The sequence below is a fragment of the Oncorhynchus tshawytscha genome, linkage group LG29 (genome assembly GCF_018296145.1).
Source record: "Oncorhynchus tshawytscha isolate Ot180627B linkage group LG29, Otsh_v2.0, whole genome shotgun sequence".
Taxonomy (NCBI): Eukaryota; Metazoa; Chordata; class Actinopteri; order Salmoniformes; family Salmonidae; genus Oncorhynchus; species Oncorhynchus tshawytscha.
This window is the reverse complement of record NC_056457.1, coordinates 23,272,318-23,416,496: the sequence shown is the minus strand read 5'-3', so window position 1 is coordinate 23,416,496 and position 144,179 is coordinate 23,272,318. Positions and strand designations below refer to the sequence as shown.

At 43.5% G+C, this 144,179-nt stretch overlaps 5 protein-coding genes, 1 non-coding gene and 1 pseudogene across 11 annotated transcripts; 3 read left to right on the top strand and 4 right to left on the bottom strand.

Moving 5' to 3' along the window:
• Window positions 1–31,376: 31,376 nt before the first annotated feature.
• LOC112227715 (armadillo repeat-containing protein 1) lies at window positions 31,377–48,415 on the bottom strand. 2 transcript variants are annotated; one of them, XM_024392545.2, is made up of 7 exons: window positions 48,146–48,415; window positions 46,976–47,184; window positions 45,079–45,170; window positions 37,080–37,272; window positions 36,338–36,454; window positions 36,176–36,223; window positions 31,377–34,019 (listed from the first exon to the last, which is right to left on the bottom strand). In XM_024392545.2, the coding sequence occupies exons 2-7, from the start codon at window positions 47,135–47,137 to the stop codon at window positions 33,825–33,827; spliced, it is 807 nt and encodes a 268-aa protein (XP_024248313.1). In that variant the 5' UTR covers window positions 47,138–47,184; window positions 48,146–48,415; the 3' UTR covers window positions 31,377–33,824. The 2 variants fall into 2 exon arrangements, with proteins under 2 accessions (XP_024248313.1, XP_024248311.1); XM_024392543.2 differs by having other exon boundaries at window positions 36,149–36,223; window positions 48,146–48,408.
• Window positions 48,416–48,808: 393 nt separating this feature from the next.
• On the top strand, window positions 48,809–59,155 carry LOC112233614 (mitochondrial fission regulator 1-like). The gene is made up of 9 exons (XM_024401369.1): window positions 48,809–48,911; window positions 49,861–49,961; window positions 54,879–54,980; window positions 56,236–56,378; window positions 56,549–56,769; window positions 57,129–57,378; window positions 57,502–57,694; window positions 57,843–57,905; window positions 58,018–59,155. Exons 2-9 carry the CDS (start codon window positions 49,926–49,928, stop codon window positions 58,063–58,065), a joined length of 1,056 nt encoding a protein of 351 aa, XP_024257137.1. The 5' UTR covers window positions 48,809–48,911; window positions 49,861–49,925; the 3' UTR covers window positions 58,066–59,155.
• A 331-nt stretch (window positions 59,156–59,486) lies between these two features.
• Window positions 59,487–92,586, bottom strand: LOC112227716 (high affinity cAMP-specific 3',5'-cyclic phosphodiesterase 7A-like). 3 transcript variants are annotated; one of them, XM_024392546.2, is made up of 13 exons: window positions 91,561–92,586; window positions 69,840–69,900; window positions 68,344–68,376; window positions 67,803–67,892; window positions 64,557–64,750; window positions 64,375–64,438; window positions 63,867–64,063; window positions 63,577–63,708; window positions 61,950–62,041; window positions 61,688–61,832; window positions 61,460–61,556; window positions 61,298–61,378; window positions 59,487–61,184 (listed from the first exon to the last, which is right to left on the bottom strand). In XM_024392546.2, exons 1-13 carry the CDS (start codon window positions 91,696–91,698, stop codon window positions 60,871–60,873), a joined length of 1,638 nt encoding a protein of 545 aa, XP_024248314.1. In that variant the 5' UTR covers window positions 91,699–92,586; the 3' UTR covers window positions 59,487–60,870. The 3 variants fall into 3 exon arrangements, with proteins under 3 accessions (XP_024248314.1, XP_024248315.1, XP_024248316.1); XM_024392547.2 differs by lacking the exon at window positions 68,344–68,376; XM_024392548.2 differs by lacking the exon at window positions 68,344–68,376 and having other exon boundaries at window positions 67,803–67,889.
• A 4,803-nt stretch (window positions 92,587–97,389) lies between these two features.
• LOC112233634 lies at window positions 97,390–105,049 on the top strand (annotated as a pseudogene).
• Window positions 105,050–106,216: 1,167 nt separating this feature from the next.
• On the bottom strand, window positions 106,217–106,302 carry trnay-gua. Its single transcript is given in 2 exon segments — window positions 106,217–106,252; window positions 106,266–106,302. It is a non-coding gene; the product is annotated as a tRNA-Tyr (tRNA).
• Window positions 106,303–107,748: 1,446 nt separating this feature from the next.
• Window positions 107,749–116,851, top strand: LOC112233612 (tripartite motif-containing protein 55-like). 3 transcript variants are annotated; one of them, XM_024401363.2, is made up of 8 exons: window positions 107,753–108,104; window positions 108,509–108,678; window positions 112,055–112,235; window positions 112,411–112,506; window positions 113,187–113,420; window positions 113,528–113,550; window positions 113,661–113,785; window positions 115,650–116,851. In XM_024401363.2, exons 1-8 carry the CDS (start codon window positions 107,985–107,987, stop codon window positions 115,748–115,750), a joined length of 1,050 nt encoding a protein of 349 aa, XP_024257131.1. In that variant the 5' UTR covers window positions 107,753–107,984; the 3' UTR covers window positions 115,751–116,851. The 3 variants fall into 3 exon arrangements, with proteins under 3 accessions (XP_024257132.1, XP_024257131.1, XP_024257130.1); XM_024401362.2 differs by having other exon boundaries at window positions 107,757–108,104; window positions 112,052–112,235; XM_024401364.2 differs by lacking the exon at window positions 112,411–112,506 and having other exon boundaries at window positions 107,749–108,104; window positions 112,052–112,235.
• A 3,049-nt stretch (window positions 116,852–119,900) lies between these two features.
• LOC112233633 (corticoliberin-like) lies at window positions 119,901–121,578 on the bottom strand. The gene is made up of 2 exons (XM_024401395.1): window positions 121,387–121,578; window positions 119,901–120,863 (listed from the first exon to the last, which is right to left on the bottom strand). Exon 2 carries the CDS (start codon window positions 120,842–120,844, stop codon window positions 120,341–120,343), a length of 504 nt encoding a protein of 167 aa, XP_024257163.1. The 5' UTR covers window positions 120,845–120,863; window positions 121,387–121,578; the 3' UTR covers window positions 119,901–120,340.
• Window positions 121,579–144,179: the final 22,601 nt, after the last annotated feature.

Genomic DNA, 144,179 nt, shown 5'->3' with positions numbered 1-144,179 from the left:
TTCATGCTATTGAATAACTAGCCTAGGCTTACATGGGCAGGCTTCCTATACGTACCATATTCAGCCTTCATGCTATTGAATAACTAGCCTAGGCTTACATGGGCAGGCTTCCATTATGTACCATATTCAGCCTTCATCCTATTGAATTACTAGCCTTACATGGACAGGCTTCCATTACGTATCATATTCAGCCGTCATCCTATTGAATAACTAGCCTTACATGGGCAGGCTTCCTATATGTACCATATTCAACCTTCATGCTATTGAATAACTAGCCTTACATGGGCAGGCTTCCTATATGTACCATATTCAGCCTTCATGCTATTGAATAACTAGCCTTACATGGGCAGGCATCCTATATGTACTATATTCAGCCTTCATGCTATTGAATAACTAGCCTAGGCTTACATGGGCAGGCTTCCTATATGTACCATATTCAGCCTTCATGCTATTGAATAACTAGCCTAGGCTTACATAAGCAGGCTTCCTATATGTACCATATTCAGCCTTCATGCTATTGAATAACTAGCCTTACATGGGCAGGCTTCCTATATGTACCATATTCAGCCTTCATGCTATTGAATAACTAGCCTTACATGGGCAGGCTTCCTATATGTACCATATTCAGCCTTCATGCTATTGAATAACTAGCCTTACATGAGGCTTCCTATATGTACTATATTCAGCAGCATCCTATATGTACCATATTCAGCCTTCATGCTATCGAATAACTAGCCTTACATGGGCAGGCTTCCTATATGTACCATATTCAGCCTTCATGCTATTGAATAACTAGCCTTACATGGGCAGGCTTCCTATATGTACCATATTCAGCCTTCATGCTATTGAATAACTAGCCTTACATGGGCAGGCATCCTATATGTACCATATTCAGCCTTCATGCTATCGAATAACTAGCCTAGGCTTACATGGGCAGAACACAGAACAAGCAGAGGAGATCTGATCTAACAGACAGACAGACAGACAGACAGACAGACAGACAGACAGACAGACAGACAGACAGACAGACAGACAGACAGACAGACAGACAGACAGACAGACAGACAGACAGACAGACAGACAGACAGACAGACAGACAGACAGCGGTACATCAGACTGCTCAGCTGACTACAGCACATAGCACTGTCAACCAAACCTCCTTCTGTAAAGATAGACCAGCAATGGGATTTATTTCTGTGTTTCTCTAAAGCAGTCTGCTTATCACACTGTGTCTGTTCACTGACATAGTATTTTATACTGTACTGTATTAATCTAGAAGATCATGTATTGTTGCTCTAAAACTCATCTAAAATGTATTGTGTTATTGTTGGATTCATTTAGCCGTTTGTTGGATTCATTTATTGACAGCAATTGTGATTGTAATTAATGGTGTACTTATTCAGGCTTTCTGGGGGTCAAAAACACCCGCGCTGAAGGGACTTTTATAATTAATGATGAATCATAGGAAGAGTTCAAAGATTTGATTGTGTATGTGCATTGTTTTTCTAGCCTCCAGTGATATCTGGTATTTTTCTCCCCAGTACAGGACTGTGGGGTTACAAAGCTGACAAAAACAGAAGTGAATTGAGTTAACGAAGGGCTGGCCAACTAAATGTGTCAACTCAGTTGTATGAATGTGTCCCTTTTCTCCCTTAGGTTGTGGGTCCTGCTGCAGAGGCCTGCTCTCTCAATCAGTCTAATAAACAGGATTGTACTCAGCCTCTTGACAGCTCAGACTGCCCACACAAACAGGCGGACATCCTACTACACTGTACTGTCTGTACTGGATGGACGTTTTTGCGACACTGCTTAGAACTAATTCTTTTCTGGAAATGGCGTCTGAGTCAAAGTAGGATTGGACTCATATTGTCATTTATAGTCTGCATGCGAAACAAAAAAAAACAGAAGTACTTAAACAGAAGTTTAAAAGGAAGTTGTGTTATGCTGAGAAGCGGCACTAGATAAAAGCCTAGAAGCTCAGCGATGTACAGTACATTACAGTCTAAGAATGATATGTGAATGCAGCATTACAAAGCCAACAACACATTTTGTCGAGGCAAAACAGCCCACAACCATAACTGTTCTTGTTATGTATTCTGTCTGTGTAATGATCACAGATCTCCTTAATCCACTCCAACAGTTTACAGACAGCACAAACACACATATCCAATTTAAGAGATGCAGTGATGTAGATTAGAGTTGATCGTGTGGTGTTCTCTTGTTCTATCTAACATCATTGTCCTGGAACCATAAGCACTTCCATAACAGCATACCGCGACGACTAAACACAGAACAATACCACAACAACTCCTTATTTATTAAGCTGCTGACTGTCGGTCCCTTATTTGGACCGACTGTCCGTATTATAATCCTTGTTAGTGTGGAGTATCCCAGTGACTCCGTGGAGTTAAGTCAGAGTAAATGTGTCTACGAGCCGTGAACACAAGTGAAACAAAATGCGTATTGGTTGCGTTTTCATGGATGCCTAAGCATTGTGAACAATCTTCATGGAGCAGAACATGGTTTTAAATGGGCTGTTGTTCATTCAGGGATAATGTATAGAAACACTTAGAATAGAGACAATGCATCTAATGAAACCGTCTTTCAAGAGAAAAAAAGTGATTTTGTCTCTATTAAAATAAAGGTGTTTTAGGATACTGACAGTGACCGTATTTAAGGACGAGGATAAACGTAAAAATCAACCTCAAATAACCATAATCAAGATATTTCTTCTGTCTTAGCATGTTGTCCTGGCCTTTGTTCAAGTAGGCTCCGCCCAAAACTGACAATTGTGTTAATAAGATTCGATGAGGTTAGTTGGCACAAATTCATATTTAACTGCATTAAAGCTTAGGGAGATGACTTGGCCCTGTGATCCGTCATTTCAATCAACACTAATGAGTCTGTAGCCCTTTCCTGCAGTCAATGACCAAAAGTGCCCTCTTTGGCCTCGTGGGTGGAATATCATTAACATTTTTCATAAATTCCGTAATTCACAAAGATTTTTTTTTATGACGAAAATCCAGTGTTTCTATGTCAAACGTTTTTGTTTATATTTCAGTCTTCTGTGATGTATATCAAGTGTAATAATGGGATGCAAACTCAAACTTGAATACATTTCAAATCTATATCTGACATGGTACAGGTGTCTTCTTTTTTTAAGCCCATAACCATGTGTGTGAGGTGGAAACATTTGTTTTAAAGTAGATTTGTTTAAGACTACCAAGAAACACTCTGTGTGACCCTGATTTAACCCACTGCAGTGAAAGGTTATCCAGTCTCTCCCTCTCTCCGCTTCAGTCTCTCCCTCTCTCCTCACCAGTCTCTCCCTCTCTCCTCACCAGTCTCTCCCTCTCTCTGCTCCAGTCTCTCCCTCTCTCCGCTTCAGTCTCTCCCTCTCTCCTCACCAGTCTCTCCCTCTCTCCTCACCAGTCTCTCCCTCTCTCCGCTTCAGTCTCCCCTCTCTCCTCACCAGTCTCTCCCTCTCTCCGTCTTCAGTCTCTCCCTCTCTCCTCACCAGTCTCTCCCTCTCTCCTCACCAGTCTCTCCCTCTCTCCTCACCAGTCTCTCCCTCTCTCCTCACCAGTCTCTCCCTCTCTCCTCACCAGTCTCTCCCTCGTTCCGCTCCAGTCTCTCCCTCTCTCCTCTCCAGTCTCTCTCTCTCTCCGTTCCAGTCTCTCTCTCTCTCCGCTCCAGTCTCTCTCACTCTCTCTCTGCTCTAGTCTCTCCCTCTCTCTGCTCCAGTCTCTCTGCTCTAGTCTCTCTCTCTCTCCGCTCCAATCTCTCCACTCCAGTCTCTCCACTCCAGTCTCTCCCTCTCTCCGTTCCAGTCTCTCCCTGCTCTCTCTGCTCCAGTCTCTCCCTCTCTCCGCTTCAGTCTCTCCCTCTCTCCTCACCAGTCTCTCCCTCTCTCCTCACCAGTCTCTCCCTCTCTCCTCACCAGTCTCTCCCTCTCTCCGCTTCAGTCTCTCCCTCTCTCCTCCGCTTCCAGTCTCTCCCTCTCTCCGCTCCAGTCTCTCCCCAGTCTCTCCTCTCTCTGCTCCAGTCTCTCCGCTCCAGTCTCTCCCTCTCTCTGCTCCAGTCTCTCCTTCTCTCTGCTCCAGTCTCTGTGCTCTAGTCTCTCCCTCTCTCCGCTCCAGTCTCTCCCTCTCTCTGCTCCAGTCTCTCCTTCTCTCTGCTCCAGTCTCTCTGCTCCAGTCTCTCCCTCTCTCCACTCCAGTCTCTCCCTCTCTCCGCTTCAGTCTCTCCCTCTCTCCTCTCCAGTCTCTCCCTCTCTCCGCTCCAGTCTCTCCCTCTCTCTGCTCCAGTCTCTCCGCTCCAGTCTCTCACTCTCTCTGCTCCAGTCTCTCCCTCTCTCTGCTCTAGTCTCTCCGTTCCAGTCTCTCCCTCGTTCCGCTCCAGTCTCTCCCTCTCTCCACTCCAGTCTCTCTCTCTCTCCGTTCCAGTCTCTCTCTCTCTCCGCTCCAGTCTCTCTCACTCTCTCTCTGCTCTAGTCTCTCCCTCTCTCTGCTCCAGTCTCTCTGCTCTAGTCTCTCTCTCTCTCCGCTCCAATCTCTCCACTCCAGTCTCTCCACTCCAGTCTCTCCCTCTCTCCGTTCCAGTCTCTCCCTCTCTCTGCTCCAGTCTCTCCCTCTCTCCGCTTCAGTCTCTCCCTCTCTCCTCACCAGTCTCTCCCTCTCTCCTCACCAGTCTCTCCCTCTCTCCTCACCAGTCTCTCCCTCTCTCCGCTTCAGTCTCTCCCTCTCTCCTCACCAGTCTCTCCCTCTCTCCGCTCCAGTCTCTCCCTCTCTCTGCTCCAGTCTCTCCGCTCCAGTCTCTCCCTCTCTCTGCTCCAGTCTCTCCTTCTCTCTGCTCCAGTCTCTGTGCTCTAGTCTCTCCCTCTCTCCGCTCCAGTCTCTCCCTCACTCTGCTCCAGTCTCTCCTTCTCTCTGCTCCAGTCTCTGTGCTCTAGTCTCTCCCTCTCTCCGCTCCAGTCTCTCCACTCCAGTCTCTCCACTCCAGTCTCTCCCTCTCTCCGCTTCAGTCTCTCCCTCTCTCCTCACCAGTCTCTCCCTCTCTCCGCTCCAATCTCTCCCTCTCTCTGCTCCAGTCTCTCCGCTCCAGTCTCTCACTCTCTCTGCTCCAGTCTCTCCCTCTCTCTGCTCTAGTCTCTCCGTTCCAGTCTCTCCCTCGTTCCGCTCCAGTCTCTCCTCTCCTCCAGTCTCTCTCTCTCTCTCCAGTCTCCAGTCTCTCTCTCTCTCCGCTCCAGTCTCTCTCACTCTCTCTCTCTGCTCTAGTCTCTCCCTCTCTCTGCTCCAGTCTCTCGGCTCTAGTCTCTCTCTCTCTCCGCTCCAATCTCTCCACTCCAGTCTCTCCACTCCAGTCTCTCCCTCTCTCCTTTCCAGTCTCTCCCTCTCTCTGCTCCAGTCTCTCCCTCTCTCCACTCCGGTCTCTCCCTCTCTCTGCTCCAGTCTCTCCCTGACTCCGCTCCAGTCTCTCCCTTTCTTTGCTTCAGTCTCTCCCTCTCTCCGGTCCAGTCTCTGTCCACTCCAGTCTCTCCGCTCCAGTCTCTCTGTATTCCTGCACATCCCCACCCCCTGAGAGAGCCCGGACAAGCTGAGGCAGGGATCAGGTTTTCATGCGTAGCCGAACCATCTCCACCTCTCTCCAATCATTCCAGCCAGCACGCTCGGAGGATCTCCCCTGATTCTCATTCCACCACCAGGATCCTCTCCTCCACCATTTATCTCTGTAATGTCCTCAGCCTTTAAGTGGATAATGTGGTTATTACTGCATTCTTTGGCTTCATTTCTTCTCTCACCCGCTTATCCCCTACTCACATTCACACTCTCTCTCCCTCCTTTTCTTTCTCCCTCCTTCCTCCCCTCTTTCTTTCTGAAACTGTTGAACTGGTAAGTTCAATGCAGAGGCAAGTATTCACAGTGGAAAGGTAATCTAGCAGCCTGTTGAGCCATGACAAATAGGGACAGCTGCCCTAATTGAATCATTTGAGCTAAGACAGCTCAACTTGGTTATCCCCACTGCAGACCACACTGATATTAGTGCAGCGGGAATCATTAGCCATGAAATCATGTCTGCTCCCTTTGACTGCATCCTTTATGATGTGACAGCCAGCCTGAGCCCGGCCTTTCTCTCTCCCTCTCTTCCTCTCTCTTGCCTTCTCTCCCTCTTTCTCTCTCTCTCTCTCTCTCTCTCTCTCCTATCTCTCTCCCTCTCTATATATATATATATATACATATGTATATATTTTGCTCTCTCTCCCCCCTCTCTCTCTCCCCCTCTCAATATCTACCCCTCTCCCCATTCTCTCTCTCCCTCTCTCTCTCTCTCTCTCTCCCTCTTTGGCTTCCCTCTCTCTCCATCTCTCTCTCTCTCCCTCTCTCTCCCTCTCTCTCTCCCTCCCACCCTCTCCCTCCCTCTCTGAAACTCTCTCTCTCTCTCTCTCTCTCTCTCTCTCTCTCTCCCTCTCTCCCTCTCTCTGAATCACCCTCTCTCCCTCTCTATCCCCACTGCAGACCACACTCTCATGAAATCATGTCTGCTCCCTTTGACTGCATCTCTCTCTCTCTCTCTCTCTCTCTCCTCTCTCCCCTCTCTCTCTCCCTCCCATATATTTTGCCTCTCTCCCCCCTCTCCCCCTCTCCCCTCTCTCTCTCTCTCTCCCTCTCTCCCTCTCTCTCACCCTCCCTCTCCTCTCACCCTCTCACCCTCTCTCTCCCTCTCTCTCTCTCTCTCCCTCTCTCTCTCTCTCTCTCTCTCTCTCTCTCTCTCTCCCTCTCTTCACCCTCTCTCCTCTCTCTCTCTCTCTCTCTCTCTCTCTCTCTCTCTCTCTCTCTCTCTCTCTCTCTCTCTCTCTGTCTCTAACGAAAAGAGCCATCCATCAACAAACAGGCACAGAGGTAACTAATATTAACTACTCATTAAAGGGATGAGCTTTTATATGACTAAATACAACGCAAAAGGTTAGGGTTGTAAAGGATGTACAAGCTCAAGAAAATGGATTATCAGATATGTTTAACACGTGGAGCAACTCACAGCGTGTTAAACTCACATATCATTTAAAGAAAACTCTGAGCTTTGCCTTCCTCAGCAGCAAATCTGAACATTTACAATCTAAACAGATCAAGAAATGTATCAGGTTTTTTTTTGGTCAGTGACTGAACGTCTATTGTCTATCCATGGGTGATTTGGCGGGATAGTCAATGTGCGATTTTGACAAAAGCCAATCTCTGTTTTAGGGTCCTCCTGTCACACTTCACAGGCTGTAATGACACACAATTACACTCATTCCTGAAGACCATTTGCCAGTAATGCAATCAGGTGCGCATGATAGGTTCCTCCATAGCGTGGGGGCCCCCACAGTGGGGTGGTGAGGGGTGCCACATGCTCTGAGACCCCTCCTGCCTTACGGCCTGTTTTCTTTGGTTCCTCTCGGCAAGGTACCCAGCCATGCCATGGGCAGCTATAGAGCTGGAGATGGCACAGCAGACAGAGAGACAGACAGAGAGCAGGAAAACAGAACAGCAAAGCAGCCATGTTTTCTACAGATTAGGCTAGGCTAGGGATAGTGGCCATCTTGGGTGCTATTGTTAGTAGTTATACAGTATTTTAGGAAGTTCATTTTGAGAATATGAATAGACCTCATTGTTTGGTTACCAACAATTTTGTATTGTTTATTCCTATGTGGCCAAACCCCTTCTCTGTGCCACCAAGCCCCACTCCCACCTTGCTGCTGTGGTGCTGCTATATAGATGGAGTGTAGCGGAGGGGGTTAAGGACACAATGGTGTTATGGTATTATGTTATGACAGGATGAATGGTCCTGGTCTCACTATAATCATGTTGGTGTTATGTTATGACAGGATGAATGGTCCTGGTCTCACTATAATCATGATGGTGTTATGTTATGACAGGATGAATGGTCCTGGTCTCACTATAATCATGATGGTGTTATGGTGTTATGTTATGACAGGATGAATGGTCCTGGTCTCACTATAATCATGATGGTGTTATGGTGTTATGTTATGACAGGATGAATGGTCCTGGTCTCACTATAATCATGATGGTGTTATGGTGTTATGTTATGACAGGATGAATGGTCCTGGTCTCACTATAATCATGATGGTGTTATGTTATGACAGGATGAATGGTCCTGGTCCTCACTATAATCATGATGGTGTTATGGTGTTATGTTATGACAGGATAAATGGTCCTGGTCTCACTATAATCATGATGGTGTTATGTTATGACAGGATGAATGGTCCTGGTCCTCACTATAATCATGATGGTGTTATGGTGTTATGTTATGACAGGATAAATGGTCCTGGTCTCACTATAATCATGATGGTGTTATGTTATGACAGGATGAATGGTCCTGGTCTCACTATAATCATGATGGTGTTATGGTCTCACTATAATCATGATGGTGTTATGTTATGACAGGATGAATGGTCCTGGTCTCACTATAATCATGATGGTGTTATGTTATGACAGGATGAATGGTCCTGGTCCCCACTATAATCATTATGGTGTTATGTTATGACAGGATGAATGGTCCTGGTCTCACTATAATCATGATGGTGTTATGTTATGACAGGATGAATGGTCCTGGTCTCACTATAATCATGATGGTGTTATGGAGTTATGTTGTGACAGGATGAATGGTCCTGGTCCTCACTATAATCATGATGGTGTAACGTTATGACAGGATGAATGGTCCTGGTCTCACTATAATCATCTACATCCATCCCAGCTGGCTTGGCTGGTTTAATGGAGCTCATGCAACCGGGGATACTGTGGCAATGTTCAGGCCCATTTCCCTTCCACTCACATCCCACAGGAGCGCCGTGACCCCAATGAGACGGCTGCTTTATTCTGGTGGCTACCCCCCCAGAGCAGGGTAGCGAGCAGACCGCTTTCCACCCATTTGTCCAGGCTTGAAAACACAGCAGACACCAAAGCAGACACACTCCCACACACACATCTTATAGACACACACTCAGTCAGCCTTTTGCTCACACCCTCAGGGCTCCAGCCCGCTTTCAAGGAAAATTTGACACAAGCAATTATTGGGGGCTTGGAAATGACAGGTCTATTCCAGGTTTCAAAAGGAGCGGAGAGGAGAGACGGGATGACTGGAAGAATTACTTCCCAGCCTCAGTGTCCTGGACTACCCATGCTCTCATTCTCTCTCTCTCTCTCTCTCTCTCTCTCTCTCTCTCTCTCTCCTCCTCTCCCCCTCCCTCCCTCTCTCTCTCTCTCTCTCCCTCTCTCTCTCTCTCTCTCTCTCCCTCTCCTCTCTCTCTCTCTCTCTCTCCCTCTCTTCCTCCCTCGGGGCTTTTTGAACTCTCTCTCATTAATGGTCTCCCTCCCCTCTCCCAAGGCGTACTCAGTTCCTGGTCAAGCGTGACAGAAAGGAGAGCTGTCTCAGAGGAACGAACGGGGTCCTCAGTGAGACAAAGGGACTCTGGTGGGAGATGGTGCTCCCTCCTGGGCTCTCTCTCTTGGGACTTTATGTCAGAGTGGTGGGAGATGGTGCTCTCAGTTTATGTCAGAGTGGTGGGAGATGGTGCTCCCTCCCAGAGTGGTCTCTCTCTCAGAGTGGTGGGAGATCCCTCTCTCTCTCTCTCTCAGTTTGTGTCCTGGGCCGTTGGGACAGTTTATGTCAGAGTCCCTCTCTCTCTCTCTCTCTCTCTCTCTGGTCCCCTCCCTCCCTCTCCCTCTCTCTCTCTCTCTCTCTCTCTCTCTCTTCCTCCCTCGGGGCTTTTTGAACGAGTGTTCCCCATGCAGCCTTCTCCTGGATGTTTACCCATCATTAATGGTCCTCCATCTCTCCCCTCTTTACTCCTTTAAAAAGAAGCGATGTGAGTCCAAGGCGTACCAATAGACAGTTCCTGGTCAAGCGTGACAGAAAGGAGAGCTGTAGCTATGGGTGATTATTTTACAGAGGAACGAACGGGGTCCTTAAGACAGTGAGACAAAGGGACAGTTTGTGTCAGAGTGGTGGGAGATGGTGCTGGGCCGTTGGGACAGTTTGTGTCAGAGTGGTGGGAGATGGTGCTGGGCGGTTGGGGCAGTTTATGTCAGAGTGGTGGGAGATGGTGCTGGGCCGTTGGGACAGTTTATGTCAGAGTGGTGGGAGATGGTGCTGGGCGGTTGGGACAGTTTATGTCAGAGTGGTGGGAGATGGTGCTGGGCGGTTGGGACAGTTTGTGTCAGAGTGGTGGGAGAGATGGTGCTGGGCCGTTGGGACAGTTTATGTCAGAGTGGTGGGAGATGGTGCTGGGCGGTTGGGACAGTTTATGTCAGAGTGGTGGGAGATGGTGCTGGGCCGTTGGGACAGTTTATTGTCAGAGTGGTGGGAGATGGTGCTGGGCCGTTGGGACAGTTTATGTCAGAGTGGTGGGAGATGGTGCTGGGCCGTTGGGACAGTTTATGTCAGAGTGGTGGGAGATGGTGCTGGGCTGTTGGGACAGTTTATGTCAGAGTGGTGGGAGATGGTGCTGGGCCGTTGGGACAGTTTGTGTCAGAGTGGTGGGAGATGGTGCTGGGCCGTTGGGACAGTTTATGTCAGAGTGGTGGGAGATGGTGCTGGGCCGTTGGGACAGTTTATGCCAGAGTGGTGGGAGATGGTGCTGGGCCATTGGGACAGTTTATGTCAGAGTGGTGGGAGATGGTGCTGGGCCGTTGGGACAGTTTATGTCAGAGCGGTGGGAGATGGTGCTGGGCCGTTGGGACAGTTTATGCCAGAGTGGTGGGAGATGGTGCTGGGCCATTGGGACAGTTTATGTCAGAGTGATGGGAGATGGTGCTGGGCCGTTGGGACAGTTTATGCCAGAGTGGTGGGAGATGGTGCTGGGCCATTGGGACAGTTTATGTCAGAGTGGTGGGAGATGGTGCTGGGCCGTTTTAGAATTGACGTTTTGCAGTGCGTGTTGGATCTCCTATATCTCCTTCATTTGAATCATGGGATATTCCATTGGACTGTTTCTCTTTTAAACTCATATTAAACTACTTGGGAGAAAATTCTGTACTTTAATTTCTATTAAAATATTAGTTGATATTTATTGTGGTTGTTGAATGTTTACTCAATGTATTCATTTATATGATTAAAAAAATAAAGGCAATCTAAAAAATATTCAAAGTCCAAATATCATTCAGAAAAGTATTTGCGGAATTCTTTGCCCCATTAAAACATCTTTGACTTCAGAAGAAGACAAAAAGAGCTGGGAGAAAGAAAGTCTGCTGTGTGGCAGACCCCTTACACAACACTGGTAATGAAGCATTGGCAGAAAGTGATCATTATTTTAATTAATGATAATGGATTTAATTATTCAACATTTTGGCTAATTGATTATGATTGATTGCACATTACTAAACAAGGAGAGTGAATCAGGGAAGTAATCAGGGAGATGACAGCTACAGGTCAACACTACAGCGTGACGGAACATTCAGCACACATACTAATCAGTTCTGGAGGGAGGGAGGGAGGGAGGGGGGGGGGAGGGAGGGGGAGGGGGAGGGGGGGAGGGATGGAGGGAAGGGGGGGGAGGGGGAGGAGGAGGGAGGGACGGAGAGAAAGGGGGAGGGAGTGATTGAGGGAGGGGGAGGGGGAAGGGATAGAGGGAAGGGGGGAGGGAGGGATGGAGGGAAGGGGGGAGGGAGTGATTGAGGGGGGGAGGGGGATGGAGGGAGGGAGGGATGGAGGCAGGGAGGGAGGGAGGGAGGGAGGGAGGGAGGGAGGGAGGGAGGGAGGGAGGGAAAGTAGAGACTAAAATAAATGTACACAAAAAAATCTATCAATCATTTCTAAAAAACAATTGTTTTGCTTAATAACACCTTTTCATTTGTATGATAACTGCATGTGAGCAAGTAGAATTGTCTTTTGTGTGTGCGCTTGTGTGCGTGTAGGTTTAGTGCGTGCACGCGTGTGTGTGTGTGTGTGTGTGTGTGCGCACGTGTGTACAGTATGTAAGCGTGTGTGTGTGTGCGTGTAGGTTTAGTGCGTGCACGCGTGTGTGTGTGTGTGTGTGTGTGTGTGTGTGTGTGCGCACGTGTGTACAGTATGTAAGCGTGTGTGTGTGTACAGTATGTAGACTTTTTGTGGCCATCTGAAGAGTCATCTGTACATGATAAGTACAGATGTGGCAGTGCAGCTTGGTTGAGAGAAGACCCAGAAAGACCCAGAAAGACCCAGAAAGACCCAGAAACTACTCTCCATTCACCACCCAGACATTAAAACAGAGGAGTCCATGGCACCCACATCTCACCCACGCCTCATCACAGCATCTCCATGTTTGTTTGTGTCGCGGTGGGATAACCATCCTCACCCCACGTCACTCCCTCCCTGCCCTGACGCAGGAGGTAATTGTGCTCTCGATCTGTTTTGGGCATCAAGCCTCTCTCTCCTCTTTTCCTCCGTTCCTTCCCCCTCTCTTACGGTTGTTTGCTCCACAGAGAGAGGACACTTGTCAGAAGAATTTTGCCTCTTACACTACCCCCCCTCTTACACTACCCCCTCTTACACTACCCCCCCCCCGATGCGAGCGCATGCAGACACTCACACACACACTTATCCGCTCTCCGCAGTCCCCTTCATCAGTAGCTATTGTCTAACCCAGCCCCCCAAAAAGCCCCTGACATGCAAATCTGTCCCCTTTATTTCACTTTGGAGAGACAGAGAGTGGAGTAGTGGAGTGGAGTGGCCCTGCCCTCTGCCACCGAACCAACCCCCTCCACTCTATTCCCCTCCACCTCATGGATGATGCAGTCCTCCTCAGAGTAGATTGACTGGGTTAGGTTTTAATTAATGAAATGTATGATAATGTGATTTCTTTAATAGAATGACATAGTCTAATAGTGTTGTGTGACGATGATTAATATAGTACTTTGGGGACGTGGCTACAGTGCCCAAGGGCTAAACGAGGCCCTCCTCTCTCTCTCTCAGCTCCAACCCTGGATACATTTCAGACCCTGTCTTGGAATCTGATACAGTGCTAATGGTGACTGTGGCTAAGCTCAGGTATATGGACCAGAGAATGCCTAGCTATGCTTCATCAAATCCTGAACCATTACCTAACCAGGTTATATCATGTCCTAATACATTAAGCAGATGCTCTTATCCAGAGAAACTAGGTTTAGTGCCTTGCTCAAGTGCAGATCAACATTTTTTAACCTAGTTGGCTCAGGATTCAAACCAGCATCCTTTCAGTTACTGGCTAAATGCTCTTAACCTCTAGGCTATCTTTACACCACATATAACCCTCAACCTCAACTCTGGACCTCAGTTCCACTGCATTGTTTCATTGTTCCCCTCTATTCAGGAACTGATTTAGACCTGGGACACCAGGTGGGTGCAATTAATTATCAGGTACAACAGAAAACCAGCAGGCTCCGGACCTCGTAGGGTCAGAGTTGAATACCCCTGTCATATACGGATTTCACAATCTAGCTCTGTGATTGGCTTTAAGTTTACACTGCATTTGGACTGACATGATTCAGTGGTTTAAGTTTTCATTGTGTTTAGAATTCATGTGTGTCACATTCAGGCTGCTTCACTGCCTCAGCTCTCCTCCAGGTCCAATTGTTTGAAGGTGGTGTGAAGGACGGGAGTGTGTCATCAGGAGAAACAGGAGGTTTGAGGGAAGAGCTTATCCGCAACCGTTCGTCACTCTGATACCTGGTAAATGTGATAATTAATACTGTAATTTAACTAAACCTACTCTGCGAGGTCTGTAATTAAAACTGATGTACCTACTTAGCGCACCCAGCATCACAGGTGGGCCCAAATTAATCTACAAATAAATTAAAATTAAATTGCACTTAGCGTTTTCGTCAACGTTTTGGAGGAAATATCGGTAATTCATTCCGATATAACAAAATCATAAATTTGAGGTTAAATGCGGCGTCGGTGGCAGTCGTGCTGACAGGCAGGACCTCATCTGATGGTCCCAGATGGGACCCAATACTCTGGTATCTTGGCTGGGAGTCTGGGAGTTTAGAGGAATATGGGAAGATCACTGAGATAAAGTCCCTTTGCATTGGAGGATTGTTCAGAACTGTATCGGTCAGTTTGTGTCTGATTCTAGAACAGAAAGAAAAAATATTTTAATTCAAGAAAACTTTTGCATCTAAAAACAAAAAGTAGAATATTTCAAGGGGCATCAGGATTGACCATAATCAATAGTTATCTATTTCATTGTTCCCTAAATACAATACTATTATTTTGCTAAAATCCCAACAGTATTTTTAGTCAAAAAACTAATTTTATTTCAGAGAATGGGTTAGGGAATATGTTTGATTCCAAATATTTTTTTCTAATTTCCTCCTTGGTTTTAGTTTTTGGTGGCATAGACAGCACACTCCAATAGGCTGCTATTGTTTATTGATTATAGTAGATTAAACCGAAACGCAGGGAAATCAAATAAATAATCACACGTTTATGCATATTTTACATCATAGTCATGGCAAATAAGGCGAGTAATTAGTAGTTTCCATAAATTAGCAAATTGTTATTTATGTTATGTTAATGAGAGATCTTCAGTTTTACTCATGAATAATTTATGAATGAACAAAAAGTTTAACGCAAAGAAAAAAAAGTCGCAATTTGTCTGTCTACTAATGTGGGCAAAGAAACACGTGTACACACACTGACAGACACATGCACACCCGAACAGCACACAGCTCTCCATCAGTTACTATGGAAGGATTTCCATAGGATGGTGAGGATTTGGGTGGCTGAGGGTTATTGATGATTGTATGAGTTAGAGAGCTGAGATCCAGGCCCCTCTGTGTCCAGTACTAGCTATAGAGACAGAACGTAGAAGGCCTCTCTGTGAGGCAGAGGCCGAGAGAGGCAGGTCAGTCACAGTAGAGACAGTTGATAGTTGCTACTATCACAACAGTTTGAGTGGTGAGGAGTCGAATTCCTCGCCACCACTCATGGTAGAAAATTCACCAGACATTTTTGTATTCAGGATTCACTCAAACATTTTTACTCCTCGCTTTGTTTTACTATTGACTGTTACAGCTGATTTTGGAATTGTATATCAATTTGCTTTCCTTAAATATGAGTCATCTGATTTATTTGTTTCTTAATCACACTTTTCACAGTCAGCTCCTGATATCAGAGCATGAAAACTACAATCTGTCTCCTGAATTATGCTCAGCTGGCAACCATGCGCACTAGGCCCGAGATCGTTTTCTCCGGTTTTCCCTGGCTAAACTAGCTGGCTAGTTTTCGTCCTCATTGCCAAACTTCACAAATACTGCATGACGAAGGTGACATTAAAATATCATTGCTAACTAACTCAGATCCAAGTTCAGTTTTGAGGTCCACTGGCGTCATTGGCATAGGGTTCGATGGGCGTTTCTGACTGGTCTTGGAACTGTGACAACAGGCGTCTCCCCACTTGGCTCGATGGGATATGTAGTGATTTTGCCAACACAGCCAGATACAGTTCCTTCAGAAAGTATTCATACCCCTTGACTCATTCCACATGTTGTTGTTACAGCCTGATTGAAAATGGGTTAAATAAAATACATCCTCACTCATCACCCCATAATGACAAACATGTTTTAAGACATTTATGGAGAAATATCTAATTGATCTAATTCAACCCACTGAGTCAATACATTTTAATTTAACTAGGTAAGTCAGTTAAGAACAGTGGGTTAACTGCCTGTTCAGGGGCAGAACAACAGATTCGTACCTTGTCAGGTCGGGGATTTGAACTTGCAACCTTTCGGTTACTAGTCTAACGCTCTAACCACTAGGCTACCCTGCCACCCCAATGTTAGAATCACCTTTGGCAGTGATTACAGCTGTGAGTCTTTCTGGGTAAGTCTCTAAGAGATTTTCACACCTGGACTGTACAATATTTGCACATTATTCTTCTGAAAATTATTCAAGCTCTGTCAAGTTGGTTGTTGATCATTGCAAGACAGCCATTTTCAAGTCTTGCTGCCGTAGATGTTCAGTTTTACTTTAGTGCCTTATTGCAAACAGGATGCATGTTTTGGAATATTTGTATTCTGTACAGGCTTCCCTCTTTTTACTCTGTCAATTAGTTTAGTACTGTGGAGTAACACAACGTTGTTGATCCATCTTCAGTTTTCTCCTATCATCACAGCCATTAAACTCTGTAACTGTTTAAAAGGCCCCATTGGCCTTGTGGTGAAATTCCTGAGCGGTTTCCTTCCTCTTCGGCAACTGAGTTAGGAAGGACGTCTGTATCTTTGTAGTGACTGGGTGTATTGATACACCATCCAAAGTGTCATTAATAACTTACCAATAGGTGCCCTTCTTTGTGAGGCATTGGAAAACCTCCCTTGGTGGTTGAATCTGTGTTTGAAATTCACTTATCGACTGAGGGACCTTACAGATATTTGTATGTGTGGGGTACAGAGATGAGGTAGTCATTCAAAAATCATAATAAACACTATTATTGCACACAGAGTGAGTCAATGCAAATTAATATGTGACTTGTTCAGAACATTTTTACTCCTGAACTTATTTAGGCCGTAACAACGGGGTTGAATGCTTATTGACTCAAGACATTTCAGCTTTTCATTTTTACTTAATATGTGAACATTTCTAAAAACACAATTCCACTGACATTATGGGGTGTTGTATGTAGGCCAGCGACACAAAATCTCAATTGAACCCATTTGAAATTCAGGCTGTAACACAACAAAATGTGGAAAAAGTCAAGGGGTGTGAATACTTAGTGAAGGCTCTGTGTGTGTAGTCTTATACCCTTAACCTTTTTTCAACTGACTATCGTATTTGTTGATTAAATCGGACTCTATTCATATAATGAGTAATCCAGGAATATCACGAGTTAATTGACACGAGAAAACTCGTGAAAATAGCAACTCTACGGATTGCAATGACTACAATGAATGGCAACATTTGTTCTGGACACTAAGGGTCCACGAAGCTCCTCCTCCTCACAACTCTATGAAGATCCTAATAAAATGCCAAATACCAATACACTCTCACCTCCACAGTGGCCAGATAGGGAGCTCACTTACTGTAGGGGGTTGGAAGAAGGGGTACAGTAGGAGTCAATATTGTAGTGTGTGTGGGGGCACGCCACGGATGGAGGGATAGGGGATCTAGTTAATGTGAGGGTGAAGGAGGGGGGTACCAGGGGAGGCAGTGAGTCAGAAAACAAGAGCAAAACAAATCTGTGATGTGGAACTTTCCGGAGCCAGCCACTCAAGGGGGATAAATGAGGAGTAGGAAGCTGTGAAATTACGTGGCCTTTGAGTGGGGAGAATGGCCCTAGCAGAGCATGGCCCTGAAATGAGGTGATAGAAACTTCACCTGATCCACAATTAACAGTGTCACGCACAGGCAAGGGGGGAGCTGAGATGGGGTCACAGCAGGGGAGGGAGAAATTACAATTCTCTGTGTGTCAAATTATCACCCCCCAAAAAGCGCAACCATGAGAAACTGGGACCAAGCAGAGGGAGGAGAACGAGTATTTATACACATCCGTTTATTAGAGATAGAGACAGGAGAGAGAGAGAGACAGGGGAGAGAGACAGGGGAGAGAGACAGGAGAGAGAGACAGGGGAGAGAGACAGGGGAGAGAGAGAGGGGAGAGAGACAGGGGAGAGAGACAGGGGAGAGAGACAGGGGAGAGAGAGAGGGGAGAGAGACAGGGGAGAGAGAGAGGGAGAGAACGAGTATTTATACACATCCGTTTATTACAGAGAAAGAGACAGGAGAGAGAGAGACAGGGGAGAGAGACAGGGGAGAGAGACAGGAGAGAGAGACAGGGGAGAGAGACAGGAGAGAGAGAGACAGGGGAGAGAGACAGCGGAGAGAGAGAGAGGGGAGAGAGACAGGGGAGAGAGAGGGGGAGAGAGAGACAGTGATAGAGACAGGGAGAGAGACACAGTGATAGAGACGGGAGAGAGAGACACAGTGATAGAGACAGGGGAGAGAGAGACACAGTGATAGAGACAGGGAGAGAGACAGGGAGAGAGACAGACAGGAGAGAGAGAGACAGAGAGAGAGAGACAGGGGAGAGAGACAGGGGAGAGAGAGAGGGAGAGAGACAGGGAGAGAGAGAGGGAGAGAGAGACAGTGATAGAGACAGGGAGAGAGACACAGTGATAGAGATGGGAGAGAGAGACACAGTGATAGAGACAGGGAGAGAGAGACACAGAGATAGAGACAGGGGAGAGAGAGACACAGAGATAGAGACAGGGGAGAGAGAGACACAGTGATAGAGACAGGGGAGAGAGAGACACAGTGATAGAGACAGGGGAGAGAGAGACACAGTGATAGAGACAGGGGAGAGAGAGACACAGTGATAGAGACAGGGGAGAGAGAGACACAGTGATAGAGACAGGGGAGAGAGAGACACAGAGATAGAGACAGGGGAGAGAGAGACACAATGATAGAGACAGGGGAGAGAGAGACACAGTGATAGAGACAGGGAGAGAGAGACACAGAGATAGAGACAGGGAGAGAGAGACACAGTGATAGAGACAGGGGAGAGAGAGACACAGAGATAGAGACAGGGAGAGAGAGACAGTGATAGAGACAGGGAGAGAGAGACACAGTGATAGAGACAGGGGAGAGAGAGACACAGAGATAGAGACAGGGGAGAGAGACACAGTGATAGAGACAGGGGAGAGAGAGACACAGTGATAGAGACAGGGAGAGAGAGACACAGAGATAGAGACAGGGAGAGAGAGACACAGAGATAGAGACAGGGGAGAGAGAGACACAGTGATAGAGACAGGGGAGAGAGACACAGTGATAGAGACAGGGGAGAGACAGGAGACAGGGAGAGAGAGAGACAGGGAGAGAGAGACAGACAGGGAGAGAGAGACAGGATAGAGACAGGGGAGAGAGAGGGGGAGAGAGACAGGAGATAGAGACAGGGAGAGAGAGACACAGGATAGAGACAGGGGAGAGAGAGAGGGAGAGAGACAGGGGAGAGAGAGACACAGAGATTTAGACAGGGAAAGAGAGAGGACAGAGATAGAGACAGGGAGAGAGAGACACAGTGATAGAGACAGAGAGACAGGAGAGAGACAGGGGAGAGAGACAGGGGAGAGACAGGGAGAGAGACAGGAGAGAGACAGGGAGAGAGACAGGAGGAGAGACAGGGAGAGAGACAGGGAGAGAGACAGGGGAGAGAACAGAGAAAGACAGGAGAGAGAGACAGGGGAGAGAGACAGGGAGAGAGAGACACAGAGAGAGACAGGGGAGAGACAGGGGAGAGAGACAGGGGAGAGAGACAGGAGAGAGAGACAGAGAGATAGAGAGAGACAGGGGAGAGAGACAGGGGAGAGAGACAGGGAGAGAGACAGGAGAGAGACAGGGGAGAGAGACAGGAGAGAGAGACACAGAGATAGAGACAGGGAGAGACAGGGGAGAGAGGACAGGGGGAGAGAGACACAGAGATAGAGCAGGGGAGAGACAGGGAGAGAGAGACAGGGGAGAGAGAGACAGGGAGAGAGACAGGAGAGAGGGACACAGAGATAGAGACAGGGGAGAGAGACAGGGAGAGAGACAGGGAGAGAGAGACAGAGAGAGAGACAGGGAGAGAGACAGGGAGAGAGACAGGAGAGAGACAGGGGAGAGAGACAGGGGAGAGAGACAGGGGAGAGAGACAGGAGAGGACACAGAGATAGAGACAGGGAGAGAGACAGGGGAGAGAGACAGGAGACAGGGACACAGAGATAGAGACAGGGAGAGAGACAGGGGAGAGAGACAGGAGAGAGAGACAGGAGAGAGACACACAGAGATAGAGACAGGGAGAGAGACAGGGGAGAGAGACAGGGAGAGGGACACAGAGATAGAGACAGGGGAGAGAGACAGGGGAGAGAGACAGGGGAGAGAGACAGGGGAGAGAGACAGGAGAGAGGGGCACAGAGATAGAGACAGGGGAGAGAGACAGGGGGAGAGAGACAGGGGAGAGAGAAACAGGGGAGAGAGACAGGGAGAGAGAGATAGGAGAGAGAGACAGGGGAGAGAGAGACACAGAGATTGAGACAGGGGAGAGAGACAGAGATAGAGACAGGGGAGAGAGAGACACAGAGATTGAGACAGGGGAGAGAGACACAGAGATAGAGACAGGGGAGAGAGAGACACAGTGATAGAGACAGGGAGAGAGATAGGGGAGAGAGACAGGGAGGGGAGAGACAGGGAGAGACAGGGGAGAGACAGGGGAGAGAGACAGGGGAGAGAGACAGGGGAGAGACAGGGAGAGAGACAGGGAGAGAGACAGGGGAGAGAGGGAGAGACAGGGGAGAGAGACAGGGGAGAGAGACAGGGAGAGAGACAGAGAGGGAGAGAGACAGGGAGAGAGACAGGGAGAGAGACAGGGGAGAGAACGAGTATTTATACACATCCGTTTATTACAGAGAAAGAGACAGGAGAGAGAGAGACAGGTGAGAGAGACAGGGGAGAGAGACAGGGGAGAGAGACAGGAGAGAGAGACAGGGGAGAGAGACAGGGGAGAGGGAGAGAGGGAGAGAGACAGGAGAGAGGGACACAGAGATAGAGACAGGGGAGAGAGACAGGGGAGAGAGACAGGGAGAGAGAAACAGGGGAAAGAGACAGGGAGAGAGAGACAGGAGAGAGGGACACAGAGATAGAGACAGGGGAGAGAGACAGGGGAGAGAGACAGGGGAGAGAGAGACAGGGGAGAGAGAGACAGGGAGAGAGACAGGGAGAGAGACAGGGGAGAGAGACAGGGAGAGAGAGACAGGGAGAGAGACAGGGGAGAGAGACAGGGAGAGAGAGAGAGACAGGGGAGAGAGAGACAGACAGAGAGGACACAGAGATAGAGACAGGGGAGAGAGACAGGGAGAGAGAGACAGGGAGAGAGAGACAGGGAGAGAGAGACAGGAGAGAGAGACAGGAGAGATACAGAGACAGAGACAGGGAGACAGACAGGGAGAGAGAGAGACAGGGAGAGAGAGACAGGGAGAGAGAGACAGGAGAGAGGGACAGGGAGAGAGATAGAGACAGGGGACAGGGACAGAGAGACAGGGGAGAGAGAGACAGGGGGAGAGAGACAGGGGAGAGAGAGACAGGGGAGAGAGACAGGGGGAGAGAGAGACAGGGAGAGAGACAGGGGAGAGAGAGACAGGGGAGAGAGACAGGGAGAGAGAGACAGGAGAGAGGGACACAGAGATAGAGACAGGGGAGAGAGACAGGGGAGAGAGAGACAGGGAGAGAGAGACAGGGGAGAGAGAGACAGGAGAGAGGGACACAGAGATAGAGACAGGGGAGATAGACAGGGGAGAGAGAGACAGGGGAGAGAGAGACACAGTGATAGAGACAGGGGAGAGAGAGACACAGTGATAGAGACAGGGAGAGATAGACACAGTGATAGAGACAGGGGAGAGAGAGACACAGAGATAGAGACAGGGAGAGAGAGAGACACAGTGATAGAGACAGGGGAGAGAGAGACACAGTGATAGAGACAGGGAGAGAGAGACACAGAGATAGAGACAGGGAGAGAGAGACACAGTGATAGAGACAGGGGAGAGAGAGACACAGTGATAGAGACAGGGAGAGAGACACAGTGAGAGAGAGACACAGTGATAGAGACAGGGGAGAGAGAGACACAGTGATAGAGACAGGGGAGAGAGACACAGAGATTGAGACAGGGGAGAGAGAGACACAGAGATAGAGACAGGGGAGAGAGAGAGACAGTGATTGAGAGAAATTGACAGAGAACAACAGATAGGCAGAGACAGAAGTAGAGAGAGACACAGAGAGAAAGACAGGGAGACAGAGACAGAGAGACACAGAGAGAGAGAGCGAGAGAGACACAGAGACTGAGAGAAACACAGAGACAGACAGAGATGGAGACAGAGACAGAGACACAAAGAGACAGACAGAGAGACACAGAGATACAGAGATAAAGAGACTGACACAAAGGGACAGAGATACACTGAGATAGAGACATAGATGAAGAGACACAGAGACAAAGATAGAGAGAGATAAAGAGACTCAGAGAGACAGAGATACAGAGAGAAAAACAGAGACAAAGAGTTGGTACAAGTTTTAATGCCACGTGCACAAGTACAGTGAAATGCCTTTCATTCAAGCTCCTAATCCAACAATGCAGTAATCAATATCAATGTTGTACTGAAAATAACATAAGATAGAACAAAAACACATGAGAAAGTAAGAAGCTTTATATTGGTCAGGTCCAATACCATATTTACAATATGCAGGGATACTGGAGTGGTAGGGGTATATATATATATGTATATATATATAGGGGTAAGGTGTTATGTTATGCATGTTATGTGTTTTTGTGTGCATAGAGACCGTGCAAAACATAAATACAAGAGTCAACTCAGATAGCCAGTTTGTTAGGTATTTAGCAGCATTATGGCTTGGGGGTAGAAGCTGTTCAGGAACCTGTAGGTGTCAGACTTCATGAGCCAGTACCGCTTGCTGTGTGGAAACAGAGAAAACAGTCTATGGCTTGGATGACTGGAATCTTAACAATTTTCCAGGCCTTCCTTTCACACCGCCTGATATAGAAGTCCTGAATGGCAGGAAGCTCGGCCCCAGTGATGTACTGGGCTGTCCGCACCACCCTCGGCAGCTTATGCGATCCAGGGCGGTGCTGTTACCATACCAAGCAGTGATGTACTGGGCTGTCCGCACCACCCTCGGCAGCGTACGCGATCCAGGGCGGTGCTGTTACCATACCGAGCAGTGATGCAGCCAGTCAAGATGCTCTCAATGGTGCAGCTGTAGAACTTTTTGATGTTTTGAGGGCCACACCAAACTTCCTTCATGACTGTGCGCGTGTGAGTGGACCATTTTAAGTCCTTAGTGATTTGGACCCAGAGGAACTTGGGGAGAAGTCAAATTTCAGCGGGTTCATTCTGTTTTGGTAAGAGGGTGAGGTGGTGTGACAGGGTTCATTCTGTTTTGGTAAGAGGGTGAGGTGGTGTGACAGGGTTCATTCTGTTTTGGTAAGAGTGTGAGGTGGTGTGACAGGGTTCATTCTGTTTTGGTAAGAGGGTGAGGTGGTGTGACAGGGTTCATTCTGTTTTGGTAAGAGGGTGAGGTGGTGTGACAGGGTTCATTCTGTTTTGTAAGAGGGTGAGGTGGTGTGACAGGGTTCATTTGTGACAGTTCATTCTGTTTTGGTGAGGTGGTGTGACAGGGTTCATTCTGTTTTGGTAAGAGGGTGAGGTGGTGTGACAGGGTTCATTCTGTTTTGGTAAGAGGGTGAGGTGGTGTGACAGGGTTCATTCTGTTTTGGTAAGAGGGTGAGGTGGTGTGACAGGGTTCATTCTGTTTTGGTAAGAGGGTGAGGTGGTGTGACAGGGTTCATTCTGTTTTGGTAAGAGGTGAGGTGGTGTGACAGTTTTGGTAAGAGTGTGGTGTGACAGGGTTCATTCTGTTTTGTGAAGAGGGGTTGTGACATTCATTCTTTTGGTAAGAGGGTGAGGTGGTGTGACAGGGTTCATTCTGTTTTGGTAAGAGGGTGAGGTGGTGTGACAGGGTTCATTCTGTTTTGGTAAGAGGGTGAGGTGGTGTGACAGGGTTCATTCTGTTTTGGTAAGAGGGTGAGGTGGTGTGTTCATTCTGTTTTGGTAAGAGGGTGACAGGACAGTTCATTCTGTTTTGGTAAGAGGGTGAGGTGGTGTGACAGGGTTCATTCTGTTTTGGTAAGAGGGTGAGGTGGTGTGACAGGGTTCATTCTGTTTTGGTAAGAGGGTGAGGTGGTGTGACAGGGTTCATTCTGTTTTGGTAAGAGGGTGAGGTGGTGTGACAGGGTTCATTCTGTTTTGGTAAGAGGGTGAGGTGGTGTGACAGGGTTCATTCTGTTTTGGTAAGAGGGTGGTGTGACAGGGTTCATTCTGTTTGGTAAGAGTGACACAGGTTCATTCTGTTTTGGTAAGAGGGTGAGGTGGTGACAGGGTTCATTCTGTTTTGGTAAGAGGGTGAGGTGGTGTGACAGGGTTCATTCTGTTTTGGTAAGAGGGTGAGGTGGTGTGACAGGGTTCATTCTGTTTTGGTAAGAGGGTGAGGTGGTGTGACAGGGTTCATTCTGTTTTGGTAAGAGGGTGAGGTGGTGTGACAGGGTTCATTCTGTTTTGGTAAGAGGGTGAGGTGGTGTGACATTCTGGGTTCATTCATTCTGTTTTGGTAAGAGGGTGAGGGTTCATTCTGTGGTGTGACAGGGTTCATTCTGTTTTGGTAAGAGGGTGAGGTGGTGTGACAGGGTTCATTCTGTTTTGGTAAGAGGGTGAGGTGGTGTGACAGGGTTCATTCTGTTTTGGTAAGAGGGTGAGGTGGTGTGACAGGGTTCATTCTGTTTTGGTAAGAGGGTGAGGTGGTGTGACAGGGTTCATTCTGTTTTGGTAAGAGGGTGAGGTGGTGTGACAGGGTTCATTCTGTTTTGGTAAGAGGGTGAGGTGGTGTGACAGGGTTCATTCTGTTTTGGTAAGAGGGTGAGGTGGTGTGACAGGGTTCATTCTGTTTTGGTAAGAGGGTGAGGTGGTGTGACAGGGTTCATTCTGTTTTGGTAAGAGGGTGAGGTGGTGTGACAGGGTTCATTCTGTTTTGGTAAGAGGGTGAGGTGGTGTGACAGGGTTCATTCTGTTTTGGTAAGAGGGTGAGGTGGTGTGACAGGGTTCATTCTGTTTTGGTAAGAGGGTGAGGTGGTGTGACAGGGTTCATTCTGTTTTGTGAGGGTGAGGTGTGACAGGGTTCATTCTGTTTTGGTAAGAGGGTGAGGTGGTGTGACAGGGTTCATTCTGTTTTGGTAAGAGGGTGAGGTGGTGTGACAGGGTTCATTCTGTTGTGGTAAGAGGGTGAGGTGGTGTGACAGGAGTCACATGATTAAAGGAACACTTGTTTGCCAGGCCCATCTTTGTGTGCCTTTGTTGTCTGTTCTAGCAGCAGGCTTAATCTGTGTGTAATTCTCTCTCTGATGAAATGTGTTGAATTGGGATCGAAGGACCCGTCCTGACATGATTATGAGAGATTCGTCTGAAGCCATCTGTCACCGTTATGAAAAGGGGGTGAGGGAGGACTAACAGAGAGAGATGGATGGGGGAGGTAGCGAGGGAGGGAGAGACCAGGAGAGAGGAAGGGATGGAAAGAAAGAGAGGGGGAGAGAGAGGGAAGGAGAGACAGGGAAAGAAGAGTGCAGACCTTCTGTTCAACAGCCCTGCCACAAACCCGCAATTACACAGGCCCTCAGCATACAGTGTTACTTTACATCGAGGTCTGGAGGTGAGAGACTACAATTCAATCAACACTGATAACCAGCTGGCTGGCTAAGACTTCTAGAACTGTGTAAATTAACATGCAAATTCATCCATAAAACCACATTTAATGTGTATATAAAATAATAGGTAATGAGTCTCATTTAAACATTATGCTCTATTGCCTATAGAAAAACACGGTCTTGACTACATTAACCTACACTGTACACTATTAGGTTATTTCTGCCTGTAATACAGCCATTTTGTGGGGGAAAACTAATTCTGATTGGCTGGGCCTGGCTACCAAATGGGTGGTCCTATGCCCTCCCAGGCCTACTATTGTCTGCACTCCTGCCCAGTCATGTGAAATCCATAGATTCAGGCCTAATTCATGTATTTACTGATATGAACTGTAACCCACTAAAACCTTTGAAATTGTTGCATGACGCATTTATATTTTTGTTCAGTATAAATACTATTTTGACCTGGTTTAGGGCCTTGAGTTTACACAATCAAATGAGGTCAGAGGTCAGTTTCCCATGTCCAATGCCATCCCTTTTGGTACCTTGTAGAGTCCATGCCCCTAAGACTTTAAGCTGTTCTGAGGGCAAAAGGGTCTGTAACTCAATACTAGGAAGGTTCCTAATGTTTTGTACACTCAGTGTATATGCCATATCTTCCAGGTAGCAGTGGCTCTGGGCTGGTAAAAATGCCATCTATACTTCATGTTCACACACCAGTTGGAGGAGAGGACACACCAGTTGGAGGAGAGGACACACCAGATGGATCCATTGCTCATCACGACGTCCACTAGCTGTTGGAGAGGAGAAGGCGGACGAAGGCCCCAGCCAACATGCCTGGAGTTGTGTAACAGGCTTCAGTGCCACATGGAAAATGTACACGTTTTCTTGGCTGTCCCATATCAGCTATGTACTGCAGCTTCAAATAGATTCCCTAATTGATATGATCAAATGTAATGGATTTATTCACAATCTGAAGTTCAACTGTAAAAAAAAATTTTTTTTAAAGTCAAATGTACTTTTGGGGTTATTTTCATGGCAGATTGTCATTGTTCATATCACACATATGTAGAGCACTGGAAGTAAAGTGCATGAAATTACATCAACTTCATCTTTAAGTATAGGAGAAAGAGAAGCCTAAGTACAACTGGTCAACAATGAATACTAGCTTATCGCATAAACTCAGTTGTCAAACAATCTCCTATAACGAACACAGCCATCCCTCAGCTACTCGAATCCTCCCCATATTACCCACCTGTTACAAAGACAAATCCAGAGAGGAAAGTAGCTGTAAAAATGATCCGGCTGTGATACAAGGTTAGCCCTACTACCTCTCTCACTTTTCCTGTGTTATAACAAAGTGCCTATTTCATTCCCTGCCATTCATTCTCAGCATTACTTCACATTACAGGTCAACGTTATGGTGCTTAATTATGGGCCGGCTGCTTGGCTCTCCTAATAACCTGTCATTGAGGGGAATTCGAATGTCACACCATATTGTTGAGCCCTAATGGTGGACGGCAGATCCACTGATGAGCGGTTTTGGGACAATTACAGCAGATATTCAAATCACAGGTGGGGTGTGGAGAGACCCACCACACACTGGAATACACACACACATTGAAGCATGGACACACACACATCCTTGAAGTATCTTGACCCCATAATCCAGCACTCTTGACACTGATAAAACAGACACCTCCCTCCTTCGCCTGCTAAAGAGTTTTAACTGCAGCCTGAACACTTTTATTATCCTCCTAATCCAGATACCCACCATGTCATCAGGCCAAGAGGATTATGCATATCATGAATTATTTTGACACTGGGACCTTTTCATTTTCGACGGCAACATTTCATCCCACCAATCAGTGCCTGGAGTGGTTGTCGCCGGGCGGACGTGGCGGTGTCAGAGGACGAGGCTCCCCTGGCTGCTCCAAATCATCCGAGGGTCATAATGAACTACGGCCACAATTATGAGCTACAGCCTCTCGCTCTCACTTGGTGTGTGTGTGTGTGTGTGGCATGCATCTCATCAGGACCATTTCACAGGGAGCGAAGGAGGACTACTTACACACAGGCAGTAGATATATACGCAATCATTATAATAATAACACCCACAATACATCCTCCATAGGCGGAGGGTGGGGCCCACACAGCATTCTAAATAACGAGGGTACATAGTGATAGTCTTCTTCTCTGTGCCTTTTTCTGGCTGACAAGTACACTTATTTATGCACTCCAGTGTTGCCCATCCTGGCTGAACTAAAAGTGTCATGACTCCATTGATCCTGGAGTAAGTGTAAAGATTAGCGTTGAATGTTGAGCATGATAATGACATCAATGGCCTCTCAGTGCTCTGCTTCTCCGGTGTCTTTCCACTCTTTATCCCCCATAGAGACTGAACCCTGCACCCAGAAAATTGGATCTCCAACCCAGTCTGCCTGTGACCTTCCCTCATCCATGCCGTCACCCCCCTCATCCAGGCCGTCACTCCCGCCCATCTAAAGAGAGGCATTACATCTCGTTATACAACAACACGCCGCTCGCTCAGCGCTTAAGATAAAGAAAAATGTCTCAATTAAATCTCCACCGGGGCCCTCAGCCCGAGAGTTATGGTGCCTCTGTAACGCTGATTGCTACACTCACACATCCTGAAAAGTTATTTGCCATAAATTACAGGAGCCACATCATTTCACGCCGGGCACAGCAGGAGGATTTACAGCTGATCTCATTGACTGGATGCTGAACCTGGAATCAAATCGTCAAAGAGGCTCCGCAGATACACCGTTCTTCCCTATCCATCTTCTCACACTCAGACCCTCATAGATTAAAAAGGCATATAGCGCTGCTCCTAGTGATATGGACCACACGTATGCACAAATATGCAAGAGGGGGGCTGATATCGCAAACGAACAAGGAGTGTTTAGGAGAAGAGCACTGGTGCCGTTTGATCAGACAAGATGTGGGTGGAAGTGGAATCTTATTTGAAATATCCAAGAAATTAAAACCTTTTTGTGAAATTAATTCTCAAAATAAGATAAGCTGCTAGTTCTCTCCACTATTCCAGAAACCCAGCAAACACAGTTCTAGATCTGCAGGGAGGTGTAGCTGGCTCTGTTACTTCTCTCCCTGGCAAATAGTTGCTTTCTTCAGAATGTGTGGGTGTATCCGTAGGAGTTTGTGAGTGAATATTGGAAGAATATTTGGAGAATTTATGAGACTTGTTAAAAGAAAAACCCTGGTAGAAAATAATATATTTGGTGTTCCTCAATGCTGCATTGCCTACAACCAGAGGACAGGTATTTATAAATGATAATTATGAAACCATGTAAATCAAGTTTGAACGCGTAGGCTACCCTGTTCAATTACTACTTCGCTCTGCTTACCTTTTACTTTTATTTGGTGGGGGGACCGATACATCCCAAATCTACAATACATCCCAGATCTTTTAATAGAATCATGGGCCTGACTTCAGAGAACTGCTCTAGAACTCTCTATTGCTAAAACAGTTGATAGTCTTAGTTTCAGTCTGATTTATGTTTTTAGGCAACAATTCTGTTAATGTAGAAACACAGTTGTCAGTATGTTTGTTCATGTCCTCTCCGTTGACATGAGATTGAACGGTGAATTTTGAGTCATTTTTCACATTTGTTGGTCACAATGTCATTTCCATTTTTTCTCAGCCAAGACTCCCTCTAGTGGAGAGCACATCACGTTACCCTGAAAACTGGAAAACTGAAAACCAGACAGTATTCTATACAGGGTAGCTTCATCAGAATAGATTATAGGTGGGGCCATGATAGGTGGGTTCATAATAACAGGAACTTAGTTTAAGGTCAAATGATGTACCAGTATGTATAATAAATAACAGAAAATCATTACATTATTGCAATGTTTTACTGAAAGTATTGCATGACCTCAATGAACTCTTGATCCTTCCCTCACAACAGGGAAATACCCAGTCTCCTCTCCAGCCAGTCCACATACATCCAGCTGATAGCTGTGAGATTCACTAACTACACCTCTCTACTTGCCTGACAAAGCCCTCTGGCACATGGTGAACAGAGGAGCACAGCCACCCGGAGATGTGCACCAGCAGTACTGCCTCGGGGGGTGTACTGGCTAGGCTGGAGAGGTGAACTGGCTAAGTTGGGGAGCAGCAGGGGAGCTGGACTGGCTAGGCTAGGGGAGCAGCAGGGGAGATGGACTGGCTAGGCTGGAGAGGTGAACTGGCTAAGTTGGGGAGCAGCAGGGGGAGGTGGACTGGCTAGGCTGGAGAGGTGAACTGGCTAAGTTGGGGAGCAGCAGGGGAGGTGGACTGGCTAGGTTGGGGGAGCAGCAGTGGGAGAAGGACTGGCTAGACTGGGGGAGCAGCAGGGGGGTGTACTGGCTAGGCTGGGGGAGCAGCGAGGGGGGTGGACTGGCTAGACTGGGGGAGCAGCAGGGGAGCTGGACTGGCTAGGCTAGGGGAGCAGCAGGGGAGATGGACTGGCTAGGCTGGAGAGGTGAACTGGCTAAGTTGGGGGAGCACCAGGGGGAGGTGGACTGGCTAGGCTGGAGAGGTGAACTGGCTAAGTTGGGGAGCAGCAGGGGAGGTGGACTGGCTAGGTTGGGGGAGCAGCAGTGGGAGAAGGACTGGCTAGACTGGGGGAGCAGCAGGGGGTGTACTGGCTAGGCTGGGGGAGCAGCGAGGGGGTGGACTGGCTAGACTGGGGGAGCAGCAGGGGGTGTACTGGCTAGGCTGGGGGAGCAGCAGGGGGTGGACTGGCTAGGCTGGGGAGCAGCAGGGGGGTGGACTGGCTAGGCTGGGGGAGCAGCAGGGGGAGGTGGACCAGGCTGGGTAGATGGACCTGGCTGGGGGAACAGCAGGGGGAGGTGGACCAGGCTGCGGTAACAGCAGGGGGAGGTGGACCAGGCTGCGGTAACAGCAGGGGGATGTCCTATGGCAGTACATTTCTGCACTTGCAAGGAAAACAGATTTGATCATATCTCCTTTCTCTCGGCTACCCTCAGCATTTTGATCTGGAAACACTAGCAGGTTTACAACTACTATGGCCATGGTAGATGACTGCGTGCCAAGGCCAAACTATTCTCTTCCAATGAGGATCGTCATCACAGCACACACTCTGCTGACATCAAATTAAATTGTATTAGTCAATGCGACGATTACAATGTGTACAGTGAAATGCTTACTTACGAGCTCCTAACCAACAATGCAGTTTAAAAAAAAATACTGCATCAAAACCCACACTCGGTTGACATCACAACACACTACTGACAACAACATTCTGCTGACATCACAACACACTTCTGACAACAACATTCTGCTGACATCACAACACACTTCTGACAACAACATTCTGCTGACATCACAACACACTTCTGACAACAACATTCTGCTGACATCACAACACACTTCTGACAACAACATTCTGCTGACATCACAACACACTTCTGACAACAACATTCTGCTGACATCACAACACACTACTGACAACAACATTCTGCTGACATCACAACACACTTCTGACAACAACATTCTGCTGACATCACAACACTTCTGACAACAACATTCTGCTGACATCACAACACACTTCTGACAACAACATTCTGCTGACATCACAACACACTACTGACAACAACATTCTGCTGACATCACAACACACTTCTGACAACATTCTGCTGACATCACAACACACTGCTGTACTCTACCTACATGTACATATAGCCTCACTACTGTTATAGCCTCGCTGCTGCTCTAACTATCCAACTATGTTATTTCTTTTGTACTTATTTTTTACTTAACACTTATTTTTATTAAAACGGCATTGTTGGTTAAGGGCTTGTGAGTAAGCATTTCACCTTAAGGTCTACACCGGTTGTATTCGACGCATGTGACAACCCTTTGATTTGACAAGACACGGCCGACATCACAACACACACGGCTGACATCACAACACACACGGCTGACATCACAACACACACTGCTGACATCACAACACACACGGCTGACATCACAACACACACGGCTGACATCACAACACACACGGCTGACATCACAACACACACGGCTGACATCACAACACACACTGCTGACATCACAACACACACTGCTGACATCACAACAGACGCAAACAATTGTAATTCTTTTTAATATTTGAATTGGGAATGAACTGTTTTGAGATCTGCAATATATTATATTACGTTATATGTCAGATAAACACTGTATATGAGAAGCTACTATTCTGAGGACTTGATACACGATTCTGTCAGCCATCCTGATGCAGTGGCTATTAAAGGATAGGGTGCGATTAAAAACTGACTGCATATCACATGGGGGATTTAAACAGAGACAAAATAACTTGTTCAAGTATTTATGATAAACAGTACAAGGGGTATAACATATATTACAATTAACTCCATGGTGCGAATCTTGACTGATTCTGTGGATGTTAGAGAAAAAAGGAAGACTAAGGATTGGGATTAAATATAACACTGAGGATTTCTCAACTTCATCCTATGACTTGTTGTTGTCGTGTTCGTTGTTGTTGGTAAGCACTACTTTTGAGGGCTGGTGCTAGATAAGAGACACTCACTTTAGTGGATATATGTTATTAGGCTAATTCTTTGAGGTCATTTTAAAATCATACTATTCGACTAGCCATGTGAGCTGTGAGTATGGCCTCCAGCAGGAGACTATTCATTGTCTGGTCGGCACTTCCTTTACACATTGCATGTCAATCACACTCAAATCAGATGAGATCATGAAGGCAGGATTACAGGCATGAAAGGCTCTCAAAAGAAAATTAAGTCAATCCAAAACCAGTTCTCTGCAAGAACCTACAGTATCATCATACTTTAAATGTATCAGAAATTAGTCAAAGCCTCTTGATAAAAGGTGTTATCTACATCGAAAATTATATTCTGTGCCATTTTTCAACAAAGTAAAATGCAGACGAAGTTGAACTGTAACAGAAAAAAAAATACATGATTTCTTCCGGAAATCAGGACAGAGATTAACATAGATTGGAGACCAGGAACCATTTACAACATGTACATATCCACCCCCCGATGCTGCTTACACCTCTACAGTCTTCCTCTCAGCAGCAATGGTGTGTGTGTGTACTTTGTATTAAGGACACAGCTGGCTAAAAGGGGGTAAAACAAACATTAAAGTGGCTGGGCCACAATAGTGAAGATGTTGATGAGCTTTAGGTTGAGAGACACATTCAGGGCGAGATACTTTACTCCACTACAATGATTTAGGCCTAGTTGATTACTCTCTGACCTTTCAGAACGCTATATGATAATGCTATATAGAAACCGTGAAGAAGGGGAAAGAACTAAGAAGTCAATTCAGGATGTCAGTCAATACATCACAACAACGATCTGTCTGAACACACCTCTACTGTACTGTTCAACCAAGGGATCCCCAAGTCCTCGGAGACTTACAAGAGGTAACAAGTGGACCAATGCAGATGGCTATAGTAGAACCGTAACCATCGCAATGTCCCTTTTCCTTCTGCATCAACAGTCCTCTATGTGGAAGCTAGTGTCATTTGACTGACTGGACCGCAGCCTTCGCTGGGGTCTGGTTTCCTTACGACAGATATGACATCTCCCTGTGAGAGACATGACGTGCTGGGGCAAACAAGCTCCGGACGTAGAGGACCGAGATGGCATTATTCACAAGGCTTCAGAGGTTTAGAGCAAAGTTCAGATGGACCACTAAATAGTAATAGATTGCAGCAAAGCATGAACAAGGCGAAAGGCAACGAGCAAGATCAGCACACACAAAATAATTACAGCACGCTTTAAACAGGCTCCCCCACATGAGGGAAACAAAAGTGAATGAGAAGTTGGCAAAAGACAGAAAAAGGTGAAAAAAGCCTCTTTTTTTTAAATGAGGAAAAGATTCAAACTCAAGCACAAAAATAACCTATTTCCACAAGCGCAGCATCATCCAATGCAATCGCTCCAACTCAGAAGACTACGCAATGCCATGCATTCCCACAATGCAATTTGGTTTCAAAGAGATGATGGACCGTCGGGCATCAGAGAAAGCTCATTTTCTAAAGGAAAAGAAGAGAAGCTGATTCTGAAGTCCTCCGTCGATGGCTTGTGAGGTGCATAACGTGTAACGGTTGAATGTGTATTTAGTGTGCAGTGCTTTACCTGTGGTACAGTAGCAAGCATGTTCTTAGCTTATTTCCTCTTATATACAAGTGAAGGTTATTCCAGGAACTTTCAATAAATTACCTGGTATTCCAGAAATCCTGGTAGCTACCAGCTTTCCTGCTTATTCCCTCCTGATTCCGGGAATCCTCCAACCGGGATATCTGGAAAACCAGGGAGTTTATTGAATGTTCCTGAAATTTTGCAACCCTATTCAGGGTGCGCATGGCAGTCCAGTGCTCCATATAGACACTGAGCAGAGTGGTACTCTGTGTGCCTGCTGAGAGGGACTAGAGAGTAGAAGGGCTGGATGACCGGGGAAGGGGATAGGCAGGGCTGGTGGGCTAAGGCGACCGACCGTCAGTTGGTAGTTTCGGGTTGTGACGATGGGTACTGACACAGGAAGTGGTCACCAGTAGAAGGAGCGGGACAGGAAGTTGGCGGCGTTGCTGAGCCAGCCCATGCCATCTGTGATGGAGCCCACACGGGTCACGGCCTTGTCCTGCTCCTGAGACGGGCTTTCCTCCTCAGGGAGGTAGTCTGGGACGTCCACGTTGTGCTCCACCACCACCACCTCCGCACCCTCCTGGAATGGAAGTATCAGCTGGGGGGACAGACGGAGGGAGAGGGTGGGACGTAAGGACGGTGGAAGGGAGGGTGGGACAGACGGAGGGAGAGGGTGGGACGTAAGGACGGTGGAAGGGAGGGTGGGACAGACGGAGGGAGAGGGTGGGACGTAAGGATGGTGGAAGGGAGGGTGGGACAGACGGAGGGAGAGGGTGGGACGTAAGGACGGTGGAAGGGAGGGTGGGACAGACGGAGGGAGAGGGTGGGGCGTAAGGACGGTGGAAGGGAGGGTGGGACAGACGGAGGGAGAGGGTGGGGCGTAAGGACGGTGGAAGGGAGGATGGGACAGACGGAGGGAGAGGGTGGGACGTAAGGACGGTGGAAGGGAGGGTGGGACAGACGGAGGGAGAGGGTGGGACGTAAGGACGGTGGAAGGGAGGGTGGGACAGACGGAGGGAGAGGATGGGACGTAAGGACGGTGGAAGGGAGGGTGGGACAGACGGAGGGAGGGGGGTGAGAGAGATAGACAACAATTGTTCAGAATCCCTGCCTAGTGGCAAACTGGTTTAATTAAACAAGGCAACAGTAAACATGTCATCCCCCACAAATGATGCAGCCCCCACCCCTTGGGCCAATTAGTGACAACAATTCAAACTAGACTATACTGGTAGTAATAAAATATGTCCCCATTATAGTGCCACCATGTGGTCAATATGAATGTTCTTGCATATGTTGAGCCTTGACAGTTTTTGCAACATGTTTACCAAATTTTCTTACAATATGAATATCTGTGACTGAATTATATGCATTTATGTGCCAGACCACACCCACGTTAATGTTTATTGGTCAATAGTGGCCATGATTTGATTTGATTTGATGTTGTTTTAGGTACAAGTCTGGAAAATATTGTGTGTTGGTGGACCTTTGTTCATAGCAGCATATGAAGTTTCATGCAGATCAGTCTTCGGTGCCAGAGGACTGGCGTTGAAAGTTTTTTTCACAAAATTCTAAAAGGCTAAAATCCATCATGGCGGACCTTATGGGTCCCTGAGGTAAATGTGTTCCTTTGTGAGGAGAGGGACCTATGTACCGAATTTCAGGACTTCAGGTCAAACGAGGTGAGTGGCGTGAACTTTCAAGGCTGGCATTTGCAATCGCTTGTTATAGTGCCACCATCTTGACATTCTGTGTAATTATGTAAATGTAAGATCTCTATGGCAAGACGCATCATTCACAGAAGTTACGTCAAAATCGGGCCAGTGCTGTCTAAGATAGCGCATGTGACGAACATACGGACGTAGACAGATCCAGTCCCCTCCCCGATTTCATTGTGGGGGACAAAAACAGTGCAGACAAAACAACACCAGGCTCAGGCAATTTCAAGCTATCCTCTACCTCTCCAGGGTCATCTCTGAAACATAAATGAACCAGCTCTGCCCCCTGATGGACATAACAGGAACAGCAGAAGGTCAGTGAGGAGCTGTCGCTTGTGTTGGAGAGGGACATTTCAGGCCATGATTGAGCACCTAAAGGAAGAAATCTCCCCCTAATCTAACTACTTCAGACGGGATTGGGAGTTCTGTTGCTGGCTCTTCTCCTCTGATGGGGGTTGCAGTTTCCCAAAGATACATGGTGTCGTGCCACACTGCTCCCAGGGCATGCTGGGATTGGTCATGTGACCTGGCGGTGAGTAATCCCCTCAGGTTAGAGAGAGATGACCAGCTAATGGTGTCACTCCAAATAACCAAGATTCATCTGTGATCAAGCTACCATCCCAAGCACACCAGGATATAAACATATTCCCAGCACGCAGCAGCTACACAGAGCAGCTCTACCATGCCTACTCCCACTGGGTGTGGACATTTTGAAAAACAATAAGCCCTAGCCAAAGCTGCAACAGCACAACAATAACCCAATGACTTGCCCTGTCAGGTAAGAGGGCCAGACACAGTGGAGCTTTTTAAATGACGTTTCAAAACATACCCTTTCAGCCTGAAGATGAATACATTATTTTACAGTTATTTAGCACAGCCTTGAATCAATCATTTCAATATTATTTTTGTTTTATATTATTAACTTCTGTTCACCTTCATTTGATTGTTTTACTGTAAAGTGAGTTGTAATTTCATTTGACAGTGCTATCCCTCCCTCCCTCCCTCCATTTACCTCTCCTCCATCCTCTCCCTTCACTACCTGTGCAGCCTTCATCACCTTGGTGGAGTTGATCGCCGTGCCCAGCGCCTGAGGAACACAAAGATGGATGTTCTTCATCACAGGATCAAAGTCATCAAAAAAGGGATGTTCTTCATCTATTTCCCAGTGCCGTGGAATGACATTGTGGAGAGAGCAACTCACCTCAGCCTTGAGGTCAGAGCGGATCCTGACCACACACCTCTTCACAGCCATCTGGAAGGTGAAGCTGATCACCCCTGGGATCTTCAGCAGGGCCTCCTCACACAGACTTCTACGAGTCTGCGGGATGGAGAGAGAAAGGGAAGTTGTGCAGAGGACAAGACCAATTCAGTCTTAAATAAAATGGTCACCCAGTAACCCTGTAAACCTTCACATTCTATTCAGATGAAGGGGTTTAATGTTGCATACATATGCAACACGGTAATAGACATGAAATGTCAAAAGAGCCCATCTTCCATTGTCTTATGGTATGAGTGTTGGTCACTGAGGCTGTCTGTCTGGTGTAATGTGATCAGGGACAGGTGCAGCTCTCCTGTGGTGTGATGTTCAGGTTTAATCTCAACACCCTGCTGTTCAATGGCTGACATTTACAACACTGACCCACATTACTTGACAATGTGTGTTAAGACTGTGTGGTCACATTGACAACAGGGCGACAATATGCCGAACTCAAGGGTTCTTAGAGGTGGTGACTTATCGACTGTGTTAACCTATCACAATAACAAAGAAAGCGATTCTATTTTTTCACCTGTTTTCATCCCAAGGAGACACATTAAAGGCAAGAAGTCATGAAGCAAGCAGCCAGTTTGGAATGGAGCCTGGGCCGTTGGTCTGGCAAACTGCTCTCCTCAGGTGTGTTATGGGATTGTGTGTGTACAATGTGGAAACACCACTATCCACTCACTGAGTCGTCCAGGCCGTCGATGTGCAGCACCACGGTCATGGCCCGCTTGTTGGTGGAGCCCATGAAGAAGTGGGCCTTGCGTCTGCAGGAGGCGGCTTCAGCCTCAGCCTGCTCTGCCTGGTCATTACCAGCCGCCTGCAGAATCTCATAAATCTCAGACGCCAGAAGCTTGGTCTCCCCTGGGGAGGTGCTCCTGAGGGAGGGTTAGGGAGGAGAGAGGTGGGAGGGGGAGAATAGAGGGTGGGAGAAAGAGAGGTTAAGTATCAAAAGGTACATTTTTTTCAAGTACTTTTGTGGGACAGTTGTCTCAGCAAACAAAGGCATACTTGCTGTGTGAGATTTTACATTTTACACATGTTATTTCGTCATGTCCAAGTCCTCTCTTCAAATCCAGACAAGGGCAAGATGGTACCAATGAATCCAAGTCAATAAGGAAGTGGACGCATAAAGAGTAAAGTTTCCATGTCTACTCTTCCCCTCTGTGCAACACGACAACGGTGGTCTCCATTACAGCTGGGTGTCCTCTCCTGTGGTCTGGGCCTGTCCAAGTCTCTCCCAGAGCCCACTGGGCTGAGTGGTTGATATTTCTACAAGTAGTCTCATTGCCAGACGCACAGTAAGAGAGCTGTCCAGCTGCATGGAGGAGGTAGGGTGGGATGGGGGGGGGTGGCCCCCGACAGAGAGCCAGTGTGACAGGCCTGTCACCACCTAACCTTTCCACTGTATAAATAGCCAGCCTCGTAGGAGGAGAAATGACCACACTACACTCATAAAACGACCATACATTCACTAAGGTCTCTGTCCCTCTCTAAAAGGTTCAATAATAATACTGTTAATGAAAGTATTAGTCTAATGTCATTTAAAAGCCGCAATGTGTCACCGCTTTTGCAGTTGACCAAATTCACATGGAAATGTGTGTTCTAGATCTGTCACTCATTGAAGGCAAGTCTAAGAATTGGTAGATCTGTTCTGTGTGCGGTGTCTATGCTTCCCGTGATAAAGACTTTTACTTTGGTTTTGAAAACAAGCTTCAAAACAGATAGAAATACAATGTGTGTGGTGATGGAAAATATATTTTACAGTGGTTTAGATGGTACAATGATTATCAACACTAGACTTGTTTTGTCAAACTGAAATTAGGAGAACTATTACAAATTTAGCAACCAGGAAATGGCGGAGCAATTTCTACATAGTGCATCTTTAACAGAAAAATGTAGACATAAGTAAATAAATAAATAATCCCTGTCGAATCAGAGAGACTGATAATTTATCAGTAAATCAATATGATTTCTAAAGCATACATGAGCTAAGTACATTGTCTCCTTTGTGGAGACAGAGCACGGCTAGAGGACAGCAGTATTCCTCGACACAGACATGCGTGGTCAGTACTGCCATACTGTGATGGTCCCAGGATGCCCCTGCAGGCTAATACTATACATGTCACCAAGACATCATTCAGCCAATATAACCAGATAGGACGTCTGTTGTCTGGCATAGTTGAGTTGTGCAAACCAGCCTTCCAATTCTGGATTTAAAGGTGTCCACATACATACAGTAGCAGTCAAAAGTCTGGACACACCTACTCATTCCAGGGTTTGTTTTATTTTTGCTATTTCCTACATAGTGAAGACATCAAAACTATGAAATAACACATAAGGAATAATGTAGTAACTGAAAATGTGTTTGAGTATTTGAGAATCTCCAAAGTAGCCACCCTTTGCTTTGATGACAGCTTTGCACACTCTTGGCATTCTCTCAACCAGCTTCATGAGGTAGTCACATGGAATACATTTCAATGAAAAGGGGTGCATTGTTAAAAGTTTATTTGTGGAATTTATTTCCTTATTAATGCGTTTGAATCAATCAGTTGTGTTGTGACAAGGTAGGGGTGGTAAACAGAAGATAGCCCTATTTGGTAAAAGACCAAGTCCATATTAGGGCAAGAACAGCTCATATAAGCAAAGAGAAACAACACTCCATCATTACTTTAAGACATGAAGGTCAGTCAATCTGGAAGTTTTCAAGAATTTTGAAAGATTCTTCAAGTGCTGTCGCAAAAACTCATCAAGCCCTATGATGAAACTGTCTCTCATGAGGACCGCCACAGGAAAGGAAGACCCAGAGTTACCTCTGCTGCAGAGGATAAGTTTATTAGAGTTACCAGCCTCAGATCACAGGCCAAATAAATGTTTCACAGAGTTAAAGTAACATAAACATCTCAACATCAACTGTCCAGAAGACACTGTGTGAATCAGGCCTTCATGGTTGAATTGTTGCAAAGAAATCACTATTAAAGGACACCAATAAGAAGAGGAGACTTGCTTGGGCCAAATTCCTGCAACCTCCTGCATTAAAAAAGAAAGACACAAACTAGATAACAGATGTAGTAATGTGAACAATAAAACAGTGAACCTTGAGAGGGTTACTCCGACAGAAACCTACAGTCAGCTGAGGTCACTGTACAGCCTTACCTGTGGATTGTGCCCCCATGAAACTGATGATCAGCCTACTCAGACACCCACTGATCATAACTACGTAAAGTTTACCCAAATATTAGTGTCTCAGCTTTATTGCAGGACTCTGAAACAAGCCACATTAGCTCACCATTTAACTTACTATGTGCATTGAACGTTCACAGCTAATGTGGCTCATTTCACAGTGGTTTCAGAGTCCTTCAGTATGAGTTACAACTAATATGTATGTAAACTCTACATAGTTGCGTTCTGTGGGTGTCACTGAGAAGGACAATACCTATGGAGTGTGCACCCATGAAATGGGGTAAGGCTGTACACAGTGAATATAAGTATGCCCGCAATGCAATTATGCAGTCTAATACATCAGTGGGATTTCAATCGTTTTTTTTCTATTTATTGTCAAATTAATGTGTGTTCAATTAAATTATGTAAAAACATTGCAAACTTGTTTAGCATTATCTCGTCCAAATATGGCATGATTCCACCATTTGTTCCATTTGCATCACTTTAAATAAGGGGCTTATTTTGAAGGCAACCCACAAATTCCACCAATCCACTGACAGAAGTCGTGCACTGTGACCAGGTGGTGGGGTATCACCACAGATAGAACAATGAGACAACTTCACTGGATGTAAACTCAGCAACAACAAAGAAACAGCCCTTTTTCAGGACCATGTCTTTCAAAGATCATTCGTAAAAATCCAAATAACTTCACAGCTCTTCATTGTAAAGGGTTTAAACACTGTGTCCCATGCTTGTTCAATGAACCATAAACATTTAATGAACATGCACCTGTGGAACGGTCGTAAAGACACTAACAGCTTACAGACTGTAGGCAATTAAGGTCACAGTTATGAAAACTTAGGACACTAAAGAGGCCTTTTTACGGACTCTGAAAAACACCAAAAGAAAGATGCCCAGGGTCCCTGTGTGAACGTGCCTTAGGCATGCTGCAAGGAGGCATGAGGACTGTAGATGTGGCCAGGGAAATAAATTGCAATGTCCGTACTGTGAGATGCCTAAGACAGCTCTACAGGGAGACAGGACGGACAGCTGATCATCCTCGCAGACCACGTATAACAACAGCTGCACAGGATCGGTGCATCCGAACATCACGCCTGCGGGACAGGTACAGGATGGCAACAACAACTGCCTGAGTTACAACAACTGCCTGAGTTACAACAACTGCCTGAGTTACAACAACTGCCTGAGTTACAACAACTGCCTGAGTTACAACAACTGCCTGAGTTACAACAACTGCCTGAGTTACAACAACTGCCTGAGTTACACCAGGAACGCACAATCACTCCATCAGTGCTCACCAGAGAGGACTGGCAAAAAGTGCTCTTCACTGACGAGTCGCGGTTTTGTCTCACCAGGGGTGATGGTGGGGAGAGTGGGGTAACATCTCACAGCAAGAACTGGCAAATCTGGTGCAGTTCATGAGGAGAAGATGCACTGCAGTACTTAATGCAGCTGGAGGCCACACCAGATACTGACTGTTACTTTTGACCCCCTCTTTGTTCAGGGACACATTATTCCAGTTCTGTTAGTCACATGTCTGTGGAACTTGTTCAGTTTATGTCTCAGTTGTTGAATCTTATTATGTTCATACAAATATTTACACATGTTACGTTTGCTGAAAATAAACACAGTTGACAGTGAGAGGCCATTTATTTTTTTGCTGAGATTAGAAATATGAAGCATCCACTTGGCGATTCCACTCACTACCAAACATGGCGGGCAGTGGGAGAAGATGGCGCAAAATGGATTTTGGCTGACATTCTGCAAATTTTAGTTGTTGAACATTTGATCCCAATACAGTTCTGTCCCCAAAACTAGAATATGCCATGAACACAGTGGACTAAGGTTTGTAGACTTTACCCTTTGCAAACGTTTTTAAAAATCGCCTTGTTTGGGAGGAGTGCAAAGGCAAATTGAGTTATTGCACCACGAACACACAGAGTAGGCGTTCCTTAACGGAAATATGCAGAGGATGCTAGAACCCTCCAATAGGATCTCGCTACCTTGGCTCTGCCCCTCTCCTTGCTTGTTCTGCAGATTATGACTAATTTGTTACCTTTGTGGTCTATCTTGGTTTAGTTATAACAATCTTTGGTATCACCATGCAGGCATGTGTGTCAAGCATGGTGGAATGCAAATGCACCACAACCAATGTGGTGTGCTGGACAGTAGGGCCTATCTTTTTTTATTTTACTAGGCTAATGTGTGAAAGTTACACATTTCAAAAAAATATTTTTGAATTTCGCACGCTGCCTTTTCAGTGGAATGTTGTCGAGGGGTTCCGCTAGCGGAACGCCTGCCCTAGAAAGGCTAAGAACAAATTCTTATTTTCAATGACAGCCTAGGAACAGTGGGTTAACTGCCTTGTTCAGGGGCAGAGTGACAGATTTTTACCTTGTCAGCTCAGGGATTCGAACTTGCAACCTTCCAGTTACCAGTCTAACGCTCTAACCACAAGACAACCTGCCGCGTCTCTCTAGTTGAAAGAGAGCAAACACTTAATTGAATCCTCCTGTCGATAGTTCCCACCCCTACTGTTGACCTATCACCGACAAAGGGTGTAGACTTCGGCTACCAAACATCGACTTGCCTCAAGAAAAAATTGTGGCGCCAACAGCCGAACACCAAAACTAACAAAAATAACATTGTATATAAATATATATTTTAATCCAGTTGAATAAACACTCCAAACCGCCTACACGACAGCTTGGAGGCGTCTGCATGGTCCTAAAGCACACCGTTGCCTCATTTTGTATCGCATTCCAATGATAAAACTGGGGGCAGACAAAAATGTAATTTCAGAATGTGTGTGTCGGGGGACAGATATGCGACAGGCATTGTTCTTCTGTGTGAATGGACTAGACAAAGCTCCATTCACAAGCTAAATCTCTGTACCAATAATAATAATGCAGAGCCTTGGGAGTGGTAACTTGGCTAGACTTTCTCTTCAGTCTTGTGTTCACAGTCTCTCCAGCCATTAATGACCTCCACCCAAAGTCACTGTGTGGAATGGGAGCAGAGGGAGTCGGGGTGACCGCAGGACCCATCTTGATAGGGCCTGTTGCTAGCTGAAGTGACTGGCTGGTTAGCCCAGGGTCAGACTCACAGAGAGTTGTGCCCTGGGAGAAGATCATACAGCCTGATACCAGGCCTGCCAACCACTGGCACACTTCTGAGAGCCAATCATAGACAGCAGTCACTTACCACACACCCTCCAGTTCCTCTCACTAGGAGGGGGAGCACACAACAACCCTATCTGGAGGTCTAGCGACCCCACTGGGTGACCAGAATGTGGAAGCCATATTGATTTAGCAAGGTAACAGAGGGCATACTTTTTAACCATCTTTTTTTTAGTAGTGATAGGGGGAAGGGGGGGGGGGGTCTCACCATATTATTTTGGAAGATATTACAAATCCATACTTTGACTCATTATCAATTAGTAAAAACAACTACTTGTTTTTGTTGCCGCTAGGTAGCGTTAGCTGACGCTAGTGGGCTGTACCTGCGCCAAAACTGTATTTTTTATGCTATAGCTGGTTCCCCATCTTTTTAAATAGTGAGCCAACATGTTGCTTTCAGCACTTTTCTGTCCATGACTGATTTAAAAAAATAAAATCATCCTCTCATATCCCTCTGCAGCAGACATATAGTGAGCAATATGTTAGTAACATCAAACTGCAATAAAAATCGCAGTATAAAATCTCAATACATACCGTATCGGTACAACGTATGGTGATAACATCGCATTGTGAGGTTCCTGGCAATTCCCAGGCCTAGTTTACAGTAAAGGAAAATTAAATGTTTCATGTTTTATGCCTAACTAAAGGGCATTTAATGGACATTAACATGTATTTATTTGAAGAGACAGATGCAGCGATGAAAGTGTAGACATAGCTGCTTAGGCGATAACGGTCCATGAGAAAAATACCTGGCAACCCTAACATTATTCAAAATGTAACAAAAAAAAGTGGGGATACTGACTAGATCGGGGCGGCAGGTAGCCTAGTGGTTAGAGTGTTGGACTAGTAACCTGGAAGGATGCAAGATCAAATCCCCTGACAAGGTAAAAATCTGTGGTTCTGCCCCTGAACAAGGCAGTTAACCCACTGTTCCTATGTCATCATTGAAAATAAGTATGTGTTCTTAACTGACTTGCCTAGTTAGCTTTATTTTGATGTTTGGATGAAAAACGTACCCAAACGAAACTGCCTATTTCTCAGGCCCAGAATCTAGAATATGCATATAATTGTCACGAGGATAGAAAACACTCGAAAGTTTCCAAAACGGTCAAAATATTGTCTGTGAGTATAACAGAACAAATATTGCAGGCGAAAACCTGAGGAAAATCCAACCAGGAAGTGCTGTCTTTCCTGAAAGCTCTCTGTTCCATTGCATGCCTTCCCTCCATTTAAAGGGATATCAACCAGATTCCTTTTCCTATGGCTTCCACATGGTGTGAACAGTCTTTAGACATAGTTTCAGGCTTTTATTCTGAAAAATGAGCGAGAAAGATCATATCGCGTCAGTGGATGGCTGGGTGCCAGCAACGTTTTGCATGCGCCAACAGAGTGGAGCAGACTTTTTCTCTCTCTCTCTCTCTCCTATTGAAGAAGCTACGGTCCGGTTTAAATATTATCGATTATATATTGTAAAAACAACCTGAGGATTGATTATAAAAAACGTTTGACATTTGGAATTTGTGTCTGCCTGGCCGTGACCGCTCGAGCCTGTGGATTTCTGAACATAACGCGCCAACCAAATGGAGGTATTTTGGATAGAAAAATATATTTTAATTTTATTTTTTAAAGAAAAATAATCTTAATGGAACAAAAGAAACATTTATTGTTTAACTGGGAGTCTCGTGAGTGCAAACATCCGAAGATCATCAAAGGTAAGCGATTCATTTGATTGTTTTTCTGACTTTGGTGACCAATCTACTTTGCTGCTAGCTGTTTGTAATGTTTTGTCTGCTGAGAGAGATGTCCTTACATAAATGCTTGGTATGCTTTCGCCGAAAAGCTTTTTTGAAATCTGACACGCCGGGTGGATTAACAACAAGCAAAGCTGTGTTTTGCTATATTGCACTTGTGATTTCATGAAAATTAAATATTTTTAGTAATTCAATTTGAAATTTGGCGCTCTGCATTTCAGAGGATGTTGACGAAAATGATCCCGCTAACGGGATGTGTGCGTCAAGAAGTTAAATAAAGGTTAAAAAATTTTTTTTTTTTTTAAAAGTGGCAGGTTGCATCAAATCCCTAAATGTGCAGAAACAGTTAATTAAATTGTTTAGCGGCAGACTTTAATTCTGGATTGATCAAATTCAACCTGACATGGCAACCTTAGACAACCTTCCGGTCAAGAAAATTTGCAGACAGGCACGGAGGCAATTATTGTCCTCTGAAAACAAGAGAAATATCAGGATCAGGTTTTTGTGAAAAGTGCAGTGTGTGTGTGCTCAGTCCGATACAGTGCAGTGCGGTGACAGGTAGGGGACTTACTTCTGCATGACATTCTGCAGACTCAGCATCATGCCCAGCTCTCCCTTCATCTTCTCTCTGTTGGACCGACATTCTGCAAGGTAGCGCACTGCCTGGAAGGACAAGGGAAGCCATTACAGCTTAAACAAATCTAGGGCTATCACTCTCTCTGGTTGTGTATGTGTGTGTGTGTGTGTGTTAAAACTCAGCCAGACAAAGATGCATACACACAATCACAGCTGAGCAGCCAACCAGCCACTTAAGCGCAGTGAGAGCCAGTGATGGAAAAAGCACTCAAATGTCATACTTGAGTAGAAGTAAAGATGCCTTAATAGAAAACAACAAGTAAAAGTGAGTCATCCAGTAAAATACTACTTGAGTAAAAGTCTAAAAGTATTTGATTTTAAATATAATTAAGTATCAAATGAAAATGGAATTACTAAAATATACTTAAGTATCAAAAGTAAGAGTATAAATCACAGTAGGAATGACCATGGATGTTCTCTTGATAAGTGAGTGAATTGGACCATTTTCCTATCAAAATGAATGAGTACTTTTGGGTGTCAGTGAAAATGTATGGAGTAGAAAGTATTTTGTTTTCTTTAGGAATGTAGAAGTAAAAAAGTGTAAATAGTAAAGTACATATAGCCGAAAAAGCAACTTAGTAGTACTTTAAAGTAGAGGTCGACCGATTATGATTTTTCAATGCCGATAACAATTATTGGAGGACCCAAAAAAGCCAATACCGATTAATTGGACAATTTTTCTTTGGGGTGCAAAGGAGCAAAATAAATAAATAAATAAAATAAATACAGTAGGGAAAGAGGTAGTTGCTTGGACTAAATTATAGGTGGGCTATGTACAGGTGCAGTAATCTGTGAGCTGCTCTGACAGTTGGTGCTTAAAACTAGTGAGGGAGATAAGTGTTTCCAGTTTCAGAGATTTTTGTAGTTCGTGCCAGTCATTGGCAGCAGAGAACTGGAAGGAGAGGCGGCCAAAGGAAGAATTGGTTTTGGGGGTGACCAGAGAGATATACCTGCTGGAGCGCGTGCTACAGGTGGGTGATACTATGGTGACCAGCGAGATGAGATAAGGGGGACTTTACCTAGCAGGGTCTTGTAGATGACATGGAGCCAGTGGGTTTGGCGTCGAGTATGAAGCGAGGGCCAGCTAACGAGAGCGTACAGTTCGCAGTGGTGGGTAGTATATGGGGCTTTGGTGACAAAACGGATTGCACTGTGATAGACTGCATCCAATTTGTTGAGTAGGGTATTGGAGGCTATTTTGTAAATGACATCGCCGAAGTCGAGGATTGGTAGTATGGTCAGTTTTACAAGGGTATGTTTGGCAGCATGAGTGAAGGATGCTTTGTTGCGAAATAGGAAGCCAATTCTAGATTTAACTTTGGATTGGAGATGTTTGATGTGGGTCTGGAAGTGCACGTTTTGTTTTTTGCCCTAGCACTACACAGCTGATACAAATAATCAAAGCTTGATGATGAGTTGGTTACTTGAATCACCTGTTTAGTGCTAGGGCAAGAAACAAAACATGCACCCGGGGGTGGGGGGCAGGACCAAGTTTGGGAAACCCTGTTGTAGATGTTGCTGGGTAAATATCAATGTTCCTGCCTGGCGCCGACACAGTGGGAGGGATTGCCCTTCGAACCGTCACTCTAACCTAAACTGTCCTGACACCCCTGGACGGATGGTTATGAATGACTTACCGCATGTTGCATGGTACACTCAAGATTAGACTGTCCTTCTTCCCGGTTCCAATTCCTTTTGATAATTGTATCATAGGCGCAGGCCACATTTCTGCATAATAGGGCCTGGAGTTTTTCCAGGTCATATGTTCAGGAAAAACTCCTGACCTTATGCATTGCCAACAAAACGGTCAAATGGTGGTGGATGAGCCTTACCAATAATGCGGAGTAGACGACCTGAGGGTTGGGGTGGTCCAGAAAGAGGATGAGCCCCGGTAAGCAGCCATTGTCCTGTACTATGGCTCGTCTGTTGAGGGGGTCAGCTGCAAGATCTCGTAGCTGGTTCACCACAGTCAGCGCATCCAGCTCCCCACTCATGGTGCCTCCTCTCTCTGTGCCGTGCACATCAAACCAGCCTCTTCACACTGTGTACATAATAGGATCAAGTCAGATGTAGCTGTACAGTACCAAACCTATTAATTACAATGACATCCATTTCAGTGACAATTCTCTAAATGCTTTTATTTTTGGCAAACTGCATGACCAAAACAACCTGCCAATATTAAATGGTAATGATGTATCAACCTGTTCAAATACTGTAATCAATATGAGCAACATATTGTGATTTGTGAAAAACAATCAGTTTGACAGGTCACTTGAAATGCATTACCATTATTATCTTGGTGTGTAGACCTACCGATATTTCTAGCTATGTCAACTAGCTAGCTAGCTAGCTAGCTAACTACAGTAGTTAGCTAACGTTAGTTTCTTTCTTTGGACACTTGGCTGACAAGTAAATCGTGGGGGTCCACATTGAAACATGATAACAGAGGTTAAAGCAATGTAGTTAGCTACTGATATGGTATCAGCAGAGTGTTCTGATATATGGCCCTGCCCATTGTGAAGATGGATGTGCATAGCAAATAAGGGCGCTAACGTTTTATGGAGGCTAACATGTTATGGCTGCAACAAAACGCCCAATTAGCCTAACGTTAATGCCATGGGACAAAACCAAGTGAATATAGCGTTCTTAATCTTTTTTTGTTGAGAACGCCCGTGGTTTTATTCTGATAAACCACGGGCAGTTGCACTCCTCCGTGCACATGAAACATAGCGTAGCAAGCAAGACCAATAGCTAAAAGCAATAGTTAAAATAGTTAGCAAGCTAGCTAACAACACACAACTAGTTATCAGGTTAAGACTGTCAGGATAATTACAGTGAAGGGCCATCCATGTTTATTATCAGAACTGCAAGAGTTGCTCATTAGCTGGCAACTTCACCTTGCTTGTGTAGCATTGTTGTCTACGCAAAACATCTGAAAACACGCCCAGGACAAGCAGGAGCTGGGCTAGAGATCTAGCTAGTTATCGTTAGCATATTATTACCTTTTCTCCAAGTGATCTTCCCCTGTTTGAATTATATTTTTAAAAACGCAAATACAATGCGGTTGAAAATAAACTAAGCAGTTGTGAGAAGCAGAGACAGCTGTTTCCGTCACAACATCGAAATAAAACTGAAGCTTGTTTATTAACACAATTTCGGCAAAAAGATAGCTAGCTGGCTAACTGGTACATTTTACGTCCATATTGAATTCATCACGGTCTCAGTTTGAAGACAGCTGATTGGACAGTTCAGTTGTGACCGACAAGGCGAAGAGCCATTCATCGAAGGTTTAACGTTTGCAAATTGTCACGACCTTGATTGAATGTAGCGGTATTCAAGAATGTAATGTATTTGACCAAATTATTCTACAAAGACAGTGACAGTAAACTACTAACAATTAATGAATGTTACTTGACATTTCACAACTGTCCACGTTATGCAAGACTTGCTACATTAACGGCGTAAAACGAATGACAAAGACGGTGGGTCCGCCTCCTTTCTGACAATACTGCAGGTGGTCAAGTTGATGTGCTGCTATTCATTATAATCAACCAATAACATTATCATAAAGTTATTGTACACGCCCAACCTAAACGATTCCTCAATGCCTATTGGTTTATAAAAAAAAATCTACCAACCCATTCGTCAAGAAATAAACATGTTCCCGCCTACTCACTTTGCCAGGACTAAGTAGATTTAAAAGTGAACATTTAGGGTTGTTTGAGGTGAACAGAAAGCTGTCTATTGGACGTTGTCGAAAGGACACGAGTAAGTTTTTATTTGATCAAATTCGTTCTACGAATGTAGCTATGATTTAGCCTTTGCTACTGCTAAAAACCCAGTGAGCCTTTGTTTGATTCGTTAACCAACTGTACACCACGGCACACTCAACCCCTTGGTTAGGAAGAAGTTTCGCTAGCTACTGCTAGTTAGTTTAGCCGGTAGCTAACTAACATGTTATAGGTATCCAAACCATTCACTATGCTTGCTTACATATGGAAATAGAGGTTTATGGCAAGATACTTAACCTAACTACTATAAGTTGTTTGTCACGCAATATATATTTACAGACCACAACAAAAAACAACAGTTACTGTCTTTCGTCCCTCGCTAGTTAAGTTACTTCAGACAGTTTAGGATTTACGTTAGCTATTTACACGCAGCAACTTGCTAACGTATGTCAGGGATGCTGGCAAGTTGTCTGTCTACACACAACTAGCTACAGTCTGCACTGGTCGATATGCAATGAGGTTTAAAGTACAGTATTGCATATCAAGCACATTATTGCATGTCAGCCGTTGCAGACAAGCAGTAGCCACACAAGAATATGAACTGTCAAATCAACATTTTCATTTATTCTCAGCCAGGGGGCCTTTTGAGAGCTTTAAGCCAGAGGGTCCTAAAAAAGCAGGTATAACACTTGTCATCACTATTATGAATACAAAGAGAAGTCGGGTGATGGCTAGGATAAGATAAAATGAACAACTTAAAAATAACTGGAGGAAGGCAAAAAACTATTACATGGGAAAACCTTTAACTGTAATGACTGACAGCTTGAGTCTCTGTCTAATGATCTGTGAGGGTCAGTACTCTTAATACTAATATGGAACGGACTCTAACCCTGACCTGTGTTTTCTCCACATATTGCTGCCTTGGTGTTGTTGCTCAAACTAACTACAGGTATTTTCCCTGTTTTGTCTCCCTCTTATTGCCCCAGAATACCTCAGAGAAGATGCTTTTTTGTGGACTACTCTACAATGACCTCTGAAACGCATCGATAGAATGAGTCAAGAAAATACAAGGATAGAAAATAACCTGGTATGTGCTTTTTATTTTATTTTTAAATAAACTGCTATGGTTAGGGCTAGTGTGGTGACAGTATTACCGCCACACCGGTGGTCATGAAGGCAGTCAAATTCCATGTGAGCGTTTAGACATGGTAATTAGGTTTCTCCAAGCTCTGATGCTGGTCATTAGTAGCCTACTGAACTTGCTCACTGCCTGGTACTCAGCACTCTATTGTCCCTCTAATCACTCTGACATCAATGCAAATGTATTTGAAAATCTAATCAAACACTTCATGAGAGCTCATGTTGTGCAACATTTCTATAGGCTATACAATTGTGTGAGGAAACAGAGTGATGGCCTCTTAAAAAGAGGAGGATCCCATCAGCTTTCTATAGGCTAGGCCTACAATATTTATTAAGTTTTCTAATATTAAGCACATTGCTTATATTTTCAACAGGTGTATAGCCTACCTGGCTGGCATGAAAATGAACCACAGGAAAAGCGTCCTCCATTCACTATTTGATGACATGTATTTTTTTCCCCCTGTCCGTGTTTTGAGACAGGTGCATGATAATGGTCCATTCTAAATCGAAACTAATTTCACACATATATTGTTTAGTTTATGTGAAGACAAGAATAAATCAAGAATAGTATGATGGGTGACAATATTAGCCTATCACTTATGAATGATATATTATCACTTGTGAATGATGCCCAACATTAAAGCCTTATTTTTCATAGTCCCACACCTCATGTAGCCTAACCCATAGGTCTATATGTTTTGATAAGGTCAGTATCACACCTCATGTAGCCTAACCCATAGGTCTATATGTTTTAATAAGGTTAGTATCACACCTCATGTAGCCTAGCCCATAGTCATATGTTTTAATAAGGTTAGTATCACACCTCATGTAGCCTAGCCCATAGGTCTATATGTTTTAATAAGGTCAGTATCACACCTCATGTAGCCTAGCCCATAGTCATATGTTTTAATAAGGTTAGTATCACACCTCATGTAGCCTAGCCCATAGGTCTATATGTTTTAATAAGGTCAGTATCACACCTCATGTAGCCTAGCCCATAGGTCTATATGTTTTAATAAGGTTAGTATCACACCTCATGTAGCCTAGCCCATAGTCATATGTTTTAATAAGGTTAGTATCACACCTCATGTAGCCTAGCCCATAGTCATATGTTTTAATAAGGTTAGTATCACACCTCATGTAGCCTAGCCCATAGTCATATGTTTTAATAAGGTTAGTATCACACCTCATGTAGCCTAACCCATAGGTCTATATGTTTTGTATCACAAATAAAGTGGCCAAATAACTTATTAAAATTATGCACATTAATCCAATTTACAAAGGGTGTAGAGCCTAACTGGCATACATAAACAGCGTGTAAGTTTCAAGTTTGGGGAAGATCATTTAAACCATAAGAATGCACCTTTATGGGTCTCCTGAGTGGCGCTGTGGTCTAAGGCACTGCATCGCATGCAGTGCTAGAGGCGTTACTACAGACCCGAGTTCATTTCCCTGGCTGTGCCACAACTGGCTGTGGCTGGGAGTCCCATAGGACGGTGCACAATTGGGTTTGACTGGTGGGCCTTTACTTGACATATCCTGCTCTAGCGACTCCTTGTGGCATGCCGGTTAGGCAGGTCATGTTTCGGAGGACACATGACTCCATCTTCGCCTCCCCGAGCCCATTGGGGGATTGCAGCGATGAGACGAGAGAAACAATTTTGGGAAAAAACAAAATGCACCTTTTTATAATAACATGTATAATTACATTTGTGGTCACTTTTGATAATGATGTTTTACGATAATGGAACATTTGCGCTTATAGCCTACTACTGTGTGCGCATTGCTGTGCTTATAATGTGAAGAAATAGCGTAATGGTTTAACAAGATTTTTAAGCTTAACGTTCTGATCTGTTGCGTCAGCCACATTGCATTAAAAAAACGTTTTTTTTAATGCTAGTGGTTGTATTAATTTGGGCTCTATTGTATCCCACAACTGTCCCAGACTATGTTAGGAATATTTCTCTCGCACAGAATAGAGTAGGTCAACTTTTGTACTATGGGGTATAGTACATTGACATGGGATAGTGCTTTTGTTGTTCGTCAGGTCTACTCATCTTGTTGGCTGACGAAACAAATGTGGACAGTTCTTCCAATATCTTCAATATGCACCTAGGAATTGGATAAGGACGCGTGCAGTTGTGTCCCCAATGTGTGTGTCGGTCTTTTGTAGCCTGTGAGAAAGACCCAATCACGTGATGGAGAGCCATGTGAGTGAGAGGTGATTTTTGGAGCACTCGGGGAGAAGGGAGCTTAACAGACACTGGCTGGAAAAGGCATAGATATATTTTTTTAGGGTACATTACAGCCACACTAAGGGGATGCTGCCATGAAATTCAAGCTATTATCAAGTGCTTGTCAAATGAGTGACTGATGTTGTGTACAGCCTGCGCAAAAAAAAAAGAAAAGCAGAGCTCATGCAGCCTTGCAATGTATTAAAAATCAAAAAGTATAGCCCAATGTTTGTACAACAAGTTACATTAATAACTCTAAATTAAGCATATAGGAATACCTGTTTCTTTGTTAACTGCTCAACACTGAATAGCCAAATGTGCGCACTCCCTCAAATCGTTTGGAGAAGATATCCTTTCTATTTTATTCAGCTTTGTTCAGTTGTATTCTTCATACTAGAAAATAATGCCATGGAATTCTAAGTAAATCTTGTCTACTAAAGGAACTAGTGAACTAGTTCTGTTCTTCTGAAATAGACAACATTTTCTTCATATCATGCTTCTTTAGACTTGCCTAAAATAAATAATGGACTTATTGTGATAGTGTAGGCTATATTATATGGATGTATAACTTTTTTAAATGGTAGATGTTCCAAAGGTCTGCATCAGTGGCTTGTAGGCTATGTGTGGAAGCCAGGAGATGCTAAATGCGTTTGTTAATTAATGGTCAAGTACCAGTTATTTGCTTGACAATCACCGTCTGGGGAAATTTCGTGACAGCCACAGCCCTATCGTGGTCAGACCAGATATCTGTCATCTCAACTGTCACCGATCAGACTTTTTAGCATTTTTTAAAATTTTTACAGTATATTCATAAGCAGCATGGGGCTCTAGACAAAGTTAAAGCTTCTTGAGATCAAAATTTAGCAGATGCTTTTATCCAAACCGACTTAGTCATGCGTGTATACAGTTGAAGTCGGAAGTTTACGTACACCTTACCCAAGTACATTTAAACTCAGTTTTTCACAATTCCTGACATTTAATCCTAATAAAAATTCCCTGTCTTAGGTCAGTTGGGATCTCCATTTATTTTAAGAATGTGAAATGTCAGAGTAATAGTAGAGAGGGATTTATTTCAGCTTTTCTTTCTTTCCTCACATTCCCCAGTGGGTCAGAAGTTTACATACACTCAATTAGTATTTGGTAGCATTGCCTTTAAATTAACTTGGGTTAAACGTTTCATTTAGGCTTCCACAAGCTTTCCACAATAAGTTCAGGGGAATGTTGGCCCATTCCTCCTGACAGAGCTTGTGTGACTGAGTCTGGATTTTAGGCCTCCTTGCTTGCACATGCTTTTTCAGTTCTGCCCACAAATGTTCTATAGGATTGAGGTCAGGGCTTTGTGATGGCCACCCCAATACCTTGACTTTGTTGTCCTTAAGCCATTTTACCACAACTTTGGAAGTATGCTTGGGGTCATTGTCCATTTGGAAGACCAATTTGCGACCAAGCTTTAACTTCCTGACTGATGTCTTGAGATGTTGCTTCAATATATCCACATCATTTTCTGTCTTCATGATGCCATCTATTTTGTGAAGTGCACCAGTCCCTCCTGCAGCAAAGCACCCCCACAACATGATGCTGCCACCCCCGTGCTTCACGGTTGGGATTGTGTTCTTCGGCTTGCAAGCCTCCCCCTTTTTCCTTCAAACATAACGATGGTCATTACGGCCAAACAGTTCTATTTCATTAGACCAGAGGACATTTCTCCAAAAAGTACGATCTTTGTCCCCATGTGCAGTTCCAAACCGTAGTCTGGCTTTTTAATGGTGGTTTTGGAGCAGTGCCGCCTTCCTTGCTGAGCGGCCTTTCAGGTTATGTCGACATAGGACTCGTTTTACTGTGGATATAGATACTTTTGCACCTGTTTCCTCCAGCATCTTCAAAAGGTCCTTTGCTGTTCTGGGATTGATTTGCACTTTTCGCACAAAGTACGCTCATCTCTAGGAGACAGAACGCACCTCCTTCCTGAGCGGTATGACGGATGCGTGGTCCCATGGTGTTTATACTTGTGTACTATTGTTTGTACAGCTGAACGTGGTACCTTCAGGCATTTGGAAATAGCTCCCAAGGCTGAACCAGACTTGTGGGGTCTATAATTTTTTTTCCTGAGGTCTTGGTTGATTTCTTTGATTTTCCCATGATATCAAACAAAGGCACTGTGTTTGAAGGTAGGCCTTGAAATACATCCACAGGTACACCACCAATTGACTCAAATGATGTCAATTAGCCTATCAAAAGTTTCTAAAGCCATGACATAATTTTATGGAATTTTCCAAGCTGTTTAAAGGCACAGTCAACTTAGTGTATGTCAACTTCTGACCCACTGGAATTGTGATGCAGTGAAATAATCTGTAAAAAAAAAAAATATATGGAAAAATTACTTGTCATGCACAAAGTAGATGTCCTAACCGACTTGCCAAAACTATAGTTTTGATGACTCCAACCTAAGTGTATGTAAACTTCCCACCTCAACTGTATATGTTATTTGTGGATCACTAAAGTCTCCACGTTGCACATCTTGTCCTCATGGCTCTTTCACAATACTGTCTTTAAGGCATGATTTAATTGTGACGTACCCATTATCTTGGTTGTTGTACGTAACCATAAGCCTATGTGTTTATTTTTGGCAGGACTTTGGCTTTTCAGGCAAGGCGTATGGATCCTCAAGGAGTATTGTGAGAAGAATAGCCACCAATCTTCCCCTTAAACCATGCCCCAGGGTCCATTTTCAGGTAAGACTGTATCTGCGACAGAGAAGGCAGGCATACTATGTCGGAAGTCTCCAATGATCAATGACATGTTATAGAACTAAAAGTGATTGATACTATTCTTTGTAGACTGTCTGCTGACATACTTTGACAGAGTATGCTCTGTGTGTGACATAGTTATTGAAACAATCACTTTGTCAGCACTTGCTACAGTGACTCTGTCCTCTCCAAGCCTTGTGTCATGTTTTCTTAGCGTTCTGGCCTGATGTATTCTGATCTAATGGTTAAGTCACTTTCATCAAGAGTGGTTTCCTGCTTGTTCATCTGTTTTGATGCTCCAACTCTAAACAGAATGGAAATAATGAACCTACGTGCTGATTATTTGGGATTATTAGTAGGACTGGGACGATGCCAGTATCGCGATACTCATTAGTGTCATGGCAAAATAAATTAAACACAGTGTATTTAACTTCTTTAGAAAAACAGCCCTAATGTTGGAAACATCAATATGTCATTCAGGGTCCTATTTATTTTTCATGTTATAGTACACTATTTTACATTCAGAAGGTTTTTAAAGGACCAAAGAGTTTTTTGTTTTTGCCATTTGCCCCAATTTGGTGAAAACGCATTACGGGGCCTTTTGAATGTTTAGATCAAACATAAGTCTGGTAAAAGAAAAAAACATTTTTGCATTAGTCACAGGAACAGTTGTTTTTAAAGTTTATTTAGGTCGTCATGTTAGTTCCCTGTTCTCAATCTTTAGATTCAGTTTTTGTCTTTTCAACACTTTTCTTTCTCCCCCTCTTTAGCTGTCCTTCCTTTCTGTGAGGAATGCATTGTCTGCTTTAGGTCAGTTCACCTGGAAACCTGTAATAGTAACCTTGTGCTGCTGACACATTTCTGGTAGCATACCAGCATACCAAAGGTCCTCTAATTAGGACTATCCACTGTCCTTATTTCTTCTGTTTTCTTACCTTTCTTATGCTGAGTTTTTAGAGACAGCATAAGAAACTGCCTTAACAGGCTATTGATAGACAGCATAAGGATCGGCCTTGTTGCCGTCTTGTACCGTGAATGCTCTCCGTTGGCTTTGGTTGACAAAAAATCTAATGTCTGTCAGAATACATTTCCAAGTAGTGTGAATGCAGTTTTGAGTCATACGATGAGAATAGCAAGTGTGTGGCTAAACAGGACTGAGTTTTTTGTTGTTGACCCAATCCTCTGGTATGTAAGGAGAATGTTTAAGTGTATTGTTTAATATGGCTGCCCTGTGTCTCAGCTCAATGTTTACACTGAAGACTGTAGTGTCCTGAACAGTGCTGGGAGACAGAATGGACTGGTTGCCTCTTTGGCTGATGTTGTCTGGATCGACAGGGAAGAGGAGGAAGATGAAAATGACTGGTTTGGATTTGGAAGACTGAGGTAAGAAGAGGAATGGGCCGTGGAACGGCCACACTTTCTCGAGCTGTGATGCTGCCCTTAGAAAGCTACTGTTTATTGACCCATACACTGCTCATTAGGCAGTTCCTTTGCTCATGTGTTAACTATAACATCTTCTAATATGGTGCTTGTTTACCATTGGTCCCATTCAGGTCAGAAGCACCGTCCGGGCTCATGTTCCGTTCTCACCCGCCTCAGCCCAGACGTAGATCATTACCCAGCCTGCACCAGGCCGAGCCAGAGCCCCAGGGTCAAACCCGCAGCAACGATGAGGCCATCCAGAAGATCAGTGCTCTGGAGATGGAGCTGGCCAAACTCAGAGCCCAGATTGCACAGATAGTACTGACCCAGGAGCAGAACGCACAGACACCAGGTATGGAACAGAGAACCCCGGAACACACACTAAAGGGTAAATAAATAATGTTTAAACAACTTATAGCGGTCTAAGGCACTGCATCTCAGTGGTAGGTGTCACTACAGACCCTAGTTAGATTCCAGGCTGTTTCACAACCGGCCGTGATTGGGCGGTGCACAATTGTCCCAGTGTCGTTGGGGTTTGGCCGCCATTGTAAATAAGAATTTTAACTGACTTCAATAGTTAAATAAAATTTGCTGGGTAAGACGCAGTACTTCTACATTTTCCTCTAATGACCTATCTGTCTGAAGATGGAAGCTTTATGGCATAATTGTCTAAGCTATACATGTCTCACCAAGTTCTCTCCTTCACCTCAGCCCCAGGTGGTCCTCCTGCCCCAGGTCACCCTCCTGCCCCAGGTCGCCCTCCACCACCCTGCACCCCTCCACCTCCTCCACTCATGGGATTCCAGCGGAGCTTCTCGGTCATTGACCTCATCCAGGAGCGCCGTGGGAAGAAGACAGATAGCCAGACACTGCTGGACCAGGAGCCCAAGCAGGCAGAGGTCCCCAACATGCTGGATGTGCTTAAAGACATCGGCAAAGTCAAGCTACGCCCCGCTAAAAGGTGGGCACTACGTTCGTCTGACTTCTACATTAGAAGATGGGCACAACTGTTTTACTAACTGAGAACTTGACTAATTTCCAGCTAAAACAGATTTTCCCTTACTTCCTGTGTATTATTGTCCAGCCGGCTAGAGAGCCAAGTCAAGCCTAGTGAGCCCACAGATGCTGCATCTCTCATCGCTAATGCCTTGAAGCGCAAGTTCGCCCATCGCTATCGCCACAACAGCAATGAGAACAAAGAGTTTGACTTCCCAGCCTCTGAACTGAAACCTTTCTGTTCTGAATTCCCCAAGACCGACAAAGTACAGGTTCCCCTGGTAAGAGCAACACTGATACTACTATTACATCAGCCATGAATCCCCAGTTTGGGCCTTATAGTTTCAAACTACTGTAAAACCTTAATCTGTAAATTTCTGGCTATTGTGTGTCTGGGTTGTCATTTGCTTAACTTTCTCTGGCCTCTAGGTAAGGCAGCACTGGCTGAAAACCCCAGCCCCTGTAGTGAAACTACACCCAGAGACACCCATGGTAAGAAGTGCAAGCATGACTAAAATCTTAAATTTTATAAAGTAATCTGATCTTAATAGTTGATGCGAGTTTGGAAACTAATTTGCTCCTGTCTCTTTTACCTGACCTGTAGTTTGGGCAGCACATGTTGAAATCTACTAGCCAGAGAAAGCTCCTCTGAGCACCGAGATGGTTTGACCTCCATGGACACTTAAGTGCCTTATCAACCTGTTTGTCACCCGTCTCTGGATGGCCATGTTGTTTGACTAGATATACAATCAATCTGCTCTCTATTCCTACTCACCAACAGTATTGCTTAAGTCTTCAGTTCTTGCACTTTGATAACATACCATATGTAATTATTTTTTTTACTTTAATTTAAAATGTCCTATTTTTGTTAAATTGGTTTTGAAGTCTTCGATCTTAAATTAGGACGGTCCAAGATTGGTTGTCAGATTTTCTTTTAATGTAGATTTTTGTACCACAACTAAATTCCAATGAGATTCACCCGTGTGTGTTCTGGATGTAGTCGAACACTACAAAATCCTAACATTCCTCAACTGTTAACTACATGTATTAAAGGGGATTGAACTGTTTCTAAATGCACAGAGACAAAGGCTTATCCATTTTGCATGTCCTTTTCAAGGCAGTTATATTTATTTTTGCCTCACTGGGTCTTTGCTGTCTACTTCTTACTAGGGATAGACATGTATGCAGAGAAGAGGGATCACTTGTGTAATATGCAATTTAATATTTTTGTAAATTGCATCCTAGTCGGTTAAATTTATTTCTAGTTAATACTTGTCAAGTCATAGTTGCTACCAATTATCAAAGCGTCCATGGTTGATTTAATTGTAGACTAGATCGCTTTGAGTTGTACTGGGACAAGTTCCGGACCAAACTACAGTCTTTAGCCAGTCTGAAAACAGGGATACTCTACTAGTCATTTTATTCATTACTTACCGATGCTGGGCAGGAGGACGTTTTATTAGTTCCAGATCCATGACAAGCCCATTCTGAGGTAATGCTACTCCATGACCAGCTGTATCCCTCTTTTTAAACCACAGAAAATGTCTTCATGTTAAACAGTTCCACGGATGGTAAACAATTGAAGACATTGGCCAGTTTATTTCATGGAAAATACTAAGCTTTGAACCTTTGCATGGTGGGAGTATAAGGGAACATGGACAACTGTCAGTAATACTTGATTTAAAACCTTAACATGGGGATTGTGTGAGGGGGAAATAAAACCAATGACTGTGTGCATTAAATGTTTTTTTCCCAATTCTCAAAGATACATTTCAGGTAAATGGGAACTGTTTGCACATTTATAATAATCTGTGCACAAGCAGAGACCTTGAGTGGTTGAACAATGAATGACCGAGGGCTCTTACAATCGATCACTGAAGTGTTACAGAAATGTAAAAAAGGTCATTTCCAAATGAGTTGACGTGAATGTGGTCTACATAGTCGAGCCCTGAAGCTCCATGTTCAGAACGGTATGATGTAGAACAGAGTTGTCTGTCATGTCAGCTCTATTCATTACGTATCACTCAATACAGCCCTGTTTATGATGCCGAACACTGAAGTTCAATTGGATCATTGAAATTTGTCAACTGTTTTTATTAATCAAACTGCAACAGGCATGTATCAAAAGGTTAACACAGCAAAGCCTTTACAAAACGGCTTGATACTGAAATCTTCCCAAAATGGCTGCTGCAAAAAAATTGTAAACAGTTTATCAACAGTCTTACAGCGAAATAAAAAGCACCCGTTATTGTTCAAAACATCTGTGCCGTCTATACAGAATCAGAAAAAACCCACCTAAATTAGATGGAATGTTTCCATGTAAAAAAAGGATTGAGTTTACTCACAAGGCAAAGGGGATCAGAGTGCAAGCATACGATGCACTTAATGAGTAGTAGAAGCTGGTTTGGTCACTTAGCGTAGTTTGTGCATAGTTAAGGCATCGGTAGAGCAGTCCTCTAGGTTGCATGTGGCTATGATGAGACAGAGTCCCATTCAGTAGACGTAAACATGTTTACCAGGTAGCTAAACTACTACAGTCCAACCTATACCTTGGGATAGAGATTGGCAAAACCCTGAGCGAGTTGCATTGTGATGGAGTTTAGATGAGATGCGTGTGAAAGGATCCAGGGTGACAGAGATCGAGGTCACCCATGCTCTACAATAATGCTTTTTCATATTGGTTCTATTCTACAATACCATTGCATTCTAGAATACCATTCCGTCTGTCCCAAATTCTTTCAGAACAGAAGCGGTGTCCAACATGTCAGTCTTTTGGGAGTGCAAGGAGAAGAGGAATACAATGGAGCACAGGTGGTGTTTCCTTTATGGCATCTGGTGACTGTCCGTCTGTCAGACGGAGGCTTTGTGCTCGACTTCAGCAGTGGGGCGACAGTTCAAACGCTGTTTCTTCACATCTGTGCTTAGAAGGCGGAACCGAAATGATTCATTTCGATGTGACAACAAAGACGTCTGTAAACAGTCTTCATAGAGGCAGCAAAAGGACTGGGCATGTCTTTTTTTTTACACAAGGAAGAAGATTCGTTATAAAATCAACACACCATGTCATTTCTGTGCAGTCTTTAGAGAGCCTCTTCTCAATGACTTTCAAAGCATCCTGTAGAACTTGGTTTGAAAATGGCACTTCAACTAGAAAAGTGTATTCTTCAGTTACTGATTCACTTTGCCGCCAAAACTTCAGAGGACAAATAAATAAAACAAGCTAATAAAAATAATACAGCAGTAGCCAAATGAGGTATCTAGGTGTTTCTCCATGTCAAGGAAAGGAATTAAAAATTAAATAAAATCAGTGGTTTGTCAAAGACGGGACGCAAAAGCAACAAACTTAAAGTTCAGGTGGGGGGGGGTGGGGTTTAAAGTCCACACCCTGCCCCTTCCACCACCCAGTGTGGTGAGGCCCGGGGTTAAGGGTCAGGGTTGTAAGGGCAAACGTGGAGTGTCAGGACTCTTTCCTTCCCTGAGGTATTTCTTTGGAGTTGGTTGCTCCCGTGGCTGTTGCCGTGGTGACGGCTGTGGGTTCCGCAGCAGAGGCAGACTCTGGTTCTGACTCAGTGATGGCAGGCGTTGGCATGGTGACGGAGGCAGGTCTGCTAGGTTCCAGCTCGTCGGGGCTCAACGGCCGCTCCTGCTGTACTAACCCACCCCAGCTGGCCTTGTTCAGCCCCAGGTGGCCCAGCATGGTCTGGGACAGACGCGTGTCAGAGAACCGACCCCACTCGGCAAACAGAGGCTCCACCACATACGTCATGAAGCCTGGGGAAGGGAAGACAGGGAGACACACAGGGTTCGAAAGGCAGGCCTAATAGAGCTTCTGGTTCTATCAATGGAATGTAGCTAGTACTTACCTAGAAACCATCATAACTTACCAATCTGAATGTTTCCCATTGAGTTTCTCTGGCTATCACACAGTGGACTGACTTCAAGTTTGTGCTTCTTCTCAATGTCTCCTACAGAGGGATAGACAACACACACTGATCAGAAATCAACAGGATAGGTGAAGAGAAAATGAGAGATTAATGAGAGGCTACCTTGGTGAAAAAACTCTTGAGTCACTTTCTCGCTCCACTGTTTGCTCAGCTCCCAGGGTCTGCAGGGGTTGCAGATGTCCGCACACTTCAGAGCCATCTGCAATGAGTTAGAGACAAAACAGCCAGTTCTACAGTTTCCCCATGCACAACTAAGAGCCACAATTACTGGTTAGTTACCACAGTTTCCCCAGGCCCAACTCTAAACCTATGGTCCAGCTGGTAACTGACCTGGAGGATGAAGTGTCGGTGGCTGGCATTGCTCAGGCACAGGTCATCCTGGTTCAGGTGTGTTCTGAACTTCCCCAGGTACTCGTTCTGTCTGCTGATGTCAGTGGCCAGGATCAGAGAACCCAGCTGGCGCTCCATCTTCAGCCTGATGAGCTCATGAGTTTAAATAAAATGTATACTACAACAACCAACTCAATACCTTGCTTTTTAACGTAACGTTTATTGATCAACCATTTGGCACTGGAAAAAGAACATGACTGACCCTTCCTCAGCAGGCAGGTGGGAGAACAGGCCAGTCTCTCTGAGCAGACCTACTGCAGACCGCCAGTGGTGGTTCTCCAGAACAGAGGAGTTCTACAGACCAGATTGAGAATGCTGTCATCTTGAGCTACTAACTGCATTCAATCATGGACCTCAACATTACATGGCCATCTATTGATCTCCAGCCAGGTCTAAAGCTACAGGAGCTTGGATTGCTTTACGTTCTCCCCTCTAGAGCTTGGATTGCTTTACGTTCTTCCCTCTAGAGCTTGGCCAACATGACAGCGTAGCGTTAGCCAGAGGGTTATACTACAAAGCAGGATCAAAAAGTTGTCCTAAATATTCTGATATAACATTTTATTTTTTTAGGAAAGATAAGCTTGTAATGGGTTTGGGCTAATTGATATCTAAGATTAGCTTTTTTATTATTCATCTTTATGCCCCTTTTTCCTCCCCAATTTTGTGGTATCCAAGTGGTAGTTCCAGCCTTGTCGCTGGCTGTAACTCCCCTCCAGCCTTGTCGCTGGCTGTAACTCCCCTCCAGCCTTGTCGCTGGCTGTAACTCCCCTCCAGCCTTGTCGCTGGCTGTAACTCCCCTCCAGCCTTGTCGCTGGCTGTAACTCCCCTCCAGCCTTGTCGCTGGCTGTAACTCCCCTCCAGCCTTGTCGCTGGCTGTAACTCCCCTCCAGCCTTGTCGCTGGCTGTAACTCCCCTCCAGCCTTGTCGCTGGCTGTAACTCCCCTCCAGATTCGGGAGAGGTGAAGATGGAGCCATGCGTTCTCAAACACGACCCTACCAAGCCGCACTGCTTCTTGACACACTGCTCGCATTACCCGGAAGCCAGCTGCACCAAGAAAATACCTTCCAACTGACGACAGCTTGCAGGCGCCCGGCCCGCCACAATGAGACAAGAAAATACCTTCCAACTGACGACAGCTTGCAGGCGCCCGGCCCGCCACAATGAGACAAGAAAATACCTTCCAACTGACGCCCGACAGCTTGCAGGCGCCCGGCCCGCCACAATGAGACAAGAAAATACCTTCCAGCTGACGACAGCTTGCAGGCGCCCGGCCCGCCACAATGAGACAAGAAAATACCTTCCAACTGACGACAGCTTACAGGCGCCCGGCCCGCCACAATGAGACAAGAAAATACCTTCCAACTGACGACAGCTTACAGGCGCCCGGCCCGCCACAATGAGACAAGAAAATACCTTCCAACTGACGACAGCTTGCAGGCCCCCGGCCCGCCACAATGAGACAAGAAAATACCTTCCAACTGACGACAGCTTGCAGGCGCCCGGCCCGCCACAATGAGACAAGAAAATACCGTCCGGCCAAACCCTTCCCTAACCCGGACGACGCTGGGCCAGTTGTGCGCCACCTTGTGGGTCTCCCGGTCATGGCCGGCTGTGACACAGCCTGAGATCGAACCAGTCTGTAGTGACGCCTCAGCACTGTGATGTAGTGCCTTAGACCGCTGTGCAACTCAGGAGGCCCACGTTTATCTTTTTAATTAACCAGAAAATCAATAGTTAGCCAACTCAGTGATACTGCTTTGTAGTATAACCCTCTGGTCTAATATGGCTTCTAAAGTAGCTGTGGACTGCTCCAGCTATGGGCTCTCACCCTGTAGAGCTTGGCCAGGTAGTGGTTGGTCTTGATGAGGAAAGGCTGGTTGACTCCCGGGTGGTCCAGGTCATGAGTAGCAGCTGCTAGCAGGCCCAGGAGGATGTCACAGGACGTCAGGGACTTGGCCAGCTATGGAGAGACCGGGAATGTCAGCTCAATTTTTATCGGCTCCAGGAGCAAATGCCTAGGCTTTAGCTCAGTGGGATAGCCCAGTTCAAACACCCATTAAGCTACTTCTGAATACTTTCTGTACAACAGAAAACTAGCACGGTCAATCTGTCTGCTACCTTGGGTTCTCGCAGGTAGCAGTACATGGCCTGTGTGACATCAGCAGCGTGCACAGCGTTATGGTAGGGGTTGAGGCTGTGGTAGTCCTCCTGCACCATGACGAGGAAGCGCCACAGCTTCACCATGTCCAGCTGAAACAGCTCCAGCAGACCATACTGGTTCAGGAGGTGGAAGGTCATCGTCACCAGGCTGTTTCCTGCATGGAGAGGGATGTGAGATTTAGTTTAAGAGCTTGTCAGGAATAGTGTTCAGGGGCGGGTAGTTGTGTTTTTTGTGGAGGAGTTTAGCATTGCAATAAATCTATGGAGAATGACTTAAGAGTCCAACATCCCAGTTCTACACAGCATTGAGAAAAACAAACACCAGAGGGCATCATTGTCTAAAAATGTCTGATGAGTTGAAAGCAGGCCTATGCAGTCATGTCACACTCATTCTGTGAGGATGAGGACATTACAAAAATGTAGGTAAAGCTCTAGGAGAAAAAGTGGACATCTGTTAGAAATATACCATTCGTTAATCTGTCGAAGAGGAAAATGTCGAAATTCCAGCTCCCGACCCTTTCCAGCATACACTGCAAGAGAAAAACACATGTACATGTAAGTGTGTTAACCCATGCAAATAAACATGAATTGTGTATGCATACGAGTGTATGATTGGCTCAGAGCGTATGGTCTGTGTGAGCATCAGACCTTGGCCTGTCCAATGTAGTCCTCATCCAGGATGTGGAGGGGGTTGAGGTGGGTTGTTCCCCAGAGCAGACGGGACGAGTGTAGGTATCTCTGGAAGCTGAGCAGTCTGCGGAGCCGCCTACCAGACACGGGCCCAGCCGAGATGAAGCCAGGACCAGGGATAAGACTAGAGGCTGAGGTGGATTCTGAGCAGGCTGAAAACAAGGGTTTATTCAGAACATTGGAGTTGTTTAAAACAGTGGTTCTCAAACTTTGGGTCCAGGACCCTTTTTGTTATAGCAAATTCATCAGGGACCCCCTCATAACTCAGGTGATATAAAACTAGAATACAAGGAGTGTTACTTTGACCAGTAGTATAAAGTACTAGGCCTCCCGGGTGGCGCAGTGGTTAAGGGCCCTGTACTGCAGCGCCAGCTGTGCCATCAGAGTCCCTGGGTTCGCGCCCAGGCTCTCTCGTAACCGGCCGCGACCGGGAGGTCCGTGGGGCGACGCACAATTGGCCTAGCGTCATCCGGGTTAGGGAGGGCTTGGTCGGTAGGGATGTCCTTGTCTCATCGCGCACCAGCGACTCCTGTGGCGGGCCGGGCGCAGTGAGCGCTAACCAAGGTTGCCAGGTGCACGGTGTTTCCTCCAACACATTGGTGCGGCTGGCTTCCGGGTTGGATGCGCGCTGTGTTAAGAAGCAGTACGGCTGGTTGGGTTGTGTACTGGAGGACGCATGACTTTCAACCTTCGTCTCTCCCAAGCCCGTACGGGAGTTGTAGCGATGAGACAAGATAGTAGCTACTACAACCATTGGATACCACAAAATTGGGGAGAATTTTTTTTTTTACTTAAGTAGTACTTTAAAGTCTTTGTGGGTATCTGTACTTTATTTAGATTTCACTACATTCCTAAAGAAAATAAATGTACTTTTTACTCCATACTAGTTACATTTGGAATGCTTAGCAGGACAGGAACATTAACTAATTCACGCACTTATCAGGAGAACATCCCTGGTCATCCTTACTTCTTCTGATCTGGCGGACTCACTAATCACAAATGCTTTGTTTGCAAATTATGTCTGAGTGTTGAAGGTGAATAGCCCCTGGCTATTCGTAAATCAAAAAAAATAAGAAAATCGTGCCGTCTGATTTGTTTAATATAATGAATTTGAGATGAGTAAAAGTAATGACACCTTAAAAGAAAATGACTCAAGTAAAAGTGAAAGTCACCCAGTAAAGTACTACTTGAAAGTATTTTGTTTTAAATATACTTCAGTATATTTATATAGTATCAGAGGTTAAAGTATAAATCAAGTATGACAATTGGTTACTTTTTCCACCACTGATTGACTTTGGCAGTGCATGGCCGGACAAACCTTCAGGCCCTGGGAAGGAACATTAAAGGCCCATCTCTTGGCATCAGAGAAAAATGTGCCGTTTTTAAGCAAATGTCCTGCAATTCTACACATTTTGTCACAAGACAAAGAACATTTTGCAATTTTAAAGCTTAAAATTAGTGCATTGCCCAAAAATATATTGAAAGAATTAAGTACCTTACTGTGACTGTTTTCAATTACACAATGGTAAGAAATAAACAAAATACCTTCTTAGCGAAGTACAATTTCTCAAGCAAGAATTTTGCTGGGACTGTCTGGGAGTGGTCTGAGTGAGGAGGAGAGAACTGAAAACTAGCAGCAGTGGAGGATGCTGAGGGAAAGACGGCTCAAAATAATGGCTGGAACGGAGCGAATGGTATCAAACATATGGAAACTATGTGTTTGATACCATTCCAGCGATTACCACGAGCCCATCCTCCCCAATTAAGGTGTCACCAACCTCCTGTTTAGGACTCTTTCTAATGTACCACCTATGATGTCACCAGGCAGGCCAAAACTCCAACCCTCCAAAACAGCTGAAACTTCAAGCAAACAGGTCTCACACTAAAAGGGCATCAATTTTCAGTATTATTCCAACCTCAGACTAAACTGGGCCTTTAAGTTGAATAATGTATGGCGTACAGTGGATACCAATATCCCTGTGAACCTCCCAGGCCAATGTTACCAAGGGGTAAGAACATGAATTGTGGATTAATATTATAACATTGTATTACACCCTCAACTATTCCATAGCCATTTTTTGTTTGTTATCTGTTAGTAATGGTCATAAAATGTCTATCGTCAAAAACACGGACATGGCCGAGGACCCCTTGCAGTACAAGGTTTACAACATAGAGGATAGATTCAACAGTTTCCTGTTGTACAGAAAGAAACAGAGGGATGACATGGCGTGTCTGGTTTACACAGTAGAGGTCTATCTAATCATTTAGTAATGTACTCTGCTTGATAATCCCCAGGCACTAGAGTCAAACATCTGCTTGAAAATCTTAAATCAGGAATGTTGCACGAATGTTTGGGTGGACTTATAATTGAGACTAAGAGCTATCCAAATGTCCAAAAAGTTCAATATGTGAATGAGAACGCTGATGAAACCAATAAGAATACTGATGAATTGTGAAATGGCGCCTAACCAATTGTGCCATGTGTTTTTTTCCCCCACGTAAGAATTTCACTAAGGCTACACCTGTTGTATTTGGCGCACATGACAAATAAACTTTGATACCAATAAGACTGACGAAACCAATAAGAAGACTGACGAAACCAATAAGAAGACTGACGAAACCAATAAGAAGACTGACGAAACCAATAAGAAGACTGACGAAACCAATAAGAAGACTGACGAAACCAATAAAAATGTACAACTCAGGAAGCATGTCAGCATTCCGAGGAAGGCATTTACTTTAAACCAGGAAGTGAACACATGGAACGTCTGTCAGAGAGAGAACTCCATTGGACTGGGAGTCACTAATGGTAGCAGGACTCACATTCAGGGTTGGCGGTCAGATTACAACTTTCTATTCATGAACTGAATGTCACAGTATTTTCTCTACAAGACTTTGTCCAAATTAAATATCACTCCACTTCCTGAACTAGAATAGTACCCCACCCTGCTCAGTCACATAAGGATTATTCACGTTGACTTATTTACATAAAGACAATGTCAACTAATCAGTGTGTGAAATAAATAAGATATTCACCAACATCTGTCAGGTGTAGCAGATCTACCGACTTAAGACCGGTAGTACCCGCAGGGGCAGGGCTGTATGCCGGTACCATCTCTTAACTGATCAGTGAGGGTAACTAGAGGAAAGTCACACCACAACTACTAGGCAGTGAGGAAATACGTCGTCATGGTTCATACTCACAGTGTAGGGTCCGGAAGTCAATGCACAGGTACGGATAGGAACCTCTTCCTTCTGGCTCAAATCCTACCTGACTTCTCACTCGAACATCTCCTAGAGGGAAGCAAGATGCACACACGTCCTCAAGAGTCATGAAACGTACAGTTGAGAAAGAGCGCTCCAAAATACAGGTCACCAACATGCTGTACTCACACACATGCACTCTCCCTCTCCTTCTCTCCCTTTCTCCAAAGGGCAGCAGCATGTAGACCACTAAAGGAACAGCTGAGCATGCAATGCCAGGCAAGGCTACAGTAACACTAGTATTAGTAGTCAGAGCAGCAGAGCAACCTACAGTAGACAGGTTTGTGCTTCATACTCAGAGGCGAACACTGACTATTGCTATGGTACTATGGCACTGGTCCAGGCAACCCAGTCAATACTGGTCTCCTAGGTGAGTCATTCAGCAGCACAGTCAGACTGACAGGCTAATGCAGCTCTTCAGCACTGATTTGTACATCAGATCAGTCATTCAGTACAGTCTCACTCCCACCAGCTTACTTACTTGGGAACAGCTGTTTGAATATAACACAAGCCCCTAGCAAAATAGCAAAACTGGGAATTACCATTAAAGGACAGTCACATACAGCTTCCACAGATTTAATTTAAATATACAAAAAGGTATGTATGATGTACACAAACTCAGATAGACATGCAGTCACACATCCAAGTCATTTGGTGTCTGTGTGAGAGCTGCACGTTTAAAATTGTGTGATGAGATGTGGAGAGTCACGTTTTCCCATTCTATGTGCCAGCGGGCCTTGACGTCAGGGGAATATGGGTCAGACAGTTGATTTGCAATGTGCACTGACCTCTACGCTGTAATGCTTTTAAACCCACTGTATGACAGACTGGCCTAGTAATTTATCACAGGCCCTGGCAAATAGCCTACATGTCCTGAACTGGGATGTTGCAGCACCTCTTATTATACATTTTAATATCCACCAACTCCACAAAAACACATGCTCTCAAAGTAGGCCTAATACTAGAGCCAGAGATAACCAGGGGAACGCTAGTAGCAGCAAATTGTTGTTACATCATTGAGTTAAAAATGGTCATTTAAATAGTCTTCTTGAGATGATTGAACTACTGAAGATGTCAGTAATTAGTGTTTACATTTTTTTTAAAATCTAAGTTAACTTCGAACAGAATTGTATCCGAAAATAGTTAATCAAACTATTTGCAGCACAAACCATCATAGCTTCCTCCAGACAGGAAGTGAGGTCAGTGACCTGGCCAGTTGTAGGTTATAAACAGGGCCCAGAGTATTTCCTGGAAAACGCCTGGCCCTATGTATATAATCTTCCATGACAACAGAACAGGCATAAGGGTCTAATCTGTCTTGGTCTGGTCTGCTAGACTGACTGCTGGGTAGGCAGGGTAAAATCCAACGCAATAAACTATTATCCCCAAATGTTAGGTGGCAGTGCAGACAACATAATATATACATGGTCTAAATCGAGTGGACTCCTAGCATCCCCACAGAGGACCCAGAACATTCCACTGACCTATGTACCCAGCACAACACAGAATTAAACCTCGGCTTCAGTAAATCTGCTCAAAATTCAGAGGCTTAATTCTGTGGCCCAACGGCTGGCCTGGATGGACTCAGACATGACTTAAACCTTATGTGATGGAGAGATTATCAAAGAGATCAGACGAGTGAGTCCCTCTGCATCAATCTCGGTCTGCCTGAATTCCTCTATCCCTTTCTAAAATGTATTTATCCCTTTTACATTGTTACTTAAGCTATTATGTAATATGACAAGAACAACAATATTTCAACCCTTTCCTTGATGTGCAATCTAGAGGCCTGATGCCTGTTCATTGTAAATGCGGGGACAGTGAGCAGTACTTATAGTTGCTAGTATTGAAATGCTAGTTGTACTACAACAAAATGGCTGGTGGTGCTGCTGAGTGAGTGTGGGTGGGGACAGTACTCACAGTAACTAGCATAACGCTAGTTGGTGTGTACTGTATGTGACAGGGGGCAGTACTTACCAAGCATACGAATGTACAGAGCAGTCTGATCTGAGCTGTCATACGAGATGGCCCCTCGTCTCTGAAGGAGAGGAAAGACAAAAAAAACAAAAAAACATTTATGCTTCCAAGATATTGGCAAATCAGAAGAGAACCAGAGAAATATGCAACGATGTTAAACACTTGAATAATTCGAGTGGTGCTGGCCTTCCGTCTACTAAAGTCATCTGGGTTCAACCATCCATTTCATTCTGCTGAGGACTGTTAGGCTGCTGAACAGTTGGGTTCAACTGATAGACTTTCACACAGGCCCACAAGGTGCGTCATCTTTGTGATGGTACACACACTCTCCATCTATTTATCAGCCAGTGTGAGAAACATGCATGCTGCGTAAGCAGCAGAAAACACACATGACATATGCACGGAGCGTGTGCGAGCGCGTGTGTACACATGACATATGCACGGTGCGTGTAGTGAGAGAGCTGGTGGGATATATGCTGTGGGAAGCTCTGTACTACATGTAGGGGGAACATGCTGCTCCAGACAGACTGGGTTGAGATGTCCATCTGGTAAAACCTAAGAGTTAATCACACCTCATTTCCCCAGTAATAGGCTCCTTGTTACCGTGACGATAGAGCAAAGCTGCTTGCTGATTAGGACAGCAGCAGACAACACTCCCAACGACACTAGGCTTACCAAGCACGCAAGACAGAAAGAGGAGACTACCGAGACTACCACACACACAGAGGGGTCGGGGGGGTAAGAGTATTCATACAGCCAAGTGGGGGGTAAGAGTATTCACAGCCAAGAGGGAGGATAAGAGTATTCATACAGCCAAGAGGGGGGTAAAAGTATTCATACAGCCAAGAGGAGGGGGGGGTAAGAGTATTCATACAGCCAAGTGGGAGGGGTAAGAGTATTCATACAGCCAAGTGGGAGGGGTAAGAGTATTCATACAGCCAAGAGGGGGGGGTAAGAGTATTCATACAGCCAAGAGGGGGGGGTAAGAGTATTCATACAGCCAAGAGGGGGGTAAGAGTATTCATACAGCCAAGAGGGGGGGGGGTAAGAATATTCATACAGCCAAGAGGGGGGGTAAGAATATTCATACAGCCAAGAGGGGGGGGTAAGAATATCCATATAGCCAAGAGGGGGGTAAGAGTATTCATACAGCCAAGAGGGGGGGTAAGAGTATTCATACAGCCAAGAAGGGGGGAGTAAGAGTTTTCATACAGACATAGGTATTCATACAGCCAAGTCAAACTTGTTTTCAAAAATGCACACAAACATAGACCTAGGACAATACTAGAGAGCAAGAGAGATATATCTATCTACCTAGTAGGTGTACACTGGTGCCTGGCCCTAATCAGCAGGTTGCAGTAACAGAGGAACCAACCAGGGGATATCCTCAACCTGCTGTCACCCACAGACAGATGCTCAGGCCTGTACACAGTCTTGGCTCACCTCCCCTTGCACCACACACACACACACACACGATCCAGAGAGGAGGGTGGTGTCTCCAGAGCTAGTTTCCCCACAAGACTCCCCCTCCCTGGGCTGAGCTTGCCTTGGCTCTCCTCCCCTCCAGCCAGGGTGTCCCCAGATGGCACATCACTCAGGCCCGTGACGTCAATCGGCTTAGCCTCATTTGCATTCATGATATACTTTACCCATTTTCATTCCCTCACTCTGTTTATTTCTCTCCCTCGCTCATCCCCTCTGGGCTCCACTCTCGAATGAAAAACAAAAACGCTTTGAAGCCATATTCTCCTCACAATGCAGTGGAGGCCGTTAAAAACAGCAATTTATTGATGCTTATGGGTGTCAACTGAAGGTGACAGAATTATTATTAACAAAATGTCTAAGCAGCTCGTCATGGCCTAGTCCCATTGGGATTGATCACATCTGAAAAAAACAGTCCAGAGTTATGGTAACCAGTTTAACAACCACCATCTCACACACACGTCCAACTGTAACCACTTAGAAACCCAGATAAGGATCAGGGTTCGTCTCCACCAAACTGTCGTCACAGACGCCCTCTCTCTCTCTGGGTGTGTCCGTCTTTCTCTGACCCTAAGTGTCCTCTAATTCTAAGCTCCCATGACGGCGACGGCCAATCCAAGATAATATTTGACCGGCTTGCAAACAGGCTTGTGGTGCAGTATTTTACTGTCAACACGCCGCTGTGTTCACACACAGCACCAGCGCTTAGCGTGTGAGTAATATCCACCCTGTGTGCGTGGGCAAGGGGATAAACAGACTGGCATAACCGTAAGCAGAAAGACCCCAAACTACTGCATATAACCTTTTCAATCACAAACACACACACCCCCCTTTGGCTGACAGCTATTGCTGGCGTGTCTGATCTGGCCTGTACCGTCACTCATCACTTCAGTGTCAGTTAGCAGCCAACTGGCAGGATTACCAGATCCCCCTCAGGCAGGGTCAGGCAACTTCTCCAAGATCGGTCAGACAGGTCAGAGGTCAGACTGGACTGAGGCATCAACCCCAGGCCATGTGAAAGGAAAAGGGGACACCTAGTCAGTTGCCCAACAATGCATTCAACTTAATTGAGTCTTCCACATTTAACCCAACCCCTCTGAATCAGAGGCTGCCTGTGAAACAGAGATCAGGTTAGTGTCTGTAGTTGGTTCAGTTTTACACAAGTAAACGACAAACAAAATGTGTGTCCTAAACCTACCTTGTCTGAGAGAACAGTTTAAGTAAAACAAAATGTTTTTAGATGGAATTCAAGTGTAACGCATCTAGAGACTTTTTCAGCATCAAGTTTGATCATGTGTAGCCTAGTTGACACTACTGTAGGTGTACTTGAAGCTAAATCTAAACCCAACCAGACAGCTCTACAGAGCGAACCCTGTGAATGATCATTGATGCCAAGTCTAACAGCTCCAGGCATTTAAAGTGGTGTTAAGCAGAGCCTGGTCAAATCTCATCCACCCACACGTCCCCGTTTCAGCCCCAGGGCAATGTCACTTCAAATGTATGCCGAGCAAAAATCATTGATTTCAAAGTTTAACAAAAACCATACAACTCATGAACAAGGACTACTTTTAACAATTTACACTGACGATTTTACAAAAACACATTTACTGGAAGAGCTGTGCAGATGCTAAATTTGGTAACAGAATTTCGGTAAAATCTTTGTGTCCGTGCTTTCCAGAAACTCTTAAAATATCTGTTCCAAATGAAGATTCAACAATGTTTGCAGAAATAATGCGGTGTCAGCTATGACGTACACACTTCAACAATGTTTGCAGAAATAATGCGGTGTCAGCTATGACGTACACACTTCAACAATGTTTGCAGAAATAATGCGGTGTCAGCTATGACGTACACACTTCAACAATGTTTGCAGAAATAATGCGGTGTCAGCTATGACGTACACACTTCAACAATGTTTGCAGAAATAATGCGGTGTCAGCTATGACGTACACACTTCAACAATGTTTGCAGAAATAATGCGGTGTCAGCTATGACGTACACACTTCAACAATGTTTGCAGAAATAATGCGGTGTCAGCTATGACGTACACACTTCAACAATGTTTGCAGAAATAATGCGGTGTCAGCTATGACGTACACACTTCAACAATGTTTGCAGAAATAATGCGGTGTCAGCTATGACGTACACACTTCAACAATGTTTGCAGAAATAATGCGGTGTCAGCTATGACGTACACACTTCAACAATGTTTGCAGAAATAATGCGGTGTCAGCTATGACGTACACACTTCAACAATGTTTGCAGAAATAATGCGGTGTCAGCTATGACGTACACACTGACTTTGAAAAACCTCTTTTGGTTATTGAAAGAGAGTAAGTGAAGTGATTTACACACGTTAACTGAATTTAATCATGGGTCCTATATCTGTACTACACAGAAATGCACAATTATAGACATGAATGTCATTAGCTTCATCGTGATGGATCCTAAATAGGTACACAAAAAATATATATATATATATATATATATAATATGCAAGATCCTCTTCTGCATATTTGGGTATCATTCGCCACACTGGCTAATTGTTTTAATGAACTCTGCCCCAAACAAGACCAAATTTGGGTCATCCGGACCAGAAACAAATCTGAACCAATCATAGTTGTCTATATTTCACAAGTTTGGACAACAAAGTACAGCACATTAGTGTACTCAATGTGTGTGCTCTGTACACTACTCTGAGCTGTACTGTCCAAACTTGTGAACCAAACTGTGGTTTGTGACTACTACGATTTCCCATTGTAGCCAAATCAATTGCAGAAATTCTATTACCCATTTTTTTTTACCAGAATTTGTTTTATTCACTTAATTCATAAACAAAATTGGATATCAGTAAAAACACTAACTAATTGATAGCTCTACCGTTCCTTGTTCTGTGAACTTTCATTATTCTCCCTCACGAGGGAGAGAAATTAGACAATATCTTTAAAGATGTGGGTTTTTGGTAACAGAACTTCAAAGCACAAGGAAATGTTTCATAGAAATCCCCCCCAAAAAAGTTGCTATTAGTTGGAAGGGGTCTTTACTTCAACATTGTGTTCCGATGTAATTCTAATACCTTTTAAGACCCCTTTGCCATCGGTTTGATCAGAAATCAAAGCCTTCACTTATTACACATTTTTAGGATGGAACATGTATACGCCTTCCTTTCTCGAACAGGGACTCTAGGCTTTCATTTGACACCCAATTTAATATGCTCCTATTAACTTCACTTTGGTGCTCATTGGTCCTTCCACATTGAAATGACCCCCAGCGATAAAACTAGACTTCCTCACGCTGTCAGTGGTAAAAACACTGGGTTCTAGCTGAGGACAGCCCCCAGACGGCATAAAAACACTGGGTTCTAGCTGAGGACAGCCCCCAGACGGCATAAAAACACTGGGTTCTAGCTGAGGACAGCCCCCAGACGGCATAAAAACACTGGGTTCTAGCTGAGGACAGCCCCCAGACGGCATAAAAACACTGGGTTCTAGCTGAGGACAGCCCCCAGACGGCATAAAAACACTGGGTTCTAGCTGAGGACAGCCCCCAGACGGCATAAAAACACTGGGTACTAGCTGAGGACAGCCCCCAGACGGCATAAAAACACTGGGTTCTAGCTGAGGACAGCCCCCAGACGGCATAAAAACACTGGGTTCTAGCTGAGGACAGCCCCCAGACGGCATAAAAACACTGGGTTCTAGCTGAGGACAGCCCCCAGACGGCATAAAAACACTGGGTTCTAGCTGAGGACAGCCCCCAGACGGCATAAAAACACTGGGTACTAGCTGAGGACAGCCCCCAGACAAAAACACTGGGTTCTAGCTGAGGACAGCCCCCAGACGGCATAAAAACACTGGGTACTAGCTGAGGACAGCCCCCAGACGGCATAAAAACACTGGGTTCTAGCTGAGCACAGCCCCCAGACGGCATAAAAACACTGGGTTCTAGCTGAGGACAGCCCCCAGACGGCATAAAAACACTGGGTACTAGCTAGGACTGCGTGATATCAAATTAATATGTTTTAGCACGATGTTCCAAGAATCGAGGTTGTCTTTTTAGTCTCATCCCATTCGCTCCTTTGGTGCACCTTTCCACTCGCACAGGGACACCAAGCCTCTCCACCTGCCACTCACAACAAATGACAAAAGAGATCTTCCTCTCTGACAACAAGCAGTTTCAACTCGCTATTTGCATTTATGGTTTGGTCCAACATATAAAAAGGATCCTGGAGATGCCTCCTCACTGTTGACATTGAGACTGGTGTTTTGTGGGTACTATTTAATGAAGCTGCCAGTTTCTCAAACCACACACTAAATGTACTTGTCCTCTTGCTCAGTAGTGCACCGGGGCCTCCCACTCCTCTTTCTATTCTGGTTAGAGACAGTTTGTGCTGTTCTGTGAAGGGAGTAGTACACAGCGTTGTACGATATCTTTGGTTTCTTACATTGAATAGCCTTCATTTCTCAGAACAAGAATAGACTGACGAGTATCAGGAGAAAGTGCTTTGTTTCTGGCCATTTAGAGCTTGTAATCAAACCTACAAATGCTGATGCTCCAGATACTCAAATAGTCTAAAGAAGGCCAGTTTTATTGCTTCTTTAATCAGCACAACAGTTTTCAGCTGTGTTAACATAATTGCAAAATGTTTTTATAATGATCAATTAGCCTTTTAAAATAATAAACTCGGATTAACTAACACAACGTGACATTGGAACACAGGAGTGATGGTTGCTGATAATGGACCTATTTGCCTATGTAAATATTCTATTAAATATGAGCCATTTCCAGCTACAATATCTACACTGTATGTGATCAATTTGATGTTATTTTAAAATGAACAAATAAAAGTGCTTTTCTTTCAAAAACAACAACATTTCTAAGTGACCCCAAACTTTTGAAATGTAATGCATTTCACTATACAGCCTTACCTATGGATTGTGGATCAATGACATGGGGTATCAATCTACTCAGTGACACCGAGAACATTAGCGTCATAGCTCTTATTGCAGGACTCTGAAACAACTTAATTGAGCCACATTTGTCAACCTGTGTATTTTACCATATTCCTGAGGAAAAACAATGCTGTGTGGATGTCGGAGTTTGATAACGCAGAGGACATTAGGAAAAAATACAGTGCCTTGCGAAAGTATTCGGCCCCCTTGAACTTTGCGACCTTTTGCCACATTTCAGGCTTCAAACATAAAGATATAAAACTGTATTCGGATGGGGCCACAGTGTCTCCTGACCCCTCCTGTCTCAGCCTCCAGTATTTATGCTGCAGTAGTTTATGTGTCGGGGGGCTGGGGTCAGTTTGTTATATCTGGAGTACTTCTCCTGTCCTATTCGGTGTCCTGTGTGAATCTAAGTGTGCGTTCTCTAATTTTCTCCTTCTCTCTTTCTTTCTCTCTCTCGGAGGACCCGAGCCCTAGGACCTGAGCTCCAGGACTACCTGACATGATGACTCCTTGCTGTCCCCAGTCCACCTGGCCATGCTGCTGTTCCAGTTTCAACTGACCTGAGCCCTAGGACCATGCCCCAGGACTACCTGACATGATGACTCCATGCTGTCCCCAGTCCACCTGGCCATGCTGCTGCTCCAGTTTCAACTTCCACCTGACTGTGCTGCTGCTCCAGTTTCAACTGTTCTGCCTTATTATTATTTGACCATGCTGGTCATTTATGAACATTTGAACATCTTGGCCATGTTCTGTTATAATCTCCACCCGGCACAGCCAGAAGAGGACTGGCCACCCCACATAGCCTGGTTCCTCTCTAGGTTTCTTCCTAGGTTTTGGCCTTTCTAGGGAGTTTTTCCTAGCCACCGTGCTTCTACACCTGCATTGCTTGCTGTTTGGGGTTTTAGGCTGGGTTTCTGTACAGCACTTTGAGATATCAGCTGATGTACGAAGGGCTATATAAATAAATTTGATTTGATTTGATTTGTATTTTTTTGTGAAGAATCAACAACAAGTGGAACACAATCATGAAGTGGAACGACATTTATTGGATATTTCAAACTTTTTTAACAAATCAAAAACTGAAAAATTTGGCGTGCAAAATTATTCAGCCCCCTTAAGTTAATACTTTGTAGCGCCACCTTTTGCTGCGATTACAGCTGTAAGTCGCTTGGGGTATCAGTTTTGCACATCGAGAGACTGACATTTTTTCCCATTCCTCCTTGCAAAACAGCTCGAGCTCAGTGAGGTTGGATGGAGAGCATTTGTGAACAGTTCTTTCCACAGATTCTCGATTGGATTCAGGTCTGGACTTTGACTTGGCCATTCTAACACCTGGATATGTTTATTTTTGAACCATTCCATTGTAGATTTTGCTTTATGTTTTGGATCATTGTCTTGTTGGAAGACAAATCTCCGTCCCAGTCTCAGGTCTTTTGCAGACTCCATCAGGTTTTCTTCCAGAATGGTTCTGTATTTGGCTCCATCCATCTTCCCATCAATTTTAACCATCTTCCCTGTCCCTGCTGAAGAAAAGCAGGCCCACACCATGATGCTGCCACCACCATGTTTGACAGTGGGGATGGTGTGTTCAGGGTGATGAGCTGTGTTGCTTTTACGCCAAACATAACATTTTGCATTGTTGCCAAAACGTTCCATTTTGGTTTCATCTGACCAGAGCACCTTCTTCCACATGTTTGGTGTGTCTCCCAGGTGGCTTGTGGCAAACTTTAAACAACACTTTTTATGGATATCTTTAAGAAATGGCTTTATTCTTGCCACTCTTCCATAAAGGCCAGATTTGTGCAATATACGACTGATTGTTGTCCTATGGACAGAGTCTCCCACCTCAGCTGTAGATCTCTGCAGTTCATCCAGAGTGATCATGGGCCTCTTGGCTGCATCTCTGATCAGTCTTCTCCTTGTATGAGCTGAAAGTTTAGAGGGACGGCCAGGTCTTGGTAGATTTGCAGTGGTCTGATACTCCTTCCATTTCAATATTATCGCTTGCACAGTGCTCCTTGGGATGTTTAAAGCTTGGGAAATCTTTTTGTATCCAAATCCGGCTTTAAACTTCTTCACAACAGTATCTCGGACCTGCCTGGTGTGTTCCTTGTTCTTCATGATGCTCTCTGCGCTTTTAACGGACCTCTGAGACTATCACAGTGCAGGTGCATTTATACGGAGACTTGATTACACACAGGTGGATTGTATTTATCATCATTAGTCATTTAGGTCAACATTGGATCATTCAGAGATCCTCACTGAACTTCTGGAGAGAGTTTGCTGCACTGAAAGTAAAGGGGCTGAATAATTTTGCACGCCAAATTTTTCAGTTTTTGATTTGTTAAAAAAGTTTGAAATATCCAATAAATGTCGTTCCACTTCATGATTGTGTCCCACTTGTTGTTGATTCTTCACAAAAAAATACAGTTTTATATCTTTATGTTTGAAGCCTGAAATGTGGCAAAAGGTCGCAAAGTTCAAGGGGGCCGAATACTTTCGCAAGGCACTGTATATTGGGTATTGAGTAGACTGTTAGCCCATTTCTTAGATAAAGCTGTACTGTGCATTATGAATAATAGGCTGACTGGGGAGGGGATTTCACAGTCACACGATAAGAGCTACAACGCTAATATTTGCGGAAACTCTTCATAGTGGTGTTCTGTGAGTGTCACCAAGTAGACTGATACCCCATTTCATTGTGTCACATTCCAACGTTGTTTAACATGATATAGTCTAAATATGGCATGATTCCACCAATTGTAACCTTCTGCATCACCTCTAAAAAAAATTTAGGTGGTTTGCCTTCAAAATAAAAGTACAAATTCCACTATTGTGCCAAATCCTTATTGTGGCTAGCTTCACAACATAACTCGGTCTGGTCGGGCATCACTAGCCAAATGAAGCTAGCTGGCTGCTTATAACGTTAGCTTTGGGCAACAGGGTTAAGTAGCTGGCTAGCTATTTATTGTCATGAGCTGAATTTCAATAACCCATTGAAATCACTTAGAATGTATGTGTTGTCACCCATGGGTCACACTACTCATTGTATTATTCAAATAAATAAATAAAAATACGGTAATTTATGTAAGTGATGAGATACTTTTGCCAATATCATCCAACCCTACCTAGATGTACATAGGTATTTTTTGGAAAAAGCAACAGGGCAGTGTGGTGCCAGGACTACAAACTCTCCCTCAATGTGAGCAAGACAATGGAGATAATTGAGGACTACAGGAAAAAGGGAGGGCCGAACACACCCCCATTTGCATCGATGGGGCTGTAGTGGAGCGAGTCGAGAGTTAAGTTCCTTGGTGTCCACATCAACTATCACAGTCCAAACACACCAAGAAAGTCATGAGGGCACGACAACACCTTTTCCCACCCTCAGGAGACTAGGGTAGTGTGTACGGCCCAGTACGTCACTGGGGTCAAGCTTCCTGACATCCAGGACCCGTAAAAAGTTTGGACACACCTACTCATTCGAGGGTTTCTTTATTTTTACAATTTTCTACATTGTAGAATGGTGAAGACAAAACTATGAAATAACACAGGGAATCATCAAAAATCACCAAAAAAATATATTATAATAATTATGAGATTCTCCAAAGTAGTCACCCTTTGCCTTGATGACTGCCAAGCGTGTTCAAAGCTCTCTCAACCAGCTTCATGAGGTAGTCACCTGGAATGCATTTCAATTAACAGGTGTGCCTTGTTAAAAGTTCATTTGTGGAATGTCTTTCCTTCTTAAGCCAATCAGTTGTGTTGTGACAAGGTAGGGGTGATATACAGAAGATGGTCTTTTACCAAATAGGGCTAAGTCCATATTATGGCAAGAACAGCTCAAATAAGCAAAGAGGGAAAAAAATAAAAACAGTCCATCATGACTTTAAGACATGAAGGTCAGTCAGTGCGGAACATTAAGAACTTTGAAAGTTTCTACAAGTGCAGTCGCAAAAATCATAAAGCTCCATGATGAAACTGGCTCTCAGGAGGACCACCACAGGAAAGGAAGACCCAGAGTTACCTCTGCTGCAGATGATAAATTCATTAGACTTACCAGCCTCAGAAATTGCAGAGTTCAAATCACATCAACTGTTCAGAAGAGACTGCGTGAATCAGGCCTTCATGGTCGAATTTCTGCAAAGAAACCACTACTAAAAGGACACCAATAAGAGACTTGCTTGGGCCAAGAAACATGAGCAATTAACATTAGACCGGTGGAAATTGAGATTATTGGTTCTAACCGCCATGTCTGTGAGACGCAGAGTAGGTGAACGGATGATCACCGCATGTGTGGTTCCCACCATGAAGGAGGAGGTGTGATGGTGCTTTGCTGGTGACACGGTCAGTGATTCATTTAGAATTCAAGGCACACTTAACCAGCATGGCTACCACAGCATTTTGCAGCGAAACGCCATCCCATCTGGTTTGCGCTTAGTGGGACTATTATTTGTTTTTCAATAGGACAATGGCCCAACACACCTCCAGGCTGTATAAGGGTTATTTGACCAAGAAGGAGAGTAATGAGTCCTGCATCAGATGACCTGGCCTCCACAATCACGCAAACTCAACCCATTTGAAATGGTTTGGGATGAGTCGGACTGCAGAGTGAAGGAAAAGCAACCAACAAGTGCTCAGCATGTGGGAACTCCTTCAAGACTGTTGGAAAAGCATTCCAGGTGAAGCTGGTTGGGAGAATGCCAAGAGTGTGCAAAGCTGTCAAGGCAAAGGGTGGCTACTTTGAAGAATCTCAAATATATTTTGATTGGTTCAACACTTTTTGGTTGCTACATGATTCCATGTGTTATGTCATAGTTGATGTCTTCACTATTATTCTACAATGTAGAAAATAGTAAAAAATAAAGCTAAACCCTTGAATGAGTAGGTGTATCCAAACTTGACTGGTACTGTATATACTCGACTAGGTAGTGTTAAAGGAAGGCCCCTCCAAGTCATAGACTTCTCTCTGCTACCACACGGCAAGCGGTACTGGAGCACCAAGTCTAGGTCCAAAAGGCTCCTTAACAGCTTCTACCCCCAAGCCATAAGACTGGTGAACAGCTAACATAATATTTGCAATGATTTGTTTTTAATACTGCTGCTACTCGCTGTTTATCAACTACGCAGTCACGTAACCCCTACCTACATGTACAAATTACCTCGACTAACCTGTTCCATCGCACAGTGACGCAGTACCGGTACCCCCTGCATATAGCCTCAATATTATTCTATTGTGTTATTTTACTAAATATAAACTATTTTCTTAACTGAACTGCAGGTTAAGGGCTTGTAAGTAAGCATTTCACATTAAGGTCTATACCCGTTGTAGTCTGTGCATGTGACAAATAAAATTTGATAAACTTGTATGCATTTCACTACTAAATGTTTGCTATCAGATATCCTATAAAATGGCTTTCTGCCAGAAGTCCAAGAGCTCTGGATGAGTTCTGTTCAGTTGCCATTCCCCTCCCTTCAAATCAAATTTTATTGGTCACATACTTAGCAGATGTTATTGCTGGTGTAGTGAAAAGCTTGTAGTGTAGCAAAATGCTTTCCCCCCCTATGCTCCGTGTACACCTGCTGCTCTTCATTCAGAAAAGCATGCGTCACAACTTTTGTTCACTTTTCTCGTAAAATGACATTCAGTAGCTACTAGCTATGCTTGTATACAGTGGGGCAAAAAAGTATTTAGTCAGCCACCAATTGTGCAAGTTCTCCCACTTAAAAATGAGAGAGGCCTGTAATTTTCATCATAGGTACACTTCAACTATGACAGACGAAATGAGGGGGGGAAAAAAAATCCAGAAAATCACATTGTAGGATTTTTAATTAATTTATTTGCAAATTATGGTGGAAAAAGAGTATTTGGTCACCTACAAACAAGCAAGATTTCTGACTCTCACAGACCTGTAACAACTTCTTTAAGAGGCTCCTCTGTCCTCCACTCGTTACCTGTATTAACGGCACCTGTTTGAACTTGTTATCAGTATAAAAGACACCTGTCCACAACCTCAAACAGTCACACTCCAAACTCCACCACGGCCAAGACCAAAGAGCTGTCAAAAGGACACCAGAAACAAAATTGTAGACCTGCACCAGGCTGGGAAGACAATCTGCAATAGGTAAGCAGCTTGGTTTGAAGAAATCAACTGTGGGAGCAATTATTAGGAAATGGAAGACATACAAGACCACTGACAATCTCCCTCGATCTGGGGCTCCACGCAAGATCTCACCCCGTGGGGTCAAAATGATCACAAGAACGGTGAGCAAAAATCCCAGAACCACACGGGGGGACCTAGTGAATGACCTGCAGAGAGCTGGAACCAAAGTAACAAAGCCTACCATCAGGAACACACTACGCCACCAGGGACTCAAATCCTGCAGTGCCAGACGTGACCTCTGCTTAAGCCAGTACATGTCCAGGCCCGTTTGAAGTTTGCTAGAGAGCATTTGGATGATCCAGAAGAAGATTGGGAGAATGTCATATGGTCAGATGAAACCAAAATATAACTTTTTGGTAAAAACGCAACCGTTTGGAGGACAAAGAATGCCGAGTTGCATCCAAAGAACACCATACCTACTGTGAAGCATGGGGGTGGAAACATCATGCTTTGGGGTTGTTTTTCTGCAAAGGGACCAGGATGACTGATCCGTGTAAAGGAAAGAATGAATGGGGCCATGTATCGTGAGATTGAGTGAAAACCTCCTTCCATCAGCAAGGGCATTGAAGATGAAACGTGGCTGGGTCTTTCAGCAAATCAAATCAAATTTTATTTGTCACATACACATGGTTAGCAGATGTTAATGCGAGTGTAGCGAAATGCTTGTGCTTCTAGTTCCGACAATGCAGTAATAACGAGCAAGTAATCTAACTAACAATTCCAAAAAAAACTACTGTCATACACAGTGTAAGGGGATAAAGAATATGTACATAAGGATATATGAATGAGTGATGGTACAGAGCAGCATAGGCAAGATACAGTAGATGATATCGAGTACAGTATATACATATGAGATAAGTATGTAAACCAAGTGGCATAGTTAAAGTGGCTAGTGATACATGTATTACATAAGGATGCAGTCGATGATATAGAGTACAGTATCAACGTATGCATATGAGATGAACAATGTAGGGTAAGTAACATTATATAAGGTAGCATTGTTTAAAGTGGCTAGTGATATATTTACATCATTTCCCATCGATTCCCATGATTAAAGTGGCTGGAGTAGAGTCAGTGTCATTGACAGTGTGTTGGCAGTAGCCACTCAATGTTAGTGGTGGCTGTTTAACAGTCTGATGGCCTTGAGATAGAAGCTGTTTTTCAGTCTCTCGGTCCCAGCTTTGATGCACCTGTACTGACCTCGCCTTCTGGATGGCAGCGGGGTGAACAGGCAGTGGCTCGGGTGGTTGATGTCCTTGATGATCTTTATGGCCTTCCTGTAGCATCGGGTGGTGTAGGTGTCCTGGAGGGCAGGTAGTTTGCCCCCGGTGATGCGTTGTGCAGACCTCACTACCCTCTGGAGAGCCTTACGGTTGAGGGCGGTGCAGTTGCCATACCAGGCGGTGATACAGCCCGCCAGGATGCTCTCGATTGTGCATCTGTAGAAGTTTGTGAGTGCTTTTGGTGACAAGCCAAATTTCTTCAGCCTCCTGAGGTTGAAGAGGCGCTGCTGCGCCTTCCTCACGATGCTGTCTGTGTGAGTGGACCAATTCAGTTTGTCTGTGATGTGTATGCCGAGGAACTTAAAACTTGCTACCCTCTCCACTACTGTTCCATCGATGTGGATGGGGGTGTTCCCTCTGCTGTTTCCTGAAGTCCACAATCATCTCCTTAGTTTTGTTGACGTTGAGTGTGAGGTTATTTTCCTGACACCACACTCCGAGGGCCCTCACCTCCTCCCTGTAGGCCGTCTCGTCGTTGTTGGTAATCAAGCCTACCACTGTTGTGTCGTCCGCAAACTTGATGATTGAGTTGGAGGCGTGCATGGCCACGCAGTCGTGGGTGAACAGGGAGTACAGGAGAGGGCTCAGAACGCACCCTTGTGGGGCCCCAGTGTTGAGGATCAGCGGGGAGGAGATGTTGTTGCCTACCCTCACCACCTGGGGGCGGCCCGTCAGGAAGTCCAGTACCCAGTTGCACAGGGCGGGGTCGAGACCCAGGGTCTCGAGCTTGATGACGAGCTTGGAGGGTACTATGGTGTTGAATGCCGAGCTGTAGTCGATGAACAGCATTCTCACATAGGTATTCCTCTTGTCCAGATGGGTTAGGGCAGTGTGCAGTGTGGTTGAGATTGCATCGTCTGTGGACCTATTTGGGCGGTAAGCAAATTGGAGTGGGTCAAGGGTGTCAGGTAGGGTGGAGGTGATATGGTCCTTGACTAGTCTCTCAAAGCACTTCATGATGACGGATGTGAGTGCTACGGGGCGGTAGTCGTTTAGCTCAGTTACCTTAGCTTTCTTGGGAACAGGAACAATGGTGGCCCTCTTGAAGCATGTGGGAACAGCAGACTGGTATAGGGATTGATTGAATATGTCCGTAAACACACCGGCCAGCTGGTCTGCGCATGCTCTGAGGGCGCGGCTGGGGATGCCGTCTGGGCCTGCAGCCTTGCGAGGGTTAACACGTTTAAATGTCTTACTCACTTCGGCTGCAGTGAAGGAGAGACCGCATGTTTCCGTTGCAGGCCGTGTCAGTGGCACTGTATTGTCCTCAAAGCGGGCAAAAAGTTATTTAGTCTGCCTGGGAGCAAGACATCCTGGTCCGTGACTGGGCTGGGTTTCTTCCTGTAGTCCGTGATTGACTGTAGACCCTGCCACATACCTCTTGTGTCTGAGCCGTTGAATTGAGATTCTACTTTGTCTCTGTACTGGCGCTTAGCTTGTTTGATAGCCTTGCGGAGGGAATAGCTGCACTGTTTGTATTCAGCCATGTTACCAGACACCTTGCCCTGATTAAAAGCAGTGGTTCGTGCCTTCAGTTTCACACGAATGCTGCCATCAATCCACGGTTTCTGGTTAGGGAATGTTTTAATCGTTGCTATGGGAACGACATCTTCAACGCACATTCTAATGAACTCGCACACCGTATCAGCGTATTCGTCAATGTTGTTGTCTGACGCAATACGAAACATCTCCCAGTCCACGTGATGGAAGCAGTCTTGGAGTGTGGAGTCAGCTTGGTCGGACCAGCGTTGGACAGACCTCAGCGTGGGAGCTTCTTGTTTTAGTTTCTGTCTGTAGGCAGGGATCAACAAAATGGAGTCGTGGTCAGCTTTTCCGAAAGGGGGCGGGGCAGGGCCTTATATGCGTCGCGGAAGTTAGAGTAACAATGATCCAGGGTCTTTCCACCCCTGGTTGCGCAATCGATATGCTGATAAAATTTAGGGAGTCTTGTTTTCAGATTAGCCTTGTTAAAATCCCCAGCTACAATGAATGCAGCCTCCGGATAAATCGTTTCCAGTTTGCAGAGAGTTAAATAAAGTTCGTTCAGAGCCATCGATGTGTCTGCTTGGGGGGGATATATACGGCTGTGATGATAATCGAAGAGAATTCTCTTGGTAGATAATGCAGTCTACATTTGATTGTGAGGAATTCTAAATCAGGTGAACAGAAGGATTTGAGTTCCTGTATGTTTCTTTCATCACACCATGTCACGTTGGCCATAAGACATACGCCCCCGCCCCTCTTCTTACCAGAAAGATGTTTGTTTCTGTCGGCGCGATGCGTGGAGAAACCCGCTGGCTGCACCGCTTCGGATTGCGTCTCTCCAGTTAGCCATGTTTCCGTGAAGCAGAGAACGTTACAGTCTCTGATGTCCCTCTGGAATGCTACCCTTGCTCGGATTTCATCAACCTTGTTGTCAAGAGACTGGACATTGGCAAGAAGAATGCTAGGGAGTGGTGCACGATGTGCCCGTCTCCGGAGTCTGACCAGAAGACCGCTTCGTTTCCCTCTTTTTCTGAGTCGTTTTTTTTTTTTGTCGCTGCATGTGATCCACTCGGTTACACTGGTTGTGAGGCAGAACACAGGATCCGCGTCGCGAAAAACATATTCTTGGTCGTACTGATGGTGAGTTGACGCTGATCTTATATTCAGTAGTTCTTGTCGGCTGTATGTAAAGAAACCTAAGATGACCTGGGGTACTAGTGTAAGAAATAACACGTAAAAAAACAAAAAACTGCATAGTTTCCTAGGAACGCGAAGCGAGGCGGCCATCTCTGTCGGCGCCGGAAGTACACACATGACAATGATCCCAAACACACCGCCCGGGCAACGAAGGAGTGGCTTCGTAAGAAGCATTTCAAGGTCCTGGAGTGGCCTAGCCAGTCTCCAGATCTCAACCCCATAGAAAATCTTTGGAGGGAGTTGAAAGTCCGTGTTGCCCAGCAACAGACCCAAAACATCACTGCTCTAGAGGAGACCTGAATGGAGGAATGGGCCAAAATACCAGCAACAGTGTGTGAAAACCTTGTGAAGACTTACAGAAAACATTTGAGCTCTGTCATTGCCAACAAAGGGTATACAACTAAGTATTTGGTCAATAACAAAAGTTTATTTTCCACCATAATTTGCAAATAAATTCATTAAAAATCCTGCAATGTGATTGTCTGGATTTTTTTTTCTCATTTTGTCTGTAGTAGTTGAAGTGTACCTATGATAAATTACAGGCCTCATCTTTTTAAGTAGGAGAACTTGCACAATTGGTGGCTGACTAAATACTTTTTTGCCCCACTGTAACTGTGTGCTGGATTTGCAATACATTTGTTTATTTCCACTCATTGCATATAGCTAACAGCGTCTGTGATTTAGCCATTACTGGTAATAGACGGCCAAAGGGCTTTTTTTATTAACTTGTCCATGTTAGTGTTTTTAGCACCCCTTCAAATCACATTGTATTTGTCACATACACATGGTTAGCAAATGTTAATGTGAGTGTAGCGAAATGCTTGTGCTTCTGGTTCCGACAGTGCAGTAATAACCAACGAGTAATCTATCCTAACAATTCCACAACAACTACCTTATACACACACAAGTGTAAAGGGATGAAGAATATGTACATAAAAACATATGAATGGGTGATGGTACAGAACGGCATAGGCAAGATGCAGTAGATGGTATCGAGTACAGTATATACATATGAGATGAGTAATGTAGGTTATGTAAACCCTACATTACTCATCTCATATGTATATTTATAATACAGTAAATCCCAGGATGGCAGATGAACAGAATTCAATGTAAAAAATTGGGGGGGAGGAAATATAATTGGGATTTTTCAGATTATTTTCTTTCTCTCTACATTGTTGGGAAGGGTCCGTAAATAAACATTTCACTGTTATACTTCATAAACGGGTGTAGACTGACAAATAAAATGCATCTTATCCAGGTAGGCCACTTGATTTCAGCATCTAAACAACATGAACAGGCCATGTTGTTAAAACACTTGGAGGGGGTCTTAGAGTTGAAGGCTTATATATAGCAGTTATTTAAAAAAATAACAAGCCCCAAATTCATTTGATTATTCCCAACTGCTTGAAATGCAGTGTATTCATCTTTAATTGTGCAACTAAGCTTATTTACAGAAAAATAATAATCATAATAAAATCATAAACTGCCACTAAGTTAAAAAAAATAAAAGGGAGATGTGATTTTTAGTCCAGCTCACCCAGCCCTAGCTGAGACAGACAGCACGTCAAACTATGGAGGAAGCCAGCAGTATGCCAATCAATTCTGGAATATCAGCCACAAACAGTGTCTGTAAACTGAGCACTAAAAGCAGCTGGAGTCAGCAGAGCTTCATGAAGTGAAAACGTCCTAAGAGTTATACCCTTGCGGTGCAATGCTGTAATACGCCATGGCACATTCCAGTAAGGCAATGCTAAAGCCATAAACCTGGACTTTACTGCAATGCAGGTTGCTGCATGTGTGTGCCAGCTACTGCTTACACAAAGCCAGATTGAGTCTACCTACTAACACTGGTTTATGGGGGGACACTCCACTCCAGTGTCAGAGGTCATTAGGTGGGTTTAGAAGGGTTCACTGGCCTGTGAAGGAGAGGTGCACTGGGTATCTGGGATCAGCTCATCCTACACAAACCCATTGGTCAAAATAACTTTGATCAGTTTCTAGGCCATAGAGGCAGTTTCATGCTACTATAGGCCAGGCAGGGCAGGTCATGTTGTTCCAGTAGAACACTTCCAGACACGTGGTGAGAGCACTGCAGACAGCAGCCAGACATAGTCAACCAGGGCTTTTTACTCTGGAGAACTGTCACAAAGTCATTGAAAATATTTGTATAGGGAGAGGTTTAGAATGGGGTTGCAAATGTGCTCTGTGTTGAGCCATATCTACGCAAGATCAGAGATGGGGGGGGATTCATAGGCAGGAAGTGGCTCAGGCATTGAAACACCTGTAGTATGTGAGGTGAATCAAGGTAGAAATTGAATTATTCAAAACCTCCATTCCAACACCAATGTTTCTAGAATGTGTTAGTGTCAGTCAACTTAGTCTATACCTGGCCAAATAAGAGACTTGTATGGTTTGTTAAGGTCCTTTCTTTCCTACTATAGAGGAGCTCCTGAAGTTAGGTCCTACACTCCTCCAGGGATAGAGAGAGATGACAGTTAATTGAGTTTAGACCCAAACCTTTCCAGTTGAATGCCTTGATCAGGTGAGTACAGCATTTCAACAAAAGCTGACAAGGAACCACAAGCAGAAGAGTCATGTGAAGACAAATCTAATGAAAAAAAGGACAGACCACGTACTAGTCCTATAAGGTCTACACGCATTCAGATAACCTTCATGAGAATAGTCCGTGTGGCACGTCGGGGGTTAAAGTCCTGTGGTTGTGAAAGAATAGCAGCAAGACTTAACAGCTCCTTCGGCATTCTTACCACATCCTGAAACTACGTCAATCCAGCCACGCACACCACTACGTCAAAACCTTATCGCTTCAGTTAAGATCAACGCGTGTGCTCATGATGTGATCCCCTCCGCCTGCAGAAAAACAAGTGGTGCTATCTCGTCCTGTTGCGTAGCACGCTGGCTCATATTTGCCAAATCTCCTTTTTCCTGTCGTAAATCTGCATGGGACTAACCGCTGCAACTCATCAATACTGTGTTTCTGTTTACATATTGACTTTTATATCTCGGATACACACAACAAGACAAATCTCAATTGGCTCTGTGGCCTGGCCTTATCAGTGGAGAGGTGTGTGTTTCAGTTATCAATCAATGCACCAGGCACATGGTACTGACAGCTGCACTCTTCCCTGCATTGGCCTGGCTCTCTGGATGTAAACATCAACTCAGGAGTCAGATGAGGCAATACTGCCTGCCTCTGTGCGTCACACACACCCACTTCCTCTCAATGTTCGGTTGGCGACCTAGCCATTGGCCACTCCGCCGTCTAGGCCAGAAAAAAAAAACCCTGGAAGCCCTACAGACAAACCAGCTGCGGCCTTTGGCCATTATTCTCTACTAGAGCATATTTTACACCCATCCACATGCAGACAGCGAGCACAAAAATGCACTTCTCTGATGTCATCTTTTCTTAAACCCTACACTTTCACCCTCTGTTTACAAGAGGAAATGTCTTCATCAGAGAGCAAGAGGGCCTGAAACTCTGGCCTTCTGGGAGTTTGGCGGAGAGCCAAACCACTACCCTCAGGCACATGTTGAACCTGCTCCCTCAGTAATGCTAGCTCTAGCCCGTCCCCTGTCCCCGCTTAAACAAACACCAGGAAGCGAGCACACTGGAACCAGAACACAGCAGTGACCACAGAGGAAAAGACTCACCCTTATGGCCACACAGAAGGAGAGAAATGATGTTTAGAGAGGGACAGTAGTCACTCCATGGCAAGTAGTGTGTGTGGAAAAAACCCATATAGCAAACACGTCTCCATTCCATACCCTGGTGTCCAACTACAGTGGGAAGGTCTTCACTTCTGCACCCATTCTCATCTGCTGCACAAACCAAAACCTGATGCAAATCATTGTTTCAAAAGAACCCCACTTAACACTACAAAGCCTGTGGCTCGTTGCAAGTGAGCCGTTTCTCCCAACAAAAGGGCCAAAAGAAGAATAATTTAAACACAGCCCACCAATTACAAATGAACTGTGGCACACTCAAGAGAAACAAGAGGCAAACACGACCCAGGAGCACAATGGTTCCTACAGTGTTTGTACACAGTGTGATTGTACTACAGGTTTCGCATGGGTGCATAAACCTAGAACGAGCGTTCCCCGTTCAAAACAACGTTCCATAGTGCAACATGGCAGCCATTTGGAATATTCAATAAACTGATGATCATCGCATCAGAAAACTAAGCAGTACTTTAAGCATCCAATTCTATGCCAGGACATTGATAGCCTTTGACAGAGAGGGGCTGTATATCTGTTGTTGAGTGGAGGGTAATTGTGTGGATATTTGAAAGCAGACACAGGGGTGATTATGTGATGTGGAGCAGTGGGCTTGACAAAAGACTAATGGATATCCCACCGAAGAGGGACGCGGCTCGCACACGCACAGATCTCACTGCCTGGTTAATGTGTTCGGTATACAATGACATGTGAGCGTCGGACACGAGTTATTCACCCCTGATTTAACATACAATTACTCTGTAGGATGGCTAACTATCAACTACCAAACACGTGAGTCGATGTCCTCATCATTTGGTGATTGTGTTAGTTAAGGTTATCAGTTCCCGCTCATATCATTGTTTCCTTGCGCCAAAGTTTCCTTAACAAAATACTGTAACTCATGGGCCTAAGCTACATTGCACAACTATGCCATGAATAGGCCTACTATACAACGTGATGAGAAATCAAGGAGTAGCCAATGTGGCTCACCTATTTAACGAGAGTCTGTTAAATGTGTCTAGACTGGAACACACTAGATCGAATACAAAACAAAAGTATCCAGGCAGCACGTTCCTTGGTGCACAAAGTAACAAGTAGACAGCTGTTGCAACTAACACTTGAAGGCGTTGCAACAATTCAGACAATGTAGCGTAACAATACATTGAGTTGAAGAGTGACTGCATTTAACCACATTGAACATTTTTACTGATCATTTTGTAGTTTCAGAGTGACATTGCAAATCGATAGGCTACCACCTGCAGGATTCCCATAGCACTCATATGAATCTGAAAGAAGCGATCCGATAGTTAGTTATTAGGTGGTGCATGAGACGTCATCAAATTGATTATGTAGTGTCATTATGGAGAGCCGAGACAGTTCATTTGAAACCGATCCAGTTGAAGTAATGAGGCATTACCTGTGACAGCTGCCTTGGATCAGGAGCGCCGAAGAGAGACGAGCTGGAGCTGAAACTGATGGCTCCTCTCCGGCTGAGGACATGCTTAGGAACCGGCCTGTCTAGAGGCAAAACCGGCAGCTGATAACATACTTCCATTGAACAAAGTCAGAGTTGGATCCAGATAAAAAAACGAATAAAAATCAGTTAAAATGGGAAATGAATTGATCAAATGGAAAGTAAAATGCAGGAAAATAAGAGGGTTGATTGTAGAGCGGTATTCCTCTTTTATTATGTGGAGGGAATCCGTTGTAATACTTCAGCAGTGAAGAAAGCTACTTATCTTTGTTCTAGGCGACTTTAAACTTGCCAAAATCGCCGTCATTAATACATTGCCTATGCCGCTAGTCTCGTTTGTTCCCATTCTAACCGGGGATGTTATTCATGCTGCTACTTAGCACCTTTTTCTACACAGATTTGGGCCCTCAAAGGACGAGGCCTCTATATTTTCTCTATCTTCATAAAAACGTTTCCTCATTGTCTTCTCCAAAACTCGTCTCAGACGTGCTTCGTCGTGATATGGCTCCGCATTGTCTCCAAATCAAAACAAAAAGGCAAGACCACTTTAAAAAAAACAGCTGCCGATGTACATCACTAGTGGGTGAAGTGAAAGGAATCATACGAGGAACATATTGGAGCAGTGGTTCGGTGGTATTCATTCAAGATTTTCGGTGCGAGAAGAAACTATCAATATCTATCTTTTTTTCCTCAATGCAAGGATAAATAGCACCCGTGATTCACCACACATCGGTCTCACTCAATGCAGCACTGTGTGATTTCAAAAGAAAGTGGCTGGCTCAAGGGGAAACCCGACGTCCATCTCACCTAAACCCGTCGTCCGGGAAAAATATTGGCACATCAAACAAAAATAAACTGCAACGAAAAATGTGAACCAAGGTAAATTGATTTCCTTTAACTACCTAGCTACCTTTCTAAACATGAGGCTTCTCTCGAACACACCACCTGCCAGAGATGGAGCTGCTGGAGAGAAAACAAGACGCCCTTGTCCAAGTTATCCAATTGCAGCATGGCTACCAGTGTCACATCTATAGTGATTGGACAATGGCGTATATTTTGTTTGCAACAAGCCACACTATTGGCTACATGTCCAGGGCGATCCCCAATACGGATTTGAGCAGTCGTACACCGACGGCGCAGACCTCCACAAGGGTATTCCACCACAATGGGGTTTGCCCTAGAGAGGTCCACATCATTGCCTGTGATTACCTTTCTTGCATGAGTCACCCAGTTGTACTTGAGAAGTAGTACTCAACAGTTTTCAATGTGAGGCTATGGTGGAATTTAGTGGAATACTCTTCAAAAAAAAATTATGATCTGTTAATAAAAGCTGTATGGTGTCTCATAGTTCACATTAATAATACAAATAATAATAGGCTACTTACTTGAAAAGTGACTTATTGACCACCCTACCTTCATTAATTATCTGAAAGGTTTTTATTGTTCCTAGACAGGTGTCGGGGTAGGAATAGTATTTGAACAGTCCCCCTATCAAATACACATATTATTATTCATGATATTCATTTGAGATCACAGTGAATGTCTGTCACACTCAGTAGGGAGGAGAACTTCCCACAAATTTATGAGAGAGAGAGAGAGAGAGAGAGAGAGAGAAAGGAATTCATACTACTCCTCCATCAATGTCAGGCTGACCTAACAACTAGTACCTGCAGTGGCTATTGTCCAGTGTGTCTCTATTGTCCGTTGTGTCTCTATTGTCCAGTGTGTCTCTATTGTCCGGTGTGTCTCTATTGTCCGTTGTTTCTCTATTGTCCGGTGTGTCTCTAATGTCCAGTGTGTCTCTATTGTCCGGTGTGTCTCTATTGTCCGTTGTGTCTCTACTGTCCGGTGTGTCTCTAATGTCCAGTGTGTCTCTATTGTCCGGTGTGTCTCTATTGTCCGTTGTGTCTCTACTGTCCAGTGTGTCTCTATTGTCCGGTGTGTCTCTACTGTCCAGTGTGTCTCTATTGTCCTTTGTGTCTCTATTGTCCGGTGTGTCTCTACTGTCCAGTGTGTCTCTATTGTCCTTTGTGTCTCTATTGTCCGGTGTGTCTCTATTGTCCGGTGTGTCTCTATTGTCCGGTGTGTCTCTACTGTCCAGTGTGTCTCTATTGTCCTTTGTGTCTCTATTGTCCGGTGTGTCTCTACTGTCCAGTGTGTCTCTATTGTCCTTTGTGTCTCTATTGTCCGGTGTGTCTCTATTGTCCTATTGTCCGTGTCTCTATTGTCCGGTGTGTCTCTACTGTCCAGTGTGTCTCTATTGTCCTTGTGTCTCTATTGTCCGGTGTGTCTCTATTGTCCTATTGTCCGTGTGTCTCTATTGTCCGGTGTGTCTCTACTGTGTCTCTAGTGTGTGTCTCTATTGTCCTGTTCTCTACTGTCCAGTGTCTCTATTGTCCGGTGTGTCTCTACTGTCCAGTGTGTCTCTATTGTCCTTTGTGTCTCTATTGTCCAGTGTGTCTCTAATGTCCGTGTGTCTCTACTGTCCAGTGTGTCTCTATTGTGTGTCTCTTTGTGTCTCTATTGTCCGGTGTGTCTCTATTGTCCGGTGTGTCTCTACTGTCCAGTGTGTCTCTATTGTCCTTTGTGTCTCTATTGTCCGGTGTGTCTCTATTGTCCGGTGTGTCTCTATTGTCCGGTGTGTCTCTACTGTCCAGTGTGTCTCTATTGTCCGGTTGTCTCTATGTCTGTGTCTCTATTGTCCTCTATTGTCCGTGTGTCTCTATTGTCCGGTGTCTCTATTGTCCGGTGTGTCTCTAGTGTGTGTCTCTATTGTCCGGTGTGTCTCTATTGTCCGGTGTGTCTCTATTGTCCAGTGTGTCTCTCTATTGTCCGGTGTGTCTCTATTGTCCGGTGTGTCTCTATTGTCCGGTGTGTCTCTACTGTCCAGTGTGTCTCTATTGTCCGGTGTGTCTCTATTGTCTGTCCAGTGTGTCTCTATTGTCCGGTGTGTCTCTATTGTCCGTTGTGTCTCTATTGTCCGGTGTGTCTCTATTGTCCGTTGTGTCTCTATTGTCCGGTGTGTCTCTATTGTCCGTGTGTCTCTATTGTCCGTTGTGTCTCTATTGTCCGGTGTGTCTCTATTGTCCGGTGTGTCTCTATTGTCCGTTGTGTCTCTATTGTCCGGTGTGTCTCTATTGTCCGTGTGTCTCTATTGTCCCGGTGTGTCTCTATTGTCCAGTGTGTCTCTATTGTCCGGTGTGTCTCTATTGTCCGGTGTGTCTCTATTGTCCAGTGTGTCTCTATTGTCCAGTGTGTCTCTACTGTCCAGTGTGTCTCTATTGTCTGTCTCTACTGTCCGGTGTGTCTCTACTGTGTCCGGTGTGTCTCTATTGTCCGGTGTGTCTCTATTGTCCGGTGTCTCTATTGTCTCTACTGTCCAGTGTGTCTCTATTGTCCGGTGTGTCTCTATTGTCCGGTGTGTCTCTATTGTCCGTTGTGTGAGTAGTAGGCTAGATGTAAATAAGACCTTATTTCCAAGAAGTCAAGGAACACACCATTCCAGATTTCTCCCCTGAAAACACTGTTCTAAGAACCACCTCTACTTACATTTGAATTAGACACATTTTTTTGTTTCCTAATGTAGGAGAGCTGGGGGAAAATCCTGAGCTGCACCATGGCAACAGTCAGGCTGAGTGCCAGTTGAGGGGCATAATGAGTAGGGCTATACCCCTCTCCTCGACTCCATCCTTCCATTTCTCCTTCTCTTCTACGGCACTCTGAATGCAATTCCACACAATCCCACTCACTGCCACGAGGTCCTGCGTCTTTTCCAGGCAACCAAAGCAACATTGTGCCAAATCACTCCACCAGCCAGTCACTCACCCTCAGCGAAGGCTCGGCACATGATAGTGGAACCCCATATTGCCCTTAGCCAAGGACAAGCCTATCTAGCCTCATTCGGTTGGATATCAACTGAGAATGACTGGGTTTAGCTGTGGTGGCTATTAAGCTGCATTTGTTAATAGACATTTCTAAAAGTGTAGTGGAGGTTGGTGTTGATTTGGTAGGTTTTACAAAATGTTTTCAACAAACCACTTAACCACTCTAAATGAGATGTGTGCGTGTGCGCGCTTGTGTGTGTGTGTGCACACTCCCATGAGTGTGACTGTCTGCGGGAAAGGGTAGGAAAGCATTTCTTAATTAATTCCTCCTACGGTCTCTTTAAAGCACACACATATTGGTCCCTAGGTAGACATGCTTAGCCACACAAGTCAGTGTGCAAGCCCAGGAGACACGGAGTATAGAGAAGGGAGTCCAGGGACAGGTGAGCTGCTTACCTGCTGTTTCCCCAGGGGCCACAAGTATCTTCTTTCAGATCAGGAAATAACCGTCAATAAAATGTGACTCCAATCTGTTGTTTTGTATGGACTTTCAACACCATAAACAATACATTATAACTGCAAAACCTTTTCGACCTACGTTTTTAACACCATGTCATGTCACTCTGTATGTATGTCACTCTGCATGTATGTCACTCTGTATGTATGTCACTCTGCATGTATGTCACTCTGTATGTATGTCACTCTGTATGTATGTCACTCTGCATGTATGTCACTCTGTATGTATGTCACTCTGTATGTATGTCACTCTGCATGTATGTCACTCTGTATGTATGTCACTCTGCATGTATGTCACTCTGTATGTATGTCACTCTGTATGTATGTCACTCTGTATGTATGTCACTCTGTATGTATGTCACTCTGTATGTATGTCACTCTGTATGTATGTCACTCTGTATGTATGTCACTCTGCATGTATGTCACTCTGTATGTATGTCACTCTGCATGTATGTCACTCTGCATGTCATGTCACTCTGTATGTATGTCACTCTGTATGTATGTATCGCCATCTTGTGGAAGAAGACAAGAGGACAATACTTTTTTTCTGCGTTTCTTCCATCTTCCACTAGGTGGTGGTCTTCTGTCACTGAATGCAGAAGCTTTGTGAAACCCATGGTGTAATCCTATCAAGCCTACTAAAACGATAGTAGACTAAAAAGCACAGCATTACGGTCAATATTTTACATTATCTTTCACCCTCTCTCAGAAAGTCATCAATCCGTTGACACTACTACTATTCTACCCAGACACCTCAGTATCCTGCAATATAGTAGACCTACTTCCAACTCCCCTTTAAACCCCAACCCAACATCCAGCCAATCATGTTAGGGCCACTGGCGGCTGGGCCTGCTGAAACGTGAGCACATGACTATCTGCCTGTATGTTTTCTTCATCTCATCCGCTGAACTAGTCCTCCACAGAGCAGACACCTGAATCCACTGACTTGTCTGTCTCTCCCAGGGACGACTGGAGCACTGGAGCTGACGGTCTGGACAGAGGAACAGTTAGGAAAGAGAGGAACTGGAAAGAGGAATAGCTGTGGACAAATGCAGACGATGTGATTGGCTAAAAGTTCTCTTAGTTAAGTCTTTTGAGTTCTGTTGTTTGGTGTTCGTAGTCCATGTTAAAACAGTAAGGTGACAAGTTCTCTCATGTTGGTGTTCTCTGATGAATTTTGCCAATGTCTTTAGCAACTCTTAGATCGAATAGAGTGTTGGAGATAACATAGTGATAAAACAATGGAACAGTACAATCTCTGTGGAAAATTCTTTGTTACTATTTATAGCAGTTCTATCAATGATGAATAGAGATGCTGTGTGAACAGTATACCATTACTGATAGATCAGTGGATCAGCTGAACAACCACACAGTCAATATCAGGAATCAAATCATTGTGGTTGCTGTGTTGTGCAGGTAATGGTGAGAGAATATGTCGGAACAAAAGCAGCGTTCCCTGTCCACCTCAGGAGAGGCCCTATACTTAGTCCTGGGCCTCCAAAAGACCTGTACACTGGACTACATCAATAAGTCCTACAGGCACACACAGACACACTTTCACCTCACTTCTTGAGCTGTGTGCTTGGTTAAACCAGTGGGTGATCCACTTAAATATTTGGGCCGACCCATCAGGTTGTTTCTATAGGACACACCATTTGGGAGTCATTTGGCTAGTTAGTGGAGTAACCAGACAAACAACAGACAACAGATAACCGTATGCCTCAATGGAGAAACTGAACTGCATATTACATCACTGACAGCAACCCTTTGAGCATGTTAACCCATATAAAACGTTCCATCCATTTAACTCTATATACTCTAAACACTGTTTTTGTTAGTATACAAAGACCATTTTCTCCACAGAAGCAGGTTATACATTGATCTGTGACCATGCAACGTGTGCTGGAAAGCACAAACAAATGTCATGTAACAACCCATGTCTATGGAGGTCAGTGAGAATGATTTTAATGGGCAGTTTTTCAGGAGACAAAAAACAAGACTTTGTGAGTCAGACAGACACTCTGACTGACTGCTGCAAGACCTTTTATAATCACAGACAGTTATTGTCAGATAGCTGCATGAATACAATATTACTTCCATAAAACTAAAATATTAATACTACAGAACAGATGGCACCCCTTGTTGTTCTCAGGTCAGGGCTTATACAAGATTCCTGTGTGTGTGCGTGTGTGTTTGTGTGTGTGTGCGTGCGTGTAGGTGTGTGTGCGTGTGTGTGTGTGTGTGCGTGCGTGCGTGTAGGTGTGTGTGCGTGTTTGTGTGTGTGTGCGTGCGTGCGTGTAGGTGTGTGTGCGTGTGTGTGTTTGTGCGTGCGTGCGTGTAGGTGTGTGTGTGTGTGTGTGCGTGCGTGCGTGTAGGTGTGTGTGTGTGCGCCCCCCATATGCAAGGGTGGGTGTACTCGGAAGCTTGTCAGAACACGTTGGGAATAGACCCTAGCGTTATGGCTGCAGCCCCACTTTCTATGTACCCACACAACAAGTAGTACCTGAACCTTACAATAAAACAGAAGAACAGACGTCCTACAACATGAAGAGCTGCTGATAAAAACCTACTGGTCCCCGTACTCAACCTTAATCTAGTTATTGTGTCATGACAGGGGCCTTTGATGCTTACTCAAGATCAATTCACTCAGCTATAACCCAAGCCGTTTTCAATTATATTTTGCAATGTAATTCCGCATTTTAATGTAGATTTTGTTTAGGATAACTATTTTAACCTACATGCTGTAACTTACATTTCAACCAAAATATGTCTGTCAAGACCTCTCGCATACCCTGCCTTCTCTCATTTCACCAATACATTTCCATTGGAAGCACTCCGACACGTACAGGAGTAAGTCAGAATCTAATGACTTATAATATGAATACACTTCAGACACATACAGGTGCCATTACAATTAGTCGTTCTTAATTAGTCTAATTGGAATTCACTTTCAGGAACCATCCAAATGGTTAGCTTTTGAGCAGCCCTTGTTTGTTGTTAATGAATATGTAAACATAGTGGCATTTTCCGAGCATGTTGGCATCATAAAAAATGAACAAGCAGACTTGCTTCGGAGCATCATCAAATGTTAATGACAAATTACAATATACAGGAAAAAAAGAGAGAGCGAGAACATTTAGTTACATGTATTGTTTTATGTAAAGCTGACTGTAGTGATATGTATTGTTTTATGTAAAGCTGACTGTAGTGATATGTATTGTTTTATGTAAAGCTGACTGTAGTGATATGTATTGTTTTATGTAAAGCTGACTGTAGTGATATGTATTGTTTTATGTAAAGCTGACTGTAGTTACATGTATTGTTTTATGTAAAGCTGATTGTAGTGATATGTATTGTTTTATGTAAAGCTGACTGTAGTTACATGTATTGTTTTATGTAAAGCTGACTGTAGTGATATGTATTGTTTTATGTAAAGCTGACTATAGTTTCATGTATTGTTTTATGTAAAGCTGACTGTAGTTATATGTATTGTTTTATGTAAAGCTGACTGTAGTGATATGTATTGTTTTATGTAAAGCTGACTGTAGTGATATGTATTGTTTTATGTAAAGCTGACTATAGTTTCATGTATTGTTTTATGTAAAGCTGACTGTAGTGATATGTATTGTTTTATGTAAAGCTGACTATAGTTTCATGTATTGTTTTATGTAAAGCTGACTGTAGTGATATGTATTGTTTTATGTAAAGCTGACTGTAGTGATATGTATTGTTTTATGTAAAGCTGACTGTAGTTACATGTATTGTTTTATGTAAAGCTGACTGTAGTTACATGTATTGTTTTATGTAAAGCTGACTGTAGTGATATGTATTGTTTTATGTAAAGCTGACTATAGTTTCATGTATTGTTTTATGTAAAGCTGACTGTAGTGATATGTATTGTTTTATGTAAAGCTGACTATAGTTTCATGTATTGTTTTATGTAAAGCTGACTGTATGATATGTATTGTTTTATGTAAAGCTGACTGTAGTGATATGTATTGTTTTATGTAAAGCTGACTGTAGTTACATGTATTGTTTTATGTAAAGCTGACTGTAGTTACATGTATTGTTTTATGTAAAGCTGACTGTAGTGATATGTATTGTTTTATGTAAAGCTGACTATAGTTTCATGTATTGTTTTATGTAAAGCTGACTGTAGTTATATGTATTGTTTTATGTAAAGCTGACTATAGTTTCATGTATTGTTTTATGTAAAGCTGACTGTAGTGATATGTATTGTTTTATGTAAAGCTGACTGTAGTGATATGTATTGTTTTATGTAAAGCTGACTGTAGTGATATGTATTGTTTTATGTAAAGCTGACTGTAGTGATATGTATTGTTTTATGTAAAGCTGACTGTAGTGATATGTATTGTTTTATGTAAAGCTGACTGTAGTTACATGTATTGTTTTATGTAAAGCTGACTGTAGTGATATGTATTGTTTTATGTAAAGCTGACTGTAGTGATATGTATTGTTTTATGTAAAGCTGACTGTAGTGATATGTATTGTTTTATGTAAAGCTGACTGTAGTGATATGTATTGTTTTATGTAAAGCTGACTGTAGTTACATGTATTGTTTTATGTAAAGCTGACTGTAGTGATATGTATTGTTTTATGTAAAGCTGACTGTAGTTTCATGTATTGTTTTATGTAAAGCTGACTGTAGTGATATGTATTGTTTTATGTAAAGCTGACTGTAGTTTCATGTATTGTTTTATGTAAAGCTGACTGTAGTGATATGTATTGTTTTATGTAAAGCTGACTGTAGTTACATGTATTGTTTTATGTAAAGCTGACTGTAGTGATATGTATTGTTTTATGTAAAGCTGACTGTAGTTATATGTACTGTTTTATGTAAAGCTGACTGTAGTTACATGTATTGTTTTATGTAAAGCTGACTGTAGTTACATGTATTGTTTTATGTAAAGCTGACTGTAGTGATATGTATTGTTTTATGTAAAGCTGACTGTAGTTTCATGTATTGTTTTATGTAAAGCTGACTGTAGTTACATGTATTGTTTTATGTAAAGCTGACTGTAGTGATATGTATTGTTTTATGTAAAGCTGACTGTAGTGATATGTATTGTTTTATGTAAAGCTGACTGTAGTGATATGTATTGTTTTATGTAAAGCTGACTGTAGTGATATGTATTGTTTTATGTAAAGCTGACTGTAGTGATATGTATTGTTTTATGTAAAGCTGACTGTAGTGATATGTATTGTTTTATGTAAAGCTGACTGTAGTTATATGTATTGTTTTATGTAAAGCTGACTGTAGTTATATGTATTGTTTAATGTAAAGCTGACTGTAGTGATATGTATTGTTTTATGTAAAGCTGACTGTAGTTACATGTATTGTTTTATGTAAAGCTGACTGTAGTTACATGTATTGTTTTATGTAAAGCTGATTGTAGTGATATGTATTGTTTTATGTAAAGCTGACTGTAGTTACATGTATTGTTTTATGTAAAGCTGACTGTAGTTCTATGTATTGTTTTATGTAAAGCTGACTGTAGTTACATGTATTGTTTTATGTAAAGCTGACTGTAGTGATATGTATTGTTTTATGTAAAGCTGACTGTAGTTACATGTATTGTTTTATGTAAAGCTGACTGTAGTTACATGTATTGTTTTATGTAAAGCTGATTGTAGTGATATGTATTGTTTTATGTAAAGCTGACTGTAGTTACATGTATTGTTTTATGTAAAGCTGACTGTAGTTCTATGTATTGTTTTATGTAAAGCTGACTGTAGTTACATGTATTGTTTTATGTAAAGCTGACTGTAGTGATATGTATTGTTTTATGTAAAGCTGACTGTAGTGATATGTATTGTTTTATGTAAAGCTGACTGTAGTTATATGTATTGTTTTATGTAAAGCTGACTGTAGTTATATGTATTGTTTTATGTAAAGCTGACTGTAGTGATATGTATTGTTTTATGTAAAGCTGACTGGGTTTATATTTATTTCATGGTGTCTGTCAACAATATCTACACATTTTCTAGCCTGACTTAGAAGACTTTTAATTGTGCTATACATGCTATTCCAACTAAAACTGTGCTTATATCAGTATTGTACTAATGTACTTATGCCTGGCAGGTGTGTGTGTTGACAGATTTGAGGGTTCTCACCCCATCTTTGTCACTAGTTGCTACGGTGCTGACTGCTGACTGGATCTGATCTGCAGGTATTGAGAGTGATCTGCAGGTATTGAGAGTGATCTGCAAGTATTGAGAGTGATCTGCAGGTATTGAGAGTGGTGTGCAGGTATTGAGAGTGATCTGCAGGTATTGAGAGTGATCTGCAAGTATTGAGAGTGATCTGCAGGTATTGAGAGTGATCTGCAAGTATTGAGAGTGATCTGCAGGTATTGAGAGTGGTCTGCAGTTATTGAGAGTGGTCTGTAGGTATTGAGAGTGATCTGCAGGCATTGAGAGTAATCTGCAGGTATTGAGAGTGGTGTGCAGGTATTGAGAGTGATCTGCAGGTATTGAGAGTGATCTGTAGGTATTGAGAGTGATCTGCAGGTATTGAGAGTGATCTGCAGGTATTGAGAGTGATCTGCAGGTATTGAGAGTGGTGTGCAGGTATTGAGAGTGAGCTACAGGTATTGAGAGTGATCTGCAGGTATTGAGAGTGGTCTGTAGGTATTGAGAGTGATCTGCAGGTATTGAGAGTGGTCTGCAGGTATTGAGAGTGATCTGCAGGTATTGAGAGTGATCTGCAGGTATTGAGAGTGATCTGCAGGTATTGAGAGTGGTCTGCAGGTATTCAGAGTGATCTGCAGGTATTCAGAGTGATCTGCAGGTATTGAGAGTGGTCTGCAGGTATTCAGAGTGATCTGCAGGTATTGAGAGTGGTCTGCAGGTATTCAGAGTGATCTGCAGGTATTGAGAGTGTAGACAGGAATGCGTCTAGAGATGCCAGGATACACACTGAAACATGGGAAAAGATCTCAGCTTGGAAATGAGAGATAATAGTGCAGCCTCTTACTGAAAACATTAGATAAGACCATAAAGTAGCAAGATAGTAACAATGAAGAAGATGGCATTTCGGCTAGCTTAGCCTTCTGGAGTGAATAATCTTTTCAATTTTGTAATATTTTTTTTTCTATTCAAAAAGCTTGCTTTGAAACATCATCCAGACAAGAACCCAGAGAACCTGAACGCCACAGATAAATTCAAGGAGCTCAACAATGCCCACTCCGTCCTGCCAGATGCTTCCAAGAGGAACATCTACAACAGCTATGTCTCCCTCAGGCTGTACGTGGCTCAGCAGTTTTGAGAGAACTTCAACGTTTATTCAATGTTTATTTCATGCGTACGTGCGCGCGTGCGTGTGTGTGTGTGTGCGTGTGTGTGAAAAAGGAAATCTAGTCCTTTTTATGTTCATGTGTTAATAGTGAATGGGCTATGTCCATCCTGTTTATGGTCTGTAGCATGCTAACAGGCTGCTACTTCTGCTGCTGCCTGTGCTGCTGCTTGAACTGTTGCTATGGGATGTGTAAAAACCAAAACCCCTGGGGAGGAGGACCCCGACACCTACATTTTCCCTGGTAACCTGGGGGAGCAGATCCGCACAGACATGGAGACAGGTGAGCAGCACACACCTGGAGGGTGTTCGCAGCTACAATGTTCAGCAGGGTTTTGAAACAGAGAGCCAGGTGAGCCCCACTGAGAATGATGAAATTGCCCTTTGACACTGAACTGAGGTCAGTTTTGCCTTTCATCTTCCTAACAAGGTTAGGACTCTGGGAGGGTAAGCTAATGCTGTGCCTAAGGGCAACTTCTACCCTGAGCAAGCCTCACTCACTATCTCTTACTGCTTCAGAATTAGCCTATAGTTCGCAGTTTTATTATCCTTCTGTTGAAACAACAGCAGCAACCCTTTTAATAAGCTCTTCCTACATCACTCTCCTACCGTATCGATACTTCCTCATCTATCAAAGGGAAAACATTTGATGCTGCGAAGTGACTTTGATGTGAAAGCAAAGTCACGAAGACAGCGGAATGGCATAGACTGTGAATACAATGTTTTCTCCAACGCACCAAGTCAGCCTGTTAATGAAAATAAAGAGACTTGATATATTTGGGCCAGATATTTGGATATGATACATTGCTCTGGTGCCAGTTAGCTGTGGGAGGTTGGGTGTGATTTTATTCTTCATGTCTGCTGCAGTTCTCCAACATAACTGATAATTACTGCCTCTGAGTCACATCTCTAAATGTGTTTCCATAAGCAGTTATTTTGAGCCCCATCTCACAATGGCCTTTGTTTCCAGCACTCACTGCAAAGTCTCTCAGCCATCATGGGGGGATGATAAGAAGGCCTACTCATATATTTGGCTTCAGAACACATTGCTTATGATAACATATTTATTGTGAGCATGTACCAATAGGAATTGTACCTACTACTGTAGGGATAGCCCAGGGTAATTGAAGTGATTAAAGCGGCCCTTCAAGCCAGCCAGGCTGTGACAAAGTGTGCCTAGTCTGTGGTGCCAAAAGGACAACCGGCAGCAGGAGGCAGGAGGCTAGACGTCACTTCCTATAGTTAGGGTACAAATGTAGGATCTTAACTTGATCACTCTTTTTGGAACCTTGTAGAGTAGTCAAGGTTTAAAAAGCTTCTAAAGTTTGTAATTTCCACTTTAAATATTAGACTTGATTTGCCCCTACAAAAGAAATCCATTCATTATAAACCACATAATAATTCACATTTCCTGTTGCTGCAGGATTATTCCTGCTGTATCAAACTGGCTCAAATTAAGATCCTACACCTGTAGTAGGCTTATTTCTAGGACAGTTTTGGAGGATATGCCATATTTTCATAGTTCTGTGTAACATTACAACATAAACTAATGCACTGATAAATTGATCTTACCCTCTCCAGATGCTGACGACATCCCCATAATACAGCAACCAACCAATACCAGCAAGAAGACCAGGTTGATTGGTGACGGACGACAGGCCTATCCCTAACACACCTGGGAGCAGACATTAGAGGACTGGTGATGCCATAGGGATTCCAGCCCTGGGTTCAAATACATGTGTATTTAAGTATTTGTTATTTACAGTGGATTCAGAAAGTATTCAGACCCTTTTACTTTGTCCACATTTTGTTACAGCATTATTGTGAAATGGATCAAATAAATATTTTTCCTGCTCCATCTACACACAATACCCCATAATGACAAAGTGAGAAAACAGGTTTTTAGAAATGTTTGCAAATGTATATATTCTAAAAAACAGAAACACCATATTTACATAAGTATTGAGACCCTTTTCTAATAGACTCGAAATTGAGCTCAGGTACATACTGTTTCCATTGATCATCCTTGAGATGTTTCTACAACTTGATTGGAGTCCACCTGTGGTAAATTCAATTGATTGGACATGATTTGGAAAGGCACCTACCTGTCTATATAAGGTCCCACAGTTGACAGTGCACGTCAGAGCAAAAACCAAGCCATGAGGACAAGCCTTTTATTTTTAATAACTTTATTTTTTTAAACAGTTTTTGCTTTAGCATTATGAGGTATTGTGTGTAGATTGATGAGGGGAAAAAACTATTTAATCCATTTTAAAATAAGGCTGTAATGTAACAAAATGTGGAAAAAAGTCAAGAGGTCTGAATACTTTCTGAATGCACTGTAAAAACTTATTTTCTGTGTGTTTTAGCATTTTCAAATAATGTGCCCTGAATTAACTACTTATATTGGAAGTATTTTCAAGTTTTTTCAAATAATTCCCAAAAATAGCCTACTATTTGAAATTATTTTCAAATAGTTATTTAAAATACTATTTTCAAATACCTGGGTTGAATGCATGGGATGCAGACGTTCCAAGTGTATTTCCAAATAAATTCCAATATTCAAAAACTCTAAATACTTCCTTCCTTAATACCCTAAATATTATTTGAACCCAGGTCTAAGGGGGATTCATTCCCTGATGTAGATCCCAGAAGGCCTCCATTCCACCCCTTGACTACACTTTGTAAATTATGAATGAGTGTTCCTTTGTGTGCAATGTGTTTTGTGTTGTTTATTATACAGTATAGTAGGCGTAAGTATGGCTGTGAAAGGATTGAGAGATTTAGAATTGTGTCATGTGGCAATAGACTTTCCTTTTTGAAAAGTTACTTCAACATCTTTTTTTGTAATTACATTACGCATCTTCCAAACATATAGGCGTACAAATTATACTTAAATTTGTTGTTAGGTCTGGTTTCACAAATCAGGTGAGCAAAAAAATCCTCCTTCGAGCCGGATTTGAACCAGCGACCTAAGGATCGCTATGTAACCTCTACAGTCCTCCGCTCTACCAACTGAGCTATCGAAGGGAGTACATGAAACCGTTGACTAGCGAGCTATCTATAAGTAACAATGTGTGTGCATGTATTGTTATATATATGGATATATGTGGCTGGTTGGTGTCCGAGTTTACTTTCTGTAATTAATTACTTAGCGTCGAATAATATATCTGAGTAGACGACATTTTAGCTGTCACATATTTAGATTGCGAATTGTAAAAACAAACGAGATACGCACATAGCTAAAGGTAGCTTGTTACATCTCGCTTCAAACGCATTCAACACATTTAACGTTACGATTTAACGTGCTAGCGAGCATGAGCCGTGTCAAATATACTGAGGCCGTGTGCAACCATTAATAAAATCTAGGACAGTACTCTGTATATTCCTAGACTAAAACTAAACTAGCTGTAACGACGTTAGCGAAATTTTCTAATAAGGTTGACATGGTGGTAATGAACTGTTTCCTAAATTAAAGTGTCATAGAAGCTGTTGTTACTCTGACGACAGACTAAAAAGTTTAACTTCGAGAGGGAGGTGGCAACATAGTATCTATCCAGCTACTCACGTTCAACGCGTCATTCTAAATAGCCTGATGCATTTATATGAGTCCCTGCTGCCATTGTATAGGAAGGGGAATTAGCTCAAATGGTAGAGCGCTCGCTTAGCATGCGAGAAGTAGCGGGATCGATGCCCGCATTCTCCAAATGTTTTCCCGACCTTCCCAATCAGTGTTGTTGTCTATTTTCCATAAATGAACATTGAAATTACTTTGTAGCCAGTCATGTGTTGCTACGTATTCATATGAAAAATTCTGATACAATGTATCTGAATGATTAACATTAGAATGTTTTGAAACATGAACTGGATGAACGTTCCTTCCTTGATCTGCGAGATACTGTACTGTTTACACTACGACATACTGTTCATGATGCTGATCATATATTCTGATACGTTTTATATGCGTAAATATGATTTTAAAATACCATAATACATCAAATTGGCTCATTATACTGCTTTTATACTCAATCATAGTGTGTATGCCACTGTTCATCAGACACAGGTGGATTCTAATTTGCAAATGTAATAACCACAAGGGGATTAAGCTCAATTGGTAGAGCGTTCGTCAATTTTTTACAGTTTCAGGGCGCCCACTGAAATTCTAGTAGGTTTACTGAACTCCCCTAGGATTACCAACGAACTGCGATGCTCATCAAAACATCAGTTGAGTCCAAAATGTAAATCCTACCACAGCCATTATAAATAGCCTATTATGTCACATTTTCATGTTGTTCCCCTGAACAACACATCCTCAAACACTTTTGTTTTACAATGATATTTGCTAACAGTTTGATGACACACAGCTTTACATTAAATGGGGTCAGTTTAAAGACTACTGCGAGGAATCATTAACTGCCCAAGCCCTATCTAGACTCATTTTCATATATGGGCAAGTAAACATGGCAACCTTCGACCTGACACTTTCTAAAAACAGCCCTGACACCCGCTCGAGCAGCCAGTTTGGGTGCCACACTATACTCAGTGTGAGGAACAGCTTGAACCGGAGCAAATACCGCGGGCCTACTTTTCAATTTTACTCCGAAATAAGCGGCTTGGGACGTTATAATGCCGAATTAACCATTTCTTATTATTCATTTGACACTTTTAACGTCTTAACGGAGTGAGTGGGTGTGTATCAGAAGGGAAACGTCATGGACAATTTGGAGAAGCAGTTGATTTGTCCCATCTGCCTGGAAACATTTACCAAACCAGTGGTCATTTTACCGTGTCAACACAACCTGTGTAGAAAGTGTGCCAATGATATCTTTCAGGTAAAGTAGTCCTGCAATAACGTAAGTAAGAGCTATGTATTTTCTGGTAGAGATATATATTAAACCGTGTTTAATCTACAAACTATATTATTTGTTGGTCTATTTATAACAACTAGTTTTACTGTATATCAGGGATATTGTTTTTGTTTGTTTCTTGTCCATGCCCATAGTCTATGTACACCAAAACCTCTGCACTGTTCTCATTTTGTGTTTTATTTTATCTTGTTGTTGTTGTTTCCCATGAGCCATTGCAGTGTTCAATCTCAGCTATGTGCACCCATGTCATTTTTGTGTAGCCTCAAATGTGACTATAGTATTACAGATGAAATATTAGGCATAGACAATAATAGGTATTACATTTGGTATACATTTTAATATGCCCCTGTCTGTTCTATCCTGTCTAGGCCTCCAACCCATACCTCCCAACCAGAGGGGGGTCAGTGACCTCCGGTGGCCGTTTCCGGTGCCCGTCCTGCAGGCACGAGGTGGTCCTGGACCGCCATGGGGTCTACGGGCTCCAGAGGAACCTGCTGGTGGAGAACATCATCGACATGTTCAAACAGGAGTCCACCAGGTGAGAGAGTCGTACACTATAGGAGTCCAAGGGAAAAATAATACTTCCAGTGCCTGTACTTCACTTTCCAGCCAAGTTGCATGAACAGATGAGCAAACTGGGGGGAAACCATTTTCTCCATGTTCTCACTAGCTTGTTACAGTACTTGTTACAGGATTCATTTTAAATAGTAATTATAAAAGAAATAGAGTCTGTCTCAGACACTACCATCACCACTACCATCACGGTCCTGCTGTACCACAAACTAAATACAAACATCCAGTTACTCTATTTTGTGAGTTCAGGGGAAAATGCTTTTTTTATGTGTAATTTCCTTATCTTATTCACCCATCTTATTACATTCCCAGGCTCTAATACTACTTGCAATATGTCAGTGAATTGCTTACATGAAGACGAACAGTGAATTGCTTACATAAAGACGAACAGTGAATTGCTTACATGAAGACGAACAGTGAATTGCTTACATGAAGACGAACAGTGAATTGCTTACATGAAGACGAACAGTGAATTGTTAAAATAGGCCAGTTAGGGCATTGACAGTGACATATACAGTGGGGCAAAAAAGTATTTAGTCAGCCACCAATTGTGCAAGTTCTCCCACTTAAAAAGATGAGAGAGGCCTGTAATTTCATCATAGGTACACTTCAACTATGACAGACAAAATGAGAGAGAAAAAATCCAGAAAATCACATTGTAGGATTTTTAATTGATTTATTTGCAAATTGTGGTGGAAAATAAGTATTTGGTCACCTACAACAAGCAAGATTTCTGGCTCTCACAGACCTGTAACATCTTCTTTAAGAGGCTCCTCTGTCCTCCACTTGTTACCTATATTAATGGTACCTGTTTGAACTTGTTATCAGTATAAAAGACACCTGTCCACAACCTCAAACAGTCACACTCCAAACTCCACTATGGCCAAGACCAAAGAGCTGTCAAAGGACACCAGAAACAAAATTGTAGACCTGCACCAGGCTGGGAAGACTGAATCTGCAATAGGTAAGCAGCTTGGTTTGAAGAAATCAACTGTGGGAGCAATTATTAGAGTATGGAAGACATACAAGACCACTGATAATCTCCCTCGATCTGGGGCTCCACTCAAGATCTCACCCCGTGGGGTCAAAATGATCACAAGAACAGTGAGCAAAAATCCCAGAACCACACGGGGGGACCTAGTGAATGACCTGCAGAGAGCTGGGACCAAAGTAACAAAGCCTACCATCAGTAACGCACTACACCGCCAGAGACTCAAATCCTGCAGTGCCAGACGTGTCCCCCTGCTTAAGCCAGTACATGTCCAGGCCCGTCTGAAGTTTGCTAGAGAGCATTTGGATGATCCAGAAGAAGATTGGGAGAATGTCATATGGTCAGATGAAACCAAAATAGAACTTTTGTTAAAAACTCAACTCGTCATGTTTGGAGGACAAAGAATTCTGAGTTGCATCCAAAGAACACCATACCTACTGTGAAGCATGGGGGTGGAAACATCATGCTTTGGGGCTGTTTTTCTGCAAAGGGACCAGAACGACTGATCCGTGTAAAGGAAAGAATGAATGGGGCCATGTATCGTGAGATTTTGAGTGAAAACCTCCTTCCATCAGCAAGGGCATTGAAGATGAAACGTGGCTGGGTCTTTCAGCATGACAATGATCCCAAACACACCGCTCGGGCAACGAAGGAGTGGCTTCGTAAGAAGCATTTCAAGGTCCTGGAGTGGCCTAGCCAGTCTCCAGATCTCAACCCCATAGAAAATCTTTGGAGGGAGTTGAAAGTCCGTGTTGCCCAGCAACAGCCCCAAAACATCACTGCTCTAGAGGAGATCTGCATGGAGGAATGGGCCAAAATACCAGCAACAGTGTGTGAAAACCTTGTGAAGACTTACAGAAAACGTTTGACCTCTGTCATTGCCAACAAAGGGTATATAACAAAGTATTGAGATAAACTTTTGTTATTGACCAAATACTTATTTTCCACCATAATTTGCAAATAAATTCAAAATCCTACAATGTAATTTTCTGGATTTTTTTTTCTAATTTTGTCTGTCATAGTTGAAGTGTACCTATGATGAAAATGACAGGCCTCTCTCATCTTTTTAAGTGGGAGAACTTGCACAACTGGTGGCTGACTAAATACTTTTTGCCCCACTGTATAATGATAGCTCTGAAAAGATACATACAGCCTACATTAAAAATGTGTTGAAATGTGTTATTTTTTCTGATTCTTCATCACATGACCTGACACCTGACCAAGACAAAGCTGGGCCTCAATCTTTACTGTGGAAAAACTCCTGCTGCCACTCATACTGAATGTTTTCTAAAATCTTGACTACTTTTCTGGCCTCGGGTACAAGTATTCCAGGCTGCCTTATAAAGACAAATGGTGGCTGATGAAGGTGACTAGTAGTAGATCATAAAATAGTGTTGATAAAGAAATAATGAAATACAGTAGTAGATGACGTCCTTCAATCAGATGTTCTCCCTCCAGAAGCCACAGCGATGACAACAGCTGGAGCTAAATACAGTCAAGGAAGTACGTAGATCACAAACATCACATTTACATGACGGATTACTGTTTATATTTAACTCCCGCTAGCTAAAATGAGCTAAGTGTCCGCAGTTTTGTAGTGAGAGTGTCATCTTATCTATGGTGTCTGCTGGAGGGTTTAGTGCTATAAGAATCCATCAGATGAATGTGTTGCTTTGAAGAATAGGAACCCTGAGGCAATGTAATCTAGCTCTCTACTGTCCTTTCACTCGACATCACACTTAACGCTTCAGACTTTATTCACGAGACAAAACTCTTTCGCTCGACATAGAGAGGGATAGAGTGGAATGGAGCTGAGGGGTTCTCTGTGTGTTTGAGGACATTCACTAGCTTGATAGAGGAAAAAAGAGAAGGAGAGGTACGCTTGCTTATTGTGTAGTTTTGCGTGCTTAAAGGCAGTGTATATGTCACCCAGCCGCTGGTGCCCATATTAATCCATGGTCCCACAGTGAGTCAGAGGGTTGATTTGGTTGGCAGGAGGTCTCTGGTCTGAGTAACACAATGATATATTCCCAGCCGACATGTGTGTTTGTGTGTGTGTGTGCATGCGTACGTGTTGGGAGGAAGGGTGACTAAAAACTAAGGTATGACACACACGTCACTCCATTTAGATACTGTTTGTACAGATGCTTAAGGCTTAGGATGTGATGTAGCCTATCATGACCTTGATAGGCTATCATGACTGAATGATGTTCAGTTATCATGGGCAGGAGCCTGATTCACAACATCCAGTGGAAGGAAACTGATCAGGACAGGAAGCCACTAAACTATTACAGTAAGATGCACCCCTAGTATTGGGAGTCTCATCATGTCTCCCTCCCCCTTCCAGCAGCGCCAAGCCAGCGGCCCCAGAGAGGACAGAGGAGCAGGCCATGTGCCACGAGCACAAGGAGGAGAAGATCAACATCTACTGTGTGACCCACAGCGTTCCCACCTGCTCCATGTGCAAGGTGTTTGGAGCCCACCAGGACTGTGAGGTGGCGCCGCTCAAAAGCATGTACCAGACACAGAAGGTGAGGACCCAACTATCTGCTGTATGGTCTTGACTGATGTAGAAAAACATCTTCAAGAGATGCACAGTAGGTGAAATGGGACAGTTGCCTCCTGCGCATGTCAGTGCATTGCAACTCTCTCAGTGACTGATCCGTTTTGGCTCTGTGTGTGTGTACGTGTACTGCGTGCCCCCAGACGGAGTTGACTGACGGGATAGCGATGATGGTGGGGAACAACGACAGGATCCAGGGCATCATCAGTCAGTTAAAGGAGACCTGCCGGACCATAGAGGTGACTGGGCCAGTGTGGCAGCACCTGTATTTCTGTCTCTGTCTGTCTGCCTCTCACTAACACAGACAACTGAAACCAGGAAGTTACTGTATTGAGGACACATATACAAAAATGAGAAGGTGTTCTAAGTCTGTTTGTTTCTATCACCCACAAAAATAAATGAATGAGTTCGGACACTTTGTCCTCCCTCACACATACCAAGAAACACACTAAGTATTCTGCCGTTTCTCTCTCACACTGAGAAACCAAGAGGAGAGTTGATGGGTAGAGAGCGGACACACACACACACACACACACACACACACACACACACACACACACACACACACACACACACACACACACACACACACACACACACACACACACACACACACACACACACACACACACTGGAGTTGATGAGCTAGTAACAACTGTACTGGGGAGGAAGATGGAGTGGCTCCAGTCCCCTCTGTGTCACCCGTGGTGGTGTTACCCAGGATTGTCATGCAGAGCTGGTTCTTGTTCAGAGCTGGATCATGGTCAAAGCTGGGTCGTGTTCAGAGCTGGGTCGTGTTCAGAGCTGGGTCGTGTTCAGAGCTGGGTCATGATCATTAGGCAAGGCAACGGGAGAAAACGCTTGTGTGTTTGTGTCCGTCTGTCTGTCCGTCCATGTGTGTGTGGTTGCCTGCGCACAGGAGAATGGCAGGAGGCAGAAGTCCCAGCTGTGTGAGAAGTTTGACCATCTGTACGCCATCTTGGAGGAGAGGAAGAGGGACTTAAGTTCTAAGGTGGTGGCTGAGCAGGAAGAGAAGCTCAACTACATTCGTGGTCTAACCAAGAAGTACAAAGAGCACCTGGAGCAGAGCTGTAAGACCGTAGAGACAGGCATACAGACCTTGGAGGAACCAGAGATGGCTGTCTTCCTACAGGTGACTGACACAAACACTCTCCCTTAACATTCAGGCTTCAATCCTGATTCAACTTTTCACATAAATCAGGAATTTAGAGTAACCCTTTCCATTTCTCTGTCTTACAGACTGTAAAAGACCTCCTTAAAAGGTGAGTACACATGCTGACGGAACAAAGTGTGTATCATGTACCGCATTATGTACATATCTCTAAAAACCATACACAATAAGGTAAAGCCTGACTCTCCCTGTGTGTGTCAGGACTGGGGAGGCGTTGAGTACCTCCCACCTGGAGAAGGTGGAGCTTGGATATGAGGCGATGGATCACTACACCGTTAACTTCTGGAGAGAGGGCAGGGCCCTGCGTAGCATTGACTTCATCTCAGGTAGGAAGAGTTGGTAGTGAAACATCGTATTGTGTCTCATTCTGTCTGCCCCTGCAGGGTGGGGTGCATCTCAATTGTCTTGTGTGGTTTACTTTCCTTGTTTCCGGGCTGTCATCTTTATTGATCTGAAAACAGGCTAGGTGAAAGCTACAGTTCAAGTCAGAAGTTTACATAGACCTTAGCCAAATACATTTAAACTCAGATTTTCACAATTCCTGACATTTAATCCTAGTAAAAATTCCCTGTCTTAGGTCAGTTAGGATCACCACTTTATTTTAAGAATGTGAAATGTCAGAATAATAGTAGAGAGAATGACTTATTTCAGCTTTTATTTCTTTCATCACATGGGTCAGAAGTTTACATACACTCAATTAGTATTTGGTAGCATTGCCTTTAAATTGTTTAACTTGGGTCAAACGTTTCAGGTAGCCTTTCACAAGCTTCCCACAATAGGTTGGGTGAATTTTGGCCCATTTCTCCTGACAGAGCTGGTGTAACTGAGTCAGCTTTGTAGACCTCCTGGCTTGCACACACGCTTTTTCAGTTCTGCCCACAAATTTTCCATAGGGTTGAGGTCAGGGCTTTGTGATGGCCACTCCAATACCTTAACTTTGTTGTCCTTAAGCCATTTTGCCACAACTTTGGAAGTATGCTTGGGGTCATTGTCCATTTGGAAGACCCATTTGCGACCAAGCTTTAACTTCCTGACTGATGTCTTGAGATGTTGCTTCAATATATCCACATAATTTTCCTACCTCATGATGCCATCTATTTTGTGAAGTGCACCAGTCCCTCCTGCAGCAAAGCACCCCCACAACATGATGCTGCAACCCCCATGCTTCACGGTTGGGATGGTGTTCTTTGGCTTGCAAGCATCCCCCTTTTTCCTCCAAACATAACGATGGTCATTATGGCCAAACAGTTCTATTTTTGTTTCATCAGACCAGAGGACATTTCTCCAAAAAGTATGATCTTTGTCCCCATGTGCAGTTGCAAACCATAGTCTGTCTCTTTTATGGTGGTTTTGGAGCAGCGGCTTCTTCCTTGCTGAGCGGCCTTTCAGGTTATGTCGATATAGAACTTGTTTTACTGTGGATATAGATACCTTTGTACCTGTTTCCTCCAGCATCTTCACAAGGTCCTTTGCTGTTGTTCTGGGATTGATTTGCACTTTTCGCACCAAAGTACGCTCATCTCTAGGAGACAGAATGCGTCTCCCTCCTGAGCAGCATGACGGCTGCGTGGTTCCATGGTGTTTATACTTGAATACAATTGTTTGTACAGATGAACATGGTACCTTCAGGCGTTTGGAAATTGGATGAACCAGACTTGTGGAGGTCTACTATTTGTTTTCTGAAGTCTTTGCTGATTTCTTTTGATTTTCCCATGATGTCAAGCAAAATGGCACTGAGTTTGAAGGTAGGCCTTGAAATACATCCACAGGTACACCTCCAATTGACTCAAATGATGTCAATTACCATATTAGTAGATTCTAAAGCCATGACATAATTTTCTGGAATTTTCCAAGCTGTTTAAAGGCACAGTCAACTTAGTGTATCTAAACTTCTGAACCACTGGCATTGTGATACAGTGAATTATAAGTTAAATAATATGCCTGTAAACAATGTCCTTACCGACTTGTCCTAACCGACTTGCCGATGTCCTAACCGACTTGCCAAAACTATATTTTGTTAACAAGAAATTTGTGGAGTGGTTGAAAAATGAGTTTTAATGAGTCCAACCTAAGTGTATGTAAACTTCCGACTTTAACTGTATATTAAGCTTTCCATGGGCAGTATATGTAGTTCTTGAGTTGTTGTTTATCAGACATTTATCTCTCACTTCCATATCCCTCTGTCTGTAGATGACGAAGATGAGTATGAGGAGGTAGATGGGGGAAAGGCAGAGGCTGAAGTAGGAGGTGGAGCCTCAACAGCTGCCCCACTCCCATCCCCCGCCCATTAACTCAGCCAACCACAGAGCACAGCCAACCATCAGCCATGGCCCAAACAGAGATGGAGAGGAAGTGAGACATCAGACTCCCTCGTTTTTTTCTGGTTCATATAGAGTCATTGAACTATGCAGACCAAACCCAGCTGCTAATGCATTGAAGCCTATGTGAGAGCCACCTCGTTAATCAGACCGGAACTGATCCTTTTTTTTCAGTGGTAAACGACCTGAGAGGGACATCTTAATTTATCCACCATCTTTGGTCCAGACTCATAGATACTTCCTGCAAGAGTAGGATGAAGTTGCTCCTGGACATTGGTCTAATGTCAGTTTTGAGTTTTCCCTCCTCATGGTTAAGGTTAGGATTGGGGAAAGCTAAGCTGATCCATGATCAGTGCCTATGGACAACATCTACCTGAAAGCACACCTGCACAGGTGATAGATAGAGCCTTCTGACACAAAACTCTCCTGGGACTTCCTCCCAAAGCTGTGGTTGGATGCAGCTGGATGTGGACATGTTTTTTTCCCAATAGGAGTGCATTTCAGGAGTCAGGAAGTTCACTATAGGAAGACTTTTTAGCCTGATTAAATTTGATTTGTTAAAGAAATATGCTAACAAGGTAGTTTTTTTGTGGCTAATTTTAGTTTTCCCTCAGACTGCCGTTGTAGAGTTTTGTCTAAGCAGCAGTGTTGTTTCTTTAATGAAGTTGGCAAGATGCCACCGTCTGAACTACATCATTAGAGAATATCATCAGCTGAACATCTCAAACAAGAACTTCCAGAAGATTTTTTTGCCTTTTATTGTTTTGTTTTTTACTGAAAAAGTATTAAAAAATATATATATATATATTTGGTTACATTATGAATTCACATAGTATAATAATATATACAGTACCTTCAGAAAGTATTCACACCCCTTTACTTTTTCCACATTTTGTTGTTACAAGGTGGGATTCAAATTGATTTCATTTTTATCAACGATCTACATAAAACACTGTAATGTCAAAGTGAAAAATTAAATTAGAACATTTGGAAAATATTTATGAAAAATGTATGAGTCATGTTAGAATCACCTTGGCAGCAATTACAGCTCAGTCTTTCTGGGTAAGTCTCTAAGAGCTTTCCACACCTGGATTGTACAATATTTGCTAATTTAAAAATTAAAAAAACTTCAATCTCTGTGAAGTTGGTTGTTGATCATTGCTAGACAGCCATTTTAAAGTCTTGCTATAGATTTTCAAGCCTATTTAAGTCAGAACTGTAACTAGGCCACTCAGTAACATTCAACGTTGTCTTGGTAAGCAACTCCAGTGTATAATTGGCCTTGTGTTTTAGGTTATTGTCCTAATAAGATCATTTTCCTCCCAGTGTCTGTTGGAAAGCAGACTGGATCAGGTTTTTCTCTAGGATTTTCTCTGTGCTTAGTTCCATCCTGTTTATTTTCATACCTCTTAAAACTCCCTAGTTCTTGTTGATGACAAGCATACCCATAACATGATGCAGCCACCACCTTGCTTGAAAATATGAAGAGTGGTCCTCTGTGGTTTTGTTGTGTTCAATTTGCCACCAATATAATGCTTTGTATTCAGGACATAAAGTACATTTCTTTGCATTTTGTTTGCAGTTTTACTTTAGTGCCTTATTGCAAACAGGATGCATGTTTTGGAATATTTGTATTCTGTACAGGCTTCCCTCTTTTTACTCTGTCAATTAGGTTAGTACTGTGGATTAACACAATGTTGTTGATCCATACTCAGTTTTATCCTATCACAGCCATTCAACTCTGTAACTGTTTTAAAGTCACCACCAGTCGCCACCAGTCGCCTCATGGAAATGGTTTCCTTCCTCTCTGGGAACTGAGTTAGGAAGGACGCCTGTATCTTTGTAGTGACTGGGTGTATTGAGACACCATCCAAAATGTAAATAATAACTTCACCATGCTCAAAGGGATATTCAATATCTTTTTTTTTTTTTACTCATTTACCAATAGGTGCCCTTCTTTGCGAAGCATTGGAAAAACCCTGGTCTTTGTGGTTGAACCTGTGTTTGAAATTCACTTCTCGACTGAGGGACCTTAGATATAATTGTATGTGGGGGTACAGAGATGAGGTAGTCATTCAAAAATCATGTTAAACACTGTTATTGCACACAGAGTGTGTCCACGCAACTTATTATGTGACTTGTTAAGCGTATTGTTACTCCTGAACTTATTTAGGCTTGCCATAACAAAGAGGTTTAATACTGATTGACTCAAGACATTTCAGATTTTCATTTTTGATCCATTTTTTTAAATGTCTAAAAACATTATTCCACTTTGACATGATGGTGTATTGTGTGTAGGCCAGTGATGTAATCTATTATAAATTCATGCTGTAACCACACAATGTGGAAAAAGTCAACGGGTGTGAAAGCGTTCTGAAGGCACTCCAGGTTTAATATATACATGGCTAGGTTTTTCAATTACTGTAAGAGATGGCAAGCAGACTTCTCTTCTAAAAAATCTAAGAAGAAAGAAGATATTTTGCCTGCATTTTGTCACAGTGTACATTATATTGCATGCATAAAGTGTGTGAATAAAACCGCTTGCTTGTTCAGGTGTTCTTCTTCCTTTGTGCAGAAAACTGCAATGCACCACTGTCTTTACTGCCTCACTGTAGATACTTTGTCTTCCAGCAGAGTATAGACCATTCAGGGCATGTGGGCCAAAGTCATTTCCATTGGCCTCCAGCACCATTTCTCTATGTGGTATTTCCCTTATGCCTCCCCTTCTTAGCATTAAACAGGCGTTAGTTCACACATCTCACTGCCTCAGTTCAGCTAACGATGTCAGGGAGCATGTTGCGTAATCCAAATAGCATCTTCCAGCCCAGTGGAGGGTGTGTGTGTGTGTGTGTGTGTGTGTGGGGGGTGTGTGTGTGTGTGGGGGGGGTGTAAGGTGAATCTTGTGGTGGTGCTTTAACAATCCACACACCCAGCTCCAGATCCATCATTTACTTATCTTGTCAATCAGGTTTACAGCATAGTTCACTGTTCACAGCATGGTTCACTGTTCACAGCATGGTTCACTGTTCACAGCATGGTTCACTGTTCACAGCATGGTTCACTGTTCACAGCATGGTTCACTGTTCACAGCATGGTTCACTGTTCACAGCATGGTTCACTGTTCACAGCATGGTTCACTGTTCACAGCATGGTTCACTGTTCACAGCATGGTTCACTGCAACATTTACAATTTAGGCGCCACACTGTAATGAGCCCCCTATTGCTATGTAGGGCAGACAATAAGCTGAATGACTCACAGACACAGTTATTTTGTTTATGTTGACACTACGGATTAAGGATCAGGGCACACAGACGCGTGCCACTCTCAACTCACACAAGAAAGAGCTCATCTGGTGTTCCTGAGTTTTTGTTGTCTTGTCACTAGCGAAGCAGTGGCTTGGACTGTGTAATGAGTGGCGCTCCTTCATAGAGGAGTGCTTTGAAACAGCTAGGTAGATGAGGCTTGAATTGTAAGGAGGCTCCTTTGAGGCAATGGTCATCTCACTAACTCCTTTCAGCTTGTTATTGTGCTCACATTTCCAGTGATTCTCTGACTTTGATTCAAATGTAATTTTTTCTTTACCTTGTCTAGATCAATTTGGTGGCACAAATCATCAGTAGGCTAATATAAATGCATTAACAATAGTCATTTCACTATATGTTTTTTTGTTTTGAATTCTGTATCCTTTTGTGTGAGTGTTTCAGACTTGTGGCAGCGAGCTGATCCTAAATCAGTTCAAGGACAGGAAAAACTAATTCTGTTTATCTTTATGATTAAGAGTAGACCTAATCTCTCTTTCTTTTTGGACTTATTTCTCACTGCATGACACATGGTATAGCGACTATTGCCGTTGGACAGGTGCTGCTTTTCAAAGCACATGCAGTTAGACATCTGCAGGATTGAAAGAAACGCTCTTGCTCCATCCTCAAACGTTATTCTATTGTACGGACTACTGTAGGCTATACAGATAATCATGTTTAGATTTTTTTGCCAGACACTTCAGATCAGTGAAAAGTTTGTGTCCAGTATTTATACAAAACCAAATTTAGATTCAAATGGCTAACTATATGGGCGATAAACTGTAGAATTTACAAATATCCACAGAGAAGTGCAAACAACTTTTCAGATTTTATTGAAAAATATAAGTATAAGACATTCTCTTGCACAACAAAAATGTACTGGTTGCTCATAAGTTTATTAACAAACTTAAATAACATAACATACAATAAAACTTAATTTCCTAAACCTATAAGATCTACCAAAAAAATATGTTTTTGTCTTAAAGAAAGAGAGACAGAATCGTGTATATTCTACAGTTTTGACGTAGAACTTCAACAACAATAGCCTAATACAAATTCATAGGACATACTTTATCTTGCATGATATAGGCTACAATCATAATTACAAGTAACCTACAAGCCCATTTAGTCTCCACCGTCAGGTTAAAGCTATAAAATAAATCATTCTAAACAAAGATGGAAAAGCAGCACTATGGTACAGAATAATGTGTGTTTTGTGCTAAATGTAAAAACAAATCTTTGGCGGATGGATGGATGTAGTTTTCATTTCCCGAAGATCTCCATCATTTTTCTGTTGCTATGGGCTTGTTGCTGTAACTGTTCAGCTCTGGACATCTCCATCATCTGTCGGAGCATGTGGAACGTAAGATCTAGAGATATCGGCGGATCATCGGACCTCCTCCCCCTCTCAATCGAGTCGTCGAGCTGGTTCGCGAAGCCGCTGACGAACCGGCTGATGTTCCCAACTTTGCCTTGTAGAAGACGCTGCGTCAGTTGGAGCTGCAAGGCTCTGTTGTAGACCGCTGGGGAGCCCTCTGGGTACATGCCTTTAGGTGCGGACGCAACAGAGTTGCGGTTCCCGTTTCCCAGTCGGATGTAGTATTCCTCTCCATGTCGCGTCAGGAGGGGAAGAGACTGTTGCTGCGCGTCGTGATGTGGAGCGGTGGCGCGCTGGACAGCGCCAGGGCTCTCGATAGCCCTACACTCATAGCGCGGTAAGAAAGCAATGAGCAGAACCACGGTGGTGACGAGGAAATTGAGCTTCATGTCAGGGGTTCAACGAGATCTGAAGAAGAATGGAGACAATTAACTTCACGTCTCCCTCAATCATTATAATTTTTGTACAATACGTTTTGTTCATAAAATTGAGAGGCATTCGTTGCATGCGATGAAGTTGCAGGATAATATAAACTACATGTGCATGACTTAAGTAGAAGTTTTTCAATTGTGATGAGAATACACTGTCTATCATTTTAAATTCCTGTCATCTCTACCATTATCAGACTAGGAATTTACAGACAGAAATAAATGAAATAGAATATGTACATGCAAAGTAATCCATTTTAGTGGGCCATAAATCCAGGGGTTGGCGTAACGTCCACAAAATCAAAACGAGATAGCAGAGAGGGAATATATGAATTATGCGTGCATCTTTGCGTATCCATCAAGTTAATGTGGAAATCTATGAACAGCTTTCCATGTTGAGGAATAACATGTAATGGCACCTTCCAACACACAAGTGAAAATAACATTTTAAAATGAAGTATGATCTATGCATGGACTTGTTACCAGCATATATGGTCTCATACCTTCAGTTGAGTCGTTGTGTCCCTGGATTTTAGGTATTTGTTGAGAACTCTCTTCCTCTTCCACGAGTGATGGATCAAGAAATGTGTATAAGGAGTTCTTCAAATAAAGCACGGCAGTTTGGATTTATATAGCCAAGACCCGCGACAAGTGTCACGCTCTGAGCTCAGAGATTGCGTATGCGCGGAGTTACATTGGTGTAACTTGAATGAACGCATCTGTGAAAGTCTGGGGTAGTTTGAATGAGATGAGTCATAAATGTTGGTTGTGTGCGTGTGTGTGTGTGTTTAGAATACAACATATTTTCTAACACGCACACGAGCTTGGATGCAGACATAATTATTTGTCTATAGTTGTTCTTTATCTCTGTGGCTGGTCTGTTCTACAAAAAGGAGACCTGTATTATGTCATGCACAAGTCCTGTTCAGAAAATGGGCAGAATTGTAATTTTGGTGGTGCACTTCTCAAAATGATTCTCACTCAGACAATCAAATGCCAGACTTTGTGCCCTGAATTAGAAATTAGAAATAAAATATTGCTGAGACATGATGAATATTTATAACAGATTACCTCAGAGTACATTCTAAATTAATATAATTGTACTAATCAACTTCAAGAACAACAGATTGGTCTGAAATGCATTGTCCAATATTTCATGGCAATCGCTTAAAATGTCTTGAACAGAATGTTGGGAATGCTATAGGAGCTTACTAGCTCAACTTAAAGAAATACAAATATATGTCCCTTTTAAAGCACTGTCTGTTGATTAGAGTTCCTCAACTTTTCTTAAACATGATTACACACCAACATACACTGAATGGCCAGTTTATTAGGTACACCACCCCATTCACAAAATGACAGTGAGTCACGTGGCTGTGGCTTGCTAGATAAAGCAGGCAGACAGGCACCAAGGCATTCAGTTACTGTTTGATTGAACATTAGAATGGGCAAACCAGTGACCTAAGCGGCTTTGAAAGTGGTATAATCGTCGGTGGCAGGCGCGCTGGTTCCAGTATCTCAGAAATGGCCGACCTCCTGGACTTTTCACACATGACAATGTCTAGGGTTTACTGAGAAGGGTGTGACAAAAAAAAGTGTCAGCGTCAGTCCCGTGGGCAAAAACAGCTTGTTGATGATAGAGGTCGAAGGAGAATGGAATTAATTGTGCAAGCTAACAGGCTGGCCACAAACAGGCAAATAATGATTCAATAGCTCAGAGTGGACTGGTGGTGGTGGCTATTGAAGCAGACGACCACACTGGGTTCCACTCCTATCGGCTCCAGTGGGCATGCGATCACCAACACTGGACAATTGAGGAATGGAAAAATATAGCCTGGTCCGACAAATCCTGGTCCCAGTTGCATCATGCTGATGGCAGAATCAAGATTTAACATAAGTCTATGGCCCCTTCCTGCCTGGTGTCAACAGTACAGGCTGGAGGCGGTGGTGTAATGGTGTGGGGAATGTTTTCCTGGCACACGTTAGTTCCCTTTGAATGCCACACCTTGTAGAATCCATGCCTTCAAAGAATTCAGGCTGTTTTGGAGACAAAGGGGGATCCGACCTGGTACTAGATGGGTGTACCTAATAAACTGATGTACACAATGTAAGCTAGTGAAGTCTGGTGAAAGTCTACACAACCCTTGTACAGTCTTCACATTTTGCTGTCCTAAAATTAAATCTATAAAGGATTTCATTTTTCCCTACAGATCACATTGTCAAAGTGAAAGAAAGTTATAGAACATTTTCCAAATGAATAGACAAAAGTAAAAACAATGTATTGATTGCTTATGTCTTCACACCCCAAAGTTCATTCTCGGTGTAAGCATTTTTGTCAGCCATTACAACTGTGAATAATTTTGATCCCTTTGTATATTCTTGTATTGTGGTGACAGAATCATGTTATGGGTATGCTTGTTGTTGGCAGGGACTGGGGATTTTGTCAGGATCAAAAGAAACTTGAAAGGTATCACAGTGGTGAAGAAACAAAAGTGTATTCCTCAAACAGGGCCAGGCAAACGACAGATCAAGGCAGGCAGGGGTCAATAATCCAGAGAGGGTGTAAGGTACAGGAGGGCAGGCGGGCTCAGTGTCAGGTCAGGCAGAGGTCGGTAATCCAGAGTAGTGGGGCAAAGGTACAGGACGGCAGGCAGGCTCAGGGTCGGGACAGGCAGAACGGTCAAAGCCGGGAAAAACTAGACAACAGGAACTTAGACAAGATAGGAGCAAGGGGGAAAACGCTGGTAGGTTCAACAAACAAAATGAACTGGCAACAGACAAACAGAGAACGCAGGTATAAATACACAGGGGATAATGGGGAAGAAGGACGACACCTGGAGGGGGGTGGAGACATGTACAAAGACAGGTGAAACAGATCAGGGCGTGACAAAAGGAGCAAAGTTAGAGGAAAACCTGCCTCAGTCTTCTGAAAACCTAACCCTTGAATAGAGTTTTATTTCCACAACACAATTACACATATTTGAATGTCAAAGACACACCACAATGGCTTTACAAGAGGTGTGTAGTGTTCCTGAACGTCCATTCTTTGTCGTGCTTAAAATCTGCGTAAAAATGTTTAGCCAAAATGTGAATATTGCTGTCCATCAATGATTCCCAACCATATTTACTGAGGTTGAGCTGTTTTGACAAAACCAATAGATATATGTTCCCCTAAAAGTGCAAGGTTTGTTGGTAGAATCTTATTCAAAATGATTCACAGCTGTAATGGCTGCCAAATGCACTTCCATCAAGCATTAACTCTGAGGTTTAAAGACATCAATACAGTTAATACTTGATGGAAGTGCATTTGGCTGCCATTACAGCTGTGAATCATTTTGCTTCTTTCGAGTTTCTTTTGATCCTGACAAACTCCACAGTCCCTGTCGACGACAAGCATACCCATAACATGATGCTGCCACCACAATACAAGAAAATACAAAGGGATCCAAATCATTCACAGCTGTAATGGCTGCCAAAAATGCTTCCACCAAGAATGAACTCTAGGGTGTGAAGACAAGCAATCAATACATCATTTTTAATTTATCATCTCAACTAAGCAAAGACATTGCTGTTTGTTAACATTCTCCTAACCTTTCCAGCTGACCTGTCTTGCCTTCTGGTGGTGAACCTGCAAATGGGGTGGCAGGTAGCCTAATGGTAAGAGTGTTGGACTAGGTTGCAAGATCGAATCCCCAAGCAGACAAGATTTTTAGAAATCTGTTGTTCTACCCCTGAACAAGGCAGCTAACCCTCTGTTCCTAGGCCATCACTGAAAATAACAAATTGTTCATAACTTACTTGCCTAGTTAAATAAAGGTTTTTAAAAAATGTCACAGAGAAGGGTGTTCACCAAGATCATCAGTAGCATTTCTCAATGATTCATTACTGCTGCATAAATGTACATCACTAGCTATGTCACTCCTGTGTTCTTGGCCTGCCAGACAGGAGTGACTCTCTCACTTGATCCAAATTTCACACTGACTGCCATTAGAATCCCAATCAGCTTCATAGAGAGCACGGACTAGAACTCTGCTTTTTACATTCTTTGTGTTTCTGCTTAGGCTTTGTTTCAGGTTCTTTCTTTTGCCTTCTTATATTTGTTTCTCATTTTCTCTGCCAGTTTGTCGCTTTCTATCTATCTATCTCCCTCCCTCCGTCCGTCCCTCTCTCTCTCTCCCACACACTCATAGATTTCTTTTAGTTCTGGTTCATAGTAGTTTTCTGGAAATGTAATCAACGGTACAAAGGAAAAGGTGCAACATTCGCTCAGCATAAAAATTCTATGTTTTATTTAAACACAGTTTTTTTTTAAATTGACTCTGACGAAGGCCATTGTAGGCCGAAATGTTTTATCTTTTAACCTTGCTTAAATAAATCGTAAATGTTTTAATGGTGAGCCAGTGTTACGCATTTTCCTTCATAATAGTTTTCTAACATTTCTATATATCCATTAGAACCCTAAATAGAAAATCCATCTGGCTGTTAGTGTGTAATTGTCTAGACGTCTACACCTTACATCCCCACATTTTGAGAAAAGGACAATTTTCTATATACCATGTCTATCTCTCTCATATCATTCAGACGTCTTGAGTATGAAAAAGCAGGGAAAACAATATATCTATGGTTTACAAAGAACCCTAGGGAATAATGCAATGAAATAACATGAAAGAAGGGTATTCTTCTCCAGAATATCTTAATGTTATTACATTTGATAACAGCATCCATCTTCTGACTAAGGTGACGGTCTGACAGCAGAGCTGGAGAAAATGGGAGATGTGAGGATTTCCAGTTGCAGAGCGTGATTGCAAATTTAGCCATGATAAGCTGAATCAGGTGTCATATTGGTACATGGCTGGAACTAAATCCTGTACACCTGTAGTTATTCAGGACTGGATCTGTACACCCCTGCCTTAGAATAATGTAGAAGGATCCCAATCCCAACATAGCTCTGTCATCCCTCGTCTAAAAAATCTTAACCGCTATTGACTGACTATAAATGTTAAATGTTGGTGTACGTAGTCCTGCTTAGAGAACCTCTGCACCCTGCCAAGGAAAACATTGAAGGGAGTCACTGTCCCGTAGCATCTTCATCATACTACACTGTGTGTAATAGTGATTGCCCCCCTCTCTCTCCATCTCCTTCCCCCCTCTCCTCCAGGAGCGGTGTCAGGTCCCATCATGAGAAGCACATGCTGTCCGACACAAATAGAACACACTACCATGTCAGACAGGGGGAGCGAGCGCTTTCGGTCACCTCACTGTCAAATCAACGCCCCGCTCAACCAATCACTAAGTCGTGTGATGCAAAACAGGAAGGGCTCAAGGCCCGGATTATGGAATCACTAGCCATCCTTTTTTGTATTGTAGAATATGACCCAACACAGTGATGAGGTCCTGTTATGAGAAAGTGAGACTGACAACAAGTAAATGACTATGCAAGACTGAGACACTGGCCCGCTGTAAGTCTGTGGAGAGCATCGGCTACAGTAAATGACTATGCAAGACTGAGACACTGGCCCGCTGTAAGTCTGTGGAGAGCATCGGCTACAGTACATGACTATGCAAGACTGAGACACTGGCCCGCTGTAAGTCTGTGGAGAGCATCGGCTACAGTAAATGACTATGCAAGACTGAGACACTGGCCCGCTGTAAGTCTGTGGAGAGCATCGGCTACAGTAAATGACTATGCAAGACTGAGACACTGGCCCGCTGTAAGTCTGTGGAGAGCATCGGCTACAGTAAATGACTATGCAAGACTGAGACACTGGCCCGCTGTAAGTCTGTGGAGAGCATCGGCTACAGTAAATGACTATGCAAGACTGAGACACTGGCCCGCTGTAAGTCTGTGATGAGCATCGGCTACAGTAGATGACTATGCGAGACTGAGACACTGGCCCGCTGTAAGTCTGTCATGAGCATCGGCTACAGTAGATGACTATGCGAGACTGAGACACAGGCCCGCTGTAAGTCTGTGGTGAGCATCGGCTACAGTAGATGACTATGCAAGACTGAGACACTGGCCCGCTGTAAGTCTGTGGAGAGCATCGGCTATGGTAAATAACCCAAAGAGAGGACACTAATTCGCCATGGAAACAGATATCCTTTAATTGATGATCATTTGCTTTCGTAATTGTAATGTGGAACAGCCTGCAGGTATATGGACTTATCTGTGGTGCCATACTAGATTTGCCACCCCTGGTACCAGCCACCACGTACCACGTTTACATAACGCAGTCAGTGTTGTGGTCGACTTGGAGGAACTCATCTCAATAAAGGAGGTGACAGTGGCCTTATGACTGTTAACGGGTCCTCCTCCCACTGCTTTTATATGAGGTGGCTAGGCCCAAGGGTCCCCAGAGGCAATGCCTGACATTAATGGGCAAAGCTCATGTGTCCAGAAAATATAGAGAGCAGTGATACGGCCTGGTTTAAAACAGACAGTAATTGAATTCAGAGTGTATTCGAATGTATTCCTCCACTTTAACGAGGTACTAGAGGTGGGTGACACTGGTGGTAGACTCTGACATCTATTTTACAGAGGACTGGGAAGACAAATAGGCCAAACGTTGGTGGTGAGACATTTACCTCCAAGTTGGTATTACTGCCAATGAATGGATCTTGGTTTATTTAATGACTAATATAAACAGCCCTAACTTTGGCACAGCCAGGCTGGCACATGCAGGAGCAAACAACTCATTGTCCTGTGTGTGTTTGTTTGTTTGTTTGTTTGTTTGTTAGTTGTCCCTCTGTCATTTTAGCCAATCCAGTATTTTTTACTTTTTACACATCAAGTCCCTGCTTTGTTTGGTTAATTACATGTACACTTGGTAAATGCTTAAAATAAATGAGTGACAGATACAATACTACGCATGTGTCCTTGAGGACAGGTAGATTAATTATGCACAGGTAGGCCAACTGATCAGCTGAATTAATTAGATACCAACTCCCTGTTGTCTGTCAGTATCTGTTATACAGCTCATTCAGAAAGTATTCAAACCCCTTGACTTATTTCACATTTTGTTACGTTACAGCCTTATTCTAAGGTGGATTAAATCGGTTACACACAATATCCCATGAAGACAAAGCAAAAACAGGTTTTTAGAATTTTTTGCAAATGAAAAAAATAAACAATAAATTAAATATCACATTTACATAAGAATTCAAACCCTTTACTCAGTACTTTGTTGAAGCACCTTTGGCAGCGATTACAGCCTTGAGTCTTGGGCACACCTGTATTTGTTTGGCACATCTGTATTTGGGGAGTTTCTCCCATTCTTCTCTGCAGATCCTCTCAAGCTCTGTCGGGTTGGATGGGGAGCGTCGCTGCACAGCTATTTTCAGGTCTCTCCAGAGATGTTCGATCGGGTTTCCGTCCGGGCTCTAGCTAGGCCGCTCAAGGACATTCAGAAACTTATCCCGAAGCCATTCCTGCATTGTCTTGGCTGTGTGCTTAGGATCGTTGTCCTATAGGTAGGTGAACCTTTGCCCCAGTCTGAGGTCCTGAGCACCCCAGTCTGAGGTCCTGAGAACAGGTTTTCATCAAGGATCTCCCTGTACTTTGCTCCATTCATCTTTCCCTCTGTCCTGACTAGTTTCCCAGTCCCTAACACTGGAAAACATCCCCACAGCATGATGCTGCCACCACAATGCTTCACCATAGGGATGGTGCCATTTTTCCTCCAGATGTGATGCTTGGCATTCAGGCCAAAGAGTTCAATCATGGTTTCATCAGACCAGAGAATCTTGTTTCTCATGGTCTGAGAGTCATTTAGATGCCTTTTGGCAAATTCCAAGCAGCTGTCATGTGCCTTTTCCTGAGGAGTGGCTTCCATCTGGCCCTCTACCATAAAGGCCTGATTGGTAGAGTGCTGCAGAGATGGTTGTCCATCTGGATGGTTCTCCCCTCTCCACAGAGGAACTCTGGAGCTCTGTCAGAGTGACCATCGGTTTCTTTGTCACCTCCCTAACCAAGGCCCTTTTCCCCCGATTTCTCAGTTTGGCCAGGCGGCCAGCCCTAGGAAGAGCTCCAAACCTATTCCATTTAAGAATGAAGGAAGCCATTGTGTTCTTGGGGACCTTCAATGCTGCAGATATTTTTTGGTACCCTTCCCCAGATCTGTGCCTCAACATAATCCTGTCTCGGAGCTCTACGCACAATTCCTTCATGGCTTGGTTTTTGCTCTGACATGCACTGTCAACTGTGGGACCTTTGTATAGACAGGTGTATGCCTTTCCAAATCATGTCCAATCAATTGAATTTACCACAGGTGGCCTCCAATCAAGTTGTAGAAACATCTCAAGGATGATCAATGGAAACAGAGACGTGTTTCTTTGATTTCCCCAGGGGATTGGTGGAGATCTCCAGTGATTCTAATAATGATAATAAGGAAGTGAATAAAGTGTAGCTTGATGATATGAATAGGGTGAAATGCAGGTGGAGTGGGTGTGCTAACGATGGAGTTATCCCCATCTCACTCCTGCTATGTGTGACAGTTTGAGATCGTTCCTCTTTTACTACAAAGAAGAGCATCACTGTCTGCTATTACATGTTATATACAGTGATACGCCATCCCATCTGGTATGCGCTGAGTGGGACTATCATTTTTCTTTCAACAGGGCAATGACCCAAAACACGCCCAGGCTGTGTAAGGGCTATTTGCTGCATCAGTTGACCTGGCTGCATCAGTTGTGCTGCATCAGTTGAGTGCTGCATCAGTTGACCTGGCCTCCACAATCACCAATCTCAATCCAATTGAGATGGTTTGGAATGAGTTGGGCTGCAGTGGGAAGGAAAAGCAGCCAACAAGTGCTCAGCATATGTGGGAACTCCTTCAAGACGGTTGGAAAAGCATTCCTCATGAAGCTGGTTGAGAGAATGCCAAGAGTGTGCAAAGCTGTCATCAAGCAAAGGGTGGCTACTTTGAAGAATCCCAAATATAAAATATATTTTGATTTGTTAAACACTTTTTTGGTTATAACATAATTCCATACGTGTTATTTCATAGTTTTGATGTCTTCTACAATGTAGAAAATAGTTTTAAAAAAAAAATTATCCTGGAATAATTAAGTGTGTCCATACTTTCAACTGGTACTGTCTGTGTGGCTGCACATAACCTTCACATGTGAAGTGTGGAGCATGGACGGATTACTCGTTTTTAAAAAAAATAGATTTTCCCCCAAAATAGACATTTATCTATTGCTGGTCTTCCTCTTTTCGTCATTGTTCTGTGACTCCTGTTCAGCCAGCCCAGAGTGGCTTCAGTCAGGCCTGTTTTCTGCCTCACAGCGGTGGGCAGTGGACTACTAATAATCTGATTTAGTCCTGGGACACTGAGTGTCTGATCTGGATACGCATTTGCAGAGACTCGTTTGACTAGTGATATCCGTGTCAAAGCATATCAACACCATTCAAATGAGATTGCTTTAATTCCTGTATTACATAACTTGTTTATTGATTTATTTCATAATATGGTAATTTTGTTATGAAAGGCTTGATAATATGACTTAAGCATTCACTGGAAGTGATTGTAGTTGATTTCTAAGTATTTTTTCTGTTGACCATAACTGTTGAATAGCACTTTATTCCTAGTTATATGTACATATCTACCTGAATTACCTCGTACCCCTGCACATGGACTCGGTACTGGTACCCCGTGTATATAGCCAAGTTATTTTTACTCGTTGTGTATTTGTTATTACTTGTTTTATTACGTGTTTTACTTTTTTATGAATTCTCTATTTTCTCTCCTGCTCTATTGTTGGTATAGGCCTGTAAGTAAGTATTTCACTGTTCGTCTACACCTGTTGTTTTACGAAGCATGTTATGAATACAATTTCATTTCACCTGATGTTTTTCACAATTCTCAGTCTCCGAAGTGTGTATGAGAATATATATGAAGGGTTTGTGGAAAAATAAAGATATTTCTCCTCCATCTGTTTCTGTGCTCCTCCATCATGTCTTGGTGAGGGCGGTCGATGCCGTGTGGCCTTTTTCTACCCACAATGGAAGCTGCCTGCCACCACGACTTAGTACCATTAGTGTTATCCAAGTTCATTGCGACATCCCTAACCTGAACCTTTAACCTTAACTCAGACTCTAAACCTAACCTATTCCATAACCCTTACATAACCCTTACCTAACCCTTACCTAACCCTTACCTAACCCTTACTTAACCATTTTAAATGTCAACGTCGATGTGTTTACGTCAGAGTCTTTGTATGATGACATCACAGTTTTAATCTTAACACATTTCACTAATTCTGTTTAGGATTTGCACGTGTCGCCTCTTCCCATTATTTATCTTTCCAGGTTCTTGCTCTTGTGACTTAACCATGTTTGCCATCTCTGTTTGCTTCCATAAGAACAAACAGTGAATGCTGAGTTGAATCTGTAATAAGAGGACTTGAGGATGGCTGACAACTGCATCAGAGCTGGGATTGTTTTCTTACCAGCTGCAGTCCAATAGGACACCACTTGTCTTTCCACAGATATAGGATTAGTTGATCCTGCCTCAACCCTAACCTTGACCATAAGGGGGCCAATCATAACACTGACCACGTATCAGCCCTTGAGGCTTAGTAGCAAGTTTATATGTCTCCTATGGCGCTTCCTGGGTCAGCTTTACTTAAGTAACACTTTTTGGCCATGAGTGGCCAAGACAACATCTAAGTGACATCAGAGCCTAAGTCCGTCTCACGCTCATGTTGCGACCACGGATGCTTAGTGTCCGCTTCAGTCACAGCACATTTGCATAATTCCCATCAGTCTTTGCAGATGATTGCTCTGTGAGTATTTGTCCCACAGTGCCCATAATGGTTGCACAACGTCATGTTACACAAGATGCTGCCCAGTGAGGAAAACAAGGACATGCGCTATTCTTAGTACAGGGTCAAAAGTCATTGTTGTTGAAAACAGAACTGCATTAAAAGAGTCAATTGAGGTAAACATGAATGTTGTGGGTGTTGTTTATATGTTTTGACCCAGTAACTTCATAGGTGAGCAGAATGCAGTAGGATTGCATGCTATTGCTTTAGGACCAGGTTTGATGACCACTGCCAAAGGGGGACAATCCATCCTGAGACCACAATCCCCTTTATCTCCATGAAGGTGTCAATGTAACTTCTGGTGGGTGATGCCAGTAATGCTTTTAACTGTTTTGGCTAAAATGTGATCAAGCAAAAGGAGAATTTAAGAGTCACAATTGCCCGTATAAAAGCTCAAAACAAAAGTTACCTTGATTGACACCATCCAGAAGAAAACCTGGTATTCTTAGAACCATTGAGTAGGTTTACACACACACTAATAATAAACTGATTCTGGCAGTAGGCCGAGTATTGCATTAGTCATGTAAACACCTTAGTCTGCTTATCTTAATCGGTGTACGGTCATAATCAAAGTAAGCATACGATGATTAAAACACCCGGTTTTCTGAGAAATCTTTCGAATTATTAGGACATGTAAACACCTTAATCGTCCAAGTTTCAGCGGTGTATTTGATCTGCAGGTGCTAGCACCAGCCGAGAAAGCATCCCTCTTTTGCACGAGTGAAGTGAGTTCGGGAACAACTGAAAGTATGCATCTTAGAAGTAGTTTTCACATACAAACGTTATTTATGTTCGTACTCAGAATCAAATAGGCTTCCCAAAACGAACATGTTGCAGTGGTAGAACATTAATTTTGATTGAGATTTTCTGCATTCATCAAAGTCCCATCAGGTAGCCTGAATTCAGATGTGTCCATGTAAACAGGATTATTAGGGAAATCGTTGTTCTTGCAAAGCATGTCAACGTTTTAATCTAACTATTATATTAATCTGACTGTCCATAATAATCATATTATTGTGTGCATGTAACTGTACTCAATCTAGTGCTAATCTCATTGTCACAGGTCTGACAAATGCTCTTAATTATTGTGCATGCTTCTAACCATTTGCTCTTAATTGAGCGCTTGTTTATTGCTTGATTCATTGAGTAATGTGATGGGCTCCCTGTTTTTCTCTGCCCCTTTATAACCCTTGTTTCCATTGGTTGAGGTGTGGCTGTCCAGGGGAAAGTACAGGTGAGAGGTAAACTATATTTGTTTGGAGGCTGTGGCAGAGCTTTTTAGATTTTTTTTTAAAGCCTTGGTTTTGCTAAGAGAAACTCTTGGCGCACCATTCCCTTTAGCGGGATCATTTTCGTCAACATCCGCTGAATTGCAGAGCGCCAAATTCAAATTGAATTACTAAAAATATTTGATTTTCATGAAATCACAAGTGCAATATACCAAAACACAGCTTAGCTTGTTGTTAATCCACCTGACGTGTCAGATTTCAAAAAAGCGTTACAGTGAAAGCTAACCAAGCGTTTATGTTAGGACAGCTCTCTCAGCAGACAAAACATTACAGCAAAGTAGATTGGTCACGAAAGTCAGAAAAGCAATCAAATGAATCGCTTACATTTGATGATCTTCGGATGTTTGCACTCACGAGACTCCCAGTTACACAATAAATGTTAGTTTTGTTCCATAAAGATTATTTTTATATCCAAAAACCTCCATTTGGTTGGCGCGTTTTGTTCAGTAATCCACAGGCCCGTGCAGGTCACAACGGGCAGACTAAAATTCCAAATAGTATCCATAAAGTTTGTAGAAACATGTCAAACGTTTTTTATAATCAATCCTCAGGTTGTTTTTACAATAAATCACCAATAATGCTTCAACCGGACGGTAGCTTTTTCAATAGGAGAGAGAGAGAAAAGGTCTGCTCCAAGCTGCTCGTGCACCAAATCAAATCCAATTTTATTTGTCACATACACATGGTTAGCAGATGTTAATGCGAGTGTAGCGAAATGCTTGCGCTTCTAGCTCCGACAATTCAGTAATAACCAACAAGTAATCTAACCTAACAATTCCACAACTACTACCTTATACACACAAGTGTAAAGGGATAAAGAATATGTACATAAAGATATATGAATGAGTGATGGTACAGAACGGCATAGGCAAGATGCAGTAGATGGTATCGAGTACAGTATATACATATGAGATGAGTAATGTAGGGTATGTAAACATAAAAGTGGCATTGTTTAATGTGGCTAGTGATACATGTATTACATAAAGATGGCAAGATGCAGTAGATGATAGAGTACAGTATATACATATACATATGAGATGAGTAAACATTATATTAAGTGGCATTGTTTAAAGTGGCTAGTGATATATTTTTTACATCAATTTCCATCCATTTTCATTATTAAAGTGAGCTGGAGTTGAGTCAGTATGTTGGCAGCAGTCACTCAATGTTAGTGGTGGCTGTTTAACAGTCTGGTGGCCTTGAGATGGAAGCTGTTTTTCAGTCTCTCTGCCCCTGCTTTGATGCACCTGTACTGACCTCGCCTTCTGGATGATAGAGGGGTGAACAGGCAGTGGCTCGGGTGGTTGTTGTCCTTAATGATCTTTATGGCCTTCAAAACTCTGGGGGGACACAGCTATCCACTGACGCGATGTGATCATTCTCGCTAATTTTTCAGAATAAAAGCCTGAAACTATGTCTAAAGATTGTTCACACCATGTGGAAGCCATAGGGAAAGGAATCTGGTTGATATCCCTTTAAATGGAGGGAAGGCATGCAATGGAACCGGGAGGTTTCAGAAAAACAGCACTTCCTGTGGATTTTCCTCAGGTTTTTAACTGCAATATCAGTTCTGTTATACTCACAGACAATATTTTGACAGTTTTGGAAACTTTAGAGTGTTTTCTATCTGCCAATTATATGCATATTCTAGCTTCTGGGCCTGAGAAATAGGCAGTTTCATTTGGGTACGTTTTTCATCCAAACATCAAAATACTGCCCCGTAGTCTCAAGAGGCTAAGAGAAGTATTACTTGGTTGCCTCTTACTTGGTTGCCTCTGATTTTCCTTTCATCAATTTCCACTCAAGCCCATTCTCAAAGAACCTGTGTTATCTATGGTAAAACTGTTACTCCCTATGCTCTTGGTATAATCCTAGGGTGGTGTAGTTGGATCTATGGTACTGAACTGAGTTTAGTTACAGCCCCTCTCGGCCAGGGTGAGACATTATTAGTGTATCAAACGATATGATGGGTCCTCCTTGCTCTTTCCTTGTGTGTAGAGATAGTATTATACTTCATTAAAGAAGTCTTATGATGACACATTGTACAACTTTCTCTCTTCCACTCCAGGTAAAATTTGAGGAAGGTGACATGTGGAAGGGCATAAAAGACTGCAGAGCTACTTCTCTTCTCTAATTGCTGTTCGTTAACTCTGGGGTCATCTGTTAGTTTTCTCTCTCTACCACAGTCTCTCTGTGATCATCTGAAGTTTAGTTTAAGTTAGTAGGTTCCCCATTAGCTACTGTGTATGCAGCAGCTACTCTTCCACATACAGTGCATTCAGAAAGTATTCAGACCCCTTGACTTTTAACACATTTTGTTACGTTACAGCCTTATTCTAAAATTGATTAAATAGTTTTTCTTCCTAATCAATCTACACACATTACCCTGTAATGACAAATCAAAAAGTGAAATATCACATTTACTTAAGTATTCAGACCCTTTACTCAGTACTTTGTTGAAGCACCTTTGGCAGTGAATACAGTCTTAAGTCTTCTTGGGTATGACGCTGCAAGCTTGTCACACCTGTATTTGGGGAGTTTCTCCCATTCTTCTCTGCAGATCCCCTCAAGCTCTGTCAAGTTGGATGGGGGGCGTTGCTAAGGTCTCCAAAGATGTTTGATCGGGTTCAAGTCCGAGCTCTGGCTGGGCAACTCAAGGACATTCAGAGACTTGTCCCGAAGCCACTCCTGCATTGTCTTGGCTATGTGCTTAGGGTCGTTGTCCTGTTGGAAGGTGAACCTTCGCCCCAGTTTGAGGTTCTGAGCACTCTGGAGCAGGTTTTCATCAAAAATACTTTGCTCCGTTCGCCTTTCCCTCAATCCTGATTAGTCTCCCAGTTCCTGACGCTGAAAAACAACCCCACATCATGATGCTACCCCCACCATGCTTCACCGTAGGGATGATGCCAGGTCTCCTCCAGACGTGGCACTTGGCATTCAGACCAAAGAGTTCAATCTTGGTTTCATCAGACCAGAGAATCTTGTTTCTCAAGGTCTGAGAGTCCTATGGGTGCCTTTTGGAAAACTGCAAGTGGGCTGTCATGTGCCTTTTATTGATGAGTGACTTCCGATTGGTGGAGTGCTGCAGAGATGATTGTCCTTCCGGAAGGTCCTTTCGGAAGGTTCTCCCATCTCCACAGAGGAACATTGGAGCTCTGTCAGAGTGAACATCGGATTCTTGGTCACCACCCTGACCAAGGCCCTACTGCCCTGATTGCTCAGTTTGGCAGGGTGGCCAGCTCTAGGAAGAGTCTTGGTGTTTCCAAGCTTCTTCCATTTAAAAATGATGGAGGTCACTATGTTCTTGGGAATCTATGATGCTGCAGACATGGTGTGGTATCCTTCCCCAGATCTGTGCCTCACCACAATCATGTGTCGGAGCTCTACAATTTCTTTGACCTCATGGCTTGGTTGTTGCTCTGACATATAAAGTCAACTATGGGACTTGGGCCTTTCGAAATCATGTCCTATCAATTGAATTTACCACAGTTGGACTCCAATCAAGTTGTACAAACATCTCAAGGGTGATCAATGGAAACAGGATGCACATGAGCTATATTTCGAGGCTCATAGCAAAGGATCTGAATACTTACAGTTGATGTCGGAAGTTTACATACACTTAGGTTGGAGTCATTAAAACTTGTTTTTCAACCACTCCACACATTTCTTCTTAACAAACCATAGTTTGGGCAAGTCGGTTAGGACATCTACTTTGACAATGACACATCGGCAAGTCGGTTAGGACAAGTCGGTTACGACATTGTTACAGACATATTATTTCACATATAATTCACTGTATCACAATTCCAGTGGGTCAGAAGTTTACATACACTTAGTTGACTGTGCCTTTAAACAGCTTGGAAAATTCCAGAAAATGATGTCATGGCTTTAGAAGCTTCTGATAGGCTAATTGACATAATTTGGGTCAATTGGAAGTGCACCTGTGGATGTATTTCAAGGCCTACCTTCAAACTCAGTGCCTCTTTGCTTGACATGATGGGAAAATCAAAAGAAATCAGCCAAGAGCAATTTCCAAATGCCTGAAGGTACCACGTTCATCTGTACAAACAATAGTACGCAAGTATAAACACCATGGGACCACGCAGATGTCATACCACTCAGGAAGGAGACGCGTTCTGTCTCCTAGAGATGAGTGTACATTGGTACGAAAAGTGCAAATCAGTCCCAGAACAACAGCAAAGGAGCTTGTGAAGATGCTGGAGGAAACAGGTACAAAAGTATCTACAGTAAAACGAGTCCTATATCGACATAACCTGAAAGGCCGCTCAGCAAGGAAGAAGCCGCTGCTCCAAAACCACCATAAAAAAGCCAGACTACGGTTTGCAACTGCACATGGGGACAAAGATCGTACTTTTTGGAGAAATGTCCTCTGGTCTGATGAAACAAAAATAGAACTGTTTGGCCATAATGACCATCGTTATGTTTGGAGGAAAAAGGGGGAAGCTTGCAAGCCGAAGAACACCATCCCAACCGTGAAGCACAGGGCTGGCAGCATCATGTTGTGGGGGTGCTTTGCTGCAGGAGGGACTGGTGCATTTTAAAAAATAGATAGCATCATGACAAAGGAAAATTATGTGGATATATTGAAGCAACATCTCAAGAAGTTAAAGCTTTAAAGCTTGGTCGCAAATGGGTCTTCCAAATGGACAATGACCCAAAGCATACTTCCAAAGTTGTGGCAAAATGGCTTAAGGACAACAAAGTCAAGGTATTGGAGTGTCCATCACAAAGCCCTGACCTCAATCCAATAAAAAATGTGTGGGCAGAACTGAAAAAGCGTGTGCGAGCAAGGAGGCCTACAAACCTGACTCAGTTACACCAGCTCTGTCAGGAGGAATGGGTCAAAATTCACACAACTTATTGTGGGAAGCTTCTGGAAGGCTACCCAAAACGTTTGACCCAAGTTAAACAATTTAAAGGCAATGCTACCAAATACTAATTGAGTGTATGTAAACGTCTGACCCACTGGGAATGTGATGAAATAAATAAAAGCTGAAATAAATAATTCTCTGTACTATTATTCTGACATTTTACATTCTTAAAATAAAGTGGTGATCCTAACTGACCTAAGACAGGGAATTTTTACTGAAAAACTGAGTTTTAATGTATTTGGCTAAGGTGTACATAAACGTCTGACTTCAACTGTATGTAAATAAAGTATTTCTGTTTTTGCTTTGTCATTATGGGGTATTGTGTGTAGACGGATGAGGGAAAACATTTATTTAATCCATTTTAGAATAGGGCTGTAATGTAACAAAATGTGGAAAAGGGGGAGGGGTCTGAATACTTCCCGAATGCACTGTACATTTACAAATGAATGACAAAGTACACAACAGTTATTGACAAGAACAACAGAAGATATTACATTAAATTAAGAGTTATATATTTGAAAGACACCAAGAGACAAAAATGCTATTTACACACTTGTATACAGTACAGTTAAATTAGATCTTTAGAAATAGGAGAGGCGCTGTGATACAAGATGTTTTCTGAACTAAACTTGCCTTTTGCCTGAGTAACCTCTAGTGGCAGAGCATTCCATGATGACATGGCTCTATACATAACTGAGCGATGCATTAAATCTGTTTTTGGTTTGGGTACAGTGAAGAAACCCATAGTGGCGTGTCTGGTGGGGTATGTCTATTTAAAAGTGTATTCAAATGTTTCTTAAAAAGACTAGAAGAGAAGTAGTCAATTTCTCCTCAACCATGAAAGAATATGATGCATGTTGTTGATGTTAGTTCTCTGTGTGCCATTGAGGGAAAGGCAGGCTGCTTTGTTTTGAGCCAGTTGCAGCTTTGCAAGGTCTTTCTTTGCTCCACCTGACCATATTACTGGACGGCAATCAAGATGGTACTAAATCAGAGATTGAACAACCAGTACAGTTGTTCTTTGTTTAAAAAAAACAACATATTTTTATAACAGACACACCTTTCCACTACTTTGTCAATATGACTTGACCATGATAACTGACCAACCAATGTCACTCCTATGAGTTCAGCTTCTTCAACTTGTTCAATGTCACACCCTTTATAAACAACTCCAGTTGAGGTTTAGGTCTAACATAATGCTTTTAACCAAATACAATGGTTTTAATTTTAGATTAAGACCAATGTAAACCAATGTATTGTGAATTATCCATTCTGACACTGACTGGAACTCCTTGCTGAGAGTAGGAGCTCACTGGCTGTAGGTGCTGATGTGTAAAGTGTGCAATCATCAGCGTACATCGTCATTTTAGCTTCTTGTAAGACAAGAGGCAAATAGAGAAGAGTAACAGCCCAAGGCAACTGCCCGGAGGGACATGGCACTGTTCATATCTGATGTTAGAGAAGCTTCCGTTGAAGTACACTCTCTGTGTTGTATTGTATAAGTAACTCTCCAAACTTGAGATGGCAGGAGATGTAAAGCCATAACTAGTGAGTTTCTTTCAATGACATTATGATCGATAACATCAAAGGCTGCACTGAAATCTACTGCTCCATCATCTTATTATCCAGTTATTTTAGCCAATCATCAGTCATCTGAGTCAGTGCAGTGCAAGTTGAGTACCCTTCTCTATATGCATGCTGAAAGTCAGTAGTTGACTTGTTCTTTGAAAAATAACATTGTATTTGTTCTGTAATGGGTGCTGGTGGCAGGGAAGTCAGGTGCAGGAGAGTGAACTTGGTATAAACGGAGCAGTTTAATGAATATACAAAAACTCAGAAAACCAAAATATACAAAATAAAATAAGAGGGTACAAAACCCGTCGCACACCAGAACATAACTATCACCAATACATACAACAAACAATCACCGACAAGGACATGAGGGGAAACAGAGATTTAAATACACAACATGTAATTGATGGGATTGGAACCAGGTGTGAGGGAAGACAAGACAAAACCAATGGAAAATGAAAAATGGATCAGCGATGGCTAGAAGGTTGGTGACGTCGACCGCCGAACACCGCCCAAACAAGGAGAGGGACCGACTTTGGCGGAAGTCGTGACATGTTCGAACACAATTTTCTCCATCAGTTTACTAAGAACAGGCAGCAAACTGATTGGTTGGCTGTTAGAGCCAGCAAATGGTGCTTTAGTATTTTTAGGTAGTGGAATTACTTTAGATTCCTTCCACAACTGTGGACACACACACACTCCTTTTGGCTTTGGTTAAAGACATGGCAAATAGGGGTGGCAATACAGTCTACTACCATTCTCAATAGTTTCCCATCTAGGTTGTCTGTACCTCGTCGTGTATCATAATTGATGGATAACAACTGTTTTTCCACCTCTTCCACACAAACTTTACCAAATTCAAAACAGCAATACTTCTCTTTAATTATTAGATACCCACATACGATGGTTCACTGTTCAATGTCATGTTATTTCTCAGTTTTTCAACTTTACCAGTGGTTACTGAAATGATTGGCTCTATTAAAGGTTTTGCTATAAATTACCCATAAACTTCAATGAATGATGGAGATGAATTGTGTTTCTGCCCATATTTATCCTTTGTTTTTTCAGCAGCCTGTATATAGCCTCGTTATTGTTATGTACATTTCTTGTGTTACTTCTTGATTGATTACATTTTTTTAAATGTAGTTTATTTAGTACATATTATCTTAACTCTATTTCTTGAACTGCATTGTTGGTTAAGGGCTTGTAAATAAGCATTTCACAGTAAGGTCTACACCTGTTGTATTTGGCGCATGTGACAAATACAATTTGATTTAATGATCAGTCAAGGGACATGGTTGGCTGCATTCTGGATAATTGTAATAAAGACTGTCATTTGTGTATCAGGTAAAGAGTATATGATGAAATGTGGAGCTCAATTCTATTTTTATTGTATGGCTGAGCTTTACTATGGGCCAGAGGTGGGAACAAGTCACTAATATTCGAGTCACAAGCAAGTCACAAGGTTTGAGTCTCAAGTCGAGTCCCAAGTTGAACGGGTCAAGTCCAAGTCGTGCATTCAAAAAACAAATCCAGTCAAGTCACAAACACCATATCATACAAAACATACAAGTAGATTCACCAAATATACACGGGCAACAGCCCAAAAGAAATAGCCTCTGTATCAGGCTTAACCTGACCTATATGAACGGACACTGGTAGAGGGCAAGATTGTACAGCCTCCCCTTGAGAAACCAAATGGCATCTGTCAAACAGAGGAACTCAAACAGGTAGGCTTACATAATATAAGCACCCAATTGGCAATTACAACCAATAAACTGGTTATTCCACAATGTAAAAGGCCATTTCCACATCTATTGTTACATTGCTACATTCGTCTTAATCAGACTTAATGATTATTAATGATATTTCAACACCATGCATACATGGAACAATCATTTTCTCTTACTCAACGTTTTTGTATTGATTTTATTTCACCTTTATTTAACCAGGTAGGCCAGTTGAGAACACCTTTATTTAACCAGGTAGGCCAGTTGAGAACACCTTTATTTAACCAGGTAGGCCAGTTGAGAACACCTTTATTTAACCAGGGAGGCTAGTTGAGAACACCTTTATTTAACCAGGTAGGCCAGTTGAGAACACCTTTATTTAACCAGGTAGGCCAGTTGAGAACACCTTTATTTAACCAGGTAGGCCAGTTGAGAACACCTTTATTTAACCAGGTAGGCCAGTTGAGAACACCTTTATTTAACCAGGGAGGCTAGTTGAGAACACCTTTATTTAACCAGGTAGGCCAGTTGAGAACACCTTTATTTAACCAGGTAGGCCAGTTGAGAACACCTTTATTTAACCAGGTAGGCCAGTTGAGAACACCTTTATTTAACCAGGTAGGCCAGCTGAGAACACCTTTATTTAACCAGGTAGGCCAGTTGAGAACACCTTTATTTAACCAGGTAGGCTAGTTGAGAACACCTTTATTTAACCAGGTAGGCCAGTTGAGAACACCTTTATTTAACCAGGTAGGCCAGTTGAGAACACCTTTATTTAACCAGGTAGGCCAGCTGAGAACACCTTTATTTAACCAGGTAGGCCAGTTGAGAACACCTTTATTTAACCAGGTAGGCTAGTTGAGAACACCTTTATTTAACCAGGTAGGCCAGTTGAGAACACCTTTATTTAACCAGGTAGGCCAGTTGAGAACACCTTTATTTAACCAGGTAGGCCAGTTGAGAACACCTTTATTTAACCAGGTAGGCCAGTTGAGAACACCTTTATTTAACCAGGTAGGCCAGTTGAGAACACCTTTATTTAACCAGGTAGGCCAGTTGAGAACACCTTTATTTAACTAGGTAGGCCAGTTGAGAACACCTTTATTTAACCAGGTAGGCCAGCTGAGAACACCTTTATTTAACCAGGTAGGCCAGTTGAGAACACCTTTATTTAACCAGGTAGGCTAGTTGAGAACACCTTTATTTAACCAGGTAGGCCAGTTGAGAACACCTTTATTTAACCAGGTAGGCCAGTTGAGAACACCTTTATTTAACCAGGTAGGCCAGTTGAGAACACCTTTATTTAACCAGGTAGGCCAGTTGAGAACACCTTTATTTAACCAGGGAGGCTAGTTGAGAACACCTTTATTTAACCAGGTAGGCCAGTTGAGAACACCTTTATTTAACCAGGTAGGCTAGTTGAGAACACCTTTATTTAACCAGGGAGGCTAGTTGAGAACACCTTTATTTAACCAGGTAGGCCAGCTGAGAACACCTTTATTTAACCAGGGAGGCTAGTTGAGAACACCTTTATTTAACCAGGTAGGCCAGTTGAGAACACCTTTATTTAACCAGGTAGGCCAGTTGAGAACACCTTTATTTAACCAGGGAGGCTAGTTGAGAACACCTTTATTTAACCAGGTAGGCCAGTTGAGAACACCTTTATTTAACCAGGTAGGCCAGCTGAGAACACCTTTATTTAACCAGGGAGGCTAGTTGAGAACACCTTTATTTAACCAGGTAGGCCAGTTGAGAACACCTTTATTTAACCAGGTAGGCCAGTTGAGAACACCTTTATTTAACCAGGTAGGCCAGTTGAGAACACCTTTATTTAACCAGGGAGGCTAGTTGAGAACACCTTTATTTAACCAGGTAGGCCAGTTGAGAACACCTTTATTTAACCAGGTAGGCCAGTTGAGAACACCTTTATTTAACCAGGTAGGCCAGTTGAGAACACCTTTATTTAACCAGGTAGGCCAGTTGTGTAACGGTTTTCTAGTGGTGATGAAAGAGAGTCGGACCAAACTGCAGCGTGTCGATTGCGATCCATGTTTAATATACCAAAGAAACACGAACTTACAAAAAAACAATAAACGAAACCGAAACAGCCTATCTGGTGCAAACTAACAACGAGTACACATAGGACACTAAGGACAATCACCCACGACAAACTCAAAGAATATGGCTGCCTAAATATGGTTCCCAATCAGAGACAACGATAAGCACCTGCCTCTGATTGAGAACCACTCCAGACAGCCATAGACCTTGCTAGACAACCCACTAAGCTACAATCCCAATACCACCACCAAAACCCCAAGACAAACACACCACAATTACAAAAACCCCATGCCACACCCTGGCCTGACCAAATACATAAAAATAAACACAAAATACTTTGACCAGGGCGTGACAGAACCCCCCCCCTAAGGTGCGGACTCCCGAACGCACCTCAAAACAATAGGGAGGGTCCGGGTGGGCGTCTGTCCATGGTGGCGGCTCCGGCGCGGGACGTGGACCCCACTCCTTTAATGTCTTAGTCCCCTCTCCCTTCGTCCCTGGATAGTCCACCCTCGCCGCCGACCATGGCCTAGTAGTCCTCACCCAGAACCCCACTGGACTGAGGAACAGATCGGGACTGAAGGACAGCTCGGGACCGAGGCAGCTCGGGACTGAGGGGAAGCTCGGGAGTGAGAGAAAGCTCAGGAGTGAGAGAAAGCTCAGGAGTGAGAGAAAGCTCAGGAGTGAGAGGAAGCTCAGGAGTGAGAGGAAGCTCAGGAGTGAGAGGAAGCTCAGGAGTGAGAGGAAGCTCAGGAGTGAGAGGAAGCTCAGGAGTGAGAGGAAGCTCAGGCAGGTAGATAGATCTACCAGCTCCTGGCTGGCTGGTGGTTTCAGCAGATCCTGGCTGACTGGCAGATCCTGGCTGACTGGCAGATCTGGAAGAGTCTGGTTGACTGGCAGATCTGGAAGAGTCTGGTTGACTGGCAGATCT

What these genes read in the sequence shown, in the direction of transcription:
- LOC112227716 (XM_024392546.2), bottom strand. Translation starts at nt 91,698, where the DNA reads ATGGAAGTATGTTATCAGCTGCCGGTTTTGCCTCTAGACAGGCCGGTT. An exon ending in TGACTTCCGGACCCTACACT is followed by an intron (nt 64,751 to 67,802) that starts GTGAGTATGAAC and finishes CCTTGTTTTCAG; the next exon opens with CCTGCTCAGAATCCACCTCA. An exon ending in GCTACCTGCGAGAACCCAAG is followed by an intron (nt 63,709 to 63,866) that starts GTAGCAGACAGA and finishes GTCTCTCCATAG; the next exon opens with CTGGCCAAGTCCCTGACGTC.
- LOC112233633 (XM_024401395.1), bottom strand. Translation starts at nt 120,844, where the DNA reads ATGAAGCTCAATTTCCTCGTCACCACCGTGGTTCTGCTCATTGCTTTC.
- LOC112233614 (XM_024401369.1), top strand. Translation starts at nt 49,926, where the DNA reads ATGAGTCAAGAAAATACAAGGATAGAAAATAACCTG. An exon ending in CAAGGATAGAAAATAACCTG is followed by an intron (nt 49,962 to 54,878) that starts GTATGTGCTTTT and finishes TATTTTTGGCAG; the next exon opens with GACTTTGGCTTTTCAGGCAA. An exon ending in TTTGGATTTGGAAGACTGAG is followed by an intron (nt 56,379 to 56,548) that starts GTAAGAAGAGGA and finishes GGTCCCATTCAG; the next exon opens with GTCAGAAGCACCGTCCGGGC.
- LOC112227715 (XM_024392543.2), bottom strand. Translation starts at nt 47,137, where the DNA reads ATGAGTGGGGAGCTGGATGCGCTGACTGTGGTGAACCAGCTACGAGAT. An exon ending in TCGTCTACTCCGCATTATTG is followed by an intron (nt 45,171 to 46,975) that starts GTAAGGCTCATC and finishes TTGTCCTTCCAG; the next exon opens with GCAGTGCGCTACCTTGCAGA. An exon ending in AGGGAGAGGATGGAGGAGAG is followed by an intron (nt 34,020 to 36,148) that starts GTAAATGGAGGG and finishes CTGTCCCCCCAG; the next exon opens with CTGATACTTCCATTCCAGGA.
- LOC112233612 (XM_024401362.2), top strand. Translation starts at nt 107,985, where the DNA reads ATGGACAATTTGGAGAAGCAGTTGATTTGTCCCATCTGCCTGGAAACA. An exon ending in TTCAAACAGGAGTCCACCAG is followed by an intron (nt 108,679 to 112,051) that starts GTGAGAGAGTCG and finishes TCCCCCTTCCAG; the next exon opens with CAGCGCCAAGCCAGCGGCCC. An exon ending in AGACCTGCCGGACCATAGAG is followed by an intron (nt 112,507 to 113,186) that starts GTGACTGGGCCA and finishes GCCTGCGCACAG; the next exon opens with GAGAATGGCAGGAGGCAGAA.